Source organism: Pecten maximus, chromosome 17 (assembly GCF_902652985.1).
Source record: "Pecten maximus chromosome 17, xPecMax1.1, whole genome shotgun sequence".
In the NCBI taxonomy this organism is placed as follows: Eukaryota; Metazoa; Mollusca; class Bivalvia; order Pectinida; family Pectinidae; genus Pecten; species Pecten maximus.
The window spans coordinates 23,817,222-23,961,400 of NC_047031.1; the positions used below are offsets into that span (position 1 = coordinate 23,817,222).

At 35.9% G+C, this 144,179-nt stretch overlaps 2 protein-coding genes and 1 long non-coding RNA gene across 4 annotated transcripts; 2 read left to right on the forward strand and 1 right to left on the reverse strand.

Moving 5' to 3' along the window:
* The first annotated feature begins 7,833 nt into the window (after window positions 1–7,833).
* Window positions 7,834–71,821, forward strand: LOC117315453 (NADPH oxidase 5-like). Of its 2 annotated transcripts, none has more exons than XM_033869644.1 (15): window positions 7,834–7,981; window positions 44,041–44,866; window positions 51,325–51,436; window positions 52,131–52,281; window positions 53,067–53,277; window positions 57,949–58,337; window positions 59,298–59,473; window positions 61,710–61,901; window positions 62,654–62,786; window positions 63,652–63,801; window positions 66,041–66,084; window positions 67,135–67,188; window positions 68,041–68,250; window positions 68,915–69,199; window positions 69,846–71,821. In XM_033869644.1, the coding sequence occupies exons 1-15, from the start codon at window positions 7,951–7,953 to the stop codon at window positions 69,975–69,977; spliced, it is 3,096 nt and encodes a 1,031-aa protein (XP_033725535.1). In that variant the 5' UTR covers window positions 7,834–7,950; the 3' UTR covers window positions 69,978–71,821. The 2 variants fall into 2 exon arrangements, with proteins under 2 accessions (XP_033725535.1, XP_033725536.1); XM_033869645.1 differs by having other exon boundaries at window positions 7,835–7,981; window positions 63,652–63,741.
* Window positions 71,822–73,814: 1,993 nt separating this feature from the next.
* Window positions 73,815–94,970, reverse strand: LOC117315482 (NADPH oxidase 5-like). Its single transcript, XM_033869687.1, has 14 exons — window positions 94,883–94,970; window positions 94,203–94,314; window positions 86,612–86,762; window positions 85,765–85,975; window positions 84,546–84,943; window positions 83,695–83,891; window positions 82,630–82,821; window positions 81,878–82,010; window positions 81,060–81,245; window positions 80,543–80,589; window positions 80,260–80,313; window positions 79,398–79,607; window positions 78,514–78,792; window positions 73,815–77,229 (listed from the first exon to the last, which is right to left on the reverse strand). Exons 1-14 carry the CDS (start codon window positions 94,951–94,953, stop codon window positions 77,098–77,100), a joined length of 2,373 nt encoding a protein of 790 aa, XP_033725578.1. The 5' UTR covers window positions 94,954–94,970; the 3' UTR covers window positions 73,815–77,097.
* A 31,022-nt stretch (window positions 94,971–125,992) lies between these two features.
* LOC117315912 lies at window positions 125,993–131,495 on the forward strand. Its single transcript, XR_004529784.1, has 2 exons — window positions 125,993–127,576; window positions 130,425–131,495. It is a non-coding gene; the product is annotated as an uncharacterized LOC117315912 (long non-coding RNA).
* The last annotated feature ends 12,684 nt before the right edge of the window (window positions 131,496–144,179 follow it).

Consider the following 144,179-nt stretch of genomic DNA (forward strand, 5'->3'; position numbering starts at 1 on the left):
TTGCACCAAATTGAACCATTAAACAATGCATGACGCTTTGCCTTCCTTTATTCATACATCATTAGCTTTGATTCTTTAATTTTGTTTCTGATACAATTGTTCCTGTTATTACACTTATGTTCTACCTAATTGTAGAGGTACCTTTACACAGACCGAATCGACCTGACAGACAAAGATGGTGTACATGTGTTTAAAACGGGTATGAAGTTCTGTGTCGACATCCTTGTCTCTCTTGGTGAGGATTTTTATCAATGCACCTCTTACAAAATAACAACACACATCTCCATAACGGTCTACAAGATGAGTGCCTACATTCTACCGAGGAAAACGCTACTGGTGTCCTAGAGTCTGTGACCTTCAATGAACTCTGCCTTAAGTATCATTGAGTCTGGTGACATACTGGTCGCTGAGACATGAGTGTATGACGCCGTAATTTCACGGGCAGAGGCGGAAAGTTTTCGACATAATCATATGGTACATTTTATATTTTTTCCAATTGAATTTTTTTAAGATGACTAGTTCGCAAATCACATAGAAGAAAAAAATATTATATTCTTAATAGTCGAAAGTGTACGGATTTCTTCCTTCAAAATTGATCTTAATCCTGTATAAGTACTTGAAATGTGAATAACTAATTGGGATGTATTATATAGTCTGACTCGGTATTGTATAGTCCATCTCTATATTGTATAGCCCATCTCTATGTTGTAAAGCCCACCTCTATATTGTATAGTCCATCTCTATATTGTATAGCCCATCTCTATATTGTATAGTCCATCTCTATATTGTATAGTCCATTTCTATATTGTATAGCCCATCTCTATATTGTATAGTCCATCTCTATATTGTATAGCCCATCTCTATATTGTATAGTCCATCTCTATATTGTATAGTCCATCTCTATATTGTATAGCCCATTTATATATTGTATAGCCCATCTCTATATTGTATAATCCATCTCTATATTGTATAGTCCATCTCTATATTGTATAGTCTATTTTTATATTGTATAGTCCATCTCTATATTGTATAGTCCATTTTTATATTGTATAGTCTTACCCTGTATTGTATAGTCCATCTCTATATTGTATAGTCCATCTCTATATTGTATAGCCCATCTCTATATTGTATAGCCCATCTCTATAGCCATCTCTATATTGTATAGTCCATCTCTATATTGTATAGTCTTACCCTGTATTGTATAGTCCATCTCTATATTGTATAGTCCATTTCTATATTGTATAGCCCATCTCTATATTGTATAGCCCATCTCTATATTGTATAGTCCATCTCTATATTGTATAGTCTTACCCTGTATTGTATAGTCCATCTCTATATTGTATAGTACATTTCTATATTGTATAGTTCATTTCTATTTTATATAGCCCATCTCTATATTGTATAGTCTTACCCTGTATTGTATAGTCCATCTCTATATTGTATAGTCCATCTCTATATTGTATAGTCCATCTCTATATTGTATAGCCCATCTCTATATTGTAAAGTGTTACCCTGTATTGTATAGCCCATCTCTATATTGTATAGCCCATCTCTATGTTGTATAGTCCATCTCTATATTGTATAGCCAATCTCTATTAGTCCTCTCTATATTGTATAGTCCATCTCTATATTGTATAGTCCATCTCTATATTGTATAGTCCATCTCTATATTGTATAGTCGATCTCTATATTGTATAGTCCATTTCTATATTGTATAGTCCATTTCTATATTGTATAGCCCATCTCTATATTGTAAAGCCTACCTCTATATTGTATAGTCCATCTCTATATTGTATAGTCCATCTCTATATTGTATAGCCCATCTCTATATTGTATAGTCCATCTCTATATTGTATAGCCCGTTTCTATATTGTATAGCCCATCTCTATATTGTATAGCCCATCTCTATATTGTATAGTCCATCTCTATATTGTATAGTCCATCTCTATATTGTATAGTCCATTTCTATATTGTATAGTCCATCTCTATATTGTATAGTCCATTTCTATATTGTATAGTCTTACCCTGTATTGTATAGTCCATCTCTATATTGTATAGTCCATTTCTATATTGTATAGCCCATCTCTATATTGTATAGCCCATCTCTATATTGTATAGTCCATCTCTATATTGTATAGTCTTACCCTGTATTGTATAGTCCATCTCTATTTGTATAGTCCATTTCTATATTGTATAGCCCATCTCTATATTGTATAGTCCATCTCTATATTGTATAGTCCCATCTCTATATTGTATAGTCCATCTCTATATTGTATAGTCCATCTCTATATTGTATAGTCCATCTCTATATTGTATAGTCCATCTCTATATTGTATAGTCCATCTCTATATTGTATAGTCCATTTCTATATTGTATAGTCTTACCCTGTATTGTATAGTCCATCTCTATATTGCATAGTCCATCTCTATATTGTATAGTCCATTTCTATATTGTATAGCCCATCTCTATATTGTATAGCCCATCTCTATATTGTATAGTCCATCTCTATATTGTATAGTCTTACCCTGTATTGTATAGTCCATCTCTATATTGTATAGTCCATCTCTATATTGTATAGTCCATTTCTATATTGTATAGTCTTACCTGATTGTATAGTCCATCTCTATATTGTATAGGTCCTTTCTATATTGTATGCCCATCTCTATATTGTAGAGTCATCTCATATTGTATAGTCCTACCCTGTATTTATAGTCAATCTCTATATTGTATCTTCGATCTCTTATATTGGTATAGTCCATTTCTATATTGTATATTCCATTTCTATATTGTATAGCCCATCTCTATATTGTACGCCATCTCTATAATTGTTAGTCCATCTCTATATTGTATAGTCTTAACCTGTATTGTAGAGTCCATCTCTATTTGTATAGTCCATCTCTATAGTGTATAGCGCTCTCTATATTGTAGTCCATCTCTATTGGTATAGGCCATTTCTATATGTAAGCCCTCTCTATATTTATAGTCCATCTCATTTTGTATATGCCATCTCTATATTGTATAGTCATCTCTATATTGTATAGTCCATCTCTATTGTTAAAGCCCCATTTTTATTGTATAGACCTCTCTATTGTATAATCCATCTCTATATTTATAGTCCCATCTCTAATTGTATAGGCTATTTTATATTGTATAGTCAGCTCTATAGTGTATAGTTCCAGACCCTGTATTGTATAGTCCATCTCTATATTGCATAGTCCATCTCTATATTGTATAGTCCATTTCTATATTGTAAAGCCCATCTCTATATTGTATAGCCCATCTCTATATTGTATAGTCCATCTCTATATTGTATAGTCTTACCCTGTATTGTATAGTCCATCTCTATATTGTATAGTCCATCTCTATATTGTATAGTCCATTTCTATATTGTATAGTCTTACCCTGTATTGTATAGTCCATTTCTATATTGTATAGTCCATTTCTATATTGTATAGCCCATCTCTATATTGTATAGTCCATCTCTATATTGTATAGTCCATCTCTATATTGTATAGTCCATCTCTATATTGTATAGCCCGTTTCTATATTGTATAGCCCATCTCTATATTGTATAGCCCATCTCTATATTGTATAGTCCATCTCTATATTGTATAGTCCATCTCTATATTGTATAGTCCATTTCTATATTGTATAGTCCATCCCTATATTGTATAGTCCATTTCTATATTGTATAGTCTTACCCTGTATTGTATAGTCCATCTCTATATTGTATAGTCCATTTCTATATTGTATAGCCCATCTCTATATTGTATAGCCCATCTCTATATTGTATAGTCCATCTCTATATTGTATAGTCTTACCCTGTATTGTATAGTCCATCTCTATATTGTATAGTCCATCTCTATATTGTATAGTCCATTTCTATATTGTATAGTCTTACCCTGTATTGTATAGTCCATCTCTATATTGTATAGTCCACCTCTATATTGTATAGTCCATTTCTATATTGTATAGTCCATTTCTATATTGTATAGCCCATCTCTATATTGAATAGTCTTACCCTGTATTGTATAGTCCATCTCTATATTGTATAGTCCATCTGTATATTGTATAGTCCATCTCTATATTGTATAGCCCATCTCTATATTGTTTAGCCCATCTCTATATTGTATAGCCCATCTCTATATTGTATAGTCCATCTCTATATTGTTTAGCCCATCTCTATATTGTATAGCCAATCTCTATATTGTATAGTCCATCTCTATATTGTATAGTCCATCTCTATATTGTATAGCCCATCTCTATATTTATAGCCCATCTCTATATTGTATAGTCCATTTCTATATTGAATAGCCTATCTCTATATTGTATAGTCCATCTCTATATTGTATAGTCCATCTCTATATTATATAGTCTAACTCTTTATCATATAGTCTAACTCTTTATCATATAGTCTAACTCTGTATTGTATAGTCCATCTCTTTATTGTATAGTTCGTCTCTATACTGCATAGTCTGATTCTGTATTATATAGTCTAACTCTTTATCATATAGTCTAACTCTGTATTGTATAGTCCATTTCTATATTGTATAGTCCATTTCTATATTGTATAGTCCATCTCTATATTTTATAGCCCATCTCTATACTGTATAGTCTGATTCTGTATTATATAGTCCTACTCAGTATTGTATAGTCTAACTCTTTATTGTATAGTCTAACTCTATATTGTATAGTCCATCTCTATATTGTATAGTCCATCTCTATATTGTATAGCCCATCTCTATATTGTATAGCCCATCTCTATATTGTATAGTCTAACTCTATATTGTATAGTCCATCTCTATATTGTATAGTCCATCTCTATATTGTATAGTCCATCTCTATATTGTATAGTCTAACTCTATATTGTATAGTCCATCTCTATATTGTATAGCCCATCTCTATATTGTATAGTCCATCTCTATATTGTATAGTCCATCTCTATATTGTATAGTCCATCTCTATATTGTATAGCCCATCTCTATATTGTATAGTCTAACTCTATATTGTATAGTCCATCTCTATATTGTATAGCCCATCTCTATATTGTATAGTTCATCTCTATGTTGTATAATCCATCTCTATATTGTATAGCCCATCTCTATATTGTATAGTCCATCTCTATATTGTATAGCCCATCTCTATATTGTATAGCCCATCTCTATATTGTATAGTCCATCTCTATATTGTATAGTCCATCTCTATATTGTATAGTACATCTCTATACTGTATAGTCTGATTCTGTATTATATAGTCTAACTCTGTATTATATAGTCTAACTCTTTATTGTATAGTCTAACTATGTAGTGTATATTCGAACTCTGTATTGTATAATCTACCACAGTATAGTCTAACTCTGTATTGTATAGTCTAATTCCGTATTGTATAGTCTAATTCCGTATTGTATAGTCTTACTCTGTAATGTATATTATAACCCTGTATTGTATAGACTATTTCTGTGTTTCAGAGTTTAGCTCTAGCTCACCGAACAGGAACTAAGGACGACTTAAATAAAAATGTCCAATCTGTACTTTTTCGGAGATGTTTCGTTAATATCAATTTAATAAAATTATTGCAATAACTCTTTTTTCTAATGTTTATAAGTGTTTAACCTGGAGATGTTAGAGTAGTTGTCTCCTAAAACTCCATCTATACTTTAACCTATAGATGTATTTATATCTTAGCCTGTAGTATACCATTTTATGTAATTGATCTGAAATAATTCAATTTGATCGACAGGTAATTAGTTAATGACGTAACAACTCAAACTACTGTCATTGTTAGTCTTCTTTAATATTGCCTGTTCTGATTTTAAATTGCAGTCGTGTGATTAGAGGATTCAACATGTTTGATTACAATCTGACATCCTGAAGGTGGACTTCAGGATAAGATTTGTGTTCTTGTTGTATGGTACAAGGCACGGAGCTTAATGGCCATTCATTATCTTCCTCACTTGTTTCTGTTTTGTTTCCTGGGTACAATTTAAGATGGTTTTCATCATCTTATATATTGTTGAAGCAAACATGTTCGACAGTACCAAACAAAAATGCTCACTTCCATATCGATACAAATAAGAGTTAAAGGACAAACACCCTACAACTGAAAGTTTATTTTAACATGTCAGGTGTGGCGGTTATATTTGTATGCAAAGCTATGTTAACAATGAGGTGAATTAGTACAGTTCTAAGCGTCCGTGTGAACAATCAATGATAAGCCATGTGCTTATGATCCGTCAAACGTTTGTAATGATCATGATTAAAAATGTCAACACCAAGCATTTATCTTACCAATACTGTCGAATAGCAAATACTGTAATATATCGACAAAGACAAAAAAATCAATGTTTAATTCTTTTTATTAAAGAGAGTTAGTATCAATCAAGTCTGTTGATAACAAAAATATTGAAGATAATTCCATTAGCTTCTTAAAGTGTGTTTTTTGTACAGCAGACAATGGACCACCTACCTTTGAATACTTAATCTAAGTCTAACAAAACTCGAATTTCTATGTTTTAAAGGTTAAGTACTTTAACTTGACATAAGTGTATTACAGCATAACCTATAGTAACCAGACCGAAATATGTATGCTCTCCCTTGGTTTATGCACCTTGTCATTTCTTTATTTTCGTGCGTACTTCTTCTTTGTGTCTCCTTATCATCCATCCTTTTTTCCGTTCTTGCTATGGCGATAATGAAAAAAAAAAACTCTTTTGAAAAGAAAAGAGGATATCGAGGTAAATTAATTAGATTATATATAATGTTTTGAAGTCCAAAGCTCCATAATGCACAGGGAAGTTTGGCTGCTATTTGGTCATGTATTTTTATTGCAAAAATCCCGAAATTACATCATCTTGGTTAAAACTAACTGTCTTATTTGTTAATCAAAACAAACGAACGAAAGCAATCAAAACCAAGCAACAAGAAAAATGAACTAAAGAAAAGAAACAAAAGGAACATTCTTCACTATCCTGTATTTCTGAATAATATCATTTGAGAGTCATTTTGGGGCTTCATCCATTTCACTAAAACATAAGATTCGTATTCAACTTTCCTTTCAACACTTTCGATGAACGTTATTTCTGTTGATTTTCTCAGTGTTCGTAGCATTTGTGATATGCAGGGTAATATCTATCTCTTCGACTGCACTGCAGTTGTTGTGTTCCTGTTCGAATGCCATTCAATGTTAACAACCGGAAAGGAGACAAGTCCGCATATGGTCTTCGTGTATATAATAAGCATAGAGTTCAATCTAAACCAGACATTTCAAATGTCAGCGTTGAAAGTGAAGAATCATTCCTTCTGAATATCCATAACTTCGTGTGCAGGACAAAAGAGATGGGCTATCCAACCACATTAAACCACTATTACATCAAATGTTCTGTGATTTGTGGAACCCTTCCAAGAAAATGAAAGAAATTTATTTAATGTATGGAATATTTTGAAGATATTAGTAATGGAAAACGTAATGGTTCATTGAAGTCTAATTCACCGGAAACATTTTCTTATAACAAGGATCAAAATGTTTAAAAATGATAATAAATCCTGCATCAATGTTGAACTGAATTTTAAAAGCAGGTTTCATTTTGTCTTTGTCATTATATTTGTATTAGATATCGAGAAGGACCCTCCTATTACCGAAATGTCGAAGAAATCAATAAAAACAAACAATACAATAATACATTTGTATATTCAATAATGTCTTATTCAAGCGAATGTTACACATTAAATATCCTTCTATAGTGTACAATGTTTCTGTGAACTCTGATCAATATCTCTACATAGAAATATACGCCGTGAAATCGGCATTTCGTTAATGTGACAAAAACTCTTCTATAGGCTTAGGGGTGTCTGAAGTGGATTGGATTTGGGTGATAAACACAGTTTGTGAACATTATCCCCAGCTGGGACATTTCAAGAAATTCTTGACATAAGTGGGGAGGAAATTTGAAAGATGCTGAAAAGTCCTTATTCAACATTGACGGGTAAGTAAGCTATTGTTTCGCGTTTTATTACTTGTTTTACAAATTTGTTCTATGAATAATACTTAGCATAATATAATTTCTTCTGTCACCAAATAGTCAGCATACCTAGTGTGTTAATTATTGCTGAGAAATTTAGCATGAATACCATTAATTAATTTTCATTCTTGTTGGGATTCGGCTACACAATGCTTCCTCACCTATTTAAAATTCTCTTCTGTAAAGATGTAAACTGTATCTAGTTTACAACAATTGCGAAACAAGTTATATCAACTTATATATTAATCACTCTTGTTTGTCCGGATGGAAACACGTGACTTATCCTTACTGTGGGATTAAAAAAGATAACTCGGAGAAACCCACGCGGTCGGGCAGGTGACCCCTTAAATGTTCACGTTCCGATCGGGGAATCGAACCCCGACCGCATAGGTGAAAGGCAAGTGAGTTACCACTGTATCACCCGACCACCCTATCCTTCTTTGACATGCATTTTTGTGAGGAAACTGGTCCACTATTATATTTAATATCTAAGCGCTAAATGGTGAATTATAAAATCAATCATTTTACCCCCGGCATTCCTGCAAAAAGCAAATGGAAAACCGAATTCAAAAGTGCAAAGAAAAAGCGATAAAACAGTGTTGATCAGAGATAGTCGTGTCTCTCACAGCGGCTCAGAATATATATAAAAGAATAAAAATCATTTTCATCTCAAAATATCCGAAAAGTATGTATTTGCATAAAATTATGCGACGTTCTTCTTCTTTAATCAAACATTTGTTTAAGACCATTTTTGATGACTTTCCTTGATTACCAGACTCCTGGTTCCCAGTACCACTAACGAATTCTATAAATACCAAACTGTATGATGCAACTTCATATAAATTATTCAGTATCCGTATCTATAACATAAAATCATATTTGAAAGGTTGATTGCCTTGCGTGTCCTGCATACAATCGTTACCTTACACATTGTACGTACATGTACAGGAACATTTCGTTTTAATGCGATGTTCGGTTTCGTCATTATAAGGGGAATTCTTTATTTTTCGATAAGCATGTAAAACTAAAGTCAACCAAACATTCTATCCCGACATCAGTATGGTCATGAAAAGTTATCGATATATCCTGTATCACGAGTATTTGATAGAGCATTACTATATATTTTGTTTCTTTTCAATCGGAACGGAATGTTTACCTCGAGTTAAGCAGGATGTAATAATCAGCGCTCGAGATAACGATATTTGGTTGTAGGGGGTCAGCGGTGGCCGAGTGGTTAATGTGTACCCACACTTCCCATCCCTGGCATGCGAGTTCGAAACCGACGTTGGGCAGTTGCCTGGTACTGACCGTAGGCCGGTGCTTCTTCTCCGGGTAATCCAGGTTTCCTCGAACTCCAAAACCTGGCACGTCCGTGAATGACTCTGGCTGTTAATAGGACGTTAAATCAAATAAGCCAAATGTTTTGTTGTATGAATGAATGATTAGAATGTGTACGTAGTTTGATACTCAAATATACCTATCAATATGACGCCTTACATAATAGCATTGAAAATGTTGGATTTTTGTTTTGTTTTTTTTATTCTTGTAAAGTTTGAAAATATGGAGGGGCGTGATATTCGATATTCTATAAATACTTATATTTATTTTAGAATTTATATTTTTATAATACATATATTTTAAATGGATCAAATGACTTTCAAATGTTGCTTTGTTGATAAGTATTTTCCCATTTGTACGAAACGATATTTCAAATTTATTTTATGAATACCTATATACATATATATTTAAATGCATCACATGTAATATCAAAGTTTACAAAACGGATTAACTGTGATTTCTGTTTCATAGGTATGTAAATTTGCTAACCATATCAAAGAAGTCGCATAACTTTGATTTTTAATTTAGAAATACTTTGTTGAATTACAAACCGATCCAACGTGACTTCAGATTTGTGCAGCTACTAACTCCTGTATCGATACAATCATTGTCAACGTTTAATCACCAGCTTCACAGCTACCCGTGAAATCAATAAATAAACTATAATACAACAAAAAATAATCTGACCCATTGAAATGGATTCGCCTGTGAAATTTACATGCAATAGTATTCCTCCTGACTACACAACCATTAGGTACGGCAACACAGTTTGTATCATACGTATATACAAGCATGGAAAACATTATCTCTTTTTCATTTATTCATGCTGTTTTCCTTCTTTCATTCATCGTACTCCATTGTGTTTTTTTTCACGCGCTGCACAAACGTTCGTTTTTGTGTATAACATACAATGTTCAATATGTTGTCCCTAAATGACTTAAATCTCAAACGGAACATCCAAAATACCGAGCAAAAGATTAAGCTAAAACATGTTACATTGGATTAACTTTTATTGCTCCTGAAACCCATTAGGTCTATTTTCCTATTATGAACAAGTAACTAAAAAATCCAAATTTCTATCAAAACACAACTTCACTCAGCGGATTACATTGTAGCCAGTTTTGTCACAACATTCCTGACAAATACCTTTGACTATGTCTACATACTTAGTGGTTACCTTTATATCTTATCATAAGTCTTTTTATTATAATTTTAGAGGGTCTTGTAAATGTGTAAATTTACGCGAGAGTCCTGTTTATCGCGAAAATTCCCCCCACGCGTATTATTTTGATATCAATTTGCGTTATCTCGAACTACAAACGAAGATTGATCGATCGCGAAAATTACCCACACGCGTATAGTTTACACATAGGAATTACGAAACTACCATAGAACATAGCGAGGTTGCAATTAGTCCCGAGTGACGAGAAGTCATGGTATAACTGACTTGTTGCATACTTAAAAAACAGTGAATGAATACAAAGCTTTTCGGTCTCCATACCCTTTTCTTTGGTTTCATGTCATCATAACTTACCCGTACCTTCATGGAGTAAATCATTATTCATCATGAGACAAGGATATTTTTTTTCATATGAAGGTGATTTGTTGACTTCTGCTTTGATAATAAACTGTAGCTGTTGGGGGAATAAGCTCAATTTGACCAAATATGCATATATATATATGTCTTACCACAAAAATTCAATCATCTCTTAAGAAGTTACTTTCTTCCAATCATGCAAAAATCAAAACAATCTATGAAGATACCTCCCTTCTTGTTATATAATTCATATTTGTTGTATGTAAATATGTTTAGGTTTGTTTACCTGTTTTATGTAAGGAGAGGACTTATATAGGCTCTGCCTGATGTCCAATCCTATATTGATATTAACATCAGTCAATAAAATATGTTGAAATTGATAATAAACTAAAAACAAAATTGATATGTCAACACAAAATATTCCAGGAACATTTATCAGTAATGCACTTTTAGATTACTCAAACGTCAGAGCAGGACGAGGTGTCTGTTACTACAATAGACTACAGATGAAAGTGAGAAGCTTGTTTATAATGTAGGGGGGGATGCTCACAAGGTTCTTATTCAAGGTGTGACGAAGAGACGACAAACATTTCCATATAAGATTATCTCGCATTTCTGATTAATAGCGTGTCTTTATTATCGAAATCCACTGCCATGTCAATGTGACTGTGATTTCCTATGGAAGGGATTATATGATGTCTTTATTATCGTAATCCACTACCATGTCAATGTGACTGTGATTTCCTATGGAAGGGATTATCTGTGCCAAGCACCGTAGTAGCAAGTTGATCAAGGACATTCACTTTTCCTTTGAGAGCGGTGGGAAGTATGTCGTAATTTGGGAGAACCCGAACCGGCGGCTTAACGACGAGTAATGTGTCTATTAGTCTGTTAAATACCTGTATAATGTCTATATTGCTATGCTATACATGCACAAGAGTCAATGGGCATTTTTATTGTAGCAATACTTTGTCAGAAAACAGCATTTTGTTTATGGATTGTTAGAGGTGCCATCAGCACGGCTAATTATCCGAGACACTATAAACGCTTCGTTCATTGAACACAATAAATAAAGAGAGACATTTAACTAAAATGCACTAAAGCGTGTAGTTTTGTTTTCATTTTTTCACCTATGGTTTCCGTGTGTAAGTTAGAATATATGATAATATGTAACATGCATTTTTAACATTTACTTAACGGAAACCACATATAACCCACTCCGACACACCGTCGCAGTTTATGCATACGTAAAAATCGTATAATTTAACACAGAGCGTTAGTGTACAATACATTGTAAAATATATCTATAATAGCAATATAATATCGACATGGAAAATCAATTCAGAGATATATACGTATACAGCAGAGCAAAAGTGAAACAGACAAAGCAAAGCTGTATGACAAGAGTGATGATTGAATTTTCCCAATTATTAATTTCCGTTTCTAGGTAGTAGCATCCTTGCTTACACCATCTTTAATGAGTCACACAAAGTTTCGGGAGATAAAAGTTATGAACATCTGGGAAAGATTTAGGCCAACATCATAATGCCATTTGCAAACATTCCATTTCCAGAGTGTGTTGTGACGTCGTACATGTTCACATATTGTTGATATACCAAGTGCTTCCGTTAGCGCTACTCTATCCCCGCCAGATTTGACCTAGAACAGTATGGCGGATATCATCAATACAGCAGGACAACTTTCCCTTACGGAACACCTGGTCTCGCTGTACTCTTTCCTTTCCTATGCAAATCTATTTCTCATTCACAATAGAGTTATATTTTTGGTTACGGCATTTCGATTTCTCATTCATTTTTTATTTTTCCAGTGCAAAATCAAACTCATAACATTGAATTAATTACGTAGAGTTTGATTTTTTTTAAGAAAACGGAAAGAGAAAGAGTACGATATATGCTTGATCTAATAAAAACAACAACAAAAAACATCAATGTATGCGGGTTAAAGACGGTATGTGTGTACCGTTTTCAAACCTTAATAACTTTTTGGACAGGCAGTATCAACTTATTTTTTTTTTTAAGTACGAAATCCGAAAGGGATAAACAAAATATATAATATTTTTACAAATGCATTTTTTCTGTATTATTAGTTATTTAGACATTAAACGTCTGCTTTCAATACACATGTTAGTAAAGTATGTAATCACGGTTAATAGCAGTTGTTATGAGTATGTCAAGCGTACTGCAGACGTGGGATCGGAGGAAATAACTTAGACATTATACGTATGTCAACTTACCAATTGACTGCATTTCATCGTGATGTAATGTCATTTCACAGGGAATCATCAGTAATTACTCCAAGCCTTGTAAATCATAGTGCATGTCCTATTAGCTATCCTGGGCATATGATGCAGCTTCAGTTTGTGTAGTTTACTTTATTGCTGTTGTTGTAGTGTGTCATGTCGCACTTCTTATGTGATAAAAGTTTTGGTCATCATGGTCTAAGGTGTATTCAATAGGACACTTCTTAATCTGAAAGGTAAGAGTCAACATTTCATAGATCTGAAGAAATCTTGGAATGTACTATATGGGGCAATACTACACATCTTCTTTTTATTTCCTTGAATGTACTATATGAGACAATGATAAACATACACGCTTTTATTTCTTGGAATGTTCTGTATGAGACAATGCTACACATTCTCTGTATTATTTCTTTTTGATCTTTAAGTCTGATCAACCTGATTTGTATCAGTTTGTTGTGATAATTTCTAACATACTGTTGGATAAAATTAACATTGTATAGATAGATCATCTTGTTTTGGTATCTGATGGTGTACAAGTCCGCGTTAACCGATCAAACAAACAGCAATTATGAAACAGAAAACATCTATATAGCAATTGGAAAATATACATATACTGAATTATTTCCCAATGGACCAAAAGCACAATTGAATACTTATAATGTCATCACTTTCAGTATTCAATCTTGTCTTTGTCTGTTCCACGTAGAAATTAATGTGTTTGGTCTTGAAACAAATTCATTGAACTTCAAAGCAGTTAATGTTATATTCGTTTCTAGATCAGATCAAATCCTAGCTTTATGATTTAGATTACTAGTGCTGTACAGGTTAACAAAGAATTGTAATATAGTAAATATCAGTATGTTGAATTTGTGACTAGATCAGGTCAAATCCTAGGTTTAGGATTTAGATTACAAGTGTTATACAGGTTAACAAAGCCAAGTCTGAAGTTGGTTCCGAGTTCCGAGTTCCGGGTTCCGAGTTCCGAGTTCCGAGTTCCGTTTAAGATAAACGGAACTCGGAACAGTTCCGAGTTCCGTTTAAGAAAAACGGAACTGCAATGTATTAGCTTTACGAGTTTTGTTCCCAGTTCCGAGTTCCGTTTAAGAAAAACTGAAATATTATGTATTAGCTTTATTGGTTTTGGTCCCAGTTCCGAGTTCCGTTTAAGAAAAACTGAAATACTATGTATTAGCTTTATTGGTTTTGGTCCCAGTTCCGAGTTCCGTTTAAGAAAAACTGAAATACTATGTATTAGCTTTATTGGTTTTGGTCCCAGTTCTTAGTTCCGTTGATGATAAACGGAACTAGGAACCAGTTCCGAGTTCCGTTTAAGACAATCGGAACTGCAATGTATTAGCTTGATTGGTTTTGGTCCCAGTTACGAGTTCCGTTTAAGAAAAAACTGAAATGCTATATATTAGCTTTATTGGTTTTGGTCCCAGTTCCGAGTTCCGTTTAAGAAAAACTGAAATACTATGTATTAGCGTGATTGGTTTTGGTCCAGTTCCGAGTTCCGTTTAAGAAAAACTGGAATACTATGTATTAGCTTTATTGGTTTTGGTCCCAGCTCCGAGTTCCGTTTAAGAAAAACTGAAATACTATGTATTAGCTTGATTGGTTTTGGTCCAGTGCCGAGTTCCGTTTAAGAAAAACTGGAATACTATGTATTAGCTTTATTGGTTTTGGTCCCAGCTCCGAGTTCCGTTTAAGAAAAACTGAAATACTGTGTATTAGCTTTATTGGTTTTGGTCCCAGTTCTTAGTTCCGTTGATGATAAACGGAACTAGGAACCAGTTCCGAGTTCCGTTTAAGACAAACGGAACTGCAATGTATTAGCTTTACGAGTTTTGGTCCCAGTTACGAGTTCCGTTTAAGAAAAACTGAAATGCTATATATTAGCTTTATTGGTTTTGGTCCCAGTTCCGAGTTCCGTTTAAGAAAAACTGAAATATTATGTATTAACTTTATCGGTTTTTGTCCCAGTTCCGAGTTCCGTTTAAGAAAAACTGAAATACTATGTATTGGCTTTATTGGTTTTGGTCCCAGTTCCGAGTTCCGTTTAAGAAAAACTGAAATACTATGTATTAGCTTTATTGGTTTTGGTCCCAGTTCCGAGTACAGTTTAAGATAAATGGAACTGCAATGTATTAACATTACGAGTTTTGGTCCCAGTTCCGTGTAAGAAAAAACTGAAATACTATGTATTAGCCAGTTCTGAGTTCCGTTTAAGAAAATATTCTATGTACTTTATCTCAATATGAGACCCGAATCTGAAGAAGAAAAACTACATGTGTCAAATGGGTGCAAAGTCATTTATCATTCACGTATGAATTTTAAGGGACTTGGTCCTAGTTTTCAGTTCCGTTGAAGAAAAACGAAACTAGGAACCAGTTCCGAGTTCCGTTTAAGCTAAACGGAACTAGGAACCAGTTCCGAGTTCCGTTTCAGAAAATATTCTATGTACTTTATCTCAATATGAGACCAGAATCTGAAGAAGAAAAACTACATGTGTCAAATGGATGCAAAGTCATTTATCATTCACGTATGAATTTTAAGGGACTTGGTCGTAGTTTTCAGTTCCGTTGAAGAAAAACGAAACTAGGAACCAGTTCCGAGTTCCGTTGAAGTAAAACGGAACTAGGAACCAGTTCCGAGTTCCGTTTAAGCTAAACGGAACTAGGAACCAGTTTATATCTTTTTATTTCTTTGAATGTACTATATAAGACAATGATAAACATACACGCTTTTATTTCTTGGAATGTTCTATATGAGACAATGCTACACATTCTCTGTATTATTTCTTTTTGATCTTTGAGTCTGATCAACCTGATTTGTATCAGTTTGTTGTGATAATTTCTAACATACTGTTGGATAAAATTAACATTGTATAGATATATCATCTTGTTTTGGTATCTGATGGTGCACAAGTCCGCGTTAACCGATCAAACAAACAGCAATTATGAAACAGAAAACATCTATATAGCAATTGGAAAATATACATATACTGAATTATTTCCCAATGGACCAAAAGCACAATTGAATACTTATAATGTCATCACTTTCAGTATTCAATCTTGTCTTTGTCTGTTCCACGTACAAATTAATGTTTTTGTTCTTGAAACAAATTCATTGAACTTCAAAGCAGTTAATGTTGAATTCGTTTCTAGATCAGATCAAATCCTAGCTTTATGATTTAGATTACTAGTGCTGTACAGGTTAACAAAGAAATGTAATATAGTAAATATCAGTATTTTGAATTTGTGACTAGATCAGGTCAAATCCTAGGTTTAGGATTTAGATTACAAGTGTTATACAGGTTAACAAAGCCAAGTCTGAAGTTGGTTCCGAGTTCCGAGTTCCGAGTTCCGTTTAAGAAAAACGGAACTAGGAACCAGTTCCGAGTTCCGTTTAAGAAAAACGGAACTGCAATGTATTAGCTTTACGAGTTTTGGTCCCAGTTACGAGTTCCGTTTAAGAAAAACTGAAATAGTATGTATTAGCTTTATTGGTTTTGGTCCCAGTTCCGAGTTCCGTTTAAGAAAAACTGAAATACTATGTATTAGTTTGATTGGTTTTGGTCCAGTTCCGAGTTCCGTTTAAGAAAAACTGGAATACTATGTATTAGCTTTATTGGTTTTGGTCCCAGCTCCGAGTTCCGTTTAAGAAAAACGGAAATACTATGTATTAGCTTGATTGGTTTTGGTCCAGTTCCGAGTTCCGTTTAAGAAAAACTGGAATACTATGTATTAGCTTTATTGGTTTTGGTCCCAGCTCCGAGTTCCGTTTAAGAAAAACTGAAATACTATGTATTAGCTTTATTGGTTTTGGTCCCAGTTCCGAGTTCCGTTTAAGAAAAACTGAAATACTATGTATTAGCTTTATTGGTTTTGGTCCCAGTTCCGAGTACAGTTTAAGATAAACGGAACTGCAATGTATTAGCTTTACGAGTTTTGGTCCCAGTTCCGAGTTCCGTTTAAGAAAAACTGAAATACTATGTATTAGCCAGTTCTGAGTTCCGTTTAAGAAAATATTCTATGTACTTGATCTCAATATGAGACCAGAATCTGAAGAAGAAAAACTACATGTGTCAAATGGATGCAAAGTCATTTATCATTCACGTATGAATTTTAAGGGACTTGGTCCTAGTTTTCAGTTCCATTGAAGAAAAACGAAACTAGGAACCAGTTCCGAGTTCCGTTTAAGTAAAACGGAACTAGGAACCAGTTCCGAGTTCCGAGTTCCGAGTTCCGTTTAAGCTAAACGGAACTAGGAACCAGTTCCGAGTTCCGTTTAAGAAAATATTCTATGTACTTTATCTCAATATGAGACCCGAATCTGAAGAAGAAAAACTACAGGTGTCAAATGGATGCAAAGTCATTTATCATTCACGTATGAATTTTAAGGGACTTGGTCCTAGTTTTCAGTTCCGTTTAAGTAAAACGGAACTGGGAACCAGTTCCGAGTTCCGTTTAAGGATAACAACACGACTGGTGTTGTAAAATTACGAGAAATTGTTGTGTTGTAACCTCCAAGAGAGAATGTTACAACGCAGTTTTCGTTCATGGTACATTTCTTTTTTTTACCCTTTCGTTAATTAGAAGTATTTTGTTAAAGCAGCTTTCTAGATATCGCGAAATGTGGGTCCATGGAGGGAGATATGAGTTTTTATTTGTAGTTAATGTATCTATATGTGTGAAGTTAAAGTACACAAACAAAGCAATAACTGCAAAGTATATTTCATACACCATTTTGTTTTTCAATATGGCTTCTACTGTTGAGGTGAAATGTATATATGACGACTGGGAAAAAATCTTTAATTGGTATTACTGAAGTTTTATTCAACACAAATAAAAAAAAATACAATTTCATTGAATAATATTGAACAGTTCTTTCATGGGCACCTGGAAACATAGAAATACACGGGGTAGCAGGAAACTTCTAAGGAGCTGTTGCCAAAGGCCTTCCTTGTTATTTGCTGTCAATGATTAGACTAATTGATTAGATTAAATCTACAATTTGTGATATCACTAATTCGAATATATGGTATCATTAAATGATTTAACGATATCATGAATTCTAATTTATGATATCATTTAATGAATAAATTACATCAACAATTCGTATTGATATCACTTTATTCCTTGAATTAATGATATCAATAATGGAATTATTCATATAAATCAATCGAATAAATGATAACCATTAATTATGTCGCCCCCGTAAGTTTCGGAGAGACATATTGCTTTGTTCCCGCGAGGAGGGGATGCTTGGAATTGCATTTGAGTTTTGTAAGTCAGAGCTCACATGATCTGCTACTGAAAATATTACATTTATTCATACGTTTGTTTCCGTGCGATAACTTGTATTCTTGTTAACAAATCGTCTCCATTTAAAAAAAAATTGTATTTATTTTGTTTTTCAAGATTTTCAGCATAGTCAAATACAAAAATATAACCCATATACGCTTATCTTAAACGGAACTCGGAACTGGGACCAAAACCCGTAAAGCTTATACATAGTTGTTCCGTTTTTCTTCAACGGTACTCAGAACTGGTTAAACGGAACTCGGAACCGGTTCCGAGTTCCGTTTTACTTAAACGGAACTCGGAACTTGTTAAACGAAACTCGGAACTGGGACCAAAACCAATAAAGCTAATACATAGTATTTTAGTTTTTCTTTAACGAAACTCGGAATTGGGACCAAAACCCGTAAATATTCTACATACTTACATTACCTTAAACGGATCTCGGAACTTGGACCAAAACCAATAAAGCTAATACATAGTATTTCAGTTTTTCTTAAACGGAACTCGGAACTGGGACCAAAACCAATAAAGCTAATACATAATCAGTTTTTCTTAAAGGGAACTCGGAATCCAGTTCCGTTTATCTTAAACGGAACTCGGAACTGGACCAAAACCAATCAAGCTAATACATAGTATTTCAGTTTTTCTTAAACGGAACTCGGAACTGGACCAAAACCAATAAAGCTAATACATAGTATTTCATTTTTTCTTAAACGGAACTCGGAACTGGTTCCGAGTTCCGTTTATCTTAAACGGAACTCGGAACTGCGACCAACTGGTTCCGAGTTCCGTTTATCTTAAACGGAACTCGGAGCTGGGACCAAAACCAATAAAGCTAATACATAGTATTTCAGTTTTTCTTAAACGGAACTCGGAACTGGAGTTCCGTTTATCTTAAACGGAACTCGGAACTGGACCAAAACCAAGCAAGCTAATACATAGTATTTCAGTTTTTCTTAAACGGAACTCGGAACTGGTACCAAAACCAATAAAGCTAATACATAATATTTCAGTTTTTCTTAAACGGAACTCGGAACTGGTTCCGAGTTCCGTTTATCTTAAACGGAACTAGGAACTGGGACCAAAACCAATAAAGCTAATACATAGTATTTCAGTTTTTCTTAAACGGAACTCGGAGCTGGGACCAAAACCAATAAAGCTAATACATAGTTTTCCAGTTTTCTTAAACGGAACTCGGAACTGGGACCAAATCCAATAAAGCTAATACATAATATTTCCGTTTATCTTAAACGGAACTCGGAACTGGACCAAAACCAATAAAGCTAATACATAGTATTTCATTTTTTCTTAAACGGAACTCGGAACTGGTTCCGAGTTCCGTTTATCTTAAACGGAACTCGGAACTGGACCAAAACCAATAAAGCTAATACATAGTATTTCAGTTTTTCTTAAACGGAACTCGGAACTGGAGTTCCGTTTATCTTAAACGGAACTCGGAACTGGACCAAAACCAAGCAAGCTAATACATAGTATTTCAGTTTTTCTTAAACGGAACTCGGAACTGGTACCAAAACCAATAAAGCTAATACATAATATTTCAGTTTTTCTTAAACGGAACTCGGAACTGGACCAAAACCAAGCAAGCTTATACATAGTATTTCAGTTTTTCTTAAACGGAACTCCGAACTGGTACCAAAACCAATAAAGCTAATACATAGTATTTCAGTTTTTCTTAAACGGAACTCGGAGCTGGGACCAAAACCAATAAAGCTAATACATAGTTTTCCAGTTTTTCTTAAACGGAACTCGGAACTGGGACCAAATCCAATAAAGCTAATACATAATATTTCCGTTTATCTTAAACGGAACTCGGAACTGGTACCAAAACCAATAAAGCTAATACATAGTATTTCAGTTTTTCTTAAACGGAACTCGGAACTGGGACCAAAACCAATAAAGCTAATACATAATATTTCAGTTTTTCTTAAACGGAACTCGGAACTGGGACCAAAACCAATAAAGCTAATACATAATATTTCAGTTTTTCTTAAACGGAACTCGGAACTGGTACCAAAACCAATAAAGCTAATACATAATATTTCAGTTTTTCTTAAACGGAACTCGGAACTGGAGTTCCGTTTATCTTAAACGGAACTCGGAACTGGACCAAAACCAATCAAGCTAATACATAGTATTTCAGTTTTTCTTAAACGGAACTCGGAACTGGTACCAAAACCAATAAAGCTAATACATAATATTTCAGTTTTTCTTAAACGGAACTCGGAACTGGTTCCGAGTTCCGTTTATATTAAACGGAACTAGGAACTGGGACCAAAACCAATAAAGCTAATACATAGTATTTCAGTTTTTCTTAAACGGAACTCGGAGCTGGGACCAAAACCAATCAAGCTAATACATAGTTTTCCAGTTTTTCTTAAACGGAACTCGGAACTGGGACCAAAACCAATCAAGCTAATACATAGTATTTCAGTTTTTCTTAAACGGAACTCGGAACTGGTACCAAAACCAATAAAGCTAATACATAATATTTCAGTTTTTCTTAAACGGAACTCGGAACTGGTTCCGAGTTCCGTTTATATTAAACGGAACTAGGAACTGGGACCAAAACCAATAAAGCTAATACATAGTATTTCAGTTTTTCTTAAACGGAACACGGAGCTGGGACCAAAACCAATAAAGCTAATACATAGTTTTCCAGTTTTTCTTAAACGGAACTCGGAACTGGGACCAAAACCAATAAAGCTAATACATAATATTTCCGTTTATCTTAAACGGAACTCGGAACTGGGACCAAAACCAATAAAGCTAATACATAATATTTCCGTTTATCTTAAAAGGAACTCGGAACTGGGACCAAAACCAATAAAGCTAATACATAGTATTTCAGTTTTTCTTCAACAGAACTCGGAACTGGGACCAAAACCAATAAAGCTAATACATAGTATTTCCGTTTATCTTAAACGGAACTAGGAACTGGGACCAAAACCAATAAAGCTAATACATAGTATTTCCAGTTTTTCTTAAACGGAACTAGGAACTGGGACCAAAACCAATAAAGCTAATACATAATATTTCCGTTTATCTTAAACGGAACTCGGAACTGGGACCAAAACCAATAAAGCTAATACATAGTATTTCAGTTTTTCTGAAACGTAACTCGGAACTGGGACCAAAACCAATAAAGCTAATACATAATATTTCAGTTTTTCTTAAACGGAACTCGGAACTCGGAACCAACTTCAGGCATATAACTCCCATATAAGTTATATGGTAAATATTTGTAGATTTGTTCCTGTAACACAGACACAAATGACATGCGTATGATATAAGTTTAACAGTCTGGATCACACAAATACCATATCACAACAACACCCTCCAGCTGTAGGACAAGGGCTTAGATACCTATTTTTCACGCTAAAAAAAATTAAAACTTCGTGACTGGTAAACGTGATAAAGTCATTTTACATTGTTAGACTTAATAAAGATCAATTTATTGCGTGATGTTAATATAATGATTTCATTATATGTTTTTGGGTTGTCCGTGCTACTTGTTAAAATCTATCCGTCTAGATTCTTAGGCAGACATTCGTCCCCAGGACGGATATTAAGTCATTTCGATGTTTGAACTCTATATAAACATTGCTCTTCATAAACTATACCATAACGGTCTGTCACCCTTATATGACACGACAGTGTTGTTATCCTTATTAAAACATGAGCGGTAGTATTGCCATTAAAACAGAAATGGGTGTCTATCGATACCCCATTCAAACACCAGCCGGAATAGTTTATTGGAATAGTTTACTTGAATTGTTTATTCATTTGATAATCTATAGTCATAATGATTTTTTTTCTAATTATATCTTCATTATAACTCTCTCTCTCTCTCTCTCTCTCTCTCTCTCTCTCTCTCTCTCTCTCTCTCTCTCTCTCTCTCTCTCTCTCTCTCTCATATGTAAATATATGTCATCTTGTAAAATAAATGTATTATATGTATGTAAAATTATATAGGGAAAGGGCTTAATATAAGTTTGATAACTTGTGCCCAATTCCCATGTATATATTAAGATACAATAAAATATGTTTAAATCAAACCAGCCGTTGTCTACCCTCCCATTAAAAACAGTGGGTGTTTAACAATATCAATAACATGTCAATGATACTGATGAGTCGGAAGACTCGTAGTTAAAAAGAACTTAAACTTAAGCGACCTCCATTAGAATATCAGGGTATTTCCATCAAACCACAAATGTATGTCTATCGCTACCCCATTAAAACATCACCAGTTGTCTGTCAACACCATTAAAATCGGAGGATGTCTAACGACAGTCATTTAAACATCACTAGTTGTCTGTCAACCCCATTAAAATCAGAGGATGTCTAACGACAGTCATTAAAACATCACTAGTTGTCTGTCAACACCATTGAAATCAGAGGATGACTAACGACAGTCATTAAAACATCACTAATTGTCTGTTAACCCAATTAAAATCAGAGGATGGCTAACGACAGTCATTAAAGCACCACTAGTTGTCTACCAACCCCATTAACATCAGTAGATGTGTTACGCCAGTTATTAAAACATCACTAGTTGTCTGTCAACACCATTAAAATCGGAGGATGTCTAACTACAGTCATTAAAACATCACTAGTTGTCTGTCAACACCATTAAAATCAGTAGATGTGTTACGCCAGTCATTAAAACATCACTAGTTGTCTGTCAACACCATTAAAATCGGAGGATGTCTAACGACAGTCATTAAAACATCACTAGTTGTCTGTCAACACCATTAAAATCAGAGAATGTCTAACGACAGTCATTAAAACATCACTAGTTGTCTGTCAACACCATTAAAATCGGAGGATGTCTAACGACAGTCATTAAAACATCACTAGTTGTCTGTCAACACCATTAAAATCAGAGTATGTCTAACGACAGTCATTAAAACATCACTAGTTGTCTGTCAACACCATTAAAATCAGAGAATGTCTAACGACAGTCATTAAAACATCACTAGTTGTCTGTCAACACCATTAAAATCAGAGGATGACTAACGACAGTCATTAAAACATCACTAATTGTCTGTTAACCCAATTAAAATCAGAGGATGGCTAACGACAGTCATTAAAACATCACCAGTTGTCTGTCAACACCATTAAAATCAGAGTATGTCTAACGACAGTCATTAAAACATCACTAATTGTCTGTTAACCCAATTAAAATCAGAGGATGTCTAACGACAGTCATTAAAACATCACTTGTTGTCTGTCAACACCATTGAAATCAGAGGATGGCTAACGACAGTCATTAAAACATCACTAGTTGTCTGTCAAAACCATTAAAATCGGAGGATGGCTAACGACAGTCATTAAAACATCACTAGTTGTCTGTCAACACCATTAAAATCAGAGAATGTCTAACGACAGTCATTAAAACATCACTAGTTGTCTACCAACCCCATTAAAATCAGAGGATGGCTAACGACAGTCATTAAAACATCACTAGTTGTCTGTCAACACCATTAAAATCAGAGGATGGCTAACGACAGTCATTAAAACATCACCAGTTGTCTGTCAACACCATTAAAATCAGAGGATATCTAACGACAGTCATTAAAACATCACTAGTTGTCTGTCAACACCATTAAAATCAGAGTATGTCTAACGACAGTCATTAAAACATCACTAGTTGTCTGTCAACACCATTAACATCAGTAGATGTGTTACGCCAGTCATTAAAATATCACCAGTTGTCTGTCAACTCCATTTAAAAAATAAGTTGGTGTGTAGCAATTGTCAATAAAGCAGATGACTGGCATGTGACATGTGACGGTAGCTATTTTCGAATTATTGTTAGATAAGTATTTCCTCAGATCAGTGAATCATGGATTGCGTTACACACATATAGTAATCGGTGAAATCATCTGAGCTCCTAGTGCTTTCCCAGCAATCGTCATGTACTACAGTTATCGCCCTTGGTATTAGCATGGACTATCAAAGGCAATTTTTAGATACACATTTTTTCTAAAGAGTCCCATTCTTAGTTCAAATGTACCAATAAAGGTGCCATAATCAACGATTTACACGAACCTAATATTTAATTTATACAATACACGTATTTCCCTTACAGATAATGCCTTGACTTTAAACACCTAGTGAGAGTAAAGTGTGGTCACGAGCCAGCTTTTACTGGTCAACATATTGACCCAACGTCTTATGGTCAGTTTGAATAGCTTAATAGGTCAATTCTTTAGAAAATAATTGAAGTGGTCAATATTTGACACGAACAAACATGTTTTTGTTACAGACCCGACATATATTTAAAGGGGAAAGATGAAAGACTTTTATAATGTGTCTATATAATGTATGTGATAAAGTCTTTCGGAATGACTTTAAAATTAATTATATAAATACTGAAGTAAATTAAGACAGTTAAACTATATGAAGTTAGTCTAAACAATATATATATGTATGGTGATTGTAGTAAATTAAGACTGTTAACTATATGTACTTATTGTAGTACATTAAAGTGACTTTTTTCGTTTGAATAAAGTGTAAGTAAAAAAAAACTTAATCGGAAATGTGCATTTTTCCCCTAAAGCAAAACCTATAGTCTTTAAATTAGTACGGCAGTTTTTCTCTCAAGGGAAACCAAAGTGCTTCAAGTATTAATAATAAAAATTCTCAATTCGACCCGAAGTACAACCAATTACCGCAAGGTCAGACGGTATTTGTGTACGAAATGTTTATTTTAATATCAAATGCACTAAAGCTGTTGTAAAAACTAATCTATTGCAGCATCATTGAAGTCTTAGCGTCAAGCAGCAATTTTAATTATTAATGGAGTCTTAATGTGAGAGGAAACCGGAGTACCCGGGGAAAACCCACGTGGTCGGGAAGCCCGAGTTTCTTCAGGCCCTGACCTACACCAGCCATGGTTTCAGGGCCAGAAGAAACTCGGGCTATAGTGGTCGGGCATGTACCCTATACATTTTCACGTCTGATCGTGGAATCAAACCCCGGCCATATATATAATGTACCAGCAAAGGCATCGTGTTGCTACTGCTTCCACTAATATCCCCCGAAAGTTTGAATATTTATACTGAAGCTTCCAGCTTGTTCTTTCAAACTCATGATGTCAACCATAAAATCGGGTTTAATTAGGAACACAGAAAGACAAGTGTAACACTTTTCGCCAATGGAAGTATCAGCAAATGTGTTCTTCGTTACTGACCCATGATATCTTGTATAAAGCGATTAAGGTCTCATCTTAATCGTCAATATTTAACCAGCAACACACAATGGACAACACGAAAATCCCAATACACACCTGTATTTACGCTTTCTATCGCTGTCCTTTTGTTATCTATTTTTTGACAGCTATCGTAACTTAATCACTTATATATATATCTTCGTGTAGACTTGTAAGTTTAAAATCTTAGTAGTTATTGCCTTCTACTGGCGCAGTGTGGGTGTATACCAAGTTTTTACTGTCATAGTGGCCGAGTTTTCTGGTTAGCCAAGGGTCGATATACGGTAAGATCATGAAATGTATGTATATTTCATTTTATTATATTTTTACCAATAGCATGTCGAAAAGTATTCATTCTACAAAACGTATATCACATTGTCTTATATTTTTCACAAGTGAAAAATGTCACTTTCACAAGTGAAAAATATCACTTTTACTGATGTGACCAATCAACACACTGCTTACAAACGTCACTTGGGAAAAATTAAAAGCTGACCCGGTATATTTTGCGATCAAATGTAACATAAAGAATATCAAACAGTGTCTTCAGTAATACCAAATATGTTTCATTTTTGTGTCAAAAATTTTAGTATTTTTCATTCGTGCTGCGCATATCAAATTATGAACCTCACTCGTGAAATATATTTGGTATTTTACTGAAGATACTGTTAGATATCCTCTTTATATACTAATCAATATTTCAGTGTAGACACATATTGTAATATTTATATTGTTAAAATTGAAAAGATTCTTTTTTTTATTGTTATTCAAAATTGACATATTGAGGTTTTGTCTAAGGTTCTTACATGTACTATATTTAGTATAATTTGTCATTCAACATGTTTTTCAGCTCATATACATGTTTTTTTTAAGGACAAATCATTTCAGTTTTAATTCACGGTCTCCTTATAATCCATTTTACAAATCTTGAATATACTAAGTTGTATGTGTTCCCTAAGGCGACATCACCGGCGAAGATCTACGGATTTTCATCAATTGATAAAATATCGGTCAAACAAAAATTCTTTAAAATGTGAACGAAGATTAATTGGGCTATTTAAGGTTCTGTAAATAAAATTCACTTAATCAATGGAAGAGCGTTATGGATTTTACTGTGTGTGTATCTGAAAAGCCAACACCTCACCAAAACAGATAGGGTACCGAGTCTTGACAAAAGGCTAATGATCTTCCAAATACGCCATTCTATCATAATACCACGTTTCATGTTCTATGATATGTAATAAAACCAATATAATCAACAACACTGTAAACAGACGTCTACATCACAGTGTGTATCCTTGTAACCTACCTGTTATATACCACTGGGATAGTGTACTTATCAAAGTTCATCACACTCTGTAACCTACCTGTTATATACCACTGGGATATTGTACTTATCAAAGTACCTCACGATCTAACCTACCTGTTATATACCACCGAGATATTGTACTTATCAAAGTACCTCACACTCTGTAACCTACCTGTTATATACCACTGGGATATTGTACTTATCAAAGTACCTCACACACTGTAACCTACCTGTTATATACCACCGGGATATTGTACTTATCAAAGTACCTCACACTCTGTAACCTACCTGTTATATACCACTGGGATATTGTACTTATCAAAGTACCTCACACTCTGTAACCTACCTGTTATATACCACTGGGATATTGTACTTATCAAAGTACCTCACAATCTAACCTACCTGTTATATACCACTGGGATATTGTACTTATCAAAGTACCTCACACTCTGTAACCTACCTGTTATATACCACCGGGATATTGTACTTATCAAAGTACCTCACACTCTAACCTACCTGTTATATATCACCGGGATATTGTACTTATCAAAGTACCTCACACTACTGTAACCTACCTACATGTACCTACAAAAAATACCGTAAAAGGCGATATTGAAACTCTCCCGTTGATTTAACATGATACATATACAGTTGTAATTATGTATAAAGCAATTTTATATATATTTTTCAAAGTAGACTTAAAATTTGATGTTCCGGCTGACTTGTAGTAATAATATCTAACAGAAACTGTTATAGATGGTGATTTTATAATATAGATTAGATGGATTTATTACATCGTCATTCAGTATCGAGGATTTGCGGTTCCGTTAATGTTCTTACTCGGACAAATAACACAAAAATGCCATTAAAGGCGATATTAAAATTGGCGTTGATTTTCCATAATATAAAATAACAAGGTATGTAAATACATGTATATCACAATGTAGGAACATACAAGGAACTGCTTTGACGATAAAATCTATGATGATAAATCATTTTGGGCATTTGACCCCTGAAATACAGTATGACAATTCTAGCGTCACGGTGGCACACCACTAGTGATTAATACAAATTGTTATACTGTTATTTTTCAATAAAAATGGTCTCGACTTCCAGCGTTTTACCTTTTTAAGAACACTTCCTGGTAAACATTTCAAGAAAAAAGAACAGCAATATCTACTTTTCATTTGAGATTAAATAAGTGGGACTCATGTATTCATGTCAGAGGTTGTCCAAAGACAAACAAGGTATTTGCGTTGTTTGAAATAAATGAAGTGTTAGTTACAGTAAAGCCTAAATACATCAAACTGCATCATACAGTACAGATGCTTTGTCTTTCTAGGAATTATCACTGATGTTAGAGACATCAAACAGGTGTTTTGTCCTTCTAGGACCCATTGATGTTAGAGATATCACACAACTGTTTTGTCTTTCTAGGACTCATTGGTGTTAGGGACATCATACAACTGTTTTGTCCTTCTAGGAATTATCAATGATGTTAGGGGCATCATACAACTGTTTTTTTTTTTTCCTTCTAGGTATTATCAATGATGTTAGGGACATCAAACAGCTGTTTTGTCTTTTTAGGAATTACCAATGATGTTCGGGACATGATACAGCTGTTTTGCTCTTCTTTGACTCAATGACGTTAGGGACATGATACAGCTGTTTTGTCTTTCTTGGACTCAATGATGTTAGGGACATCAAACAGTTGCTTTGTCCTTCTAGGACTCAATGATGTTTGGGACATCATACAACTGTTTTGTCCTTCTTTCACTCAACGATGTTAGGGATATCATACAACTGTTTTGCTCTTCTATAACTCAATGATGTTAGGGACATCATACAACTGTTTTGTCCTTCTAAGACACATTGATGTTACGGACATAATACAACTGTTTTGTCTTTCTAGGACTCAATGATGTTGGGGACATCAAACAGTTGTTTTGCTCTTCTTTCACCCAATGATTTTAGGGACATCATACAACTATTTTGCTCTTCTTTCACTCAATGATGTTAGGGACATAATACAACTGTTTTGTCCTTCTAGGACTCAATGATGTTAGGGACATCATACAACTGTTTTGTCCTTCTAGGACTCAATGATGTTAGGGACATCATACAGCTGTTTTGTCCTTCTAGAAATTTTCAATGATGTTAGGGACATTATACAGCTGGGTTTTTTTCTAGGACTCAATGAAGTTAGGGACATTATACAGCTGTTTTGTCCTTCTAGAAATTATCAATGATGTTAGGGACATCATTCAGCTGTTTTGTCTCTCTAGCAATTATAAATGATGTTCGGGACATCATACAGCTGTTTTGTCTTTCTAGGAATTAACAATGATGTTAGGAACATCATATAGTTGTTTTGCTCTTCTATGACTCAATGATGTTAGGGACATCATACAAATGTTTTGCTCTTCTTTGACTCAATGATGTTAGGGACATCATACAACCGTTTTGTCCTTCTAGAAATTATCAATGATGTTAGGGGCATTATACAGCTGTTTTGTCCTTCTCGGACTCAATGATGTTAGGGACATCACACAACTGTTTTGTCATTATAGGACTCAACGATGTTAGGGACATCATACAGCTGTTTTGTCCTTCTAGGACGCAATGATGTTAGGGACATCATACAACTGTTTTGTCCTTCTAGGACTCAATGATGTTAGGGACATCATACAACTGTTTTGTCCTTCTAGGACTCAATGATAGTAGGGACATCATACAGCTGTTTTGTCCTTCTAGGACTCATTGATGTTAAGGACATCATACAACTGTTTTGTCCTTCTAGGACTCAATGATGTTAGGGACATCATACAACTGTTTTGTCCTTCTAGGACTCAATGATAGTAGGGACATCATACAGCTGTTTTGTCCTGCTAGGACTCAATGATGTTAGGGACATCATACAGCTGTTTTGTCCTTCTAGGACTCATTGATGTTAAGGACATCATACAACTGTTTTGTCCTTCTAGGACTCAATGATGTTAGGGACATCATACAACTGTTTTGTCCTTCTAGGACTCAATGATAGTAGGGACATCATACAGCTGTTTTGTCCTGCTAGGACTCAATGATGTTAGGGACATCATACAGGTGTTTTGTCCTTCTAGGACTCAATGATGTTAGGGACATCATACAGCTGTTTTGTCCTTCTAGACTCAATGATGTTAGGGACATCATACAGCTGTTTTGTCCTTCTAGGAATTATCAATGATGTTAGGGACATCATACAGCTGTTTTGTCCTTCTAGGACTCAATGATTGAAGGGACATCATACAGCTGTTTTGTCCTTCTAGGAATTATCAATGATGTTAGGGACATCATACAGCTGTTTTGTCCTTCTAGGACTCAATGATGTTAGGGACATCATACAGCTGTTTTGTCCTTCTAGGAATTATCAATGATGTTAGGGACATCATACAGCTGTTTTGTTTTGCCCTTCTAGGACTCAATGATGTTAGGGACATCATACAACTGTTTTTCCTTCTAGGACTCCAATGATGTTGAGGGACATAATACAATGTTTTTGTCCTTCTAGGACGTCAATGATGTTAGGACACATACCTCAATGTTGTGTCCTTCTAGGGCTCAATGATATTAGGGACATCATACAGCTGTTTTGTCCTTCTATGACTCAATGATGTAAGGGACATCATACAGCTGTTTTGTCCTTCTAGGAATTATCAATGATGTTAGGGACATCACACAACTGTTTTGTCCTTTCTAGGACTCAATGATGTTAGGGACATCATACAACTGTTTTGTCCTTTTAGGACTCAATGATGTTGGGGACATCATACAACTGTTTTGTCCTTCTAGGACGCAATGATGTTAGGGACATAATACAACTGTTTTGTCCTTCTAGGACTCAATGATGTTAGGAACATCATACAACTGTTTTGTCCTTCTAGGACGCACTGAGTTAAGGGACATAATACAACTGTTTTGTCCTTCTAGAACGCAATGATTTTAGGGACATCACACAACTGTTTTGTCCTTCTAGGACTCAATGATGTTGGGGACATCATAAAGCTGTTTTGTCCTTCTAGGAATTTTTAATGTTAGGGACATCAAAAAGCTGCTTTGTCATTATAGGACTCGATGATGTTGGGGACATCATACAACTGTTTTGTCCTTCTAGGACGTAATGATGTTAGGGACATCATACAACTGTTTTGTCCTTCTAGGACTCAATGATGTTAGGGACATCATACAACTGTTTTGTCCTTCTAGGACTCCATGGTGTTAGGGACATCATACAACTGTTTTGTCCTTCTAGAAATTATCAATGATGTTAGGGACATTATACAACTGTATTGTCCTTCTAGGACTCAATGATGTTAGAGACATCATACAACTGTTTTGTCCTTCTAGAATTATCAATGATGTTAGGGACATCATACAGCTGTTTTGTTCTTCTAGGGCTCAATGATGTTACGGACATTATACTGCTGCTTTGTCCTTCTAGGAATTATTAATGATGTTAGGGACATCAAACAGCTGTTTTTTCCTCCTAGGATTCGTCAATGATGTTATGGACATCATACAGCTCTTTTGTCATTCTGGGAATTATAAATGATGTTAGGGACAGCAAACAGCTGCTTTTTTCTCCAAGGACTCGTCAGTGATGTAAGGGACATACATGTAACACATCTATTTCGTCCTCCTAGGAATCGTCAGTCATGTTAGGGACATCATACAGCTGTTCTGTCCTTCTAGGACACCCATCAGTGATGTAAGGGACGCTGCTGTTTTTTCCAAAAAAGGACTCGTCAGTGATGTAAGGGACATACATCTAATACATCTATTTCGTCCTCCTAGGAATCGTCAGTCATGTTAGGGACATCATACAGCTGTTCTGTCCTTCTAGGACACCCATCAGTGATGTAAGGGACTGGGACACGTCAGTGTTGTTAGGGACTCTATACACCTAGGAGGCTACGCGTGAAAATAAATAAAGAATGTCCAAATCTGAAAAAGACAACCTTGCTTGTTGTGATAGGGATGACGTCCAAATAGAAGACGTGACGAAATGATATACAATGTATGTACATGTATAAGTATACACGTGAGAATCGTAACATCCACATCATGTTAGGAACTCGTAACTTCCGTACAAGTCACACTGTAGTACGTGTATGTGTCACTTATCTAGTATACTTTAATACATGTATTTCCCGTTAAAACCATTGTTTCATCATTTAACAGATATACCGGTAACGCGTGGCATGCAATCTGCAATCATGTAGTTTCGTTTTACATAAAGCTGTTTTGTCCTTCTAGGACTCAATGATGTTAGGAACATCATACAGCTGTTTTGTCCTTCTAGGACTAAATGATGTTAGGGACATCATACAGCTGTTTTGTCCCCTTTGGAATTATTAATGATGTTAGGGACATCATACAGCTGTTTTGTCCTTCTAGGAATTTTTAATGATGTTAGGGACATCAAAAAGCTGCTTTGTCATTATATGACTCAATGATGTTAGGGACATCATACAGCTGTTTCGTCCTTCTAGGACTCGTCAGTGATGTTATGGACATCACACAGCTGTTTTGTTCTTCTAGGAGTCTTCAGTGATGTTAGGTACATGTTACAGCTGGTTCGCCATTTTAGGATTCGTCAGTGATGGTAGGGACATCACACAGCTGTTTCGTCCTTCTAGGACTCGACAATGATGTTAAGGGTCTTAACTTATCACCATAGGACGCGAGCAAAAATTTTAAAATCGGTCGAAAGACATCAAAATCTTATCTTTAAAAACCGTAATTACGCCTGTAAGTAAACAAAAGAAATGGATATGTTGCTGCCTCACAAGTATATGTTCTCATTAATAAATCACTAATCATATTTTGAAAGGTTTCGTATTGCACGACATTTCGTTGTATATGTATGTATGGTTTATGAGTATATCTATCTATCGTTGTTAGATGTCGGATACAGTCGGTATATGTATTAATCATGTAAACTCTCTCGTATGATAATTTGATAGATGAATCCAGTAATGCTATATAAAATCAAATGTCAAACATATTAGAATAGAAATGTTAGACAAAGCTCTTCACTCGTTTAATTCCTCACTCCGAGATAATTGTCAAGCGATTTGACAAAATGGAAGGTGACCTTTGTTCTGTAAAGTTAACGTTTAGTCACTTTCATCGTCAAAATACTGCTTAGTCGTTAAATTTCGCGAACAAATATAATCCATATATAGATATATTCGCGGTCATCAACTGGGCAATACGAATAATGGCTGTCAACGATTCAGTGCGTAATTTGCCGATAACACAGGAAAATGGCAATCACTGAGAATGGAATCTTGGAAATAAATACATTGTATATTTCATGCTAAATGTTAGATATTATACTAATTCGAATACCTCTCCCGACTAGTTTGCATCCTCGCTGATACTAGTTAATAAAAATACTTTGTCGATTTATCGTCTAGGTGACTACGCCTATTGCTAGGTTACGTCTCACTGACTAGAGTCAGTGTTCTGTCGGCCTTAGTTAGTTCCTGGTTATCCGCCTACGTTACTCCACCGACTACCAGGCTTCGTCTCACCGACTAGAGTCAGTGTTCCGTCGGCCTTAGTTAGTTCCTGGTTTTCCGCCTACGTTACCTCACCGACTATAGTCATATGTTCCGTCGGCTTTAGTAACTTGTTTACCGCCTACACTACTCCGCCTATCGCTAAGTTGAGTCTCATCGGCTAAAGTCAGTGTTCTTGCGATGCAAAAGAATAACTGACTGTTTTGAAGTCTGTGGTGTCATTTTTTTTAACGTTAAATACACATTATCACGTGCGAGTTATGTGTACGACAAACACGGGACAGCATAGTAGCACAGTATAGCAAGCTTTGGTTTGTTTTTGTTTAACGTCCTATTAACAGCCAGGGTCATTTAAGGACGTGCCAGGTTTTGGAGGTGGAGGAAAGCCGGAGTACCCGGAGAAAAACCACCGGCCTACGGTCAGTACCTGGCAACTGCCCCACGTAGGTTTCGAACTCGCAACCCAGAGGTGGAGGGCTAGTGTTAAAGTGTCGGGACACCTTAACCACTCGGCCACCGCGGCCCCTTCACAGTATAGCAAGCACACTACTGTATACTAGAACAAGTGGAGACTTCAAATTAAATTGATGGTTTTCATTAAGTTGGTGAAAACAGACATTGCCCCAGGCGTCACGTACCAATTGTAAATAATTTGATACATCCACACGTACACACTTTTCTCCAAGGTTGATATACAGGGTTAAAGAAATAACAGAGTAAAATTCTGTATCAATTTTAATGGTCGGATTGCCATTATTACAGAGATGCTGTTGCAATATTCTACAGGTGAGTGAGAAATCAAACATTTTTAGTTCTAAATCCAATGTTGTGTAATAATTATTGTATGATTGAAAAACTGGCGATATCAAGACGTGTACCAGTGTTTTGTTCTAAACTGTATGTTATATTTCACAAAAGCATTTTATAACATATTTTTTATAAAGCAAGGATTTAGGAAATAGTTTGAAATTTCTTCATAGTGACCAGGTACACAGTGAATGAGTACACGTACTCAGTTAGTTCACGTACTCAGTTAGTACACGTACTCAGCTAGTACACGTACTCAGTTCTGCAGTGCAATAAAGCCGCTAAAACCTATTTTCTGCAACACCTTATTTTACAAGAATCACTATGCGTAAACATGTTTATTTAAAATTCCGTTTTGGTTTATTTATTTATCGATTTATTTATTTATTTATTTTACTGCATTGAAAATCATTGCCATTTACGGTCTTATTTCTAATCTTATTTAACAAACCTGCGTGATAAGATATACATGTATAGCCTATGCAATATAAAAGGGAAAAGATACATGGGTACATGTTACTAAGATTGCTATCTAACTGTATATTTATCGAAACTTCACCATTTCATTGATTCATCTTTCGAGGACTCAAAGATAAGGAAAATACAAAAATGTTGAAATATCACGGTAGTATAGTGATGTTTTGGAAACAATATGGAACATCCGGAGGGGAGATTTGGGAATGTGATAATTGAGGGGACTCACTAACTCTGTCATTAGGTAAAATGAGAGATTTTATAAGTTATCCATTTTGATATAAGATAACCTGGTATTAACTCTATACTGATCAAAGTATGGCGAGTATTCAGACGAAACATGACGCAAAAAGGTAAAATTTGGGGACAAACATTCTGCCACAATACAAAAAAACCATACAGGTGAAAAACACCTGTGATATACAGGTGAGTTAATTAGCAGGTGTATACACGCTCTGATCGATCATTTTATCTCCTGCTTTACACGATTGTCAATAAAGACGACCTCACTGTGACCCAATATTTACACAAGTAAATTGATAATATTAAAAACATGAAATGTCAGCAGAGAACGATTGACTCCGTATTGTAGGTAGAATATTACCTGTCACGTGAGTACTGGTTGTACTGTATTGAGTACGTGTACAGACTCTACTCATACACTAGAGATCTCTGCGTGGAGGCCTACGTGCAGTACAAAGGATTAGACCGAGTTTGAAGACAGCTTCCATTAATTAAGTAAATCATTGAATGTACAAATCAATCACTTTTAACTTAATCCATCACGATGTAAATATTTAAATCACGCAAGGTGACGTCAGATTGGATCCTCATATTTTTTTTTCTTAAAATGACGGAATTGTTAAATTAATTAAAAACGTCTGCGTCCCGTATCCAAGGTTTAGTTTATAGTTTACCCCAGATAACTACAGGGTGTACATGTAAGGGCTGGGCGATTAGGTGCCGTTAAATCTAGTCAGGACACGAGTCATAAAATTGTCTTTTTTTTCGACATTTGTGTTGCTATGTTGTATGCGATAAGAATCAGATTGCCACATATTTCAATATCGTAAATGGTGATTGATATACAACGGCTGATTTTTTTCTTTTGGATGCTCGCGAAAAGACACGGGCGACAAAACGAAATAACGAAAATTCGAAAACCCGACAAAAGACATATACAAAAACCTGATAACCCGCTAAATATTAAAAAGTTAATAAAAAAAAACTTAAATCCGTAAAACTGAAGACAAAAACAAAATCCAAGGAGACAAAAATAATAAGAAAAAAAAGTTGCGAAACGGAAACATGCGAAAACAAACGCCCGCTGAAAGGTGGACTAAAAAACACCATTACGTAAAGAGGAAAACAAACAAAAACCCGACAAGCGACAAAAAATACCTATCAGTCACACATCTGCTTTAGTTAGTACAAATAGAAAACAATGGATCCATGAATTATGACGTAACTTCCGGTACTACAGAATGAGGTTTAGTCATGATAATTACTGCGTTCTTATATATATATATAATATAAATTGCTCGTTTATAATGTATTTTACCACAAAGTTATTTATCGTTTAAAATGAAGGTTTCTTAAATAAAATTAAGAATTTTATATCAATTCAATGTTGTACTTAGGGATAGGTACTGGACACTTGCCAATATGTCAGCTTTACATTAAATGTAACTTTTAAAACACGACGTACACGTTCGTAGTGTGTTTTCCTCGATTTAGAATTAATTAGTATAAGGTACAAGCTTGTGGATTTTCTAATTATGAAACCGGCAACAATTTTTAGTTTGCAACATTCACGGATTATTAATATTCAAATAAATAGCTTGTCCTGGCCTCGTTTCTGAAGGTTTGATACATGTAATCTTCTCACCTGTTTGACGGGTTATCTCAATTCAGACTAGAAGTAGAAAATCACTAACACGATTTTAAATTAGCTTGCCCACACATTCCATTTTCATACTTAAATTCCATGTAAAATTGACAGAAATTTTCATTTCAAGTGTATGATATTATTATACATAGTTATCAGTTAACAAAATTTGAATGATTGCCATTTAATATTTGAACTTTAAATCAGATTAAACTTCACAGGTGTCTCGACACATGCCATGGCGAGGAGCGTTACATCACGAACGTGAAATGTTTACTCTGCTGACGACATTTAAACGATCACGCCGGGTTACTCAGGTCAAGTGTCTGCTGGATTTGGCTGTCACTGTCAGCAATGACGAGATGTCTAACCTTTTCACAAGTTGACGACTAAAACTTGATTTTCTGATTTTACTGTTCATAAGCTTTAATCACTATACCCATCCCCATTCCCGAGTCTGAGACTCCGGCGTTCGTTTCTCTGTCCTAGTGTTCTGTAGTGTCCGGGAATTTAGGCATAACTGAAATGTTTAGGAGAGTTTACAAGCAAGGTTCTACTGTACACACAAACCTCAGTGTCCACACAAACAAGGTTCTACTGTACACACAAACCTCAGTGTCCACACAAACAAGGTTCTACTGTACACAAAAACCTCAGTGTCCACACAAACAAGGTTCTACTGTACACAAAAACCTCAGTGTCCACACTAACAAGGTTCTACTGTACACAAAAACCTCAGTGTCCAGACAAACAAGGTTCTACTGTACACAAAAACCTCAGTGTCCAGACAAACAAGGTTCTACTGTACACAGAAGCCTCAGTGTCCGCACAAACAAGGTTCTACTGTACATAAAAACCTCATTGTCCACACAAACAAGGTTCTACTGTACACAAAAACCTCAGTGTCCACACAAACAAGGTTCTACTTTACACAAAAACCTCAGTGTCCACACAAACAAGGTTCTACTGTACATAAAAACCAATATATCCAGACTAACAAGGTTCTACTGTACACAAAAACCTCAGTTCAGTGTCCACACAAACAAGGTTCTACTCTACACCCAAACAAAAGTGTCAACACAAACAAGGTTCTACTGTCCACACAAACAAAAGTGTCCAGACTAACAAGGTTCTACTGTACACAAAAACCTCACTGTCCAGACAAACAAGGTTCTACTGTACACAAAAACCTCACTGTCCAGACAAACAAGGTTCTACTGTACACAAAAACCTCACTGTCCAGACAAACAAGGTTCTACTGTACACCCAAACAAAAGTGTCCACACAAACAAGGTTCTACTGTACACAAAAACCTCAGTGTCCAGACAAACAAGGTTCTACTGTACATACAAAAACCAATATATCCAGACTAACAAGGTTCTACTGAACACACAAACCTCAGTGTCCAGACAAACAAGGTTCTACTGTACACACAAACAAAAGTGTCAACACAAACAAGGTTATACTGTACAAAAAACTACAGTGTCCAGACTACCTAGGTTCTACTGTACACAGAAGCCTCAGTGTCCACACAAACAAGGTTCTACTTTACACAAAAACCTCAGTGTCCACACAAACAAGGTTCTACTTTACACAAAAACCTCAGTGTCCACACAAACAAGGTTCTACTTTACACAAAAACCTCAGTGTCCACACAAACAAGGTTCTACTTTACACAAAAACCTCATTGTCCACACAAACAAGGTTCTACTGTACACACAAACCTCAGTGTCCACACAAACAAGGTTCTACTGTACACAAAAACCTCAGTGTCCACACAAACAAGCTTATACTGTACACAAAAACCTCAGTGTCCACACAAACAAGGTTCTACTTTACACAAAAACCTCAGTGTCCACACAAACAAGGTTCTACTGTACACCCAAACAAAAGTGTCAACACAAACAAGGTTCTACTGTACACACAAACCTCAGTGTCCACACAAACAAGGTTCTACTGTACACAAAAACCTCAGTGTCCACACAAACAAGGTTCTACTGTACACCCAAACAAAAGTGTCAACACAAACAAGGTTCTACTTTACACAAAATCCTCAGTGTCCACACTAACAAGGTTCTACTTTACACAAAAACCTCAGTGTCCACATAAACAAGGTTCTACTGTACACAAAAACCTCAGTGTCCACACAAACAAGGTTCTACTTTACACAAAAACCTCAGTGTCCACACAAACAAGGTTCTACTGTACACAAAAACCTCAGTGTCCAGACAAACAAGGTTCTACTGTACACAGAAGCCTCAGTGTCCACACAAACAACGTTCTACTGTACATAAAAACCAATATATCCAGACTAACAAGGTTCTACTGTACACAAAAACCTCAGTGTCCACACAAACAAGGTTCTACTCTACACCCAAACAAAAGTGTCCACACAAACAAGGTTCTACTGTACACAAAAACCTCAGTGTCCAGACAAACAAGGTTCTACTGTACACCCAAACAAAAGTGTCCACACAAACAAGGTTCTACTGTACATACAAAAACCAATATATCCAGACTAACAAGGTTCTACTTAACACACAAACCTCAGTGTCCAGACAAACAAGGTTCTACTGTACACACAAACAAAAGTGTCAACACAAACAAGGTTATACTGTACAAAAAACTACAGTGTCCAGACTAACAAGGTTCTACTGTACACACAAACCTCAGTGTCCACACAAACAAGGTTCTACTGTACACAAAAACCTCAGTGTCCACACAAACAAGGTTCTACTGTACACACAAACCTCAGTGTCCACACAAACAATGTTCTACTGTACACAAAAACCTCAGTGTCCAGACAAACAAGGTTCTACTGTACACAAAAGCCTCAGTGTCCATACAAACAACGTTCTACTGTACATAAAAACCAATATATCCAGACTAACAAGGTTCTACTGTACACAAAAACCTCAGTGTCCACACAAACAAGGTTCTACTGTACACCCAAACAAAAGTGTCAACACAAACAAGGTTCTACTGTACACAAAAACCTCAGTGTCCAGACAAACAAGGTTCTACTGTACATACAAAAACCAATATATCCAGACTAACAAGGTTCTACTGAACACACAAACCTCAGTGTCCAGACAAACAAGGTTCTACTGTACACACAAACAAAAGTGTCAACACAAACAAGGTTATATTGTACAAAAAACTACAGTGTCCAGACTAACAAGGTTCTACTGTACACAGAAGCCTCAGTGTCCATACAAACAACGTTCTACTGTACATAAAAAACAATATATCCAGACTAACAAGGTTCTACTGAACACACAAACCTCAGTGTCCAGACAAACAAGGTTCTACTGTACACACAAACAAAAGTGTCAACACAAACAAGGTTATACTGTACAAAAAACTACAGTGTCCAGACTAACAAGGTTCTACTGTACACACAAACCTCAGTGTCCACACAAACAAGGTTCTACTGTACACAAAAACCTCAGTGTCCACACAAACAAGGTTCTACTGTACACACAAACCTCAGTGTCCACACAAACAATGTTCTACTGTACACAAAAACCTCAGTGTCCAGACAAACAAGGTTCTACTGTACACAAAAGCCTCAGTGTCCATACAAACAACGTTCTACTGTACATAAAATAAAAACCAATATATCCAGACTAACAAGGTTCTACTGTACACAAAAACCTCAGTGTCCACACAAACAAGGTTCTACTGTACACCCAAACAAAAGTGTCAACACAAACAAGGTTCTACTGTACACAAAAACCTCAGTGTCCAGACAAACAAGGTTCTACTGTACATACAAAAACCAATATATCCAGACTAACAAGGTTCTACTGAACACACAAACCTCAGTGTCCAGACAAACAAGGTTCTACTGTACACACAAACAAAAGTGTCAACACAAACAAGGTTATACTGTACAAAAAACTACAGTGTCCAGACTAACAGGTTCTACTGTACACAGAAGCCTCAGTGTCCATACAAACAACGTTCTACTGTACATAAAAAACAATATATCCAGACTAACAAGGTTCTACTGTACACAAAAACCTCAGTGTCCAGACAAACAAGGTTCTACTGTACACCCAAACAAAAGTGTCCACACAAACAAGGTTCTACTGTACAAAAAACTACAGTGTCCACACAAACAAGGTTCTACTGTACACAAAAACCTAAGTGTCCACACAAACACGGTTCTACTGTACACAAAAACCTCAGTGTCCACACTAACAAGGTTCTACTGTACACAATAACCTCACTGTCCAGACTAACAAGGTTCTACTGTACACAGAAACCTCATTGTCCAGACAAACAAGGTTCTACTGTACATACAAACTAATATATCCAGACTTACAAGGTTCTATGGTACACTCAAAGATCAGTGTCAAGACAAACAAGGTTCTACTGTACTCAAAAACCTCAGTGTCCACACAAACAAGGTTCTACTGTACACGAAAACCTCAGTGTCCACACAAACAAGGTTCTGCTGTACACAAAAACCTCAGTGTCCACATCAATAAGGTTATAATGTACACACAGATCTTAATGTCCACACTAACCAGGTCCCATTGTACACAAACATCAGTGTCCTGACGAACAAGGTTTTACTTTACACAAATCAATAAGTCAAGCCTAACAGGTTACCTCTGTACACATAAACCAGTGTTTGGACTAACAAGGTTCTACTATACACACAAACCTCAGTGTCCAGACTAACAAGGTTCTACTTTACACACAAACCAAAGTGTCCAGACTAACAAGGTTTTATTGTCCACACAAACAAAAGTGTCCATACTAACAAGGTTCTGCTGTGCACACCAACCAATGTCCATACTAACAAGGTTCTGCTGTGTACACCAACCAGTGTTCGGACTAACAAGGTTCTTCTGTACACATAAACCAGTGTCCGGACTAACAAGGTTCCTCTGTACACACAAATCAGTGTCCGGATTAACAAGGTTCTTCTGTACACACAAACCAAAGTGTCCAGACTAACTTCGTGTACTAATTGAAATTTTTAGACAAACGTTGTCCCATTCTACACAGATTCAAAATGTTCAGACTAGCAAGGTTTCACACTCTAAGAGATCATACTATACAGTCAGTCGAAATATGCGGGCTAGCAAGTTTGCACTCTTTATGCCGACTATAGAGATAAGATATACTCTAGCTAGAAGAAAAAAAACAAAAACAAAAAAAAACTTGATTTTATTCTCGCTCAAAATCGCTTCAAATCGACAAGACTTATTTAAAATTTCGCTTAATATGCTAATTATATTTCCTATAGCCACGCTGTTCAGCAAACACTTAATCATTTACCCACTTATATATGAATGGCTTTTCAGCTTTCATCAAATACTGCGCAACATTTTTTTTTTCATTGTAAGGTGATCTCATTGTAGAACAACATTCGCTATACAACTTGTGTTTGCTGTGTTCCGCGATTTTTTCCGACGTGTTATAATGAACCAACCTTGTTTGCATTTACACATCCTTTGATCACCCCACAAATCTGCACGTAAAAAAGTGACTAGATTGAAATATTACGGATTTTTTTACTTTAGAAAGCGTAAATATAATTCATATTTCATCATTTGTAGCTAAAATGAAAACAACACATCGAAATACCCTTGTGACGTCACTATCGATAGACATTTTACTGATTGATCCACGTAGGGATTCCTTATCGTGTTAATGAAAAGAGTCAACAAACATTTATATCTTCTCGAGATAAGTAAATCCTTAAACAAACATTCTGGTGACGAGAGAAGCAAATTCTGTTCGACGCTTGAATGGTATTATGACGTGAAGAGTCGGTGACGGAAACAAACGCGTAGGATCTCCGGATATATGGTTTGTTTAAAAGGTTCCACGTGTGTGAATTATTTGAATTAATTTTGAAATGTTCTCAGGGTAACTGACTTTATTTTCCTTATTGAAAAGCAGGTAAGTAATCTATTTCTTAAACTTAATATTGTTAATTTTTCTTTGCACAAGACGATAGTTTCACCGCAGTCGAGTTATTTTATGTCAGCAATTTTAGAGTTTGAAAACATTACGGGAATGATCGATAATGAAGAGAATTTATCAAAGAACACATTTTTTCTGTAAAATCCTTAAATTAAAAAAAGGTTAAACTACGTTACCGAATGACAATTGATTTGTGTATATAAGGTATAATGTGGAGTGTAACAAATGGTACGTGACGTCATTTCGTTTGTTATGTTGATCATGGAAGGATTTGAGAGGTACATATAAAAAAAAATGTTCTTCTTCCTGAATGTTAGCAAAAATTATTGGCATGTGAGAGATCAGATTATTTTTTAAATGTCAGATTATGTTTAGGTATGAACGAGATTATAGCTTCAAGCTTGGTATGCATGTAAATTGTATAACACATCCGCTTGATGATGAACATTAAAAACCTTGAAACATATTTCGGATTATAGATAAATGTACCAATCCTTATAATTAGGAAGCACTTTTAGATATTTTTGAACAATAAGTTACCGGGTCATCAAAGATGCTAGTTTTATCAAAATTGCACCGAAACATGGCGGTTTGCCCGACTTCAAATGCGAGATGGACGCACAGCGCGTGCAGACACCAACGTAGAGGCTGCTGATTTTAATCTATAATAGGCAAACACTTAAACTTACATTATTTCCTTTCAATCGGTTAAGACATGGGACGATACTGGAGAGTAACAATGAAAAAGAACAATTGGACAAAATACCTTATCGCTATTTCCTTCTTTCCTGAACAAAATGTCCTGTGGTTTTAATTCCCAGAACGGCAGATCAGAAGTTTGAAGCGGTTTTAGTCATCCCTAGTTTGATTGTTTGAACAACCTGAATATATGAGTAAAAGTATTTGTTTTATTGGGCTTTACGTTTTGCAAGATATTTAATTGTGTGTGCATGATAATGTCTAATTTTACATTCCGTCAGCATATTAATCCGCATGGCTGTAAAAAGGTGTTCTTATCGAAATTATAAATGTTGAAAATACATACATAATTATTAATTAAAAGGCTATACGTGTATATGTACAAGGTTTGACAGAGTGAAATGAAGAGAATCCTAATACTTATCATAGTTAGTGATAGCAAAAGACCCAACACGTGTTTAGGGAAACACACTATCAAAATGTAAAACGTTATTGTCTTAACGTGATAGCCTGGAGCTGTTTAAACTCTCAATTCTATATTCACTTGAAACTTCAATCTAAACAACGGATACATATCCCGATGAAGTTAAAGACATATTCCATGATTTTAAATTTTGTTGATATTCAGAATTATACCTACATTATTTTTATTGCAGAGAGCGAGTCAGGAAGTGAAAAGGCTAAACAACCTTCAAAACACTTGGTTCGGATCGACGTCACTTCCGGTGTCGAAGAAAACGTGGGAATACAAAACAACCTCGAAGAAGAAAATGAACATCCGGTTTATGTAAATTACTATCTCTCTGACGGTAACCGTCTTTGGCGACCTAGACACCGGAAAAAGTCAGTGACAGCCAACCAGGAGATTTTCAACAGTTTTACTTTAAGGCGTTATCTTCCAGATACGGGAACTAGTGTCACCAGCAATCCTTACGGAATACCCAAATATCAAGACTGTTTTGAAAATAGATTCCAACCTATCGTAACATCTACAGATATACCCGATTCAGATGTAGTTCCGTTTACAAACATGGCAGATATTGAAGGACTCTCATTTAGCAGGATAAACCCAGCTTTTATAGACACCGATGGAAAGCAATCAAATGTATCGCAAAAATCAACGAAATCAAATAAGAAAAAAGAGGTAAAGATTGACGTTGAAAATATTCAATTGAAACACACTGTACAAAAGGAAGAAAGCGATGATGTGTTTACCAATGAGACCGAAAATAATATGAAAAATAGAACGAAAAACCCGCCTACCGCACAAATATCTCCGATAATTAGTCCCTCACAGACAGGGAGTGGGGACGGCGATAGTATCGCCATCTCTATCACGGACGAGCGCGGCCAGGATCAAGTGGTCGACAACATTCGGACATCGGTGTCTTCGCCACCGGAAGAGACTCACCCGGATGGAAACGGAGACATTTCACACGGAACTGGAGAGCCAACGAGCCTTGGAGATGTTCCGCAGATTAGGTTAGTATTAATTTGTTTGTAGGCTTAAAGTATGTAACACTAGCATATTCACCCGCTACTAAACGTTGAATATTGGGCGGCTTTGTGCCACTTGTTTTGTAAATTCTATACAGTCTATATCAGATAATCTAGCGTAAATCAAAGTAAGGGTAATGTACAGTATATTATTGCAATGCTGATGCATCTTTTAACCAAAAATGTTCACCAGCTTTTCTAAATCTTGTGTCTCACTTCATTTGCTCCGAATGGAGATTTTGGTCTGCGTCGAAGGGAAGCGGAAGTGACAAAATGTTTGTTGAAGTTAAGATTTATAGCACCGGGAACCATTTTGTCTGCAAATATGTAACCCCGGTCCAAACGGGTTGAGGAGAACGAGATTTATTCGCTAATGTAATATTGACCTCTTGATCTTGAATTGCGTTCTACGTTGTGCTTACACGTGCAGCCCCATCGGAAAGTATACCTTAGACCTTAAACAAAAACACTGCCGCTGTAGTAAAGCACATTATCTTTGGACTAGCTCAGGATTGATGCTTTCGAGGATACATCTGTCGTCACTCCTCGAAGTTTGAAGATATTAGTTTAATTGTTCTTGCTTGTTAATGGATTTGGACAAATTCGGACAACATATTGGTGAGAATATTGAGAATGAATAACGATGAAATCAACAGTACCAGAGCTCAGGGGATGTGCTTATGTTAGAAAAGCATGTTAAGACCGCTTAACCGAGGTATTTCTATTCCCGTAATTTCCGACAATCGTATTTAGGACTCGAACAACTAATAATTTACTATATGTTATAACTAGTGACCCCATTTTCAGTAGGACTGTATATTTTTGATTTTCCAAATCTCAAGACCCTACTCTTTATTCTCATATATAGAAAGTACCCATTTTATATCTAATTTACTCGGGAAAATACCTACAAACCTAAGAAACACATTTTCCTCAGGGACTGAAACACCAGCTGATTGGTTGATTTAGTTGTGTGAGTCCTTTATGTGTCGGAAATCAGAGGTATTATCTGTATAATGTAACATGTATATACTTACTAACCTACTTTATTTTAGAGAGAAGGCGAAACCGAAGAGGTAAGACTAACAACATATATATATAAACTATATGCAATGTATGCGTATGTATTAGGCTTTGGTGTTGGCTCAGGCGTTCCGCATGGGTGATGATTTAATGCCCTATTTTGCTATACACGGTTAAACACTTAAAGCTATACTTTCCTTATCATCAAATTAGCGATATTTTTGCAGTGTCTCCGTCCAATTACTCTATATAAAGAATTTATATGGTATCGCTTGGTACAAACTAATTCATTTGAATGGCTTTATAAATGACTTAGCTTGAAAAATGTGTTTTATAATTACTCTAAAAGTTAAAAAATATTATTTTTATCGTAAAATCCCCCCCAAAATTTTTTTTTTTATTGAATTATCTCCCTTTAACTTAAGATTGCAATAATCCTGTGTGCACACAAACATTTCCCCGAGACTAATAAACACTAAATGACGGTATGCCTTGACGAAGGGTTTACATTGGTAGGGGTCAATACCCTGGCCGGACAGGACATTTCTGAGCTAGCTGGCTGAGAAAGTTGCACTTTTTAATAAATACAATTTTAAGGACGTTCGCACCCTAATCAGCCACTTATTTCTGATTTTTAAAGGTTATTCCCTTGGTGGCTTTTATACTGAAATAAAGAGTGATAACCTTCGAAGTGTATACATTCAAAAACATGTTATTTTAGGGCCTTGGTACTGTAAATCATTTACATTTCGCGAATACTTTACATCGCGAACTTACTTTTTCAGAGAATTCGCGAATACAATATTTTACAAACGCTTATAGATATTAAAATCGTGGACTCCATAAGACTCCTATAACGTCAAGCTATAGCTCGGTTTCCTCGAAAAGGTGTTATTTTCATACAAATAATCCCGAAAGATTTTATTTCGTTATTGATTATCCTCGCGTATAAACGCGAAAATAGATCCCACGCGAAATATAAGTGATTTACAATATTTGAACACACCAGGAACCAACAACTTTAAGCGTTATTAATTCGAACGACCTCGAGAGAGAAATATTCTATAGTTGAAGTCATTATCAATAAAATTTTGTAAATCATTATTATAAGGACACGATGCATACAATTGACGTAGCAAGCATCCAAAAGGACTCCCGGGCCACCAGTTAACTAATTGTCATAGATCGAGAGGTTTCCATGACAATTAAACATGTTTCATTGAGAACAGTTAAGAAATCACTAAATATCTTAATGTTGCTCATCGCAGAGGACATCACCACCTCCACTTTAAAATTACCTTCAAAATACCCGGAAGTACACTGTTTATCCATGTTTTATTTTAGATAAGAACTCTCTAGTGTTGTAGTTATGAATTCATGCAGAAAACTTACGTTCGCTGATTTAGAGATATAGACGTTTAAATGTTATGTTACCGAACTTGATAGCTTACATAATGAAGGAATTAAGGAAAGTTTGATTTTCTGGAAACAACAAACACGAAGAAAGGCAGTGCTACCCTTGTCGAACGCCTGTGACGCTGTTCGCATTATGTAACGTTAATGGTGCATATATACTGTACTACAAGCGCTTCATTTGTTTTTGTTCATTTGATAACATGAACTCTATTTTGAATGTTTTATAATCTGTAAATGACATTTTTTGTGCATAGACAATTAGCTTTATTATAATGTACTGCTTTTTACAAAGCCTGGTCTTGCTTCAGCGGGTTGCATTGTACATACAGACGCCAGCCAGTTCTAAAATTGTGCTTTTCACGAAAAGGTATCCGCTTTGACCGAATGTATAACTTTATACATGAAAAGCCCAAAATTGTTCTAGAGCTTTGCTTTGTACAAAAATATATCAGATCTGTTTTAAAATTGTGCTTTTCACATATATATCAGCTTTGATCTGTGTTGCTTTGTACATAAATATATCAGCATTTGTTTTGATATGTTGCTTTGTAAATAAATATATCAGCCTTTGTTTTGATATGTTGCTTTGTATATAAATATATCAGCCTTTGTTTTGATATGTTGCTTTGGATATAAATATCAGCTTTGTTCTTAAGATTACTATATAGAGACAACAGCTTTGACCTTCGCTTACAGTTAGTTGTGTCCTTGTGACTATGACATGTATCATTGAGCGGTTCCACAGACTACCAGAGTTTGGTCTATTTCAATATTAAATCCCTCTAAATGCTCAATATATAACGGAGATTTAAGTATTTATGACCAAGTCGTAGACAAGACAGTAAATATATCGCCTTCATATCAGATCCTGAAAACTAATCTCGTGACCATAGCTAATTCCTTTTAGTATGTGGACGTTAATGTTGACCCCCAAATATGTCAAACATGATAATAACCTATATTTAACTTTCGAAATCAATAACTGATTTAACCGAAATGTTTATAGACAACGTAATGACGAACCCAATTTGTTTGTGTTTTGGAGTCGAATATCTATTTCACAAAAATGGATTCGATAAATTAATGTTGTATTTTAGGAAGAATGCAGTTCCATGTTTATCTTATCATTTATTTTTCAATGTGAATTAATATTATCCTAATTCATTCAAAGATGAATAACGAGAATTGAAAACACAGTAATAAAGTAAGTGTCATTGTAAGATACATTGAGGAGACTAAAACACATCACCAGTCCCAATCACAACATTTCAAGTCTTTATCTTTCCTTTCATTTTCTGTTTTTTCTTTCCTTTCTCTAATCTGTCTCTCTTCCTTTTTTCCCTCAGATGTCCCTGCGACACTCGTCCTAGTATGACCCTTGCTGTAGAGAGGATGTTAAACCCCCTAAAACAAATAAACGTGAAGTCTGTTGCGATAATATATTATTACACCAAATATTAAAATAAGTAACGGTTAAGTGCTGGGCTCTCCATACCGTTACGATAGACAAAGGAGGGTAGATCGTATCTATATATATACCATGTCATGTCTGTGGGTACTTATAATAGTGCTAATATACAAAGTCCATTCACAGTGCTGCGTTTCACAAAGGTATCATTGGTAGACAGGCGTCTCTCATTGGCTGAAAAAATATGAGTACTCATTACAGGATTCTTTAAGGATTTTACTTAAAAGGGCCTATCAATTACTTTTGATCTATCATTTCAAATCAGGATCCGTGTAGGTGTATGTTCAGATTGTATTAAGGATTTAATTTTAATTGAATTGAAAATGTTTCATAGTTTTGTCCATACATACCAAGATTGAATTATCGATTGAGGTTTCATCTACTTTAATGTGACCTAGTTTTCCCGGGAAGAGGGAAACTCATTAGCTATTAGTGGAAAGGAATTATGAACAAAATCAAACCCATTGTGTTATCCAGTGTAAGGACAGTTACCGCTATTGTCATATCAAATGGAAGGTAAGGGCACTGTCATAACTCCGTGGTTCGTCCGTCATAGCTATTTTCGTGCCAAATCTAGTATGTGGGCTGTCTTATCGTCCTGTTTCGTCCGTCTCGGATATTGTCATGACGAATGGATTGTATGGGACATGGCATATCCAAGTGTTTTCCATCCATCGTGGGTATTGTCATAACGAATGGTAAATATGGGCAGTGTTATAACCTCGTGCACCGTCCGTCAAATATATTGTCGTATCGAATGGAATGTATTGCAAATGTCATGACTTCTTGCTTAGTTCGTCACAGTTGTTGTCATATCGAGTGGAATGTAATAGCCTTTCATAAACTCGTGCCTCCTCCGTCACAGCTCTCGTACGAATTGGAAGTTAGGAACCATCAATTGTTCACATGACACAGGCGTCTTAATCATAGTTTTACATTTTCAAGGTAAGAACCATCATTGTATTCCGTAAATGATAAACGAATTCGGGTTTTTAATCGTATCCGTATCAATCACTTATGAAGCTAATATCTGTATCAAATGGCATGTGTACATTGCATTGGTTGGGTGTTATCGCATGATAAATCTTCAATTCGCGGGTACATTTATATCAATCGGTATTTTCTAATAAGTCATATTTTTTAACAATTCACAGCACGTGAGCTCGCTAAATCCATTATAAACCATGTTGAGTCATGAATAATTGAATTTCTGTATTGGTATGCTACGTTCAGCACCTGGCGTGGGAAGAGAATTTCCAATCTGCTGCCGTTTCATGACACCCAAAGTGAGCACCTTTCCAAAATATTCTAATAAATGTCGCCGAAGCCTCTACCTCCAACGTTGACGTGACATAACGTGCTGTGCGTGAATGAATGAAACTGTTGAGGATAAATGAAGTATATGTAAAGGGGGATAATTTCACCGTCGTTAAAAACCGATTTAGATGCATATCAAACGGCGAGCGTACAATATCCCTGGTCTATATATATACACATACCATCAAGCTGTCACTGAAAAACATACCATAAACTGGTTATTTCACCGGCCATCAAACGGACATTTGTATAAAATAAAATAAATGATATTCAGAAGCCTTTCTTCAATTGAAGTAAATTGCCACTCGTCCGCATATAAATAACCCTATCAGTATGCTTACAGTGTGACTGGTAATAAAGATACTGAGGGAACTCCATTTATAGCTTCATTTGTAGGGAAATGGTCATCGATAGATCTATAGAATTGTAGTATTGCATAAAACTTTGGGGCAGTTCATACCACGTTATACCGTAATGGCGTATTTTAAAAGGGAAATTGAACATAGATTTTAGCATTAAAGATAGATTATATACCTTTTGTGACAATCGAAGATTACATAAATGTACGTTATGGCTATTTTTACTTATATCGGGAAAATTACGAAACCTTTTAGCCTACAAATAAGTTACACAGTTTTTGTGAACTGAACTCTCGAAGATTATATAAATGTTCTGATTATCATAATAATGGGTTATGAGTGAACGGATAAACATTTGCGAATTTAATGAATAAGATATTTCACCATTGGCTAACGGAAAACCGTGGTGGTGGCTGATGCCAGAATACAATGTAAATCGTCAGTTGGGTACAGTTTGATGACCTGTCACCGATGTAAGATATGTAGCTGTTCTGTTACAAGACAGGTATCTCGTCAATATCTGTATGATTCCAATAATATACGTTTAAATACATTCTGGAAATATGTTCGTCTTAACAAGAGGATTAAAGAAATAACCGCTATGTTATGCCGGCTCATGAATGATTCCCCCCTACTGGGTGCAGATTTTACGGCCCTCACACGTGACATTCCGCAGGCGCGGATTATCTTGCTAGTCTTGTGAGGCAATCTTCTATCATCATGTGGGATGATGAAATAGATAGAGACGAGGAATCCGTGAGCGTTAAACAGAAATCGTCTGCGCATGTGCAGAAAAGACCAAATTATAAATCTATTACTGATATATTTCTTACTTTCTTTCCACACTTGCCCCGTTTTAGTGAGGAGGACGTGAAATGGTTGTCTTGGATAGAACAACAGTTCACAGCCATCGCTGGGGAGGATGGAGAAATCAGTCTCGAGGAGTTCAAGGACGCTCTCCATGTCAAACGGGTAAGTAACCCCCAATGTCAAGGTCATAGATATAATGCAATTTCTGTTAGTGTTCTTGCCAAGGTCAAAGGGATATGTATTGTCAAAATCAATATCAACACAAATGTTCTTGATAAATCTGATATGTATTTATTCACTCAAACTGGTGTAACGCGAATATCAAACAAATAGATAGTGATTTTTTTTTAAAGTATGTGGTTTATAAAACATGTGTTAGAATCTATTAAAATGAATGAATACAATTACTGTTGACACATCTTAAATGCTTTGTTGGTTTTTTCAACTTTTTTATTTTTCTATTTTTATTTGATATTACAAAAAACAAAACTACAACAGAAAGAATCATGTTTTCTTTACGGTTTAATTCTACGACCCCAATATTCCCAAACCAAAATGGTACTATTTTTCCTCGTACGAATCTAGACAGTGATGAAAAGATTTTTTAAAGTTTATTTTAGCTTTAAACCTTTTTACCACAGACAGAAGTATATTCTCTTCACGGTTGATAGATTGATCCTTAGAGTCCTAATATAATATCATACAATCTTGTCTCTCATACGAGCCTTAAAGAAATAATATTGCAAACAAGTATGACTTATATTTTTCTTAAGGAAGATGTACATTGTATGTTTGAAAATCAAATAATGTATATATTCAAATAAAAACAAAAGTATGTATGACCTTTTCTTTCCAGTCATTTTTCGCCGAGCGATTTTTCGCTCTGTTCGACCAAGACAACAGTGGGTCTATCGAGCTACATGAGTTGCTGGATGGACTGCGTACCCTCACGAAGGGGACACCTGCTGAAAAACTCAAGTTCCTCTTTGATGTTTACGATGTAGATGGTACGATATTAGCTTATCTTATTACGTTAATACGAGTATTATAGATGGTTTATTTTTGCATGCAGGATGAACTTACATGAAAGGTTAAAAAAATTGCATTAATAAAGAAAATCATGCTTACAGTTTCAATCTATACGTATATATAGATTTGCCTACTGAGATAATGGATAAGAAAAGTCTTAAAGTAATTCATTATTATTTTATCAATTATTCAATTATTGAATCATGAAAAGTCACATTTCAGGAATTTCATTAAATTGTGTAATGGGTTTCCTATGGACATTTTTAATTGAAGGAAAGTTAAGGAAAATTGCTGAAACCGGGGCCAGATTTTTTATTTTTAACACTATTAAAGCGTATCAGTGTTAACCTGCCGTACACTTTGCATGGTCTGATCTGATCAAGGTTGGATACGTCATCTTTATTTTCCCTTTACACTGCCCCACTTTAGGAGTTTAGCCTTCATCCCTGTAGGGTGTTTTGTTCTGTGTCTAAACGATGGCTTAACAAAGTTACTGACTATGATATATAGTGTAGTATAGTCATTTTGGACAGAATTAACAGGGAGACATAACAGGCTGAGTCCGATGTCAGAATGATAGACCAGGAGAGATGCGGTGGTGTTTTGTCTGTGGTATATCAATGAAGTATCACTATGAAAATGTCATTACCTTTCTCGACATAATGATTATGTAGTGTCAGGAAAAATATTTTTCAATCAAAATCAACAAAGAACCTTGTTTTCGAATTCATAGTTAAATGCTATTCACTTTTCACGAGTACAGGAAGTGGAACGATTGACAGAGATGAACTTAAAACAGTGTTGATGTCCTGTACCGAGGAGAGTTCTCTCTCCATCAGCGAGGAGAATATGGACGCCCTTACCGACATCTTGTTTGACTCAGCTGACGAGGACAACAGTGGCGCCATCTCGTTCGAGGAACTTAAAGCGGAACTAGAAAAACACCCGGGCGTTCTAGAGAATCTCACAATAAGGTGAGAATTAAAATATTCTTCTTTGATTTCTTAATACTTTTATCGTCTTAATTATACTGTAGTTTTTACGCTGAATAATTGAAAATTGAATCAACAGGGAATGCACTAGCGGCCACGGAACAGTACAAAATGGGCATGAAAATAATAAAATACATATTTATTAAATAGTCATTATAGCTTCAACAGTCGATAATTGTATACAAAATATTAAAAATGGTTTCTATAAGACCAAAATAAACCAAAATTGAAGAAGAATATTAAAACATACTTTTAAATCTAGCAAAGGACAAAATGAAGTATAGTAATTGTAAGTACACAAGTGTATATTGATAGGTAGGCTAGCAGGGAAGCGCTGTGGTAACACACTAGTCACCGTGGTTCGATTTCTGATCATATATAACAACGTTGAATGATCTTGCTCGACCACGTGGGTTTTCTCAGGTATTCTGGGTTCTTCTCACAGTAAGACCCCTCGCGCGCTTCCATCCGAGCCAACAAGAGTGATTGATATAAGTTGATATACCTAGTTTCGCATTGGTATTGGAAATATATACCATATCGTGAAAACTCTTGGACATACCAAATATTCCATACCTTACATGTCCTATTCTCTCACATCCTCTCATACCTAGTCACTACCACTGCGGGAACCCGATCCTACGGCTATCAGTAATATGTGACCTTTGTCGACCCCGGTGTCCAAAAAATGTGCCTAAAACTGAATAACCCAGCATTAGAACTAGGAGTGGCGTACGTATTTTAAAGCAGTATTACCAACATCACGCGTAACGTCTATATATATAATCACGTATTCATACAATGTTTATCTAATGGCCTTCCTTAGGTGATATATTAATTGGATCAATGTCTAGCAAAGTATCAGTATGCTTTGTAAATATACTCAACTCAAATACTTAGCGTTTACTCAGAAAGGTCACATCAAAGTGGGAGCTTGCTCAAAAACGCTAGTGTCAACATGTTTCGATAGTTAACATATAGTGGATCTTGCATGAGTAAATATATACATAATATGGAATTCATTTAACGAGTTTAATGATTTGATATATCACAGCCCTCGGAAGTATTAGAAGTATTTGCAAGTTTTTAGATAATTATTCTATATAACATAACCCATAGTGTAAGCTTCTGGTTATAAAATAATTGACATTTATTAGAATATGAATAAAAAATTGACAGACGAATTTAATCTCTGACGGTATGATTTTATCTACAGAGTCTGTCGTGTGACTTGTCGTATTTATTTTGACGACAAACAGTATTGGAAATACACTCTACTCAAATATGTAATCTTTAGTCTGTATGGAAAGTCACATCGAGATAGGATTTATACAACTGGAGACATACCCCCACAGACGTGTATGTCAAAATATCTTCATTATAATTTAATTTTGCTTGTAACAAGCATTTCAATGGCTCAAAAAAGTATCATCTTATAACATAAAAAAAATTAAAAGGAACTACTTATAGTGACGTCAGCGGAGTAATCGTTGTTCACGGGATTTTGTATTTATCGATTTGTTTTTAAATATCTGGAGCAAAATAAACATGTTAAACTTAATGAAAATGTTTCTTATCATTGTTAATTAAATTATAAAAAATATTAAATGAAAATATTGAATTGCATGTGTTCTTTCTTACCCAATGTAATATGGTATTTTATCTCCTTTTTGGTGACATTTCAATTTTCCAACTCATTATCATACTACTCCAACGTTTAGTTGATATATTGGTTACAATATATTTCGTTTGATATACCTAGCAATATTGATAATAATCATTGTAGTTCAGAAATGAATAATATTATAGTTTCAAAATACATATTGTTTAAAAAATCTCATTTTGCTGTGCATCTTACAGTTTAAACAATAAAAGAGAAATATCAATACTTTATCTGAAAATGTATACAGTTAGATAATGTTTAAATCATATATTGTCGTTTAAAATGTAAGTCAAATGTTTTAATATGTATACAACACAGTTTGTAATCATCAGTAATATAAGATTGCTTTTAAACACATTGTTTAATCAATATTTTTGAAATTTCACGAAATATATCCTTGATATCACATTTTTGTATTGTTTATTATAACTATTAAGACTCATTCAGCATAATCAATCAATTTAGAAGAATTGTGCAAACCTATGAAAGTGAAAAATACCTGTTGTGGCTATTGTGATACAATGTAGATAAAGAAAGATAACTATTCAGAATTATATACTAAATTATTAAGATATTCAAGGACTTTGCAGCGATGTTAAGGTTATTTAGGTTCGGAATTTGATTATCACAGTTGAACTTGACTTTACCGACACTGTATGGAACTGAGTCAATGTGTCGGATCTGAAAATTGTCAGTAAAGACAGTCAGTAATGTGTCAGATACAGTGAAACCTGTCTTTACCGACACTGTATGGAACTGAGTCAATGTGTCGGATTGGAAAATTGTCAGTAAAGACAGACAGTAATGTGTCAGATACAGTGAAACCTGTCTTTACCGACGCTGTATGGAACTGAGTCAATGTGTCGGATTGGAAAATTGTCAGTAAAGACAGTCAGTAAAGACAGTGTCGGCAACGAAGGTGAACTTATCGCTGTGCTGTTGGTTATGATGGGAAGTTACAGGATGTCGATAAATTGAGCTGTCGGAAAAGTCATATTTGAAATATAGGCAAATAATTGTTAATTTTGAAAGGCATGTATGCTGTTCCGTATTGCATTCACCTAGATTTCAAAAAATACGATATATTTGCTTCATCTTTTTATGACTTACACATGTATACGAAATGGCCACTTATGGTGCAACATATAATCACGGCATAGTTGAAACTTTACGGGGTCGGATTGTCTATTATACGGTATATGAAGGATACATCAAGTGGTAAAATGACAGAGAAGGTTAATTTGTATATTAACGTTTTCACTTTGTGGTCATTATTTACGCTTATCAAAGTTCTGATAATGAAATTAGCGAAAACTTTCATGCCGCGAACATTTCAAGTTTTTAAGAAGTGTTCATTATTAGATGCAATGTAAGTGGGTTATTGCAATTATGTGCACTTCTGATGATATTAACCTTGCATAATACTTCAGAATAATATATTTTTTTGCACGGGACCTGTTCTAAGGAAAAGGATATCTTAAGTCTAAGATTTTCACATGCCAAAACATCCAACTTAATTATCCGTCAAAATTAATGACGTTATCGATTTTCGACGTGGTTAGGCTATATCAAAAGATGACGTCACGCCTTTGTAAGTAGCGTCATAGTCCGTGCCAGCTGTCTTTCCCCGTCACGCGTGAGTTCGATTTGCACCATCCGAAGCACCCAAAGAGAAAAGAGTGTCATACTGTCAACATTTTGAATAATATCACCTTCAAATTCTTGAGCCTATTTAGTGATACCGCATTGTGTCTGCCTGGCCCTGTCTGTTTGTTACCTTAACATCACTTTCGCAAAGAATAAATAATATTGATAGAAAAATGTTCTAAAACGTTTTATATAAATATATCTATTGACAGAAATGTTTGCGAGAACAAATGCTTTCTAGCAGCTGATATTAATCCTTTACACCAGGTAACGGACCTGTAGGTACAAACAGGAAGTACCTAAGGTGTATGCGTGCACGTTATCGTGTGTTTTGTACTAGAAACGTCACGCTCTTCCCCAGTTATAAGATGTCTCGTCAAACAGTATAGAGTGTTAAATCGTTATAAATAAAGCCAGTGTATTTACACATGACATCTACCACGTCACGAAGTAAATATTGACACAAGGATTAACCTGACGAGTTTCCAAAGCTAGAGTTCACCATGTCGTGACGTTCCATGTTTAACGTATCAACTAATAAAGCACGATTTTAATTATATTATTGACTAAGATGTCAGTAAGCAGTTTAGAAAAAAGAAGTTGCTAATGTTTGAGCGTTCTGAAATCACAATCCCATCAAATTATTCTACAATGAGTCATCAGTTATATATTAAAACTTGCGGAACGCTTAAACACTAACTTGATTGTATTGTACGTGCAAACCCGTTAATTACAATTGAAACAAATAAGTAAGATCTTTATTAAACTATCGAGTAGGGACCGCCCTTCTTAAATTAACTATTTCTTAACACCGGTTTCGTTTTCGTTATAAAATAACACAATAACGCTATTGGACAAAGACCCGGATGACACTTTAATGCAAATTATGCCAGAAAGTGCTCCGGTGTTGTAAATACTTTAATAGCGTGTGACTAGAGTTGTTTCCTAAATTCCATTTTAAATGTATGATTCCCCGTCTGACCTGTCCTACAGGGACAAAACTCGGCTTACACTACATCAAAATAAATTTTTGAGATAAAATGTATTCACTTCTCTATTTTACGTTCATTAAATTCAAATTTTATACTTACAAATAAAATGAGGTGTACTACATTTATAAATGAATTATTTTAGAAAGTTGCAGTTTGACCTGCGTTAGTTAAATTCATACAGAACGTACACAATAATATGGTTTAAATTAAACATCTAAACATTAAAATATCTGTCGCATTATCATACTTGGAAACGGCTAAAACGTATTTTCGGTGTTTTTGATTTCAAGAATATTAAAATGATATAAATATATATATATATATATATATATATCCTGTTTCTATTTCAAGCGCGGCACAGTGGCTGAAGCCTCCCGACAAAAAGAAGAACAAGACACGCAGGCGATATTTCACAGTCGCCTATCTTCGGAACAACCTCAAGAAAGTTGTGTTCTTAATATTGTACTTCTTGATCAACATTGCGCTTGGAGCCTACGCAGCTTACAGCTATCGGAACTCTAATGGATTTATCATAGCGGCGCGAATATGTGGCATGAACCTGAATTTTAATTGCATGTTCATCCTTGTGTTGATGTTACGGAAATCAATTACATATCTTTTGATGACTAAGATAGCAAAGTTTCTTCCGCTCGAACAAAACATTCTATTCCATAAAATGGTTGGATGGATGATAGGTTTTTATTCCATCGTTCACACCTTCGCTCACATAGGAAATGCAAGTAAGTACCACCAATAACAATATCATATGTCTCAAAATATCTTCGGTTTGCAAATTCTGTCTTCTCTTTCATTTACAAACTCAGCTTACCAAGTTTGGCAAAATGCTGTAATCGATTGTTTTTCGGTGGAATTCATGAAACAGAGTTCCATGTTCCTTGCCAATGTTATTTTTCTGTTTAAGTCATGTCTGATTTTCGAAATTTCATTCCTTCTCCGAAAGTAGTAAGAAGATAATACAGATAGCCCAGAGACACACATGTGAAATTTAAATATTAATTAATTTTGAGAAATTGTTAATCATAATATAATACCAGTAATGTGTGTACGCATTAGAGTGCTTAATACGAATGGACAACGTAAAACTTGTGCGAATATCTTTAAAATACAGATCTGTCAATTACTATTTCGACGGTAGTTGAACCACCTTTTTGAGGGACACGAAGTTTTCTTATTTTATAATACATTAAAACTTTCTTGGAGTGAAGAGGCTTAATTTTTGTTTGTAACGAAGTAATTCAAAATTCCGAACTTGTTTCAATCTTATTTATTTAAAGCCCCTACAACTTTTTGATATAACCAACTACTATTTTATCTGGTCGTTGTAAAACAGTTTACTTGTAGTGTCCTTTAGTACATGTAGAAAGGGTATGTTTCCTGACATCAAAGGCTGTTTATAATTTATAAAGGCTGCAAATAACAAACACATAAATTTATTAAGTAAACAATCAAGTCTCGTTGAAAGAAGGAAGTACACAAGTTTGACTGGAGTTTGTGTTAAAAGTAAACATACCCTGTGTATGTGAAAATAGATACATCAAATCGTACATTGACCGTGATTACAGGTTTTCGAAGAACACAAAACATAATCTAAAATATGTTTCACATTAAACGGTGACTTACTTTCTTCATTAACATATTGTTTTCGTATCGTATAAGACAATTTCTAAATATGGTTTCAGTCTTACTTGACCAATCCAAACCCGACCTTGCATTGTGGGAGATCTTGTTCACGAACCGCGCCGGGTATGGATGGGTATACGGTACCGCCATTGTGACCGGATGGGTGCTGGACATCATCATTGTAATCATGATTATCTGCTCACTAGAATTCGTCCGTAGAGGTGGTCATTTCCAGGTAGGTTCCTAGTGTAGAGTTGGCCATTTCCAGGTAAGTTCCTAATGTAGACGTGGTTATTTCCAGGTAGGTTCCTAATGTAGAGGTGGTCATTTCCAGGTAGGTTCCTAGGGTAGATGTGGTCATTTCCAGGTAAGTTCCTAGTGTAGAGGTGGTCATTTCCAGGTAGGTTCCTAATGTAGAGGTGGTCATTTCCAGGTAGGTTCCTAATGTAGAGGTGGTCATTTTCAGGTAGGTTCCTAAAGTAGACGTGGTCATTTCCAGGTATGTTCCTAGTGTAGAGGTGGTCATTTCCAGGTTAGTTCCTAATGTAGAGGTTGTCATTTCAAGGTATGTTCCTAGCGTAGAGGTGGTCATTTACAGGTAGGTTCCTAATATAGAGGTGGTCATTTACAGGTAGGTTCCTAATATAGAGGTGGTCATTTCCAGGTTAGTTCCTAGTGTAAAGGTGGTCATTTCCAGGTTAGTTCCTAATGTAGAGGTTGTCATTTCAAGGTATGTTCCTAGTGTAGAGGTGGTCATTTACAGGTAGGTTCCTAATATAGAGGTGGTCATTTCCAGGTAGGTTCCTAGTGTAGAGGTGGTCATTTCCAGGTAGGTTCCTAATATAGAGGTGGTCATTTCCAGGTAGGTTACTGGTGTATACGTGGTCATTTCCAGGTAGGTTCCAAGCGTAGAGGTGGTCATTTCCAGGTAGGTTCCTAGTGTAGAGGTGGTCGTTTCCAGGTAAGTTCCTAGTGTAGAGGTGGTCATTTCCAGGTAGGTACCAAGTGTAGACGTGGTCATTTCCAGGTAGGTTCTTAGTGTAAAGGTGGTCATTTCCAGGTAGGTTCCAAGTGTATACGTGGTCATTTCCAGGTAGGTCCTGGTGTATACGTGGTCATTTCCAGGTAGTTCCTAGTGTAGACGTGGTCATTTCCAGGTAAGTTCCTAGTGTAGAGGTGGTCATTTCCATGTAGGTTCCTAGTGTAGAGGTGGTCGTTTCCAGGTAAGTTCCTAGTGTAGAGGTGGTCGTTTCCAGGTAAGTTCCTAGTGTAGAGGTGGTCGTTTCCAGGTAAGTTCCTAGTGTAGAGGTGGTCGTTTCCAGGTAGGTTCCTAGTGTAGAGGTGGTCGTTTCCAGGTAAGTTCCTAGTGTAGAGGTGGTCATTTCCAGGTAGGTACCAAGTGTAGACGTGGTCATTTCCAGGTAAGTTCCAAGTGTAGAGGTGGTCATTTCCAGGTAAGTTCCTAGTGTAGAGGTCGTCATTTCCAGGTAGGTCCCTAGTGTAGAGGTGGTTATTTCCAGGTAGGTTCCAAGTGTAGAGGTGGTCATTTCCAGGTATGTTCCTGGTGTATACGTGGTCATTTCCAGGTAGGTTCCTGGTGTATACCTGGTCATTTCCAGGTAGGTTACTGGTGTATACGTGGTCATTTCCAGGTAAGTTCCTAGTGTATACGTGGTCATTTCCAGGTAAGTTCCTTGTGTAAAGGTGGTCATTTCCAGGTAGGTGCCTTGTGTAGAGGTGGTCATTTCCAGGTAGGTTCCTAATGTAGAGGTGGTCATTCAAGGTTAGTTCCTAGTGTAGAGGTGGTCATTTCCAGGTAGGTTCCTAATATAGAGGTGGTCATTTCCCGGTAGGTTCCTAGTGTAGAGGTAGTCATTTCCAGTTTAGTTCCTAGTGTACTGGGGGTCCTTTTTGGTTAAGTTCCTGAAGAAGAATGGTCCGTTGTAGTCTTTCTAGTTTGACATTGTCCAAGGAAGGTACTTCTGACAATATGACCACAGAGACCACTAGTGTTTAGCTAAAAAAGGATGACCTCTGACAACGGCCATATATGTTGTATTTGTAGTAATTACATTCACAGTGAATGAGTTTACATGTAGGTTGGCCATTAGCAAACGATAATACTAAATTTAATCTTAAAAAGAACGAGGACATCCTATGAAAAAATACATGTCTTCATATACATTAACTTTTAATGAAACTTCTCTGATAATGATACTAGAAGTTTCCGAAGCGTAATCGTAATCTACTTCACAAACAACCAACACTTAAGATATATACTATGTAATGTCAACTTATCAAGATGTTAACCGTGGCTGGTTTGATAACGGGTCTACCATACACATCAACGTCTGATCTATCATCTGTAAGTGTAAGCATCAGTAATATATTACCATTTGATATATGTTTTACATAAGTAATCTATATTTAGCATTTTATTTCTGTGTTATTTCTCTACTTTCATTTTACAGGTATTTTACACTACCCACATGCTCTATATATTATTCTGGATCCTGCTGATAATTCACGGATCGAATTTCTGGAAGTGGTTCGTGGGCCCCGGTGTGATCTTCATCATCGAGAAACTGTTGAGATCGAAATTGATCAAGAAGGCCAGATACGGCAATACTTACATAGAGGAAGTTAATTTGTTACCATCCGGTGTAAGTTTTTCATAATATGGGGAAAATGTTTAAACTTCATCTATTATTGACCAGTATCTACAGTGACATCATTTAGGGTAAATATACGGTACATTATAGGGGATGCATTAATCCCTGTTCAGAAAACAATAACCAAATCACATGATGTGTGTTGATGAATTCTTACCCTACACCAGGTGGCCCTTCCAATGACTCCAATGTTCCAAACAAAGCATTTAAGTGTTGACGCATAATGTCATATCTAGGAAACAAAAGTCATAATGAATATATTCTTATCTTGTGATGATTTACAAAATGACTTCATTAGATTTACGGACTGTACAAAAGCCAAACAGGATAAAAGCACTTTTCAATACAAATGGGGAGTAAGATATAGAAAGCCAAACTTACTAATTAGCTGGTTCCAACTGATAGATCTCTTCAGTATATATCGAAGATGTCGATAATACTTATTAAATATACAGGGAATATTGTTGATAAATGCAAATAATTTCTTTTTTGGACAGATTTTTAGGAAACGCATATATAATTGTAGAAATTACCAAACCGGGTTTGTCCACATCTTAAGCATGCTGTCTAGGAAAACTTCGAGTATGCTTCGGAATCATGTTCAGGTGTTCATGAGGACAAAAAATGGTTTTACTTCATCTCATCGTTCATCACGAGTGTAAGGTTATATATATATATCCTGTAATGTTTAATGCATTTTATTTCATGGTACGTCATGATTGTTGTTTTTTCTGTATCTTTAGGTAACACATCTGGTGATATCCCGTCCTGTAAAGTTTAAGTACAAAGCTGGAGACTACGTATTCATTCAGATTCCCGCCATAGCCAAACAGGAGTGGCATCCGTTTACCATCAGCAGTGCACCAGAGATGAAAGGTAAAATGTTTCGGTGAATGATTTTGAACATTATTGATGATGATTTATGACGTCATTTTGATGTGTGTTAAATGATGACAACGTTATTTGCGTGTTTAATTATTGTACTTTTAATGCAATAATCCGGTTATTGTCATGATTGTTCATTGAGTCATAATCAGGATCCAAATAAAATTTTGTCGTAATCAGATCACAATGCATTCTACCTAGGTATAATCATAACGCTAATGCATTTTAGTGATTGGTATTGGATATTGGCTGGAATTGATATCTATATGTTTAAAGCGGTATTTATTTTATATTAAACACGATAGCGAATCCCGAAATAGCAACTGTAATAGATCAGGGAAGATGACCGCTGATCCTGAATCTTCAACACGAAACAGACGCTCTGTCAAAATGAGCTGTATGTCCTGTAGTAATCCAGCATAGCCAGCTACAAAACAATCATTGTACATGTAACTTTACTTTTGCACAATTCATGTATACAACCAGGCCAGACGCTGGTTTATTCAATGTTTCCTGACTTAATACACAGTTCAGGAACGTCCCTTAAATTCTATTTTAGCTCTAGTATCAGACCTAAGTTCAGGAACGTCCCTTAAATTCTGTTTTAGCTCTACTATCAGACCTATAAGTGTATAATTCCTGGAATACTGAAATAGGGTCTAGATATCAAATAGAATACATTAGTCATTTCCTGTCTTCGGCGAAGGATAAGATATAGCAGCCAAATGTAACACATTTACATTACTTTATAAATATTTCTCGGATAAGGTTTATCAAGTCACAACTAAACAAATAATCGACCTTTGCATTTCTTCCTTTGAATGTTTTAGAATTTTAAACTTGCGTTTATATGTAGGACATATTTGGCTCCACGTGAGATCAGCCGGTCATTGGACGAACAAATGTTACAAGTACTTCGAGAACTTGGACCCTGAACTGGAGAAGGGTAAGACAGTGGTGCGAGTTCCTCTTCAGAAGCGCAAATCTCGGCACATAGGCATAGAAGGTAATAGCTCTTTACTAACACTGTCTTCTGTCTCTTTCATTCAGCCATCCGTCGTTCCGTCCGTCATGTTTTTTGTCCGGCCTAAAATACTATGTTTATTTCATGTCCGCAATACCTATGATGTTCGGGATGATGTCCATCCGCAAATGATTGTACAAAAACACATAAATGTATTTGTTGAAACTTGAAATTGTATCAATTAAAAACTAATAACAAAATTACGTTTATAGTGAATAATGTAGATATGCAATACTTTATAAAACTGAAAAATAAGGTAAATTTTTCCAATTTGGACATTTAAGTACTGTTATGTTTCAAGAGATAAGACATGAATATATCAAAGAATCTGTGGTTTTATTCATACTTAATGTATATTAAGATTAAAAATCATGTTCTGCCTGTTAAATTGTAAGTATTCATAATAAAATCGAATATTTTGCATGAGTTGTTTTCTACAAAAGTTTTTACAACAGAGCCATGATTTTGTATTATAATAATTTACAACTAGCAAAACAAAAAAAATGATCCAATTTATCTAAGATGCTTACAGAGTTTGACTTTGTGAAGTAATTTCATTTTCATGTAATCCATAGGACCATCTTAAATGTTGACAATGTTACCTTGTTAAGTGCAATAATGTAATTGGATCTTTGTTTAATTGTGACCACTAGTATGATTAAGATTATAAATATCACAACCAATTATACAAGTAAGTTGCATTCAATTTCATAATGTCTAGGAATATCTTTGACTAACACCTGTAAAGATTTTATCTCCACAAAATTTCCTTTTACATTTACGAATGACTGACAATATCATTAACGCATTAACTTTTGTTTGAAGTGGGATCTTCGTTAAATCATTACAGGTTTTCTTAGTGCACTCATGTTTGTAACGTTAACGTTAATGCATATTTTCGACCATCCACCGTTTTTTACTTATTTATTTTTTAGTGTGTGCTGTTGTGATAATTGTTTGGTTTTGGTAGTTTTTATTTGTAGTTGTGAATGTTCAATAATTGTTTTGATAACAGCTAATTCACTTAAACTTACCTCACAAGCATTTCAATTAATACTATGTATTACCTAATAAGGCATGCTATTTAATTAACTTGTCTGACGTCACTGGAAGGGTGTGTAACTCACCTATAATTTACGGTAAAGGGAAATAACTCATATATCAATAACATTAGAATATAACAATTTAAATGTATACATAAACAATCTCTGATTTAGCGATTCATTAAAGTTTCATTTATTAGAAAAAAATGTGTATTATGTCTAACTATTAACAGAATATCACTTATTGCAGTTTCAATAATTCAATGAAAATTTGGTTTGATAAATTTCTACTGCAGGTTGTTCTACAGGCCTATCACATATAATTGATATAGATCACCATTCGAGATAACGTTTTAAATCAACATGTGCTCTCCTTACAAGCAAATGAGATAGAGTTCAAATTTAAAGCAAGCTTACATGTACCTCAATGATTTCATATATGATTTAAATCATTCATACCAAAAAGGTTGAGCCCAAATTACATTTGCAGAATATTTCATCAAATTTACATTTGGTGCCGAAGTCTTCCATTATCCGAATGGTAATTAGGGTTGCATCTATGACTTCATAAATGCAGTCTAAAGCAGTGCTACGATTTTTTTTGTTCAACGTCACGGAAATGCTTCGCAATATGCCACAAATAATGATTCTGATGGATAAAAATTGCGTTGTTATGACGTCATTTTATCACTAAAGTGTTATCATCATCGCGACAAGGCTTTGTACTGTTTGGCAGATTACTTACAAATCAATTACAGAAATGAATTTGATTTAAAGATGTAATTCTTTTAAATGAAGATAGAAGGAAATGTTTGAAAACAACACGAAAACATTGATGGACCAATAAAGAAAATCTAAATTGGCGAAAATTGAACCAAATATAGAGGAGGTGCAGTCGCTATACAGTTTAGATCAGTTTGGCTATTTTGGTTTTTTTAATAATAATAGATGAATATTACAGCTGTGATTATACTAGGAGAAAGTACTATAGGAAGTCCAAATAGGTAGTCTCGAAATAGTAACTATATCGATAACATTGTTTTTATTGTTAATTGATATTAATAACAGAATAATGGTTTCGGAGATTTCGTCTAATGTTATTATAATCTAGCCACTTTTCATCTTACAATTTTATGTATTTTTGTGTTGCTGACATCACTTGTCATTGCCATTTGTAGGTAAAATCAGGCGGTCACCTTTGGAGAATATTGAGATAGAACTAGTAAGTAACCTCTTTTTTATAACATCACTACACCACGTTCAGCATAAAATGTACTGTTTACATATATATGGGAAAAGGTGTATTATGCCAAAATCCTACCACTTCCACTATAACACTTATTGGTTTTAAACGAATATCCTTACATAAAGCATACTTCCTAACCTGAAGAACCATCTTCGCTATATTTTATTAGATACACACGACGTCTTTAAAAGACTAAGGTCATGTATTTGTGTTGACCTTCGATAAATTTAACAAACGACGGCTCGTGCCGTTTATTGATATCAGATATGTGTTTATGGGGTTTATGTGTTTGTCAATCAAATCCTGTACACTTACCTGCCAGCTGGTGTTTCCGTGAACATTTCTGAAGCAAAGTTTATTCTGTGATATTTTTTATTTTAACAGCTTTCCCTGATAGAATAATCCATATTACAGGGAGGCAAGAACCGTTAAAGGAACACAATCTTTTGCTTGGGTGTTAAAGGGAGACAATCTGATGTTTAATGTACATCTCAGTATTACATTTAAACCACCCTCCAACCCTTTGAAATTAAGATGTTACATGCATAGAATACTTCTGTGCTCAGTCTACGCATGTGGTATTTGCTATTCAATATCGCTCTTATTATTTTAACATATATCCCATTTTTATTACAAGCCATCCCCATTACAGCATATCAATAAGATTTTCAAATAATTCAACAGACTCCAACTGATTCAATACAAATAATCAAAAATGGAAGTAGTCGACTTCTACATTATGGTGACTTTACGTAATTCATGATTTTTACCGACGTCACGGTCTGAGTGGGAAATATTCTACTTTCTCGTGCGATATGAAGCCAGACGTGAAGTAGAAGACGCTTATCCTTGAGGAACATCTATTTATCACTGTTCATTCATTTTAAGGATTTACATCCAAATAAATACTTTATTCATATTTTGTATTATTTTCTTTCGTATTCACTATACGAGTATCACTATTTTGTTTCTGCTATAGGTTAGTTTATTATGATAGTCAATAAATGATGCATGTCATTTTCCAAGGAAGAAGAATCTCGACTGAGACGAAAAGAAAAGACGAAAGCGGTTCGCGTACAGGTAAGTTAGATATTTGCGATCACTTTTATTAAAAATCAACTCATACACAATTATGATTTTCAGATAAAGATATGATACTCATCAAAATGTTATAGCTGCGCTTGAGAAATAATCATATAAACATGTTATATTTATGCATACCTCTTCAATAATATTTTTCATAGCGTGAATATGTTGGTCAAGAATATAATACCAAACTATGTTACAAAGGCAATTTCTTATGGTAATCTGCCTTTCAAAGACAATTTCTGTGGAGAATATGTCTTCCCAAAGCAAGTCCTTATCTCATCTGTAGTGCTAAGGGGAGATCACTAAGTCATGCTATTGAAAAAAGGGCGGACAACTCGTCAGATAAAAAGACGAAAAAAATCAATTTAATCATATTCTCATAGACAGATAGATCAATCCCCTTCGTCAAGACAGTCAGTGGACTGATAAAATAATACCAAAAAAAATGTTATTTAGACACATATCTGTTATGTTAATATAATGTTAATACATTGCTTATAATGTAAAATATATAATCTGTTATCTTGATACATGTACATACTGCGGACATAACGTCAATTGTGGTTAACAATTTCTCTTGTTATCAGTTTATTTCCATTTGCAATATGATTGACTCCACAATATAATTACATGTAACTAAATGACAGAAAGCAACTGTAAGATACCAATAATGTAAATGTCAAAGTTGAAACAAGTTTAATTGCTTCGCTGTTTATAGTTAAAATATATTATTATTATTAGTATTAATAACTACATGTACATATACACGGCGGTTGATTTTAGTTTCTTTATAAGACGTTTACAAAATGTCGACTTAATAACTATCATTTGAATTGTTTTCAGTGTTTTATAGACGGGCCATATGGGACTGCTACTCGAGAGATCTACGAGACAGAGCACGCGGTGTTGGTAGGAGCAGGAATAGGAATCACACCCATGGCGTCTATACTACAGAGTGTTATGTATCGTTATAAGGCATCGTTACGGACATGCCCACACTGTCACAAAGATTTCTACGGCGAAATCCCAGAGACCACAATGAAACTTAAAAAGGTCAGTTTAATTGTTTGCAATCATAGTTATTCTATAGCAACACCATTTATAATGAAATACTTAAATGACCTGATGTAATAAGAAAAAAAAACATCCAAGAGATGTTTACTCTGTATAGATTTCCAATGACTATATCTCGCCAAAATACCCTGAAATATGAATACGAAGTAAAAGCTGTAAGTTACATTGAAAATCGTAAAACCATAGACACTTAATGTCTGTACTTATCGATATGTAAACACACTACGCTTGTAGTCAGATCAGACACATTACCTCAGTATGTTACGCCGTCACCCACACGTTGATAAATTCCTACGTCATTATTGGGAAATTTATCTTCAACATGGACTGTTTATGTTTTATTTAGCTTGATTTCGTCGGTACCAGAATCACCTTTGTCAAATCACACGCGTCTGTATGAAATATGCATATATAGAATGCTTGCATTCAATAAAGGTTTACTTTTGGTGTCAATATAACAGAGTACATGTACATGATTATTTGAATTTAAATCATTGCCTCCGCTGGGGATCCAACCTTGGCACCTCTGGCTTTGAGCTAAAGTAAAGTTCAAACTTATTACGGCTAGCATTCAACATAGTTTGCATAACGTTGGGCTCTTTGACTGATCGTCTCAGTTCTTAAATCCTTACTTTCATTTTAGGTTGACTTTGTATGGGTGAATCGGGACCAAAAAGCATTTGAGTGGTTCGTGTCACTATTGACTCAGTTAGAGGTCGATCAGGCTGAGATAGAGACAAATGGTGGCCCAGCTGGCTCTCATAGGATCATAGATATGCACATGTTTATGACCGCGGCACAGAAAAAGACAGATATGAAAGGCATCGGCCTACAGATGGCGCTGGATCTGATGCACAAGAAAGAAAACAAAGACATGATAACAGGTTTGAAGACGAAAACGGAACCAGGACGACCTAACTGGGGAAAGGTAGGATAACAAGAAAGTTGATATAAGAAACTCTACTATTGGTGAAAATAAACATACTGTCATAAAGTAGCATGATCATGTCGTAAACTAATATACTGTTGTCACAAATTACCGTATCGCTTTTGCATTTAGTATATCGTTGTCGTAAATGAGTAAACTGTTATATCTCTATCATAAATTAGTAGACCGTTATCGAATATTTAAATATAAATATATGGTGATGATGAACATTGAGCTACATGGGCTGTATACATTGCATGTATCTAATGCTCATCATCAGTACCATCATGTTTACCACATCCTTGTTGCTACATCATTATAGTCAGCAAATACACTGTTTTTTTCCATAACATCAAACATTATTCATTTTGAATAATGATATATTGTGGACTCGCAAGAGCTCATCAGACATTCAATAAATAACGTTTTAACAACAATGCGAGTCAACCTTTTGCAACTAACAAGCTTCAGTCTCTGAACATGATCCAGGCTTACACACACATATATATACTGCTTTTGTAAATAAGCTCATTCAGATAACATTTATCTAAATTTTCTTAATCTCAACCATCGTTGTGTATACCCAGTACATATTACAACACAGATTTAATTATAAGTTTATTTCCCTTTTTTTCATTTTTGACAGCTGTTCGAAAAGATAATCAAAGAGAATCGTGGAAAAATAAAGGTGTTCTTTTGTGGAGCGCCAGCCCTGGGGAAGATAATTAAAGAAGAATGTGAGAAAATGAAGATAGGATTCTCTAAAGAAAATTTCTAAATTTCAAAAGAGTGCATCCTTGGATATTTATATAAATAACTGCGTTGTTGAATGTTTTGTGTGAATGTGTTGAATAGTAGTGTTTTAGTTATAAGTATACTGCAGGCTACAGTTTCGTCATTGTTCTCTAAGTCAAGAGGATTTCTCAACTTTGTTCATAGAAAAGTATTGGAGTAACGGAAAAAATCTTAAAAGCAAACTGTTATTACATTTTGTTGTTTTCAAATGAAAAATATTAGGATAAGTAAAGTTGATAAGACTGGTGACGCGGATAGAACAAAGAATAATTGATAACATAAACAAACTAAGGACGGCTCAACTAGCTATATCAGAACTCTTATATTTAACTAAGAAACTAAGGAATGGTTAACTAGCTAAATCGGAACTCTTATACTTAACTGAGTAACTACGAACGGGTTAACTAGCTATATCGGAACTCTTAGACTTAACTAATGAGTAGTTAACTAGTTATATCGGAACTCTTAGACTTAACTAATGAGTAGTTAACTAGTTATATCGGAACTCTTAGACTTAACTAATGAGTGGTTAACTAGCAATATCGGAACTCTTAGACTTAACTAGTAACTAAGGAATAGTTAACTAGCTATATCGGAACTCTAAGACTTAACAAAGTGACTGAGGAATGGTGAACTAGCTATATCGGAACTCTATAGACCTACTAAGTAACTTAGGAATGGTAAACTAGATATATCAAAAGTCTTAGACTTAACTAACTAACTAAGGACGGTTTAACTAGCTCGGAACTCTAGACTTACGTGTAACTAAGAAATTAAGGAATGGTGAACTAGCTATATCGGAATTCTTAGACTTACATGTAACTAAGTAACTAAGGAATGGTTAACTAGCTATATCGGAACTCTAAGACTTAACTAAGTGACTGAGGAATGGTGAACTAGCTATATCGGAACTCTATAGACCTAACTAAGTAACTTAGGAATGGTTAACTAGATATATCGGAACTCTTACACTTACATGTAACTAAGTAACTAAGGAATGGTGAACTAGCTATATCGGAATTCTTAGACTTACATGTAACTAAGTAACTAGGGAATGGTTAACTAGCTATATCGGAACTCTTACACTTACATGTAACTAAGTAACTAAGGAATGGTTAACTAGCTATATCGGAATTCTTAGACTTACATGTAAATAAGTAACTAAGGAATGGTTAACTAGCTATATCGGAATTCTTAGACTTACATGTAACTAAGTAACTAAGGAATGGTTAACTAGCTATATCGGAACTCTTAGACTTACATGTAACTAAGTAACTAAGGAATGGTTAACTAGCTATATCGGAACTCTAGGACTTAATGCAGTAACTAAGGAATCGTTAACTAGCTATTTCGGAACTCTAAGAGCGAAATATATATAACTCAAAATTGCATAAGTAGCACTGACTATGGCCAAATTTTGATGTCAGAATTTTCCAGTAGGAGTCATCGCCCTTTCCCTTGTACATACTAGCTTTGTTTAGATATGTACATTTCCTCGATTTACCCTATTAGCGCTGTATAGAAAGTTTTATGTTTTTGATATCTGTTTTTACAAAATAACAAACGATATCAATAGAGTGTTAAAATTCGTTATCAGACAATATCTACTCATTGAAAAAACAAACCCACGTTTGGAAAATTCATGTCATCTAAGATATTTCATATAAAGTGTAAATTGTTCTCGACAACAATGTTCCTCACAATGAATCCCTATACATTGTTAATTAAATCATTATCGTTAGTGGTAGCCATAAAGACATCACAATGTATTATGCTATGATATCTTGACTTATTTTTTGTATAACATGACTCTAGTTAATTGCAATATATGCAATAAGCAAAATTTATACAAACATAAAAGCATAAAGTCCCTTCTTTGGCTATTATTCACAACTTTATGTAAAATGCAACAGGAATTCTTCACAGCGTCAAAATAATTCTATTCTGTGAGGTGATCCGTTTTTAGGATAGAATAACTACCCATTTGTAAATTTTGGATAATTTGCAATTCAGATTCCCATAAATGCACTGCTGCATGAACGCACAGTTGGTACCCACAACTCGGAGAACACATACTATAATACCGTTTTACATTCATTGTAAGATCATATTGCAGTCTTTAGGTAATCAAACCCCCAAACAATGCCAGGAAAATCAGCTGTTTTCAGTGATGATGAACACTGGAACTAACCCTAAGAGTTAACATGTTCATTTTATGCCAGCATTGATTGAGATGGCAGGATTTTCTCGAAAGTATAATTGGGAAAGTTTGCTTCCCAGCTTACATGAATTTGAAACCATGAAACCTTGTCGGTGGTTGTAACTATATATTTGATCATCATCTGAATGATTCTGAGCGGTTATATCAATTTGTTAGACATGTGAATGATTAAGTAAGAAAATGGTACAGAGATTATTTCCTGTTCTAGAATAATGTGAGAATTTATTATGTTTACATGTGTTTTATTGTTGCATTGTGTTTATAAATTCATCTAAATACACGTTTCCTTTGAGGTGAGTGAGTGAGTGAGTGAGTGAGTGAGTGAGTGAGTGAGTGAGTGAGTGAGTCACTGAGTGAGTGAGTGAGTGAGTGAGTGAGTGAGTGAGTGAGTGAGTGAGTGAGTGAGTGAGTGAGTGAGTGAGTGAGTGAGTGAGTCACTGAGTGAGTCACTGAGTGAGTCACTGAGTGAGTGAGTCACTGAGTGAGTGAGTGAGTGAGTGAGTGAGTGAGTGAGTGAGTGAGTGAGTGAGTGAGTGAGTGAGTGAGTCGAATGAGTTGAGTGAGTGAGTGAGTCACTGAGTGATATATATCTTGCTTAGTATTAAAATTTGAAGCATAATGATGTTGCCGTGATATATCGCCATTCTGATATAATATTAAACTGATAATGTTTTAATACTTCGACTGTGATGAGCGCGATATCCTTTGGATATTGATTGTTGTGGTTTGTTTTTAATTTTCTATGATAGCTTTATATATTGCGCAATATTTTACTACGTTTATAAATAAAACGAATTTAAATGTTTGTTAAGACTACTCTTTTCATTATTATGAATAATTATGTACATGGATTGTTTCCGAGAATTTATTTAATTTGCCTGTTTGGACGAAATGGAAGCCGTATCGTTTAGCCAAGAGTATACTTTTGGTTTGTTTGGTTTGTTTTTGTTTAACGTCCTATTAACAGTCATGGTGATTTAAGGACGTGCCAGGTTTTGGAGGTGGAGGAAAGCCGGAGTACCCGGAGAAAAACCACCGGCCTACGGTCAGTACCTGGCAACTGCCCGACGTAGGTTTCGAACTCGAAACCCAGTGGTGGAGGGCTAGTGTTAAAGTGTCGGTATACTAACCAGTATTTATTTTACACATTTTGACATCAATACAACGCAACAAAGCGTTCAAATACATTCATACTATAATGAATTGGTTAAACTGAAGATTTGTTCTGTGTTTAAATCCACGCTTAATGCTAGAAAACTCCAACCATAACAGCTCCGCGTATTGCTACCATACAGCAAAGCACAGCTCCTATTTTCTATTTCCTTAGAGCCTATCACAGATCATTTAAGTGTTTGTTCACATACAGCCAATCACAACTCCGTTAGGTGGAACTAAAACGTTTTGTAGCATTTACAAACTTGTCCAAATAACGGGTGACAAAGATTTCCTTTCGACGCTAACCGGGTTTCGAAACGTTGAAAAGTCAATACCTGAGCTCGAATAAAAGGGTTTTTTTTGCGATTTTGTATTTAAAACAGTGATTCAACGAGAGGATACTTTCTTTTGTGAAGCAATGTTAATAATGAAATCAAACACATGTTAACGTCTTATAAAAAATCTTTTAATGGTTTCTTTATATGAAATAAAAAAAACGTTCTATCTACATTGTACTTATTACAACATATAAAAATCTTAAATTTACACAGGAAAGTGAAAATTAGATCCTGTTTAATAACATAACATAATATTTTACACATTAACATGTCATCAAGATATCATTATGCAGTATGGCACTTTGGCAAGGCATTCAAAGAATACTCACAAATATAACAACATGAAAGAACACTCCATTATTGGTGGGAAAAGAAAGTTTTTGGTTGGTAGTAACTTTCGCTTATATAATACACACGAATATACGCAGAATTCATTTCGGAATCATTATGAAAATATCACAAAGAAATAAAGAAAATTCATAAAAAAAACGTGATTTCGGCATGGATTGTTAGTCGCAGTAAAAGAACCTCAAACTGTGGCATGAAATGTAAAAAAAAAAATAAACTATTTTCTTTAAAAAAAAAACAAAAAAAAAAACATTATTTTCTTTTTTATCACGCACAACCCCTTCCCCCTACTATCGATATATTTGGAAACTTTCCAATGGCCTGCTTGTTAAGTCCCAATACTGATTATAGCTAAGGTCTACTGGAGCGTGTTAACCTGGAATTGATATATAAAGTGTTACAAAAAAGTATCAGAAACATATCCCTGTATCTGATATATCGTGGAGTATTATGGTGAACATGACGCTTGAGATTGTATCTTGTAGGTCGTCTTAAAATTCAAACATTTTTGTGATCTGATGAGTCACTTAGTTTATATATGTATCGTTTTATATCAGGTTTTCACTTCAAATTACATTTATTTGTGTCAGCCGTTTGACATTTTCAGTGTGCGGATAGTTTGTCGTTATTTGATTTTGATGATAAAATGTGCTACACCTGGCTAAACATTCCGTCTAGTATCACTTAAGAGCTACCTAACAACTTGTTTACTTCTTCCAAATACAGGTAGTGGGATGGAGTCATACGATATCAACTAAAATTTAGTTTTAATTACGTACCAATTACATGTCGTTAAATATCTGAATTCCAAGTCCACAATTTTATAGTCTTCCTATCGCCAAACCTCGGTCCTTCGACCTCATAATTCGGATTCAGTATCCTATTACGTGACTTTTGGACTCGTTAAACCAAACCTAACCAGAATTCCCAGTCCTATAAGCTTTCTGTAGTTAAACCTTGGTCCGTCGACCTTGTTATTCTGAGACAATGTCCTTTTACATCACAGTTGTTTAACTCGACCCCAATCGGTAAACAAAAGCTTTGCGATACTGCTGTCGTTAAACCTCGTAATCCAGTTAGGAGGTCTCGTTAAACATCGGTTCATGACGTGAAACATCGGAATTCCGATACATTTTACTCAAGTCACTTTGCTAAACTTCAGTGCTGGTCGTTAAACGACAGAATCCCGAGTCGACAAAGGTCATATCCGTACTCGGGTGTTTATTTGTAGTTAAAGCTCTGTTTTAGAAATATTTTTTGTGATACATGGAAAGTGTTTTGGATATTTTGTTTTTCCTTTTTGAAGCTATTTTTCCATTTAAATTCGGCTTAGAATTCTAACTTCTACTTTAAAGAAATATGATATATGTTTTAAATATCTTGAAATAACTCTAAAATATCATGCTTTAAACATCTGAACCGATCATGTTTTTTGTGCCGTACACATTCGTTAGTTAAGTATTATTTACATCAGTTCAGACGAATACACTGTCAAATAAAATATATATTTACATATATTATTTCTATAATGTATCCTGTACTTCTGCTCATAACATATGAAAGACATATCAACAATCATGTTTTGGATAGAAACTGCTAAACGTATCAAAATTGTCTTCGTTGTATTGCAAAAAATAAAACATTCGTAAAAATATTTATACACATAAGATTGATAACATAACTATATTATTATGCACTTTCCATTGATCATAATTATGCATGTGTTAATCTTAAAAAAAATAAAGGTATATACACAAAGGTAAGACAAATGTATAAAAAGAAACACTACGTTTGTCATTAACATCACAGGTATTGCTTAATATCCTATCAAAGCTGATTGGTCATTTAGGTCAAGCAAGTAAGCTAATTGGTCAATTAAATCAATCAAGTTAGCTGATTGGTCAATTAGATCACGCAAATAAGCTTATTGCTCAATTAGATTAAGCAAGTAAGCTGATTGGTCAATAAGATCAAACAAGAAAGTTGATTGGTCAGTTTAATCAAACAAGCAAACCGATCAGTCAAATAGATCGGACAATTAAGCCGATGGGTTCATTGAATCAATCGAGTCAGGAGATTAGTCAATTAGATGAAACAAGTAAGCTGATTGGGTCAGTTAGATCAGTTAATCTGGTTGGTAAATGAGATCGAATAAAGTGATCCTACATTTAAACGGTTTGGTAATTTAAGTCAAACAAAGTGATTGCTTGGTCAATCAAATCAAATACCCAAAGTGATTACTAAATTAAATCAATTTATCAACCGAATAGATCATTCTACATTTCGATCAGATAATTAAACTGACTCGCCAGGAAGATCTAAAAATAACGCTGATTTTTTAAGAAACTGCAAAATTGACTAACCAATTAAAGTCAAAATGCCTGATCAATTAAAAAATATCATCGTTAAATTAACATTTAAATGAAGGATCAAATAGTTGACATTGTACATGTATTTGAAAGAAATGTACGAGATTTAGTTTCTTGGTTATCAAGATTTCAAAAACATCACTGAGTGGACGTCCAATAAATAAAAACTCTTAAATGCTTCGTCAGCAAACTGATATTCCCCTCTTAAGTGACTGATCAAATTCGATATGGATTTCAACGTGAATCAGACAGATATTAGACATGTAAAATGGGACAGGAGATACTATTTACCTTTGTCACACCGGTTTACGATAACGTAGTCTCGATACAAGCATGTGTATGTAGATTCGCTTGAACTGTTTCATTTAATATACAATAATATATGACATGTATGCCTAGCGAGTCGTGAAGTGTCTTTTGTCAGAACCATAAGTTTTCTACATTAGTAGCCATGTCACTGTGAAGGTAATTTTAAAATCACACACTTTGAGTAAAAATCCTGCTCCAAAGCTCCCTGCTTTGTTTCCACGTGAGAACATTCAAATGCCATCCAATCGACACGTCATTTGGCGAAGTTCCCTGCGTAGGTGCATTTAAGGTCCTGAACGATAAGAGTCAATCTACTTAGAAGACTCAATATTATTTGAAGATCCATGTCATGTTTCATGGTTCTTAGAAGTTTTCTTTAGAAAATGAAAAATGTATCTTCTCACATTCCAATTTGATTATCTTTCCCAAAGCTGGAGCTCCACAAAAGAACACCTTAACTTTGCCTTTTTTCTGTTCTGCAATGCCCTTGAAAACCTGCAAAATGAAGAAATAACATATGACAAAACTTTCAAACACACTATTATCTATATAAATAAATGAGTGACAAAATCTCAATGTCTTCAGCTTTAAAACAATTGATATTTAAATCGATTATTTGTTTTCCCTGGTGCATTGATGCGATAACGTTGTTTTGTTTCTTTGCGACTGGATTTATCGCCTCGTGAACAGCAAAGGTCATTTTGAGGCGAAGTCTCATTGTAGCAGTTGGTGACTACCTCACTGAACAAGATACTGGAGGTCTATCACATGCCATCCAGAGCGATCACGGTCAAGTGTATCTGCCCTAGGACATAACCACGACAGCACAGATTGGCTCGTTTCTCAGGTAGGGAGCGTCGAACCACGCACCTTAGATCTTCACCTGAGGTAACGTGGCCGGCTCTATAACCGTCTGAGCTATCGCGGCCCCTTTACAGCAAAACTGATCATTTATATTTATGAGAATTGAAGTCAAATCATTTAAGAAAAACTATTCTATATATCGCAGACGAGTATCACCTTTGCACCAATGATATGATGTTGCTGACAAGAACTATTGCATAGTAGACAATTTATAGATAGTTAACCCTACACATGTGTAATACTGTCATTGTAATGTGGAATTCATGAAACAGTGTCAATGATATATCCATAGCATTTAAAGAATTAATCAAATATTGCATTGACACGAATGTAAGATTCTATTTATCTTATAACTTATAGTTACGAAAATATATTCCGCAGTGACGTCATCAAAATTATTTATTGTTAAAATCACAATAATGTAATTTCACATCTTAAGAAAGAGTTTGACTTCGTTATTACGAAGTCAGTGGAGCCATGAAAAGTGCCGAGATATCTCAAGTATTCGAGTTAACCGAGCATGTTTTATATTAAATTTTTACATTATCAACTTAACCCTTTCTTCGAGATAAGTAATGTCTTATTTAATGATTTATTTATTTTTCTGTTTATTTTTCATTTTTCAAGTGGTTTTTTTCACAACGGAAAAACTGTTTTCATGTCATCATCAAAACTATTTTCTATGAAATTCCATCCATACACTACTTAATTCACTTTCATAATTGTTACTTTGTTCTGTTGTCACGAGAGAAAGAAAGGAAGGAAGAAAGAAAGAAAGAAAGATGATAAATATCGTTTAATCTAACCTTACATTGTTTTGTTGTAAGCAGAGATAAAGAAAAGGGAGAAAAGAAGAGAGATAAGAAAAAAAGAACTAATGATTAAGAGCATGTGATACATATCGTTTGACCTCACCTTTCCCCACTTAGGCCTGCCGGCCTGTGTCCGAGTGTGTAGTCCAGTGATGAGATCGGTATTGTCCTTCTTGTGTAACAGGTCCATAGCCAACTGGAGTCCTATCCCCTTCATGTCTGTCAGGTCTTTTACAGACGTCATGTAAAACTGCATGTCAATGATGCGGTTAAGACCAGATTCCGAGCGGTCAAGTTCGGCCTGTTCTAACTCCAGCTCTGTCAACATACTGGTGAACCACTCAAAACATTTCTGGTCTCGGTTGATCCAAATAAAATCAACCTAAAACAGACAACGACATAGCTTACATGTATTTTAGTTTATCAGTTGTAATTTTCAACAATACAATTTTTTCATATCATCCCCGGACTTAATTCAATCTTAACCTGCACTCCGTTCCATGTTAATATGCTATAAATTTCAAACACAGACACAAAAACTTTGAAATTTTTAAAGTTCTATTCAGAATTGAATGGAAACATCTGGAAAGTATCATACTATTCGACAACAATGTTAGTATTTGAAGTTAAATCACCAATCCCAAAATAAATGTCAACGGCATACGGTATAGTTGGTTATATTTATGTTGGATTTATTTTCGCTATATTTGCGGTCATTGAATATAGCAGAAAACATAAATAGCCAGCGAATATGTATGTTATTGCAGAATGCTTACAAGCCGGTGTTGTGTGAAATTAGATTCCCACAAACTAGTTCCGTCTGGGCAATCGCAAAATATCACCCCGTGATTTCAACACATATGGAGTATATTGAAACGAAAGCTGTATTTAAAAAGAGATAGTTAACACTCGTACAAAAAAATCGATAAAGGTAAGTAAGTTAGTCCTTACTTTATGTGGTACCATCAGCGGTTCCGCGGTTCCTACCTTTTTCAGTTTCATAGAATGTTCGGAGATCTCGCCGTAAAACTCGTGGCTACAATGTGGACATTGACGCTTGGACGCTTTGTAGCGATACATGACACTTTGTAGAATCGACGCCATAGGTGTGACGCCAATCCCGGCTCCAACCAGAACAGCATGCTCGGTATCAAACACTTCTCTACACCCAGTTCCGTACGGACCGTCAATACAACACTAAAGTCAAAGCCGACATTACAATGTATATTAAAAGGTAGGCAAAATATTATACACCAATAAATGCTCTAACTTACGTGGAATTAAGACTAAAAACTGATTTTGGATAGTATTTGTATGTCGTTACATAAGTACATTAAAATGTCGTCATTAGTGGCTTTTTGTAACTGATTAAACAAGTGATTCGACACAGGCTGTATTCAAGGATATATACAACTTCTTCCTTATTATTACCGTTCAAGGTCGTAAATATGGACTGTTTCCCGTGAATGTAACAATATAATACCGAATGCATTGAGATTTATAAAAATCATAGAATATGCGATATCTGCGTGAAAACATTCATGTCCAGTTTTTTGGAAAAAAGACTCTTAAGCTGAATAAATGAATTTTAAAAAGTACCTTACATTATTCTGTTTTCACTCTCATAATCGTAATTAAAGAGACAAAAGCGATTGTTTTCTGCCATATCGTAATCAGCATACTTAAAATAACTTCTTACCGACTTTCGCATTTCCTGTGTAATATTTATGGTAAAAGAAATGTTCATACTTTTTTCATTACACTTTATATTGTTATATCAATAAAACAAAGTTTTTGAGGGTGATTATCGTTTAACATGTGCCTATAACAAACAATACATATCACTTACCAAAATCTTAACTTTCTTATGTTTCCGTCTTCTCCTCCTTTCAGCTTTTAATTCCTGTAAAACATTAACACATATTTTGTTAACTAAAACAGCCTGTTTGTATGTTTCTTCATGTCTCCTCCTTGGTGCTGCAAGTAAATGTACAGTAAACTTCATTATCTCAAACTTTGATAACTCGAAGTCTCTGCTCTCGATTTTTTCCCCATGATAATCCCACCCAACCCCATTTCGAGATAACGAGGTTGGACTATAATCACATGTTAACCAATAAAACACGACTTACTTCCACAGTCATTTCCTCTTCTTTTTCAGACGCCCTCTTAAATGTTCCTGTGAAAACATAAGTAAATAGAGATAAACTGAAACAACAATGGCGGCCGAAGTATAGTAATAGATGAAAAATATATCATCATTTATTGATATTATGTCTGAGTTTAACGTTCAAAATGTTTATCCAGAGACTTTTTTTATTTTAAAGTATCCACGACATGATAAAAACATGGTTTCAATTAAACCGTAGATTTGACAAATGTAAGCTGTATTTCTGCTATCTGTATACAAAAGCTTATCCCTCCCCCTCCCTCCTCGCCAAAATATGTATGTCAAACGGACAAAGCCAAAGCCCCAGAACTTCACACAACATGGTACCGAGTGTCCCCACTCATGCCTATCATCAATATCAACTTGTGGTATGTATTCTCTTAAAAAAAAAAGATAAAATGTGTAATTGATATTTCTTCAAATTTCACCAATTGTATGTTAGCACGCGAGAGACACCAATCACACCTGTATTGACATACCTTTGATACCCTTGTAAAGAGAACGCCTACGTGTTCTTCGACGACTGCTCAAGCCTCGTCGTTTTGGTATGACGTCATCCTCCTCCTCCTCAAATGTGTTACCTAATCCGGGATCTAACTGCTCAAAATACTCGTACAGCTTCTTTGTCCAATGACCTGCCGACCTTATGTGGAGTGTAAACTTGCCTGCGTGTATCAAACATATAGACAGAATTACTATGATTGCATTGATTTGGTTTAGTTTGGTTTTATTTGTTTAACGTCCTATCAACAGCTAAGGTCATTTAAGGACGGCCTCTCGTGCGTGCGATATGCATGCGTGTGGTGAGTGCGTATGTGTGTTTTTGGAAGGCTGCGGTATGTTTGTGTTAAGTCTCCTTGCGATAGGCCGGAACTTTTGCCGATTTATAGTGCTACCTCACTGAAGCATACTGCCGAAGACACCCAGCAAGGACATTCCACCCGGTCACATTATACTGACAACGTGCAAATCAGTCGTTCCCCTCCTGATATGCTGAGCACTGTGATTGCCTGTTAATTGTATTGACTTTTTTTTATATATGGTGAAAATTGTTTTTCGTGTTTAAGAGTTTGAATAAATGACAAAAATTAAACAATCACAACACCGTATGGCTATAGAAGCTGATAATGAGACAATAGGCAACCGAAAAACGCAATGAAGAATGGAAAGGCAAAAACACCAAATCAGGAAAATTGTACAAACTTGGAACAACAGGGAGCATCCAGTTTGTACAGGTATTATATATAGTATCATACATAGCAATGTATAGAGTAATCCCCAATATTCTGAGACCTACCCTTCATTTCCGGAGCACTACTGATGGTAAACGGATGCCACTCGTACTGAGCAATACATGGGATCTGAATGAAGCAGTAATCCCCTGGCTTATAACGGAACTTGTCTCCGTGTGATATAACAAGACGGGTGACCTGAAACAGAGTTTGTATTATAAAGTATTACGTCAGTTTGCTGTTACGGAAGAATGAAGAGAAATCCTGATTTCGAAAACTGTTAAATAAGGTTTTCTGGGAAAGCTGAAACCGGTAAAAACCAAGGCTGTAACCAAATAAATATACTCCACAGTATCCATGCATCGTCACCATATAAATGTGAACTTTATGGATTTGACAACAATGTGGAACAACTTATACCAAATTACATAAATTACTCTTAACGGCACGGATTGAATCGTGCGATGGGTCTTACTGTCGGAGGAAACAGGATACCCTGAGAAAACCCACACTGTCGTACAGGTGACCCCATATCTATTCACCTTCCACCGGGGAATCGAACCCTGCCCGCCTAGGTGGAAGGCATGTGTTACCACGTAGTCACCCGACCACCCTCTCACCCTCTGAAAGCATTCATCTAATTTAAAATATCTACCTTAAGGAAACACATACACATTACCATCACACGCAATGCATATTTATGTTAACAAGAAAATAAACTTAATAAAAAGATACGTCCACGAGAGTAATATTCCCTGGAACTAGATATTTTTAGATGGCGGAAGAATAAACGTTTACTATGTGTTGATATACTTACACCGGAAGGAAGAATTGTCACTTCCTGTATGTAATTCGTTCCGTATCGGACGCGCTTTACAAACTTGCTCCTGAAGAATTTCTCTCCGATGAAAAGTATCCCTGGGGCTATAAACCATTTCCAAAAGTTTGGGGCGTGAAGGATGAGAAGGATCCAGAACGCGATGTAGAGAGTATGAGTCCAGTAAAATACCTGTAATTACAGAACACGGGTAGCCATAATAAAACCTTGAGTTATCAAAATATAGGTCACAGGTAGTCAAATGTAGAAAACCATATTCAAATGGAGGTCAAACGTCATCATCATATATAATTGCGACATGTAAACTTAGATCACAGATAATCGAAAAGAGGTCTTATTTTTTCTCATGAATATATTAACCCAATTGGTGTCAAATAATATTCAATCATGGCCTTTTGATAAGGTCGATATATGTCTTTATTAACCTGAAAATAAACAACCGATGAGAAAGTCCAAGGTTGATATTTTTTCAGGTTAATAAAACCATGTATTAGCCGTGTATTAACACTACATAATCAACAGTAAATTAATACATTGAAATGCATTCAATACAATAATTCTTATGATAATGTAATATTCGAATAATACTCAATATATTGCCCGGTGCCTTATTTGAATAAATTTATTAGTATTATTATCAGGAAGATATAAATATCATTTCTTGTGTATTACGCGTTTCCGGAAAATAAATCTGCTTACACTCCTTGATTTCGTACTAGCCGCCATATTTAGATACCAGACAAACTACGCCATGAAATGTGTTCATTCAGCGATGTAAATTAGAGTTGTGCCATTTTTGCAAAAAGTTTTCATTAACAAAATAAGGAATAAAGACAGCATTGACTATATTTTAGCAAGCGGTCACATTTAAACCTTTTAAAAACAACTTTAATCTGTAAATTTTACACTTTAAAACTTACAGATAAAGGTATCAATAAAGTGTAAAATGTACAAAGAGTGGAAAATGGAAAATAAAAACAATTAATGTGGCTCTCATACGCTTCTGTAATATTAGCATGTCAGGAAATACAGATATATATCTACCTCAAAATGGCCGGATCTCCTGACAAAGGGTAAGGAACATATGACCATGATCACGAGGACAACGTCCAATATCCAACCAGTGATGAAGGCGCTCGCTTCGACATAGCCAATCCCCGCCTTCGTAGTAAACAAGACCTCCCACGCCTGGAGGTCAGAGGTCGCGTTCACAATGTTGTCATCAAGTCCCGCCACTACAACTAAAATCACGAGATAACTCTGTTAAAAAGTAAGATGAACAGTTGAACTAAGCAAAACATGTTTTCTGACAACTAAATTTAATTAAGTGTTGACAGGATTCGTATATGATAAATATACTGTGGCAATGGTCAACTCGAAACCTGTCACATTTATGTCCGTCAAGTCCAATACTAGAAGTATTTTTGGACAGTTTTTCTATTTGTACATACCTGCTATGGCTTCAGGGCTTCAGAGCTAAGAAACAAGACTCCAAGTTTGCAATGACTTTTTTCAAAACTGAAGTGTTTTGCTTTTTGCTCAAATTCAAATGGTTTTGTAGCTTAATTGTCTAATTACAATCCCGTTGCTTAATTATCTAATTACAACCTCGTGTACTGTAATCAACTGAGCTTCAATTAAAACATTTATAGTAAGAGAAAATAATAAATATTGTTTAAGGCGAGTTCCAGTCTTTGACAAAACATTTGTATCTACACAGACACTTGGTGTAATTTGAGATAATTCCATTTGTTGGCATTAAGATAAAAGTTTGAAATTTTCTTTGTTCATATATTTAAAGCAAAATAAACATGCACTTATTTAGCTGAAATGTAAACAACAGAAATTATCTGACCAATCAGATTGCGGTATACCCCTTCACCATCGAAACTTACTAGCGTTTCCTATATGTCCTACAGTATGGAAGAAGCTGAAAAAGGCGATGAGAGCACCACACAGTTTGTGAAAGTAAATGTTTTGGTCAATAGGCAACACTCGATGCAGGAATGTTAGTCGTAAATATGTCAAACTCTTCCGCAGCATAAGCACAAGAATGAACATTCCATTGAAGTTAAGGTTCATGCCGTTGATTCGCGCCAATATGTACCAGCCGTTTGAGTCTCTGTAGTTATATGCTGCGTAGCATCCAAGCGCAATATTGACCAAGATGTAGACGATCAGAAACACGATCTTTTTCAGATTGTTCCGAATATACGTGGCTGTGAAATACCGATGGGAATTGGATGATTTCTTCTTTAGGTTACCACTCGGCACTTTCAACCAGGACGCAGCACTGAAAACAAAATCATGAAAATTATATCTGCTTATAGAAAGTCAAGATCTGGTAAAAACACAGTTCCGTATAGGTCTGTCCAATGCACCTCACCATTAACCCATTTTAGTGTTATCCAAAACAGACAAACTGCTGAACACAAATCAGTTAAGTGGTGGCATTCATTGGCTACATAATTGCCAAGTGGGCAATGGTAAATTAGTCTAGACTATAAATCTTACTGCTGCAATATATGTTATTAGTATCAAGAAGACGGTAAGAATTCATCGCTAAAGTTTATTTGTTGTTTACATTTTGGATATGCAACGACATTCTTAAAATAGCAGCAGGCTACATAAGAAAACCTACCAAGTTACACTGTCTGGGATCAGAGGGCACAACAAGAATATACCAACATGTAAACGATACTACCATACGCCAATCTCTAATACTACAGTTATAGTGTCGTTCCAGTGTGATAACACTTTACAGTGGTGTTTTAGAGACATCTTTTAATTAAGCTGTTATGAGCACGTATAACCAGAAGCAAACTACTTTGCAAGTTACTTTAAACACAAAATAACCTCATCGTATCTACAGTTTAAAACCAACAGTGATTACGTAGATACAGTCGAACCTCAATATCTCGAAGTCCACACGTCCATGAAAAAAAATCGAAATACCCAGAGTATTTGAGGCAACCGATTATATTTTACATACAATGCTTACCGTCGGAATTAATTTTATTGCTTCGAATTAGCAGGGTCTTTGAGTTAGCAGAGTCCAAGATGACATGGCTTGATGTATATACCTACGTCACCACACAAATTTGTTTCACTGACCTGATACTAAGATTTGCCATGACACCTGGATATTTCTCCAGTTCCATCTTAAGTTCCTCAAAGGATATTTCCCCATTGTTGTCGGTATCTGCTGCTTCAAAGATGACGTCTGTCATCTTAGTGATATTCTCTTCTCCTAGTGCGAGGGAACTCTCCTCCATACTCGTCCTCAAAACAGTGTTCAACTCGTCCCGGTCAATAAACCCACTTCCTGTGATGGGTAATAAGAGGCCTTATGAGTTTTACAAACAGTATGTGTTTAGGGTCGATGTACAAATACGTAAATAGAGAATACATGGTCAGTGTCTTAGAATATAAGATGTATTTTGGCGAGGGTAAAGAAAGACAAGGCCAAGGCTCGCCACTTTTGTCTTTCTTTACCCTCGCCAAAATACAGCTTATATTTTAAGACACTGACCATGTATTCCATTTATCCTGCAACAGTCATAAAAAATAATCATCAAAATAATCATTTTGAAGTGAAACGGTGTCAAAAATGACAGAAATATGTTCGCCTTTTAAACGTTGTTTCACTTTGAAGTACGTCAGTCGAATTGACGCACGTGCTAAGATTCCAAAATACAGCTGTTTTCCGTCACTGCCGTATACAGCAAAAATATATAAATGGTGTGTGTATTCCGACGATACGGTGGCAGTTGCAGGATAAAACACCATATAAGCTGCGTGCAAAAAATATATTATAATTAAACTTAAGCTTGTGTTATTTGCCCATTGTGACGTCATCACACTTGCTATCAACATAAAATTGAAAAGGGGTACCAGAGTATCTTGGTTGATATGACGTCATCACGCTTCCGTTTTCTAACTTATCCATGTTGCTACTCACCGTCAATATCGTACACCTTGAACAGGAAACGAAGTTTCTCTGTAGGTGTCCCTTTTCTGAGTGTGCGCAGTCCGGTCATCAGTTCAATCAGCTCAATCGAGCCACTTCCGTTCTCGTCAAACATTTGGAAAAACCTCTCTGCGAAGAACGACTGCAGCGAGAAAATGGTAAATGTTTATATTTATATTTGTTTTACAATATATGCTGGTATATTTTTTGATATATTTATTTAACAAGTATATCTGTACATATATCAACGTACATATCTATATATAAAACAGGATTTTATTTCTATATAACATATATACTCCTTATACATGTAAACTTTCGACGGAAAAGGATATACAAAATAAATGTATAGACAACTCGAAGCTAAGTCTATATGTTTCAAAAACTACCAAATTAGATACTAGTAATAACCAATTCACATTATATTTATATATATATAATATATTCGCAAAATCATTGATTTAGAAAAGCAATCTAAATGTGACGTTTTGCGCAAAATATCACTCTATTAAAGCGCATCAGAGAAACTATCAAACATAAAATATATTACCAAAATAAAACACGAGACAAAGTATGCTACGTATTATATGGGTTAAGATGACCATGTTTAACTACATCATCAGACACTCTGAACATATGAAGGGATTACCACACATTAGGGGCATTGATGTGATATCGGCTATCACGGAGGGGGGTCTATATGTTTCGTCCTGGCCCTATGTACGTTACGCCAAAGTTTTTCAGTGATTTATCGGCTCCATTCCTTGAGGGATTTTGACCAAACTTCACACAATGATGCTAAAAAGACCCTAATCTCGCGGACAATTTCGGGTTTCAGGGTTTTCGGATCAAGGTCTATATCAGTGTTAATATTTTAGTGGGGGTCGGTAGGGGACATGTATTACTTTAGCAATACCCAGTATGCATCTCCCACGTTTTCGGCCTTTTTTTTCAGGAAACAAAAAAATAAATAAAATTTATAAAAATTATTGATATAATTCACTAGGATATGACGTCATTACTACTGAAAATGCAAGTAACCGAACGTCACAAACTGACGCATGCAGACTTATCGTCATCATGGATTGTAAACAGTCTCATACCAGTGGGCATGCGTACATTGTACGTTGACCCTGTAACGGATCAACACTTCCGGTGAAAGAATAAAATTATTGTTGATGTATATTTTGGTCAACTAGGATGCAGTTTGTTTATACCAATACACATCAATGCAAGTCAAAAACACATTTAAAAAATCTCCCTCAGTTAGTCGTAGTATTCATTGAGCTGACGAGAACGGGTTTTGAAGGAAAGCGTAATTGTCGGCGATGATGTTTCAGTAGGCATTCAGGCAGGTGAAATTTGATTCCCTTAGACTCTTCAGAATCACGCAAAATGACTGTTTATCTGATGATGTCTCATTCGAAGCCTTTAAATTGACGGCTACATCGGGGGCGTTTCTTTGTACGGTATGATATTGCTTGTTTGTATGTACGAAAAAATACATTCCTCACAACATGCAGGGTTCATAGGAGGGCGCAAGTAGACTGGAGGAAAAAAGTGCTGCAAGTTTGTTATTCCTATTTTTAGCAACTTCACTTCCATTTACAAACTATTTCTTAAGCATAGACAATACCATTAGCTATTTGAATGATAAAAGATTGGTATACATATGCATTATTGAAATATTTTAGAAAAAATATTTGACCTGGAAATTTCATTATGATTTGATTGGTCGACAGAAATGATGTCACTGTTTGACAGGTGTTCGGTGCGTGTTTAATTTTAATAAAAAATTACTTGTTATTTAATTCATTTTTTTCAGCAGGTGCAAAATTACCATGTTATGGTTTGTTTCGCTGTCGTATCTGTCCACGAGACATGTATTATATATCTGAGCCATTCCGTATCGAGATTCGATACATATATCAACTGCCTTAACAATTTATAAACTTTGAAATAATGTCATAAAGACTTACATTTAAGTCGCATCCGCCCCCTGTACACAATCTTTATCATACAGTATGTAGTTATATGTACCGATATCAGAGGGAACTTATTACATAGCCGAGATGACTAGCGACCCAGAATGGTATCCATTGATTTCGAAGATGTATTAATCCAAATATTCTCACAAAGCTTTTTCTAAAATTCCATAAATTACCTTCGATCTGTTTGCTATATGTGTATATAATTATACGCCTACTGCGCGTTGTATTTAGAGATATAGACAAAATGTTTGTATTTGAATAGATATTAGACATTAGCTCAATGTTATATCACCAAATATAGACATTTTGACAAACAATCTTTTTTACTTAATCTCAATTACTATTAATGGGTTTTCCTACAGTTGTAAAACTAAATACAGTAAAACTTCGTATCTTGAACACTGTTACTTGAAGATTCTACTTAACTCGAAGTGAAAGTTCAGTTCCGACATTAAAAATTATATGCAAAATATGCCCGGTTAGCCCGAATTCACTGGTTATATCGAAGGTTTTTCATGATCTCAATGACTTCTGGATAACGAGATTCAATGTTTATGGATAATGTAGACAGGTACAAGGTCACAATATATGTAATTGAATAGATATTATAGATGTTTCCAGTTAAGTTCGTATCAGTAAATTAACATCTTATTATAATATTTTCATAACATTTTTAATAAGTCAGAATTAGGAAAAGGCTCGAAACTGTTTGAGAAAATAGTAAATACCAATTAATATTTCATTCAGATTTATTTATTTTCAACGGCAACGAAGCTTGTCATAAATCACAGTAATATATCTTACTTAACGATAATCATATCACATTACACTCTATGTATGGAAATATATTATGTACTGTTAAAAAGTCTTCAAAAATTAAACAAACAAAAAAGGAAGAAAAAGAAGAAGAAAATACACTGCGTGAAAATCGGTCTTCAATGGTCAAAGAAACTTGTCAGACTAAATTTTCAATTTATTTAGAAATATGTGTCGCGGTACGCCGCTGTATAATAGGGATGTTATGTACGACATCAGTTGGAGACTGGTAGCTGAAAAGGACATACGTCTTTCTATTTTGCGCCTCATTTCAAATATATGTTTTTTGCAGCAGGTGGTAAAATTTGGATAGATCACAGAAATAAAATATGTGTACCCGAACCTAGACGCGTGCCCTGTACAAGGATCATAGAAATAAAATATTATGTAGCCGAACCTAAACGTATGGCCTGTCCAAGGTCGTAGAAATAGAATGGCCTGTCCAAGGATCATATAAATAGAATATTATGTAGCCGAACCTAAACGTATGGCCTGTCCAAGGATCATAAATATACAAGTCTATTCCATCAGTATGACGACATTTAAAAAATACATACTTCATCTATATATAAAGTCGACACCTCACGCTCTCAACGGGATTCGATCGTTCGACCGAAAAGTTTTGATTTTTTTTTTTTCGAAGATTGAAAATTTATGCAATTACTAACAAAACATATTTTAATAAAGTATTTTCATTGTGAAAGCGCAGCTGTGCATACGTCATTCGGGGTAGATGTACCCAAAATACCAGGCCCCAACACCAGCCGTCTATTTTGACAGACCCCATTATGTCACAAACCAGACATCTGCCCATCACAATGTCACACGTGATATCAAGTGATTGGGTAAGATCAAACTAGTAGCTCAACGTGAACAAGATGTTGTTTTGAGATTCAGAGGTCCTTCTTTGGTCACTATATGATAAATGTCGCTACCCACATTGTTTCGACCTTCATTGTATCACCTACACTATTAATATTTTAATTCAGGGCTGAGATAAGGTTAAAATATGTTTCAATGAAAAACAAATCTGTTTCGACTTTCGTGTACAACAAAGTGCGAGACCTCGGGAAGCTGCCAGCCAAATGTCTATCCAGAGTTGTCGTTCTTTACAACCACTAAGGACTTGGTGGGTGTATACGATTACCGCAGTGTGGCTAGGTATGGGGATGCGGTAACCCAGCAAATTATTAGAGCCTGTATCCAAGTATTTTTGTTGTTGTTTTTTTTTTGGGGGGGGGGGGGGGGGGGGGGGTGTTGTTGTTGGGTTTGTTTTTTTTTACGGAAAAAGTAGGCAAATGAAATCATTTCGCACACAAAAAATGGTTGTTTCATTACACTCCACCAAACATCCCTGATGAGAATGTTCTAAAACTTGAACCGACGCCGTCACTGACTTCGCCATGCTTTTGTGCACACAACAATCTATTGAAACCTATAAATAGGCGGGGAAACATGACCAAGAAAAAATCTAAAAAATTCTTTTGGCTATCTTCCCTTCCTTTTCTGGTTAACTATTCAAATATTGTCCTATTTTCTATATTTGTTAACAATCGCCTTTCCTGATAAAATTACACACTCCGTCTCCATGTTACCCAGACATGAAAATTAATTATCACGCTCGATGTACACTGGGGTATTGTACAGTCTTGGCCGGGACAGGTTTCCGTTACCGACTTTATACTAGTAGTATTACCTATGTTTGGTTAACACTGAATTATCGTATCAGAATATCTATCTATACCGTGTATGTATTTAATTGTCGTTAAAACATGTAAAGATCACGTGATTAAAACTAGAAGTTTGACTATGTTTTCACTAGTGTGATAATGACCGCGCGGGGGTGTTTCGTCGACAGGAGTTGCTTTCTCAATAAGTATTTTTAACTCAAACAACAATAAGTGATTGTGACTGACGTCACGATACATTGACATGCGTGATAATGAGTGTTCAATTTCCTTTCCAAGGTTTATAATCACAAAGAGTTTTTGTCTAATTTCAAAATGTATTATGTTTCAGTTATCAAGATTCTTTCTGTAACTGAATCTAGTTTTATGAAATGGAGCATAGTTAGCTTCAGAACTAAGGAGCGATTATCCGAAATAGTTGATACAGGAAAACAGAACAATATTCACAGTAAACGGAATCATAATGCGTGCTTGATATGAACAATGGGGGTGACGTCATGGGTAGTGTTAGGGGCTTAATCAACAACCTTCTAACACATAATTCGCTTTGCGTATCCAATACCACAAATTATTAAATATTGAGGAGATATCTGAAACACAACACTCGATTAACCACTGCCCTATGATGTAGTACCCGGTAATACCGAAGTCGAGCAACAGGGAGGCATCACATTATAGGGTCGGACCGATAATACACATAGGAGGTGACCCTATGATCGCCCTCTGATACAAGTAAGCCACACAAGAAGAATGTTTCACATTTAAATTTTCTTTATAAATATCTAAGTGGTATGTGTCATTTTAAAACGCATAGCATATAATGTAGCTAATACGAGTATTTTCATCAGATCAAGTTTACTCTGAAAGGAGAGTGAAGAGTCGTGAAGACAGCTGGTGCATGTTTTTATCATCGTATTTAACATCGCTTCTGGCAATTTATTTATATAAACTGGGCATCTATAGTATTTAAAAAAGTTAATTAGATTCGTTTTTAAGTTTTAAAACATATTTTCAAATAGCAAATGAATTGTGCAAAGTAATTAAACATATATTAACCAATGGTATATTACTTGCTACGTGAATCTTCCGGATGCATTCGTCCGCATCCGGGCCTAATATTAGTACACCAAATTACATAATATTATGTAACTATACCTCATGCCATTCGAAAAGTTTTTTTCTTTAAAACAGGGGGAAAGTGTTAATACCATTGGCTGCGTTAGGCTTGGGTGCACAGCGCAACAGATAAATTAGAAATATGATCACATTATATATAAATGTCGTTTTTATCCGACCACTAAACTATAAGTACAGGTAAGAGACCCGGATGCGGCCAGGTGTAACCGGACGAGGGCAGTAGCACCTTATCACATGTCAATATACCAGTGGCTATCTGTTGGGTCACTGGTACAATTTGAATGATTTTTAAATACATTTACAGGGTATTAACCTTTGAACTGTTTATATATTAACAGTTCTGACTACGTCATTACAACAATAGAAAAAATATAACATGACAGACCAAAGTCGATCTGTGACCTGATAATCTCCAAATATATAGGATTTAGGATACCAACCGAAACGTTACTTACGTATTTCCTTTTAACGGGGTAGTAAATCGTCATATCTACCTCACGAAAAGTTAATAACTGTTTGATAAATGGGGGATTATTAGTTTGTACCCAAGCACAGAAATATAAAGTGTAATATCTTGAATGTTGAGTAAATGTTCAGGTATCAAAGAGTTAGTTAAACTTAAGTTTGTAAATATTTGCTCTAATCTCCCTGAATATACTTCATTCAATAAAAAAGAAATCAGAGAAGGGCACAGTCGAGTGATAAAGCGCATAATGCTGTGTGGTATCTAGGAAGTGTTTGACGAAGACGATTGGCTCATTTCTTATGTGTTTAGCGATACGATTTCATTTCGTGGAACGCACTCGAATGTACAATGAACACATACTTGTATCAATTTCAGGAAGAAAAATTTCCTTTTTTTCTAAATTCAACCTACAAATTTTGATTTAAACGGAGAAGACCGTCCTTGTTCAGAAGTTTACAATACGTTACAAACATGCTGTGTTGTGCATCTGTATTAAAAGCCAACCTTCAAAGTAAAATAAAAAATTTCACTGGCGCCGAATGTTCAACACTTTTTATTGTAATGAAGAAAATTGTTTGCGCAAAATGTAAAACTGTGTCTTCAATGCCGGTACAGTTATATTAATTGAGAAATAAGATTGGTAATCATAATTCCATCAACACATTGAACAGATAAAAATGTAATAGATCGTGAGTTTGAGGCCCGGTCGGGGCACGGTCATCAAAATTGTCTTCCTTCTTCGTTTGTGCTACTGTTATATATTATGTATATTTAATCATCAGCACAATGTATCATATGTACTGTATTGTTGATCCGAAGGTAAAGATTGGAATTTCCTGTCGAAGTTGAATATCTATAATATGTGTACATTTGACATCCATGTATATAACCATTTATGTATATACATTGCGATCCAGGTATTCATATCATCTTATTGACGACTTCCACAATGATCATGTCAGGGTATCAGGCCGACCATCACTGCGCCATTAAAACGTTCTTTTTTATAGGCTGCAGGTATGTCTGGCTAGGCGATTGGGTACTATAGATCGCGAGTTCGCCAGGACACGAGTCATATATATCAATATAGTTAGCTTACATAATCTGTATACATTGTACAACACGCCGGAATCTTGACAGGTAGTCTGAGGCAAAGACTCTTTACTGGATACAGGAGACACAATGAGTCTACAGTGGGCCTGACTTTGAGTTATCGCCCTTGAAAATGGAACATGATGATGCAAACGTTAAAGTCATTTTGTTTATTGGAAGCACTGGGACCTGACAATGTAGTACAGTCTATATGTAATGGGCCTTCCTGAGTGTGTATTGTGCAATTTCAGACGAGTTAGGGGACTAGATAAAAATCGGTAAAAATGACCCCCCTCGGAGTTCATTGCATCCAAGGAAAGGTCCCAATACACGTACAATTGTAGACTGTAACGAATTATCTGGCCCCTCTATAGTGGAAGTAGAAATCTTACCTTTTTTATCTGTAAAGCTTCCTTAAATTCTTTGAGAGTTATGTGTCCCTTATCTCCAGCAATCTTTTTGAAGTGCATGGTAATCCATTCATACCATCTGAGGTCGTCCATTCTGAGAACATAAATATATGTTTCCGTCGTGTTTATCAACAGTTAATTATGTTATTAATTGAGTAATACAGCCGTGTTGATTTGATAGGGAGTTTGATCAAGCCAGTTGAAATATTACATGACAGGAGTCTTTAGTCGAGCGCCACATCAAATTATTTTCTATATAAATTTCTCATGACAATATCTATCTATCACATAATGCATATTCATGAGAAAATAAATGAAAACATCTCGATAAATTTCAAGCAGTTTTGTCTCGGTTCATTCATTACTAACGAGAGAAAGTGTGACGTCATCTATCAATGACGTCACGATATTGATGTTATTGGAATATAATGGTGGAACAGTCTAGATATGATAGAATTTGCACACCTTTAGTGATGTTGATTTGTTTATCAAATAAAACAATCTCTGTTGAAACAGACGCAAATAAAACGATTTCATTCTCTACACTCATCCTAAATGAATTATAAACGAAACAAAATATAAATTTCATATATATAACAAGTGTCATTTTACCAACTTAACTTCTATAGACAAAAAGGAGTGGAAATCTAAAAATAGCTCACCCGTCTGGTGAAGTGGAGTCCCGAATGGGAGAGGAAGTATGACCGTTCTCTCCGTCCACTTTAGTGCGCATGTGCGGACTATCCACGCCAATGCGCACTTTGACGTCCCGACCGCTATTTTCCCAGGTCTGTAAAGTCCCCTTGTTTACATCGTTTATTTCCTGAACTTCCCTGGGAACATCAGAGACGTCATCTAAATCCGTTACTTCGCTTGGTATATTTACACTGGTATTCGCATCACCGTTCCCGTTGTGTTTGTGATATCCGTTTGAAAACGACGGTCCAAGATCGTTCATTTCGCCATTTTGGTAGCCACCATCAATGCTATGGCAACTAACATTATCATTCTCTTTTTCGAATGCGAGATTAACCATCCCTGTTTCGAGTTGTGTGTCCATGTCGATGGTGAGAGATTTCCCCCCAGAATCAGTACCGGAATGATCGTCGGTTGGTTCCATATTTTAGTATGCCCGATACAATAGTTAAACCCCACGTTATCGTACCATGCTGTTTTAGTACTTTCGTTCTTTTTTTCTGAAAAAAAAAGGAAATAGATTTAATTAATAATGGAAGTCAAAAATTAGATTATAATTTGAATATGCGTCATCTGAAATGTGTGTGTGTGGGGGGGGGGGGGGGGGGGGATAGCATGCAGTGCAACGTTGCATGATAATGTTAAAACAACAGGCTTATATGAAATTCAAACGCCACAGGAACCTGACCAGCCGGATTGTCTTGGTAGGAAAAATATCCATAAATGACCTCCGTTAGAATTTGCAGAAATATCTTAATTAGTTCTGTAAGTTTTGTAGATAAAAAAAATATGATAATACCAATCATATAATTTGCGTTCAATTACAAATAATTGCGTAATGGGAAAATGTCCATAACTCACCGCCGTCAGAATTTTATGAAATGTCAAATTTAATTCAAATTCTATCGACAAATCACCTGTTTGAATTAAGTAATCACCAAGAAATCGTCTTCAAAATGGATTTATACCATTACACACATTTGTCTTAAAGGCGTCCCTCTATGAAAATGTCACCCGACAGGTATCCAACCGCGGCAGGTAAACACTTCTTTTACTCCGATATGCAGTAATTTGTTATGTGTATTGGTATATATTACAATAAATCACGTGGTTTAATGTGTATATAATACCATGTCACGTGATCTGGTTTGCTAGTTACCTGAGAGTGTGTTCATCATCTGGATCATTTAAACGCTGTGTGTGTTACACGTAATACAAACACTCGACCATCCATGGTTATATCGGTGTTTATTGATAATTTGATAACAAAACAAATCCGGGTTTCGCCAATAAAATAAGCTGGTCACAAACTCAATATATTTTTTTTACAACGTTCAAATCCCCATCGTGTGGTAGGCTACGTTTAAGAATTTTCGGGAATTTTTATGATGATTTATTTAGACAATGGCAAACAAATTATAAGCGAGTTTCATATCATTTTTTCGCTTGTGCTCAATTACTTTGAATACAGGTTAACAGTTAGGAGTATGTATAGCTTTTACCTGTGCACTGGTGCAACAGGTATGTATGTTCTTGTTTTATGAAATAAAAATATACATGCATTTTTTTTAATCACATTTATATCATTTATTCATGAAATTAATGATATATGCAAACAGCACTCTTTAACTATTGCACATTTCTGGCGGTCAGCTTGGATTTCGGACAAAACTGAAAAATAACTTTGTCAGGACCATATCTGGTAGCAAAAGAAGCCTATATTCTTTGATAATGATTTGAATGATTTTTAATTTACTCGTTCTTACAAGGATTCCAATGATCTCAGCGCACATAATAAATGAATAGGGCAAAAGTGGTCGCCCTGTCGAGAACCATGGCATATGTTGAAAAAAAGAGAGTTAAATTTAAGCAAATGAAACGCTTTGTTTAAAAACTGCCATGATACGAAAGCGAATAGACTTCCTGGATCCCTCTCGCTATCATATATGACGTCAAATTGCAGGTGTAACTACCTGTTAAAAATCTTTTTTTATTATCATGTATCGATTTGTCATGAACTAAATCAATTATATTTGCTAAGCATGTATAGATAAAAGGTTGTAAGAAATATTTATGAGTGACATAGGCCTCCAGTCCTTGAGGAATTCCCCGGACATTTCCCGGACATTCCCCCTTTTGATAACAAGGAGATGACAGGTTTTGAGTGGTTGGTAATGTTCCTTGTTCAAATCAGCTATGAAAGGACCTGATCTTAAGACCCCAAGTTTTAGCAGAACAATTTGAAGAATTCACCAGAGAAGTCATCCGAACCTGAAGATATAGTATTTTCTAATTATTTCACCGCTGGTATTTGTTATTTCACCGCTGGTATTATTTCACCGCTGGTATTTGTTATTTCACCGCTGGTATTTGTTATTTCACCGCTGGTATTTGTTATTTCACCGCTGGTATTTGTTACGGCAAATGTAGTATCACCATTTTACATTTCCAAAATCATTTAATTTACGTCTGCTAAAAATGATCCTTTCTTCTATAGTGTTTCTTGTAAAATTGTTGTATTTTGTTAAGAATCTTTTTCGGGTTCTGTGACTGTTTTGAATATTATCATTATCATATGAGAATATGTCCATTAGTTATATTTTCTTTAAGAGCAATTAATGGAAATCCTAACACATTTATCTGGAAACAAGTAACAATGTCAGGTTTATGTTATCGACATTTGAGTGAATGCCAGTTTTAATTATCATGAACCTAAAATTATCACACCTTTTAGATATTTTGAATAATTAAAAAATAAAATTTGATAAAATCATTTAAATATCAACATCGAGTAAAAAGCTGAAATTTCAATGTTAAAAATTATGATTTGTTTAAAAACGTATATAATAGATCATTATCATTTCCAGCTGATAACAGTTTTATTTAAATATATAAAACAAAAGATAAAAATTGATATCATATTTAAAAAAAAAAAAAAAAAAAGATAATTCTGTTAATGCAAATTTCTATTAGAATGTAATGCCTTCATTAAAATATAAGACGCCAGCCTGAGACTTCTCAGGTAGCACAAGCTATCAACAGGTAAACACAGGTAGACACAGGTAAACACAGGTAAACTCCTCTGAAATCCCTTTAACAACATTCTACTCCCTATCTTAAACCGAAGATTACAAAAATGCACGCGAGGGTTAAAATTAGAACCCTTAACAAACATGAGTGTTTGACATATGATTCAATTTATCATAGTTATCGAAATAGTTAGTTGATTTGTTAGTTTTTGGACTTGAAACTATATTTTGGATGGATTTATCAAATACCTTTTATGATTATTTCATGAAGTCCTAAAACTATAATCAGACTGATTTACGAACCAAAACGCTCTATTAAAATCCCCACTCTTCAGAGGTGATAAAACATATACCACCAACGTACGAAAACTTCGTATCTTTCCGGCAAACTAAATACATTCGACTAACCTCGGCTGATTCCGGTGCGGAATCTGCCGAGATATGGCTAGTGAAAAGAATCCCTGATCACTGAAACAAATGGTCACCAGTAAGTACTCAAATCTTCGACGCGTGATATGATTTGTTTGGCTAAATGAGTTCTCATGTCTTATATTACTTTGAGTTAACTATGCCATCAGTTTAGAATCGAACCATATACAACCCACTAGAGTAGATTTCACACAAGTGTAGCTAAACGGGAGACAACGTTTTGTTATTAACATCGAGTGTTATTATTAAAACTCAAAAACCCAACCTAGGGAATATGACTCCTAGTACCCCTTCAGCACGTGCTATTTTTCTAAATGTTATTCTGAATATCTATACGGATAATTAACTTTCCAAATACAGCAAGACTTCCACAGTAACACTCGCACTTTAATATATTTCGGTATTTTATGACCAGGAAGGCATGTAACCATGCGATTTTAATACCCTACTTCTTTGTCGTCTATGTCGGGTAATTGTCAGTACACAAATGCACTAAAAGCATCTTTATAAACAGATCATATCACTCAATTATCGTAACTCCTGAAAAGAAAACAGATAGAAACTGCATAACACTGTAAAGATATAAATAAATAATAATTGTATATCAAGATGGGAAGTTTTTTAATCAGATCGGATGAGTGGAAGTTCCGAACTGTGTTCCCTTGTAATACAACCTGACCATACCATAGAGACGTGGAGGAGTCACTGTCTTAATTCCTGTTTCACTCATCGTTACAAATGTCGTTAAGATGAAATCCGTGATATACAGCATATAAATGTAGCAGTTTTCAGTGGGTCAATAAATATATCGGTCAATTACACAGGTGTTTATATGAAATCAAAATTTTGATATTTTAATGGGCTTTATTGTAACTGGATGTCATCATTTGACCTGGAGCGTTAGAAAATACTATTTCTTCAAATTATGCATGTGCTATCTTTCCTCACCCGTCTTTTTCACTTCTTCCCTCTCGCTCTGCCCGTTTCCTTTCTCACTACCTTCCTTTTAAGCTTGGTACTTCCCTTCTTTCCCATTCAATAACTGTCTCGTTCTTTCCTTTTCTTCACTTCCTATTCTGTTCCCCACTGCCTCCTTTCATCGTTCCATCCCTCACTTCCAGTAAACATCTACCCCTCCCTTCCAAACTGGATGTATACAGTCACATATCCTCTATTTCCGTTCCTCCAGTTTTTCAAAATGGCTGCGATAGCTCAGTCGGTTAGAGCATCGGCCACGTAATCTCAGGTGAAGACTGATAGAGCCTGGTTTATGACGCTCCCTACATGTAACTGTACATATGTCACGGAAGCTTGGAAACTGACCGGTCTGTGCTAGCTGTCATGGGTATGTCCTAGGACAAGACAATTTACCCCAATCGCTCTGGATGGCATGCGACGGGCCTTTTCTTCTTCTTTTTTTTTCAGTGAGGTAGTCACCAACTACTACAAGGAGACTCCGCCTCAAAGTGACCCTTCCTGTTCACGAAGCGATAAACCCCATACGCCAGCAAACAAATTTTTACCCGTTCGTTCCCTTCCTTCCTTGCTCCATCCCTGCATTCGTCCCTCCATCTTTCTAAGATTTTTCACTCCACACGTCACATGTTTTCCTCCTTTCAGCATTTCCTCTCTTCACCTATTCGTCATTCTTTTTTCTCGTTCCCTCATTCCTTCTTGCCCAACCTGCCTCCTTTCGCTGCGCCATATTTCCCTTGTCCTGTTCCATTTATCCGTCCTTCATTGTTTTCTCCCTCTCTCCCTGAATTCCTTACATTTTCTTCCTAACCTGTGTTTATGGAAGCTACCACGTGATCATTTCTATGCCCGGTCTCTGAAGATCCACTCCTTCATCATATGTCGAACCTGTCTCACATGTTCAGTACATTTTTTTCTAAATACGAGATGTTTGTGTAATACGAGAAGCTGGATACTTTATTTAAATCGCTGGGGCACGGTAACATTAAAATCCAGGTTCACCATTAGATATCACAGAGGGCATTGATGTGGAATAATTGTATAATTGTATTAGTCTAAAACAGCTCGGTATGACACTAGTTGTCGACTCACTGTGTCAGCGTATGTTCCAGTCTAGATCACCGTATCACGGCCTAGCTGAGTGTTCAACTGTCTACGTTACTGCTAAGATGTGTCGATAAACTGGGTATTTTATGATATTTCGCGTTGCTATCTCTCGTTAACTCTAAATTAAGATAAATGCCGGTTTTAGACCAGTTGACACTATCGCGTCATTTTAGTGTCACGTTGATCTGCGGTACGTCGACGATTTGTACGCCGGTCCAAGTAACACAGAGAGGTTTGTATCAATCATTTTGATGATGTTGATTTTTTATCACGAAATGACTGATTCCTAACTTTCAAACTAAGGGAAGATAATCGAGTATTAGAACTTACAGCTGAGCAATTCTTAACGAAACAAAAAGGATTTAGGGGCTGGTTGCCAGTCTTGTTTCTACCGACAGATTTTCATTTCCGGCAAGTAGTTAATCATCAATAAATGACAAAAACTATTTTTGCTTTTACTGAACGCTTGAAATTGAACAAAGGAAAATAACTGCAGGAGTTTTAGGTTGTGGCACATCTCGACATGTTGGTATAGGTCTGATTGTTAATATCATTACAGGACTGTTTACAATTGCGTCATCTGACAAATTCTTTTTTGCCAAAAGTGGGGGAAATTGACAGATCAAAGCTTAACGACATAGTTAAAAGATTGCAGGTTGACTTCATGTCAAATAAACGTATCCCTTTTAATGCACCTTAAAATTGCGCTATACGCAGAAAACATCCATGTTTTTTTCTTTATAAAGCGACATTCGAAAGTCGTAAATAATATGAATATTCATGAGGTCAGTGTTCAGATTCTCTTTAAAAAGCGATTTTCTGCCTACGGTTTACCGAGCTTTTCGTTACATTATCGATAATAACGTATTCTGTTCGCATCAAAAGGGTTTTTATAAAACCTTTAAATCTCTTTTCACTTTCTCAATTTCGGCATAAAAAATTACTTTTGTTCATTTCATTTAAAATTCGACAAGTCGTTTAACATAATCAGACAATTCATCATAGATTTAATTTTGATTTGAAAATCTTTTGACATTTCAAGTGGAGGAATTCATTTAGAATATATCCGATTTAAGTTGAAAGATTTAATGCCTCCAGACATGCGGCGAATACATCGTATAAAGTAACTGGAAGTTCTCAACATGTTTTGTAAGTATTTACTTCAAATGAAGTAAGCTAGATCTCACCACTGAACATGGCTAGCCGAGATATATTGGAAAAGATTTCCGAAGTAAATAAATTAACTTTGCTTTGAAGAGGTACTTCAGATATGTCGATCTATCAGGGTGGCGGCAGGAATGCGTAAGTTTTAGCACGTAGGCCAACTCGGTTAGGATCAGAAGTGTTTATACGTGTATAGGGTTAATAAGGAAGAGGCAACCCGAAGAGACACTCACCCACTTACACATAACTTATCATACTTCTGTTAAGTTCAGCCACAGGCGCATGATTCTGGTTAGTATTAATAGACAACGTATTAGACCATATTCCTACTATACAGATGTAACACTTGAAGATGCATCGACTGTTGAACGGAAGTAGACCTGATTGGTCGACAATTAAATACATTTGTAGTTGGTATTGTTTATGGAGCTGTTGACCAATCAGGTTTACTTCCGTTCAACAGTCGATGCATCGTAGCACTCGTCACATCTCGGCCGATTCCGTGCCTACATCTAACTGTTTGATGAAGGGTACCGGAATCGGCCGAGGTTAGCCGAATGACATCGTAGATCTTCAAGTGTTACACCTTGTTGATATAGTAGGAGTAGGGGCTGCTATTTATTTTCTATTAATACTAATCAGAAGCAGGCGCCTGTGGTTAAGCCAACATTCGATAAAAAATAAGTTTCATTTATACTTTGTCCGGGCATTAATATGACACAAAGCAAGCATTGAGTCATGCGTCTTTCCCGGTGCTGACTGCAAAATAAACATTAGTATCCTATTGAAAGAAGTAATTGAAAATGATGCATAAAAGCGAGCATTGTCATCTTTTTTGCTGGTGAAAGTCTCTTGGAATGATAAGTGAAACAAATATTTAAAACCTGACGAACGAGATTCACAAGTATAATTGTAACTCGACTGTATTCTGAATATTATCTAAACGATGATAAAATAGGGATTGGCCTCTCGGTATCCGCCTGGACTTATCTATGCAAAGATTCAGGGTTTTACCTTAAATCAAGCATATCAGTAAGATAGCTGCTTTGAGGGCGACATGTCATTTCCATTTGTTCTTTATGGTGACTTAGTTAAAAAAAAAAAAAGTTTTAAACGTAAGTCTGCATTCCGGGATGGAAACAGACGATGCGCCTGTTATTTTTTCAGAAATTCTAGTGACTTTGTCGTTTGGAACGATTGTGTGTGCGTTCTGCTGAAGGCATGAAAGTTGAATAATTAACTTACTTTTATGAAAATTAGAACACTAAAAGTTTTATTTTATTTTCATATTTAATCCTTCTATAACGATTACATTCTTGTATTGCTTTTGCTCTTTTTGTTGGTTTACATTTTCCTGTCCCGATGGCAATGGTGCTTATATTGAAGCACTTATGCTGATGTTGCTCCAACCGAGATTACACAATGTCTACCAAAATCGCCAGTAGTAAAAAGTGTAAGGAACGATAACTCTGGGTAAAGATTAGAGTGATTATACCGGAAGAAGTTCGCTAAAATTAAAGCCGTTCTCGGTGTGTGCCGAAAGTGCTGAAGATTATTATCCGTAAGTACAGATGACAGACACAGATACCTGGTTTACGTGTGATGAAGGCTCTATAGGAATACACGATCTCAGTGTTAGGCTGTATATGTTAGCGTAACAAACTTTAAAATACTTAACAAATACAGCCTGGAGTGTATAGTCAGAAACATGAATTAGGTGTTAAGTCTCGGGTATATTGTACCAATGGTGTATATTTTTGTTATTTCTAAGTTCATTATTTGTTGTAATGTACTTTTTGACTATTGACAGAAAGTTAAGAAATATCATTAGTTATACACGGCCAAGTATTCTTTATTTTTCAGAGGAAGTGAATATTACTAATATCAAAATCTTACGTAATCTGTACAAAAATCCTATAATTTGTCCGTCTGATTTATATACACTGTATATACGCTGAATACGTTTTTTCTATGCATCATATTTATTAGAGAATTAAATAGATAAAGATAAAAGTTGTTAAGTTATCGAATTACACATGTAATTACAACAGTGCTAGTAAACTTCAAAGTTAAATTCAATAGAATATGTAAATGCTAGTTTTTGTGTATAAAATTAAAAATGAAAACCGAATAGTTTATAGACAGTGTACACGTTTTCTTTACAATGTCATATAAAAAGATTTACTAAATCACACGACAAAACACTGGCTTCCCATAGGCTAATCACATATTTATATGTATCACTTAAGATGTATTTTTAAATCTATATCTTTTAAACTGTATATCATTTCAAATTACACCAAAAATAACTCCATAGACACGCTTTAGCTATGAATTATCGTTTTCTTTGTAATTATTTTTATCGTTTGAAAGTTGTTTTTTTAATTAACCAGTCATACACTGACATAGGATCTACGTCATCATTGATACCATTCATGGCTGATCGAATACACACTCTGGTTATAAACATTACTTATTTAACACCATTTACGTTTACTTCGTTATTAGAGTTTGAGATAAAATCGCCGCCCCTGTAGCTTTTTAAAGAATAAGAGTTAAAATGGCGCCACTTATTTTTCGAGGATTACGTTCAAACGATAAATACTGATGGGTCTAATTTAATTAGAAAAAAATGCCAATTAATGAGTTAGCATAATTCGATCAAATCAATGTAAGTGTTAACAATTAATGTCGTAAGTGTACACTCAATGTCATAAATGAACACTCAATGCCGTAAGTGAACACTCAATGTCGTAAATGTACACTCAATGGCATAAGTGTAAAATCAATGTAGTAAGTGTACAGTCAATGTCGTAAGTGAACAATCAACGTCGTAAGTGAACACTCAATGTCGTAAGTGTACAATTAATGTCGTAAGTGTATACTCAATGTCGTAAGTGTACACTCAATGTCGTAAGTGTACACTCAATGTCGTAAGTGTACAGTCAATGTCGTAAGTGAACACTCAATGTCGTAAGTGAACACTCAATGTCGTAAGAGAACACTCAATGTCGTAAGTGTACACTCAATGTCGTAAGTGTACACTCAATGTCGTAAGTGTACACTCAATGTCGTAAGAGAACACTCAATGTCGTAAGTGAACACTCAATGTCGTAAGTGAACACTCAATGTCGTAAGTGTACACTCAATGTTGTAAGTGTACAATCAGTGTTGTAAGTGTACACTCAATGTCGTAAGTGAACACTCAATGTCGTAAGTGTACAGTCAATGTCGTTAATGTACAATTAATGTCGAAAGTGAACACTCAATGTCGTAAGTGTATACTCAATGTCGTAAGTGTACACTCAATGTCGTAAGTGTACAATCAGTGTTGTAAGTGTACACTCAATGTCGTAAGTGTACAATCAGTGTTGTAAGTGTACACTCAATGTCGTAAGTGAACACTCGATGTCGTTAGTGTACAATTAATGTCGTTCGTGTACAGTCATTGTCGTAAGTGTACAATCAGTGTTGTAAGTGTACAATCAATGTTGTAAGTGTACAGTCAATGTCGTTAGTGAACACTCAATGTCGTTAGTGTACAATTAATATCGTACGTGTACAGTCATTGTCGTAAGTGTTCAATCAGTGTTGTAAGTGTACAATTAATGTCGTAAGTGTACACTCAATGTCGTAAGTGTACAGTCAATGTCGTAAGTGAACACTCAATGTCGTAAGTATACAATTGATGTCGTAAGTGTACAGTCAATGTCCTAAGTGTACACTCAATGTCCTAAGTGTACACTCAATGTCGTTAGTGTACGATTAATGTCGTTAATGTACACTCAATGTCGTAAGTGTACAATCAATGTCGTAAGTGAACACTCAATGGCGTAAGTGTACACTCAATGTCGTAAGTGTACACTCAATGTCGTTAATGTTTTATGGTAATTTTGAAGGGTTAATTAAAAGGTGACCTCATGAGAATTCCTTGTTTGGTTTGCTTGGTTTATTTTGTTTAACGTCCTATTAAGAGCCAGGGTCATTTAAGGACGTGCCAGGAGTTGGAGGTGGAGAAAAGCCGGAGTACCCGGATAAAAACCACGGCCTACGGTCAGTACCTGACAACTGCCCCACGTAGGTTTCAAACTCGCAACCCAGAGGTGGAGGGCTAGTGTTAAAGTGTCGGGACGCCTTAACCACTCGGCCACCGCGGCCCCCTTACGTATATATTAAAAAGATCCATAAGATATCAATCTCCATCGTAAGATCAATTACATTATTTGATTTATAAATACAACATGTATTGTATTTGCTTTAAAATTATAAAAGATATAGGCACAAGTTATTACAACATTCCAAAAGTCATTAAAATAGCATGCTAGCCAAATAGTGTAGGTTATATGAATGAGTATTGCGTGTCAAATCCGCCCTATTTAATTATCAGAGACAGACTCAACTCTGTCATTTGGCAACCATAGGAGCAATGGTTATATTTTGTAAATAAAGATGCATATGTGCATTCATTGATTGTTTATACACAAAATAAACTATAGCTTTATCGTTAACATAATTATCTGGAGTTGTCGCCCTTTCCCCTACTCCTCATTCTGTACTAAAATATAGCCTTACCCACGTTAATCGTAATTAGATATCTGTCCCATAAAACTAACAATGAATACAAAATGCCGGCTTTAATCTCAATGACGTAACTTTACGTAGGATTTTTCTTGTAGCAATGTGAAAACTGTCATATCCGGGGGCGTTTTTACAGACAATTAACACCTATTTTTTTCACGTGTGTTATTATGGGTATAATCTTCTCGGGTTACATTGTCATGTAGCATTGTAAATACCTCGTGTTTGTCCAGAAAGACGCCTAATTAGATAAAAATGGTTTTAAACGGGTTAGAAAGGACGATCCACGATTGAAACGTCACACTTCAGATTGAGATGTCGCTGTCACCACTTAGGCGAGGGTGATACTAGTACTATTGTGCTATCGTTACATGCAATCTTAAACCTTTTGCAGGTCTTTCTAAAGCAAAGATGTTGCATAGCCGACAAAAGACGATTATATAACCGAGTGGGACTAACAGTAGGGTGCTGTATGTTTGTATACAAGGCCGTCCTTGGATGACCTTGGATGACCTTGGCTGTTGATAATACGATAAACAATACCAAACCAAACTTAGATGTATACGTTACTACCTTCCTCTAACAGTTTAAGCTTCTATTTTTATCTTTTAAATTTTAAGAGAGTTTTTGTCTCTATATTTGGGTAAATAACTTTCGGAGATTAGTTATAGGATGCTGTCATTTGTAATTTATTTGTTGATGTTTATAAGTTATATGTCTATACCATGGGTGCCATTTCATGCATTCTATGACAACCCATGTATTTACATACTTAAAAGAAATGAAATTAAACTTACATGGACCTGAGAATCAAATGAATGTGTGGTGTGGCTGAATGTATGACCTTAAACATGTGTACATAACTATTTACACTCACAGGGATACGGGATTCTCCGTGTTGTGATTGAGATGAACTCCATGACCCCTAAAACATGTATACAAAACAGTATACTACACGTATAATAAATATTCATGTCCCTGTGATCCTATCAAAGTTAATTAGTTCATTCTGTAAGCCTGACGTATAAGATTCAGATCATAATATTAATACACAATACATAACAAACAATGTCATGTTGGACAGGAGAACGATGGACATATTATGTACACATACGTTTGATAATAAATAAATATGATAAGATGTATGTTTTATAAACTAATGACTGGGAATGCTTCTTAAAAAGCAATCAGGAATTTATTCTAATCTAGAACCCTGTGTCAATGACTACAGTTAATGTACACGATACTCATGTACACGAGAGTCCATATCATAAAAAGTCCTTGGTCTTGTGTGTTAAAATTTGGACAGATTGCTATTAGTTTGCGGGTTATTTTCTTATAAAAACGAGGCCAAGTAGAAATTCATATTTTCAAATTCATACACCCCCTTCCCCATAACAAAAGACCTAAAGGTCTAAATGTAGGATACATATTGAGGTCTCTGGTTTGTCCCCGATTTAGTTCACCACATCTTACCCCCTGATTGAGACCATTGAAGCTAAGTTTATCTTTCATCGGGATAAACAATACTTTGTCGTGACAATTCAACTTTTCTTCTTTTTTTTCTGAAACACAACACCATGGCCCAGACGATTAGGTCGGTACAGCGATAGATGTACCATATGAGGACGTATTGTGCTTGGCGCGCCGACCTCGAATAAACGGTGTACATGTATATATCCCCTCCAATACATCCACGCTATTATCAGCTTCGTTCTGCATTTTCAATTAAATATTAATTGATTTCTAAATCACATATTAAACATATTCTTTAAATCTTATCCACTGATTATATATTTTGAATTTCACATCTTACGTGATTGGGATTTATTTATTTATTTATAACATGAATATTCACTAAAATTTAGATATTGTTATGACAAGTTGACATGTTGAGATTTCTCTGGTGCTGTCGATATCACGGGTAGTTAACTCGGAAACGTGACTTTTTGTTTCCGAACATCCAGGGACGTCTATAAAATGAGTGAATAGAAAAACCTGGACGTATCAGGCTACTCCAAAAGTAGTCTTTTTTAAGTGGTAATATTTTATATTTAGACACAGCTTTAGCAACAACAAAAATAAAAAGGAAAAAAAAAAAAAAAAAAACCTGTTTAAATCGTTCTATATATGACTACTCACTTGAATTTTTGAAATTTAAATTCAACTTTATTTATCTAATTCTATTTACTAAAATATAATATAAAGATAAATCATATTATACATCATTCAATTAACATAAAATGTATCAATCGAGAGGAAAATTTATAAAACTTTTTAAGACAAAACTTTTATAAACTTGCACAGATTTCGTAAGAATGAATGCACGGTATGTGTGTGTGTGGGGGGGGGGGGGGGGGGGGGGGGGGGGGGGGGGGGGCTGCGGGGACGCAAATTGAAGTAAAGCATTATTCCCGATACAGTGGTTTTATAAAATGTTAAATTAAATGTATATAACGTATAGATTTTAAAACCTTGCAATCGTATGCATGTATACATAAAACATAAATCACATTAAAAAACACTTATGTAGCTTACTTTGTACTCACCCGCTCCGGTTACCAGGGTATCTCACCAGTTAAAAATCTCCGACATAGAGACACATACACTATCTCCTCAGATTTCTCGTATTATTCCTATAAAAGTTTTCCAGTTTAAATTGAAATTAGCGATATTAACTACTGAAGAGTATGCACATTCATTAAAACTCCTGAACAAATTAAGACATATGTCTTTAAATAGAACTCGGAGCCCTGGGACCTCCTCTCTCAGGTAAGCGCACAGGTGATAATAATACAAACAGCGCGAGTGTTACCTAAGTCAGGTCACAAACAACTGAACATCGCTCACGCATGACTGACTCGCAGCATACCTGTAAGCTACTCTACTAAGGCAGACAAATTGTTCCTTGATGGAGGCTCCATAATCCTCAAGCCCCGCCTACGACATCCAATGAGGCCCGGCATCACCATTATCGTCACCACGGTTCCGGTTCCGGTTTCGCCTCCGCTTCCGGTTATGAGATGGCACGCACGCGATCAGAACAGATAACGGGGGGGGGGGGGGGGGGGGGGGGGGGGGGGGGGGGCATTACAAGAGGTCAGCCAGATGACCTATACAGTGACTCTTACAATCAAATCATAAACTCACTTTTTTAAACGTTTATGGTATAAAATCAAAACTGAATTCACCCGAATTTGAATTATTAATTAAATCATACGATAAATTATGTTTTGTGGAAAGCAAGTTGGATGATTTGGATATGCTACGTCTGCCAAACGGATATTCATATTTTTGTGAAAATAGAGAAAATGAAGAAGAAATCTGGTGGTATAGTTATCATATACAAAGTTGACCTGAAATCTCATTTACAATGTCACCACACTCCCTCTGATTTTGTTCAATGGTTGCAATTGTCACAAGAAATAATGAATCAAGATTATGGTATGTTATTGGGTTGCGTGTATATCCCTCCTGAAAATTCAAAACACTCATCTAATGATGGTTTTGAAGAAATTGAAAATGAGATGATTCAGCTGACTAATAATAATTGTAAATTTGCATTTGTTGGTGATTTTGATGCAAAAACTCAATGTAAAGACGATTTTGTATAACCTGATGAAACACTTATTGAAAGACTTGATGTAAATTTTAATGATGAGCTTTAAAAATACTTTGTTTATGATTCACAAAATTTAAAAGAAGCTGGTGTCTTTTTACTAAAACGAGCCAGCCAGTGTAAAGCAAGACCGAATAGCTTAGACTATTAACTACTCGACTTTTGTAAAGAAAATAGTATATATCGCAAATGGTCGAACTGGGAATGATAAATTAGTTGGAAAAACAACTTGTAATGATACAAGTATAATTGACTATCTCTTATTTCATAAGTTTTTATTAAGAATGTAACTTTTTTTTTCAATTTTGATCTTTTATTTTCTGATGCCCATTGTAGACTCGAATTCCGTCTGAAAATGCCACAAGTAATAAATTGATACAAATATCTATGTAAAATGGAACACTGACAAAGTAATGAATTTTGTTAATTATATCGAAGGGGATGATATTTGTGCTTTTAGAGAAATTGTCGAAAAAGTGGAACTAATTTCGGGAAAGCCGTCTAATATAGTAACAGCTACTGAAATAAACCATGTTGTTAATGCCATGAGTAATTTATTCAAAGAATCGACAAGACAGACATTTGGTGAAGAGAAGGTTTTTCATCAAACATACAGACGTACCAAATCTAGTAAGCCTTGGTTCACACAAAATTGTCACCTTAATAGGTTAGGTTTTTATAGAGCTAAACGTTGTTATAATATCGAAAAAATCTCACAAACAAAACTACTCTTAAAAATACTGGAACCAAATTAGAACCGAAATAATTCTGGCACCTTCTAGGTGAAATAGACGGAACTAGAAAGGGGCAAAATATTGATTAAAAAAAAATTGTACAACTACTTAAAGGATATTAACAAGGGAGGTAACTCTAATGAAATCTTTGGTAGTGAAATTGAATATGGAGAAGGAAGATTCGATGATTTACTAAATGGTGAAATTACTGAGTGTGAAATTACTAAATATACATTTCTGTATTTCTAGGTTAAGCAACAATAAGGCTCCAGGTTATGATGGAATCTTAAATGAGTATCTAAAAGCCACTGTAGAATTATTCAAACCATTATATTTTATATTTAATGCCATATTTAATACAGACGGCATAACTATAGAGCAATAAGCCTTGCCTCATGTCTTGGTAAAGTGTTTACATCTATTCTTAATAGCAGTTTAATAAGATGGCTGATGAAATAAATCTTATAACTTATGCCCAGGCTGTGTTAAAAAAAAATCATTCTACTTCTGAAAATATTTTTATTCTTCATGTCTTAACATCTATTCATTTTTCATTAGAAAAAAAAAATTCATTTTTACATTTATAGATTTCAAAAGGGTCTTTGATTCGGTCTGGAGAATTAGGCTATGGAAAAAAAGTCCAGAAAAGTAATGTAACTGAGAAAATCTATAAAGTCATTTATGATTTACATATATGCAAATACCAATTCCGATGCAAAAATGGAAATGAGGTATCTGAAATGTTCCGTTGTAATATCGGGGTAAAACAATAAATTTATCGTCATTTCTATTTGCCATTTATCTGAATGATTTTGAAGACTTTCATGGAGAGCAAAGTGTTAATTATTTGCCAAAAAATAGACAAAAAAATAGGTGAAAATATTTGAATTCATATAAAACTGTTTATAATTCTTTATGCAGATGATACAGTTATCATGTCTGAATCAGTCGAAGAACTCTAATCAGCCCTTAATATATTTAGATTATATTGTAATTGATGGAAGATTGATATAAATAAAACCAAAATTGTTACATTTTAAAAAAAAAGTGTCGAATGAACTTCCATTTTACAATATTCAATGATGTGATAGAGGTTTTAGAATCATTTTCCTATTAAGGAGTTTTGATGAATTATAACGGGAGTTTCCAAAAACAAAAATGAAATTGTTGGAACAATCCAAAAAGCTATGTTTGCTGTATACAAGAAAATAAGAAATGTCCCTTTGCCTGTAGACCTACAATTAAAAGTGTTCGACTCCCTCGTATTACTGATACTTTTGTATTCAGTAGAAGTAAGGGACTTTGAAAATTAAAGTGCCATCGAAAAACTACATTTACAGTTCTGCAAGCGTATACTAGGTATTAAAAAAAGTACACCAAACTACATCATGGTATATGGTGAGATCGGGAAGATGGATTGGAACACCCAAAGAAAATAGAACTTGTAATCTATGCTATGATGAAATCGGTGACGAAGATAATTATTTATTTAAATATGATCATACAACTGTTAAGCAGATAAGACAATTATTCATTCCTAATTACTTCTGTACTAATTCTAGCCTTATTAAAATGCAAGGATTGTTTGCCATAAGTAATGTGAAGGTTTTATCGAATATCAGCAAATTTCTACAAAAACTTGAAAAAAATACTTAATGTATATAATTAGTTTATCATTGCAGCACTTGTTGTTTATTGCATTAATATTTAGCTAACCGCCATGTGTTCATGACTTTGATGTATAGTGACCTCTTGTCACATACTCTGCAGGTCTGAAAGAGAAATAAAATCTGAAATCTACACTGCGAGATATCATCAAAATGCTTGTTTTGTAAGCTGACAATTCATTGGTGGATTATAAATCATTTTTCTATTGGCCAAGAGCCCCATCTTCGAGAAAAATGTCTTTTTGTTGTTTTCTCCATCATTTGACAATATTTCATGTCTTCCATTGTCCCGTTCTAAGGGATGGGGTCGGGGCTCTAAATTCAACAACATGTCAGTATTCCTGTTATGTTTATGACGCATGGTTCACGCTAAGTCAAGGAGTGTACACTAAAATGACTAAATATGCTACAGCTATGTACGTGCAGTTCTTTATAAAATTATAAAACAAATTCCATAAATAACTAACGCTTATGTATCAAATACATTTAATTGCAATATTGCCACTGGTTTATTTATTGATACATTTATTCATTTATTTATTCATTTATTTATTCATTTATTTATTCATTTATTTATTCATTTTTTTTTTATTTATTTGGATATAATTGTCGAAGATTTGAACTTCAGAGCACAAAACGAAATTTTTATGAGTTAAATAATAAATTAAAACCTCTTGTTCACTATTGATATATGACCAGTATTTTACCTAACCATGCAGATGAAAACTACCCGGATTCACAAGTTATTTATTTCAACGGCTATTGTAAAATCTATGGCACACGTGTTCATCACCATGGTTATGAAATCCTCTCTGACACGTGAGTTTGTGAGCTCTTTTATTAACCTTGCCTCTTTAATCAGATGTGACGTCACTCTTAATGCCAGTTGCCAGTCGAGGAGCAAAAAAACAAACAAACAAACAAACAAACTTTGCATTCAGCTTTCTAAAACCTTAACACAGTCATAAAACACAATCACGTGAGATATTCTGGTCAGTAGACGGGAACGAGAGAATGATCGGTCCACTGAACTTATAGAGATAATAAATGAATGTTTTTATCTTATAAATTATATATATATATATTCCTAAGGAAGATGCTTTTTAATTTTGTAAACACACTTTATTTATATACTTACGAGTTCAATTGCGGAAAGGTATGACGTCAGATTTAAAATGTCAACTAAGAAATAAATAGTAATTTTATCCGTATAACGTCGTAACATGACGTCATTTTGCGTCTCAAACTTCAACCACAGAATCTCATTTAAACCTCCAGCTACAATATGTCATTTTTCAAACTCAATACAACCTCAATTATAAACCCAATATTATAAACTCAATATCATCAACTCAACCAACTTCACAATGCTGTACACAGGGACTTGATAATTAGTTACAGTATTAGTTACCCCCCCCCCCCCCCCCAAAAAAAAAAAGAAGTAAAAAACCAAAAAAAAAACGTAAAAAATGTAACTAATTCTCAAGTCCCTGTGATACACACTAGGGAAGGTCCAAATACATGTAGACTGTAACTAATTCTCAAGTCCCTGTGATACACACTAGGGAGGTCCAAATACATGTAGACTGTAACTAATTCTCAAGTCCCTGTGATACACACTAGGGAAGGTCCAAATACATGTAGACTGTAAATAATTCTCAAGTCCCTGTGATACACACTAGGGAAGGTCCAAATACATGTAGACTGTAACTAATTCTCAAGTCCCTGTGATACACACTAGGGAAGGTCCAAATACACGTAGACTGTAACTAATTCTCATGTCCCTGTGATACACACTAGGGAAGGTCCAAATACACTTAGACTGTAACTAATTCTCAAGTCCCTGTGATACACACTAGGGAAGGTCAAAATACACGTAGACTGTAGCTAATTCTCCTCAAGTCCCTGTGATACACACTAGGGAGGTCCAAATACATGTAGACTGTAGCTAATTCTCAAATCCCCGTGATACACACTAGGGAAGGTCCAAATACATGTAGACTGTAACTAATTCTCAAGTCCCTGTGATACACACTAGGGAGGTCCAAATACATGTAGACTGTAACTAATTCTCAAGTCCCTGTGATACACACTAGGGAAGGTCCAAATACATGTAGACTGTAACTAATTCTCAAGTCCCTGTGATACACACTAGGGAAGGTCAAAATACACGTAGACTGTAGCTAATTCTCCTCAAGTCCCTGTGATACACACTAGGGAAGGTCCAAATACATGTAGACTGTAACTAATTCTCAAGTCCCTGTGATACACACTAGGGAAGGTCAAAATACACGTAGACTGTAACTAATTCTCAAGTCCCCGTGATACACACTAGGGAAGGTCCAAATACATGTAGACTGTAACTAATTCTCAAGTCCCTGTTTGTTGTACAGTATCAGCCAGGGTACATACATGACGGTGTATTGATTTTATTACAAGGTCTACAGCTATTTAATAATTCACCGTAAAGGAGAGAAAAAACTCGTTTCAGCAGTATGTACAATACAATTATAACTAATCAAAATTTAGCAAAGCAGGATATCATTGACTATATCTAACCTCAAAATATTCTGATGACGTTCGCTGTGGTTACAGTCGTGTCACAAAGTCAGAGACAGTCAAACCGGAAGTCCATTCAAAATGAACCATGCCATTCCTTGTGTTTTACCAATTGAACTGGATGTGTCTAGAAAGTCCGACCTGACATAATAATACAATATTTATCACCGTAAGCGTCTGCGGGATTTCGTGGTACACGTTTCCGATAAATTGTGGTACACGTCTCCGAGATTTCGTGGTACACGTGCCCGAGACTTCGTGGCACACGTCTCCGAGATTTCGTAGTGCACGTCCTCAAGATATCTTGGTACACGTGTCCGAAATATCTTGGTACACATGTCCGAAATATCTTCTTGATGCAGGTGCCCGAGTTTTCGTGGTTCATGTGTTCGAGATTTCGAGGTATACGTCTCCGAGATTTCGTGGTACACGCCTCCGAAATGCCTTCGTACGAGTTTCCGGGAAAGCTTTGTACTTCATGGTATACTTTTCCGAGATACACTTATACAAGTCTCTTAAGATGTCTTCTTACTAGTCTCCAAGATATCTTGGTACAAATCTCCAAGATATCTGTGTACAAGTCTCCAAGATATCTGTGTACAAGTCTCCAAGATATCTGTGTACAAGTCTCCAAGATATCTGTGTACAAGTCTCCAAGATATCTTTAGACATTTCCGAGATATCTTGGTACACGTCTCTGGGATATCTTGGTACACGTCTCTGGGATATCTTGGTACAGGTCTCTGGGATATCTTGGTACACGTCTCTGGGATATCTTGGTACACGTCTATGGGATATCTTGGTACACGTCTCTGGGATATCTTGGTACACGTCTCTGGGATATCTTGGTACACGTCTCTGGGGAACTGTACCCTGGTTGCAAAGTAATATGTTAAAGCCACCCGACCACCCGAATGTATAAAATAGATCGAAGATAATTCTAGGAAATAACTGTGTATGTCTATCCATGCTTAAATTATCAATTACATCGAATAACTCACCAGGTTCAAACACTGTGTGCGAAACTGTGGAGGTAAAATACTGACACATTAACAATACATTTCCATTTGCTCTGCGTTGACACTTGCCCGAGTTTCCTCTGGCCCTGACACCATGTCATGGTGTAGGGCCCAGAGGAAACTCGGGCTACGTTGACTCTAAATAACCTTACCAAACAAAATAGAAAGTTAACAGATCTATTGGTTTAGAGATACTATTAGTTTAGGTTTGGTTTACTATTGTTTTACCAATCTCTCACACAGAGCATTGCGGTTTCCTTTAAAACACAATATGAAGGGAACCGCAATGCACTATGGGAGATATTGTTGTTTTACATCCTATCAACAGCTAAGGTAATTTAAGGCCTTCAGTGCGTGCGGCATGCATGACGGTGTGGTCAGTGCGGTTTGTTTTGGGAGGCTGTGGTATGTTATAGGGATAAGTCTCCTTGTTATAGGCCGGAACTTTTGCTGATTTATAGTGCTACCTCACTGAAGCATACTGCCGAAGACACCGACTGTTACGATAGGGCTAACAGCAATTCCCTTATCTAGGATATATCTGAATCCAGCTGTTGGCGTTTATATTCCAAGAATAGTGTTGATCATCAGTCTAGCAAAGACACCCAGCAGCAAACCCCACCCGGTCACATTATACTGACAACGGGCGAACCAGTCGTTCCACTCCAAATATGCTGAGCGCTAAGCAGGAGTAGCAACTACCATTTTTAAAGACTCTGGTATGTCTCGGCCAGGGGGACAGAACCCAAAGCCTTCCTCACAGGGGCGAACGCTCAACTATAGGCCAAAAGTGAGGCAGTGTCAAGGGAGACATTAGGAAGGAAAACGTTGTTAAGAAAAGATAAGGTCCCAATTTAGTCGTCTCTTGTGATCCTGCAATGGAGGTAGAATTTTTACGCCCTACTTGCAGACAATGTTCATGGCGTCTTCACTTTATCAATTAGTTTTATCTGACGTCACTATCTTAAATGATTTTTTGACGTCATGAAAATGCATGATACGATACCCGTACATATTAAAAAAAACATATCCCATATTATTTTCCCTTAGGTGTACACATTCACATATTTTCATGATTTCTCCCACTTTCACTGTCTTTCTCTTCCCTTTTCTTATGCAAATATTATCCTATTGTACATAATTATAACTATTTAGCCATCTTATAATGTATGCATACGTTTATTGTGTGTTTATTAACTACCTTTTTCTATATTGTATATCATTATCTGCCATGTACATACTGTATATATTTTTACTGATAAACCGTAAGGTTTAAGGTAATAAATGAATTGAATTGAATTATGTACAGTAAGGAACGTGTGTCTATATTATTTCTGTAACTTGTGCCCAATCCTTTTGCTGCATATTGGCAATAAATTAACAAAAAACAAAAACGACTGATCATTGTCTCTTGCAAACGGGATATGTTAATTAAAATGTGGTAGTGACGTCACAAGAAGAGGTCCCATTGGCAGTGCGAGTTTGACTTCGGAATGCCATAAAACTGTTACAGGTTTTAATGTATGATCAAAAATAAAAAATGGAAACGTAAATATTAAACTGTCTTCTTAAAAAAAATATGGTCCTATAATGATCACAGGATTGCAGATTAATTATAGCACGATATTTAATCTGTCTCTAATTCTGTAAGAACTTCCAAAGAAGACAGTTTAATGCTTAAATAACCCACGATTCTTTTAACAAGAATCTTTAGCAGATATCATTCTAAAACAGTTTATTTTTCAAACTGCTCTGGAAGAAAACTGTTTCACTGCCACTCCACATGAGGTAATAGGTATTCGATTGTTCGTATGGGTATACTGGACTCCATTGTCCCTATGGGTATACCTGGACTCCATTGTCCCTATGGGTATACTGGACTCGATTGTCCCTATGGTATACCGGACTCGATTGTCCCTATGTGTATACCGGACTCGATTGTCCCTATGGGTATAACAGACTCGATTGTCTCTATGGGTATACCAGACTCGATTGTCTCTATGGGTTTACCGGACTCGATTGTCCCTATGGGTATACTGGACTCGATTGTCCCTATGGGTATACCGGACTCGATTGTCCCTATGGGTATACAGGACTCGATTGTCCCTATGGTATACTGGACTCGATTGTCCCTATGGGTATACAGGACTCGATTGTCCCTATGGTATACTGGACTCGATTGTCCCTATGGGTATACCGGACTCGATTGTCCCTATGGTTATACCGGACTCGATTGTCCCTATGGGTATACAGGACTCGATTGTCTCTATGGGTATACCTGACTCGATTGTCCCTATGGGTATACCGGACTCGATTGTCTCTATGTGTATACTGGACTCGATTGTCCCTATGGGTATACCGGACTCGATTGTCCCTATGGGTATACCGGACTCGATTGTCTCTATGGGTATACTGGACTCGATTGTCTCTATGGGTATACCGGACTCGATTGTCTCTATGGGTATACCGGACCCGATTGTCCCTATGGGAATACCGGACTCGATTGTCCCTATGGGTATACCGGACTCGATTGTCCCTATGGGTATACCGGACTCGATTGTCCCTATGGGTATACTGGACTCGATTGTCACTATGGGTATACCGGACTCGATTGTCCCTATGGGTATACCGGACTCGATTGTCTCTATGGGTATACCGGACTCGATTGTCACTATGGGTATACCGGACTCGATTGTCCCTATGGGTATACCAGACTCGATTGTCCCTATGGGTATACCGGACTCGATTGTCTCTATGGGTATACCGAACTCGATTGTCTCTATGGGTTACCGGACTCGATTGTCTCTATGGGTATACCGGACTCGATTGTCCCTATGGGTATACCGGACTCGATTGTCACTATGGGTATACCAGACTCGATTGTCCCTATGGGTATACCGGACTAGATTGTCCCTATGGGTATACCGGACTCGATTGTCCCTATGGGTATACCGGACTCGATTGTCCCTATGGGTATACCGGACTCGATTGTCCCTATGGGTATACCGGACTCGATTGTCCCTATGGGTATACCAGACTCGATTCTCCCTATGGGTATACCGGACTCGATTGTCTCTATGGGTATACCGGACTCGATTGTCCCTATGGGTATACCGGACTCGATTGTCCCTATGGGTATACCGGACTCGATTGTCCCTATGGGTATACCGGACTCCATTGTCCCTATGGGTATACAGGACTCGATTGTCCCTATGGGTATACCGGACTCGATTGTCTCTATGGGTATACCGGACTCGATTGTCCCTATGGGTATACCGGACTCGATTGTCCCTATGGGTATACCGGACTCGATTGTCCCTATATGTATACCAGACTCGATTGTCCCTATGGGTATACAGGACTCGATTGTCCCTATGGGTATACCGGACTCGATTGTCCCTATGGGTATACCGGACTCGATTGTCCCAATGGGTATACCAGACTCGATTGTCCCTATGGGTTACCGGACTCCATTGTCCCTATGGGTATACCAGACTCGATTGTCCCTATGGGTATACCAGACTCGATTGTCCCTATGGGTATACCGGACTCGATTGTCTCTATGGGTATACCGGACTCGATTGTCTCTATGTGTATACCGGACTCGATTGTCTTTATGGGTATACCGGACTCGATTGTCCCTATGGGTAGACCGGACTCGATTGTCCCTATGGGTATACCAGACTCGATTGTCTCTATGGGTATACCGGACTCGATTGTCCCTATGGGTATACCGGACTCGATTGTACCTATGTTATACCGGACTCGATTGTACCTATGTTATACCGGACTTGATTGTCCTTATGGGTATACCGGACTCGATTGTCCCTATGGGTATACCGGACTCGATTGTCCCTATGGGTATACCAGACTCGATTGTCCCTATGGGTATACCGGACTCAATTGTCTCTATGGGTATACCGGACTCCATTGTCTCTATGGGTATACCGGACTCGATTGTCCCTATGGGTATACCGGACTCCATTGTCTCTATGGGTATACCAGACTCGATTGTCCCTATGGGTATACCGGACTCGATTGTCCCTATGGGTATACCGGACTCAATTGTCTCTATGGGTATATCGGACTCGATTGTCCCTATGGGTATACCAGACTCGATTGTCCCTATTGGTATACAGGAATCGATTGTCCCTATGTGTATACCGGACTCGATTGTCCCTATGTGTATACCGGACTCGATTGTCCCTATGGGTATACCGGACTCGATTGTCCCTATGGGTATACCGGACTCGATTGTCCCTATGTGTATACCGGACTCGATTGTCCCTATGGGTATACTGGACTCGATTGTCCCTGTGGGTATACCGGACTCGATTGTCCCTGTGGGTATACCGGACTCGATTGTCTCTATGTGTATACCGGACTCGATTTTCCCTACGGGTATACCGGACTCGATTGTACCTATGGGTATACCGGACTCGATTGTCCCTATGGGTATACCGGACTCGATTGTCCCTATGGGTATACCGGACTCAATTGTCTCTATGGATAAACCGGACTCGATTGTCCCTATGGGTATACCGGACTCCATTGTCCCCATGGGTATACTGGACTAGATTGTCCCTATGGGTATACCGGACTCGATTGTACCTATGGGTATACCGGACTCGATTGTCCCTATGGGTATACCGGACTCGATTGTCCCTATGTGTATATCGGACTCGATTGTCCCTGTGGGTATACCGGAATCGATTGTCCCTATAGGTATACCGGACTCCATTGTCCCTATGGGTTACCGGACTCGATTGTCCATATGGGTATACCGGACTCGATTGTCCCTATGGGTATACAGGACTCCATTGTCCCTATGGGTATACCGGACTCGATTGTCCCTATGGGTATACCGGACTCGATTGTCCCTATGGGTATACCGGACTCGATTGTCTCTATGGGTATACCGGACTCGATTGTCCCTATATGTATACCAGACTCGATTGTCCCTATGGGTATACCGGACTCGATTGTCCCTATGGGTATACAGGACTCCATTGTCCCTATGGGTATACAGGACTCCATTGTCCCTATGGGTATACCGGACTCGATTGTCCCTATGGGTATACCGGACTCGATTGTCCCTATGGGTATACCGGACTCCATTGTCCCTATGGGTATACCGGACTCCATTGTCCCTATGGGTATACCGGACTCGATTGTCTCTATGGGTATACCGGACTCGATTGTACCTATGTTATACCGGACTCGATTGTACCTATGTTATACCGGACTCGATTGTCCCTATGGGTATACCGGACTCGATTGTACCTATGGGTATACCGGACTCGATTGTCTCTATGGGTATACCAGACTCGATTGTCTCTATGGGTATACCGGACTCGATTGTACCTATGTTATACCGGACTTGATTGTCCTTATGGGTATACCGGACTCGATTGTCCCTATGGGTTTACAGGACTCGATTGTCCCTATGGGTATACAGGACTCGATTGTCCCTATGGGTATACAGGACTCGATTGTCCCTATGGGTATACAGGACTCCATTGTCCCTATGGGTATACCGGACTCGATTGTCCCTATGGGTATACCGGACTCCATTGTCCCTATGGGTATACCAGACTCGATTGTCCCTATGGGTATACCGGACTCGATTGCCCCTATGGTATACCGGACTCGATTGTCTCTATGGGTATACCGGACTCGATTGTCTCTATGGGTATACCGGACTCGATTGTCCCTATGGGTATACCGGACTCGATTGTCCCTATGGGTATACCGGACTCGATTGTCTCTATGGGTAGACCGGACTCGATTGTCCCTATGGGTATACCGGACTCGATTGTCCCTATGGGTATACCGGACTCGATTGTCCCTATGGGTATACCGGACTCGATTGTCTCTATGGGTAGACCGGACTCGATTGTCCCTATGGGTATACCGGACTCGATTGTCCCTATGGGTATACCGGACTCGATTGTCCCTATGGGTATACAGGACTCGATTGTCCCTATGGGTATAGTGGACTCGATTGTACCTATGGGTATACCGGACTCGATTGTCCCTATGGGTATACTCGACTCGATTGTCCCTATGGGTATACAGGACTCGATTGTCCCTATAGGTATACCGGACTCCATTGTCCCTATGGGTATACCGGACTCGATTGTCCCTATGGGTATACCGGACTCCATTGTCCCTATGGGTATACCGGACTCCATTGTCCCTATGGGTATACCGGACTCGATTGTCTCTATGGGTATACCGGACTCGATTGTACCTATGTTATACCGGACTCGATTGTACCTATGGGTATACCGGACTCCATTGTCCCTATGGGTATACCGGACTCGATTGTCTCTATGGGTATACCGGACTCGATTGTCCCTATGGGTATACCGGACTCCATTGTCCCTATGGGTATACCGGACTCCATTGTCCCTATGGGTATACCGGACTCGATTGTCTCTATGGGTATACCGGACTCGATTGTACCTATGTTATACCGGACTCGATTGTCTCTATGGGTATACCGGACTCGATTGTCCCTATGGGTATACCGGACTCGATTGTCCCTATGGGTATACCGGACTCGATTGTCTCTATGAGTATACCGGACTCGATTGTCCCTATGGGTATACCGGACTCGATTGTCCCTATGGGTATACCGGACTCGATTGTATCTATGAGTATACCGGACTTGATTGTCCTTATGGGTATACCGGACTCGATTGTCTCTATGGGTTTACCGGACTCGATTGTCCCTATGGGTATACCGGACTCGATTGTACCTATGTTATACCGGACTCGATTGTACCTATGTTATACCGGACTTGATTGTCCTTATGGGTATACCGGACTCGATTGTCCCTATGGGTTTACCGGACTCGATTTTCCCTATGGGTATACCGGACTAGATTGTCCCTATGGGTATACAGGACTCGATTGTCTCTATGGGTATACAGGACTCCATTGTCCCTATGGGTATACCGGACTCGATTGTCCCTATGGGTATACCGGACTCCATTGTCCCTATGGGTATACCGGACTCGATTGTACCTATGGGTATACCGGACTCGATTGTCCCTATGGGTATACCGGACTCGATTGTCCCTATGGGTATACCGGACTCGATTGTCTCTATGGGTATACCGGACTCGATTGTCCCTATGGGTATACCGGACTCGATTGTCCCTATGGGTATACCAGACTCGATTGTCCCTATGGGTATACCGGACTCCATTGTCCCTATGGGTATACCGGACTCGATTGTCCCTATGGGTATACCGGACTCGATTGTATCTATGAGTATACCGGACTTGATTGTCCTTATGGGTATACCGGACTCGATTGTCTCTATGGGTTTACCGGACTCGATTGTCCCTATGGGTATACCGGACTCGATTGTACCTATGTTATACCGGACTCGATTGTACCTATGTTATACCGGACTTGATTGTCCTTATGGGTATACCGGACTCGATTGTCCCTATGGGTTTACCGGACTCGATTTTCCCTATGGGTATACCGGACTAGATTGTCCCTATGGGTATACAGGACTCGATTGTCTCTATGGGTATACAGGACTCCATTGTCCCTATGGGTATACCGGACTCGATTGTCCCTATGGGTATACCGGACTCCATTGTCCCTATGGGTATACCGGACTCGATTGTACCTATGGGTATACCGGACTCGATTGTCCCTATGGGTATACCGGACTCGATTGTCCCTATGGGTATACCGGACTCGATTGTCTCTATGGGTATACCGGACTCGATTGTCCCTATGGGTATACCGGACTCGATTGTCCCTATGGGTATACCAGACTCGATTGTCCCTATGGGTATACCGGACTCCATTGTCCCTATGGGTATACCGGACTCGATTGTCCCTATGGGTATACCAGACTCGATTGTCCCTATGGGTATACCGGACTCCATTGTCCCTATGGGTATACTGGACGGGATTGTCCCTATGGGTATACCAGACTCGATTGTCCCTATGGGTATACCGGACTCGATTGTCTCTATGGGTATACCGGACTCGATTGTCCCTATGGGTATACCGGACTCGATTGTCCCTATGGGTATACCAGACTCGATTGTCCCTATGGGTATACCAGACTCGATTGTGCCTATGGGTATACAGGTCTAGTTGTAAACCCACGATTCCTTTTGTTGGCGGGTCACCTCCTCTGCCTAACTAAGGTCATCTCAGCTGCGTAGGCAGAGGAAGAAATGGGCTCAATGACATGTTTTGTGGTGTGTGCTTTACTGTCAGTCACATCATTGTAGCTTTTTTTATTCATATTGTCCTCTTTTCGCGCACAATATAAAGTGTGTCTGAGTGAAATAACATATTGAAAGTAAACTACGTCACACACATGATTTAAATATTTCCAAATATATCTTTATCTTATGACACGTGACCTCTGACCCCATATGCAGGCCACCCTTTATCTTACGACCAAAACTGTCGGATACGTGGGTATCTTTTACAATAGACATACCTTATCATCGCTGTATCACATCGTTATTAAACTCCCTACACTGTAACACGATAATACATGTTAAGGAAATTGTATCTCTTTCCTTTATATTCGAATCATTTGATACCCTATATGACAAAAAAAAACATTTTATTATCTAAAGCGACAAGTATATTACAAGGGACCATGTACGTAAGCCTATAATGATCATGTAATCCCATGTGGTATAAAGTAGTTAACACGAGGAGAATGTCAAGATCACGGCGGACTATCGAGGCTGGAGAGTATAATGTAGGTGAGGGGGAGGGGTTTCGGATGGTTGGTTTATAAGTTTTACGCTGTGTTCTGTGCGGGGGTTGGGGGAGGAGAGCGGAGGGGAGGGGCAGTGGTGGTGCGTCTCCGGTGCCCTGTATCCCCCCTCAGGTGAGTCTTGTCCTATCCACCCGGTACGTCCACAGGGCCGGGCACCTCCCCGGGACGGACATGGGCGCGGCTAGGTGGTTTCTCCCGGTATCGCACTCCATATGAGGGTTTCAAATAAATTTAGGATAGGAAACACATAGTCTACTGAGACAATGATATATGTAATACATATACAGAATACATGTTACTGTACCGGTATCATACAGAGTTAAGGTTCTTGATGGTCAAAGGTTAATGTGGTCAACCTCGGTATAAAGATCACCCCGCTATTCAGACCATTTTCACTCAGTCCCACAGGTGGTCATAATAGAGAGGTTTGTTGTTGTTCATATTTACTCAAAATCTTGGTATTTTTATTTATATACATACATTTGTACATAGATAAGTTACAGAGAAGTTAAAGATATGGGCTCAATGACATGTTTTGTGGTGTGTGCTTTACTGTCAGTCACATCATTGTAGCTTTTTTTATTCATATTGTCCTCTTTTCGCGCACAATATAAAGTGTGTCTGAGTGAAATAACATATTGAAAGTAAACTACGTCACACACATGATTTAAATATTTCCAAATATATCTTTATCTTATGACACGTGACCTCTGACCCCATATGCAGGCCACCCTTTATCTTACGACCAAAACTGTCGGATACGTGGGTATCTTTTACAATAGACATACCTTATCATCGTTGTATCACATCGATATTAAACTCCCTACACTGTAACACGATAATACATGTTAAGGAAATTGTATCTCTTTCCTTTATATTCGAATCATTTGATACCCTAGATGACCAAAAAAACCATTTTATTTTCTAAAGCGACAAGTATATTACAAGGGACCATGTACGTAAGCATATAATGATCATGTAATCCCATGTGGTATAAAGTAGTTAACACGAGGAGAATACCATGATCACGGCGGACTATCGAGGCTGGAGAGTATAATGTAGGTGAGGGGGGAGGGGTTTCGGATGGTTGGTTTATAAGTTTTACGCTGTGTTCTGTGCGGGGGTTGGGGGAGGAGAGCGGAGGGGAGGGGCAGTGGTGGTGCGTCTCCGGTGCCCTGTATCCCCCCTCAGGTGAGTCTTGTCCTATCCACCCGGTACGTCCACAGGGCCGGGCACCTCCCCGGGACGGACATGGGCGCGGCTAGGTGGTTTCTCCCGGTATCGCACTCCATATGAGGGTTTCAAATAAATTTAGGATAGGAAACACATAGTCTACTGAGACAATGATATATGTAATACATATACAGAATACATGTTACTGTACCGGTATCATACAGAGTTAAGGTTCTTGATGGTCAAAGGTTAATGTGGTCAACCTCGGTATAAAGATCACCCCGCTATTCAGACCATTTTCACTCAGTCCCACAGGTGGTCATAATAGAGAGGTTTGTTGTTGTTCATATTTACTCAAAATCTTGGTATTTTTATTTATATACATACATTTGTACATAGATAAGTTACAGAGAAGTTAAAGATATGGGGACAATGAGACGGACACGAACATTCCAGTTAATATAAACACATCCATTATTATCAAATTAGCGTAAATGTTTTCAACGTTTAAACAAAATCTATGAGCCTAGTGTATGTAAATTTCTAAGAGGTTAGCGATTTAGGGACAGCGAGGCAAAGACGAAATTACATATTAAAATTCCAGTTAATATTAACACATCCATATTGATCAAATTATTGTAAATGTTTTCATCCTTAAAAAATATTAATGAGAACCAGAAAAAATAACATCCACAGATACGACATGTACCTATTAATTTAAGCAAACAGACCAACTGCATCGCTCTGGGCCTCAAATTCACATGACGTACTACATACTACTCAATACAATAGTTGTTTCAGGTTTTAAGTAATAAATTGAATAAAAAGGGTGTTTTTGTACTGGTCTACATGTTTATATTAATTACATATATCGATGCTTACTTATGGCAATAGTCACAGTAAATTAGCATTTGAATTAATCAAATTACGACATGTAATTCATAGTATTATATCATTATCATTATATTTTATATCATAATATTACGTTGATCACTCTCCTTTTTACAGGTATTCGTATGACGTACTGATACATAATCACATGCTGGTATTTTCACCTACGGGACGAAAGGCCTACGGGATAAATCAACTGAACCGAACATGTGGTTTTAAAGTTTATAAATGGCTTTGATGATATCATTTTTATTCCTCTAAATATTTCTTTATATATTTATATGTATGTGTCATATACTCGGATTTGATTAATTGTTTTAATTAGACTGATTTAAACATCCTCTTCCTTGTCTACACCTATACATGATTTACCTACATTATTACGTTGTGAAACAGATTCCAAGAATCTGAAAGGATTGTATGATGTGAAAGCATCCTGTTACATTACATACAGTGTCGCCGGAGTAGGGGAGATAACCTCGTACCTTATACTCCATATCGAGCAGGAAAACGGTTAGTCTAAATTGGAAATTTGGTTTCAGCAAAATGATTAGACAATAGACAGTGTCTTTATAAGTCTTGAGAGGTTTGAAATTCGTAGGTACACGCACGGGAATCCTTGGATGAGGATCCGTGGGTTGGGATTCATTTGAGATGGTTCGTGTGTCGGAATCCGAGGGTGGGGATCCGTGGGTGGGGATCCGTGAGTGGGGTTCCGAGGGTTGGGGATGTAACTAAATTATACTACTCTTTCTGCCTCATTAACGCAGAAAAGTTGTAAGTTTATTGTCAGACACTGTCCTACATATATGTATATTTATATACGTTTATTTAATTTCCAGTGATCCGTGAGAAAGGTGGTCACAACTGATTGACATGTTATTGTGGATATCGGCCTAATGGCGAGTGTAGATAACGGAATGAAAACGTCACAAGTAAGGTAAACACTTTAAAGTATCACTGCAAAGACGAACACCCCTTAACCCATTATTATCGATTTAGGTATTCACAGCGGCCATCTTGTATGATATTTGTGTAACATGTGCCGACATTCACATTGCTTTAAATACTTTTGGCACAAAATCTTATGAAGAAAATCTTAAAGCGACTTTAACTGTAAAAATCACCGTAGAAAATATCATCAGGCGAAATATTTTTCTAAAATATATTATAGAACTAAGACTTTCCACAGTGTGAAATTTTATATTTGTTAAATATATAATATTAACAATAGAAATTAGTTTGTTGTGGAAATAAAGATGATTTAGCTGGAGGTACATCTTTATGTAATAAAGACAACTAATATATTGATGGCGAACATAAATGATATTTTCTTGCACAATTAGAGTTTATTTTCTGTTAATTAAGAAAGAAAAGTGAATCTAACTTGTACTCAAATATCGCCCACATGTATAAAGCTTTAAATTAATAAAAACAAAATAAAAAAACAACAAATATGACATATTTATCGCCTACACGTGCACGTTTTGGAGTTACCTATTAAAACAACGAATTCTCGTATATTATACAATGTATAAAGAACAGATATCCCACCTACCTTTTACATTTGTACGTTCTATCTTCTATCCATATGAGTGTAAAAACACCTGCATTTTTATGTGCACGCGTTCTGTGGAAATTTCTCGTCACGCATCGATGAATTCATTCTTTAAATAGTCCTCATAGATTGGATATCATAATTTAATTGATTGACGTAAGTCTTATTCGACAAACCGCCATCAGAAGTGTCCCTGTACGTAAGACTCCGTGTTCTGATTGTTTACATTTGCTTTTTATATAAACAGACAAATCTTATGTATGTACAGGCGCATGTCTTCATGAGAGCTTTTATGATGATTAAAAAGGGATCTAAATGAAATCATTTTTATAACACGTGATAAGAAACAAGAATGTTAAAATTTAAATAACCACGAAATGACGTATAATGTTTGTTCCTGGTATTCAAATGAACAGTCTTTTTTCTTTTTTTTTGCTTTTTTTTTTCAAACATTACTTCAGTATACCTGATATCGAGCGTTTTTCCTGTGGTACGGAGCTCATCTTTTGTTACAAAGGTAATTCGATATTACAAAAGCAAAAAAAATCCATTTTATATTGGTTAAAACGTCTAGTGTAACTCTGCCTGCTTGTTCAAATAAATGAAACCACTTGAACATCACTTGGAATTTTCTGAATGACGAATATTGTGTACACCCATGTATTGAATTGGAGCTTGTTAAATGTTTTCATTGAAATATTTTCAACAACGTCTCAGAAAAATAGCCGTACCTCATTCATGATTTGTTTGATTTCATTTTAAGATTTATAGGGCTACGACCCTAAATAAATTTCAAGTCTAAAAATAAGTTTAGCACCCGTCGTACGGGTACAATCCTAAAATGATATTATTACAGTATTACACAGTATATCACTTTAGGACTCCCGCAATTAACAGAGCATTAACCTTAGACAATACCTATCAAGTATAATTAGTTTATCCTGGAATGGTATAGCTGAAGCGGATTTTGATTTAGGATTAATTACCGATTTGTATCAGGCTAAAATTATCATTTTCATGATGGTGTTAAAATGTATATTTTTATGCAAATTGAATTTTCAAATGTGTAGAAAATCTCCCTCAGATAAGTCGATCACCATTTTTAGTTTTAAGACAGAGATTGGTTTAAGCCTGGGGAGTGATTAACACAGGGACCTGAGAATATGTTACCGTGCTGTTGAATTTTTACATATCATGGGGTGTTAATTACCTTTTCGGGCGTTTTATTGGATACTTATATGGGCTACATCAATATTCGGCCAAAATGACACCCTCGGACTTATCTCCGAGGACTACACAATGAAACGTTTTTGATTCACTAGGATAGGTCCGAATACAAATAGACCATAACACATTCTCAGATCCCTGTGGTGTTTCACATAAAGTTTGGGCGACATGTAGGTTTCCATTTTCATCGTCAACGATTTCAAGTTATGTTACGATAACACCTGAGTTTAGGTCACATTCTACTTATCAAATGCATACGGAATAAAATAAAAATTATGAAAATAAAAATTATGAAAAATCACATAAGTTGCCTCTTTGTCCACGTGATTTGTCGATCTCGCACAGGTAATATCATTATAGTTACGTCATTATCTATATGTCATCACGGCAATAGGATTGTGACAAATCAAATTAATGAACTTGTTTAATAAATATTAAGAATCTCTATATACAGGATGTGATTAATTCTGATGCGACTCGTCTCTGACAAAATGTTAGGATTACTTTACCTGTTTATGAATAAAAACAAAATCCTTAGGCTTTGGGCCTTGGGACATCATCCGATCGGAAGCAAGATCGTTGACATAACGTACATGTATATCTGCTCATTAGGCTGAACTCCTGATCACAACACATATCGATATCCAATCTAACAGAGTGAAACGAAGGAAAGCTACTCTAATGGATCAGAGTGGGTCACTGGGACACGAGAATTGTGAATGTATTCTGGCAATGTGTAAAGAGAAAAAACAATTCCCTTTTGTCATTTTAGTTTTTTTTCAGGATATACATGTATATTGAATAGCACTTAAGTTCTTCACGTGTTTATATATCACGTGTTTATATATCACGTGTTTATATATCACATGTTTATATATCACGTGTTTATATATCACATGTTTATATATCACGTGTTTCTTCACATTTCGATACTTCGTTTCCTTCTGATGGCGAAATCCTCATGTTTGTATGTATATCACCATTTGTCAGATTATAATTCCAGGTTTGTTTCCGGTACTTTGTCCCACTTCCTTTATAACATCGCCTCTGGAGTATTGTCAACACACAGATAACGGCAGATCCAAGAAATATGGCGACTATAATTATTGAAATTTTCGGAAGTGGATAAATATTCGACGGTAACGGAAATACAACAGACTTAGAAAAAATTATCAGAGAGAGAAAACAAACAATTGAGAATCCGACACGCTCTCCGGAATCTGCCGGCAGCAAGAATACCAATAAATTTAGTATGCAAACCATGATAATTGGTGAATATGCCATCAACTGGTATAATCCATGTTTCCTGGAGATTTGGATCTCGACGTTAACGTAAACTTTGTTTCTCTTATCAACAACCGCTACTGAGGACGATATGTAATTCCAAATGTCATTTTTTACTATATCGGTGACGTCAACAGTCGATGTAGCCGGAATGAGCCGCAATTGCGATGACGTCAGTCCTAGGGGCGAGAGAACAATTGAACACGTATGAACGTCAAATGGATAACCAGTGACGTCATAATTACATATTGCCCTTAGTTTGTCATCAAAAGTCCAGACGGCGGTCCCGTCATATACAAACCGTACGTCGTGGTTTGAATGATCTGAATTATCCGAGGAGTCGAAGTTATTGATCACAGTGAACTTTGGTGTCCAAACAGAATGACTCGGAACAGTAATACTGAACGCATCTCCGCGCATGCTCGGCGTCCATGCCATCCTTGGGTCATTCCACTGAGTAGTGACACTTCCTATAACAGTAAACTCTCCCGTTGTCATGTCAACGGTCTTGATGAAATTCAAACTGAATGTCAAGGTCATATTTGTTGTCTGCTGCTGGTCGATGGCTGTCGGACGTATCCTGACATCATATCCTGTTAGCAAGTCTGTGTAGAGTGACGTCACATCCGCTATTGTTTCTGCTGTCACGACCTTCACATCCAGTGAAATTAAAAAAATCACTATTCTTAATAAGATCTGTGACATGTTTTTGTGTTTTTGTTAACATGACATTCCACCGGTGTGTCCGATTCCAGCACACACTTCGTAATTAAACCTCATCTCAGACCTACTTTGTTTTCATCTCCACCTATGTAATACATTACCAACTGATTTGTGAACAGTTAATGAAACGAATTCCCTTGATACTTCAGTCAGAGGGAATGATTTAACATATTAATCATATAAACCTATTACAATACTGACTCACACTTAAGACTGGAGCTAGGAACAGTTAAAGTCCAGAGATTTAAAAGTTAATCTAATTCGTCCACCGAAAGGGTCAACACTTTTATAAGGATTTGACTGTATTTACTACAACAAAGACCAGCAAGCTTTTCATCACTGATTTACATCGTACAATGCATGTGAAAACACCCTCCTACGGGGTGAACGCGAGGACACAATGGCCAGCGATGAACACGAATGATCTTGTCTTAATTGTACTCCAATAAAACTCATACAACTGAAAGTTAAATATCTGAAAGATATATCTGGATCTAAAAATTAGAATTTAAAGATAAGATGTCACAGATAATATCCAATGATTTTCTTGTGGACGTATTAAGCTTATACATGTATTAAGCTTTGTGTTAATCGGCCAAACTGCCTGTGGATTTATTTTTCACGCACTGTTAGCTTAAGATGATATTGAAATCAAACTTGTGACATGATTTCTCTTCGTAATTATCAAACCTGGGAAATATAATTATTTCATTACATTAAAATTCTTTCCCTCAGATAATATATTCATACAAAAATGTTAACATTGCTCGTCGCTATAAAAGAAAGACAAACTGCATTATTACACTTTCCGTTTAGTTAAGCTGAAGGATATTTATGCAAGCAGAATTTGCTGCATGAATTTTTTTATATTAAAGACCAATGCTAAAAATAAATCTTTGAAATGTCTTACATGTTAAATTCAAAATACAACATCATGTCACGTGACTAAATTAACCGCATTATAAAACTATAAACATGTCATACAATACAATATTCTGTAAACTATACAGTTTCTAAAAATTGATGGACAATAAAAACAAGAAAGTAGTCAAAAGCACTGTTAGCTTAATACATAATTACTTATATTATGTAAACTAATTGAAATGTAGATGGTCATTCTCACTACGTTACATGAACATCTAACAACATCCCCTAAGGGGTCACGTCAGGGTGACCTTTTAGATAAGCCAATCAAATGACTACTTCCAGAATCTTGGACATGAATTTTAGATGTCCGAATAAGCGTGACTGGTGTGCAAAATTTGTATAATATTGTAACGTAATATCATTATGGTTCACTTCAAGACCTTTTGTCTTGGTTCCTATACCGAACCATGTATATGTACTCTTGCTAAGTACAATGTATAAAAATGGCGCAGTGCACTTACTCCAACGTTGCTGAGTCCCTCTGTTTAATTCGTTATCTAATAACGTATCAAATATATCAATTTGTTTCAAGTCATTTCGTCCCAGAAAGCATATAGCTATATACTGTGCCGAAATGGTTTGTTTCGGATGCATGCTGTGACGAAATGTTTTGCCTCGATGACATCGACAAATAAACACGTGTCAGAGGTTACCCTTATATTACGTGATATATAAATGCTGGGTTGTTTGATATCCATATCATCCACTTTTCACTGTTATGGTGAATTTGTAGTATGAATATATTTGGTGATGCTATGCCTGTGGCCGGTAAATGCTTCAGAGTACATATATATATATGGTAAAACAAAGCCGTTTGTGTAAATAGCTACCATACATAATGAAAAAAAAAAATGTAAATAATATGTATCGTAAAGATTGATAATTAATCTGAAACTAGATTACCAGTATACAGCAAAGTTGTGTTCTTGTAATACTCTATATAAATACGTTAATGTAAAAATATGAAATCAAAATCATATGAGAAAACCCGCCTGATTACCTGTTCTCCAGACAATGAACGCTGTTTAAATCTTGCTCATCGATATTTACAAACACACACTTTTTTTCGGCTCAACACTTATAAAACTTATGAAAATAAAGCGATTGTTCTGAATCTGAATTGAAGGCCAATATTGCTGAGCGTCTGTATGACACTGATTGATCAATTAACTGTACATTACTGAGCGACTCGACAAAGGGACGAGAGTGGTTCTATTAAACCGACTGTTCGAATTGATTCTGTAATTCATTGTGAATTGGTAAGTGAACATAGTGCTTTCATCACAGGATTATGATATATGGTATATCAAAAAACCAAAATCAATATAGGAAGTTAAAAAAGAACAAAAAAGTAAATAGGTAATTAAAAAAGAGAGAAAATAAAACAATAAAATCAATCATTCGGGAGACAACCGAAGAACACAGTCTAGTTGTTATTCTTCCGCGCACCTGGCGGAGCGTTTTATAACATTTCTTTAAATTCAAAGACAAAATTAATATTTCAATTAAATAATGCTTTGTTTAATACTGTTTGATGACCAATGTGTTTCACAGTCGTATTTTGTCTTAATAATACTGTTTGATCATCCTCTAATGACGGACATGTTTTTACAAAAAAACTGTTAGACTTGCTCAAGGTCTAGTAAGTGAAGACTACTTGTACTTCTTCAATCTATTTTTTTAAATGCGTGATAACCGAAATATAAGCATTGCATGTTGCTTTGGTCGATCTCATGGAGTGATGAATTGAGTTGCTCTTGAGAGAAATCCAGCATGAACTGCTTCGTCTCAAGATCAACTCGATTGATCACCCCATGAAATCGAACGAAGCAACATTAAACCTTAAACATATGACGTATGTATGCCAATTGATTAGTTAGTTAATTTTTCACTCCCCTTTCACGATCATATGCTGTTTTTAGGCGACACAGGGGGGAACATTACATGTATCCCCCGCTGGTGAGTTTAAATCCTACCCTGTCGGTGCGGGATGTTAAAAGGCCGTAAAAGTACCCTGTAACGGACTGTGTACACCCTACTGGGGTGTCCTACTGTCTACTGTATAATCCTCTCCAATGTTATGCCGCTGAGTCATTGACGTATGCTTAAATCTTGTCGTCAAATCGAAATTGATTCAAAAGAATAAAGTTTGACCAATGAAACAGGCGCAACGTCGAAATGACGATCTTCTTTGCAATCAAAATGGCTACCTAGTGAGCTACTGGACAAGGGTAGAAATAAATACTTAGGAAATAGAGAACCCACCCATACCGCTATCTACAATGGAGATACCATGTATTTTGGTTTCGTTACCCCAACAACGAGCATGAAACCGATTCACTACTCTAAGGAGCGTTCACATTAGTCGCCTCTTATGTACAGGCAGTGGGTACAACAACAGATGTAGACTGCTCTCATCTCTGGGGGCCTTATTTACATACAGACACTTGTTCTTAGATGTTATCAGCAGAGTCTACTTCTGACGTCGAAATACTCTTATAAATGATAGATCAGGTCGTTACGATCATTCCATTTTCAAGATAAAATGTTTGCATAATAAAACATTTAACAGCAAATTGCATTTGTTTGTGTAAACTAGTTACATCGATATAATTTTCCTGTAGGAATGTGTCGATATGTAACATCAGTGAAGAGGAGGATATCTACTGTGACGGGATGGGAAATCAATCACTGCAGTTCACATTTAAGTATCTTATTATAACTTCTTTATCCTTATATATTATAATTTCCGTATCGTAAAGCACGACGTCTAAAATAATAGAAGACATGAATGATGTATTTGATGTATGTTTTGATAAAAAGGAGAAATGATGACATGTTAATGAGAAAAATAGTCACGTGTCTGTTTTTGTTTCCTTTTAAACACTCAATTTTCATTTTGTTTTGTTTAATAAATCTTCTTTCGACTAAGTATCTACAAAAGAATTGGACACAAGTTTTCTGTCTCAGTCAAACCTTAGATTTGAACTGCTTTTGTAATTACTATATTGTCCCAATTGTTGTATTTCGGATCACCAAGATATGTAGTCGCTCCTGTCTGGACGTTTAATTCAAACACAATGTTTTTCTACTCGATTGTCAAACACAGTGATCTACAAGTATACAAATACATATACGATTTCTAAGGAAATTCATCAATCTAAAACGGCCTTTTGATAGACGTTATAAATTACTTCATTAAATACCACCTAAAACTAGTACTACTCGGATAACACAACGAACTTTTCGTAACCCCAGGTTGATATAGTCTCTTACTAATGATACCGTATTTCATGTATCTACTGTATACTGTATTTATACTGTATATATACTGCATCTACACTTTATCTACGCTGTTTCTATGCTGTTTATATTCTGTATACATACTGTATCCATACTGGTATCTATTCTGTATTTACACTGTATATATACTGTATTTCTACTGTATTTACACTATAAAGACGATATTTATACTGTGAATGTATTGTATTAACACTGTATATATACTGCATCTACACTTTATCTACGCTGTTTCTATGCTGTTTATATTCTGTGTATATACTGTATCTATTCTGTATTTACACTATATCGACTGTGTTTATACTGTTAATGTATTGTATAAACACTGCTTATATATATACTGTATCTATACTGTATTTATACTATATAGACGGTATTTATACTGTTAATGTATTGTAAACACTGTATATATACTGTATCTATCATATACTATATCTACATAGCTTTTACACTGTTTACATACTTTATCTGTACTGTAATCTATACTGAATCGACACTTTATATATTGTATCCATACTGTATCTATTCTGTATCTATAATGTATCCACACTGTATCTTTACTGTATCTACACTGTTTACATACTGTACCTATACTGTTTACATTCTGTATTTACACATTAATCTATACTGAATCTACACTGTTTATACATATAAACATTGTATGTAGATTGTACCCATATTTTATCTATTTTTTATTTACAATTTATCTTCACCGTAGCTACTCAGTATCTATACTGATTCTATACTGTATATATACTGTATCTATTCTGTGTATAAACTTTATCTATACTGTATACAAAAAGTCCTTTTTATTAAGTTCGTATTTTTAAGGTGATATGTACTACGGTATCTTTGGTAGAATTCGTTGGAAGATAAAGAATTTTATTTCTTGTATTTCTTACGTCCCGTCGACAATTGAAGTTATAAGTATATCACTAGCTGTCTGCATGGTAAATCACCATATACATTGCTCAAAATGTAGATCAAAATAGATTATATTATACAATAAAGATTATGTTAGTTGTGTCCACTTTTTTCGATATATCCCTCTTCCCTGGCCCCTCTCTTTAACTACATTCCATTCTTGTCAGTGTACTGTAATTCTATATTTATTGCCAGAAAAGACCTTTAATATGTTGGCTTAAACTGCATCCTATTTGTTTGGAACATGCAATGTTTGCAATCAAATATGTGTAAATGATATTAAATTACTCAGGGCCAACAGCTAGAATCTAGCTTTACCATTAAGATAAAAGTAGATATGTGTGTATACGTAATTTTTTTTTTGTTTTTTGGGGTTTTTTTTTTGTTTTTTTTTTACTAAAACGTGATCAGCGGTTCGTTCTAACTGATAGAAAATCCAAATCTCCTTTCCCAAGTCATTCAACATTGAGGGATGAATGTCGTGCCCAGTTTCTGTAATAGTTAAAACGTTAATCTTGGATCTATTTTCTAACGCATATACGGTACAGTTTGTCCTGCATTCCATACTGTTACAGGTAAACGTGATGGTCATGGCTGGTTGAATATATAATATACTTCACCACATATGCACTGTACCTACATACACATTGTTAAAGATGCTACGTCTCAAACAAAGAGTAATTATGTAAGCGTGAATTGAAGAAATTGCTGGTGTCTATATTTTCATACATTATCAAACGAAACATAATCAACGCTATTGCCAAGCTCCAAAAGTTTGATCATAATAGTATCTTTTAATTCTAGATTTAATTAATACTTAATTGTAGCCAAATGTAATTCTTTTGCGATTTGAAAGTTTGAACAAGATCAAGGGATAATAAGACATAAGACCATGCGTTTCGGAGATGTTAGCGTCTCTCGCTTCGTAAAAGACAGGCTGCATATGTCGACTGTTACAGGATGTGAACAACGGAGAAATTCAAAAGAGAAAGAGGTTGATAAAGAGAATTTAATTGGTGCTCATTGGTCGACATATAATATAATTGGGAGATATTGTACTTCTGAAAGGGATATGAAGTTGGGCGCGTTCGATGTTCGTGATCCCATGCGGAATATTTCTATCGTTGTTGCCCCATGTAACCAATTTAAGAAATCAATATTATTTGTATTAAACTTTCAACAATCATTTTAAGATGACGAATGTTGTCAATAAAACGTGAGTATTCATTTAACTCTACTATTGATTCGCATTTTAACATTATTACATCACAGTTGGAAATGGCGTTTTCATTACATGTCAATGAAGAGAATGTGTTTATTAGTCATATTTCCCCACTATATGTCGATGACAAATGGTTAAACGTATCTAAACAAATATCTGGTAGATTTAAGAGAATATACGTTACAGAATAAACACGGGTGATTGGGTTTTTGTTAATGTACGGAACTGGTCATTGATCAATGTACTACCTATGGTACTTTGTAATCAATGTCACCTGTCGTCGACGTTACTTGCCGAAGTAGAACTAATGTGGTCTCGCAACATAAAACCGGATTACAAAACCATGCATATTCCACTAATGGCATTATGGATTAAAACAAACTAATATGATTGAATTCTGTCAGTATATTACCAGCAGTACTTAAGTCGCGAGGAGAACTGAAATATTGTCGTTTTTTCACCGTGCGTGGTTTAATAGATCTGGGTAAAACTTTCATACATATGAAACAATATCATTTGTGTTCACATGTAAATTACCAAAGATGGATTTAGTGCACAACACAAACTTGGAAATCATTTTCGTGTTAAGCATGTGCATTTTGTGTTGCACATGCAGTACACAATCAGACAGCGAGGCGTTATACGACAACCTACTGGCAGGATATCACAGGCACGTGCGTCCAAGCAAAAACCAATCAGAACCAACGCAAATGAACGTCAGTTTCTCAATTGTTAATATGAACGGATTCGACGAAAAAACAGGACGATTTACCATTGTTGGGTTTTTCATTCTCTCCTGGACAGACGAGAGGTTGTCATGGAATCCTCAAAATTATAACAATACTTTAAGAATTCATTATCCCTTCGATAAAGTTTGGGTTCCAGATCTTGTGGGTGGAAATTCATATGATAAGATAATAGATATATTTTCGAATGGGCGGGTAGTTCTTTTAAACAACCGCGGCGAAGTGCTATGGAAACCAGGGAATGTGTTTGAAATGAATTGTGTTGCAAAAATAGCATACTATCCCTTCGATGTGCAACAATGTACGTTTGGATTTTTACCCTGGGGGTACGGAATTCAAGATTTACTGTTCAATGTTGTTTCAGAGGAGTTGATCGTCGGGTACTTCTCTCCAAATGGTAAATGGGACATTACGAGCTCCAAACTGTACTCTCAGATAGTATTTGGGGAACAAATACTTTGGATAGAGTTTAATTTTAAAAGAAGATCAAGATATGAGGTAATAAATACAATCGGACCCATCATTCTTCTGGGAATTCTACAGGTTTTTGTTTTCTTGATCCCTGTGGAATCTGGAGAGAGAATCGGATTTGCCACGACTATGCTGCTGGCCATTACAGTGTACATGACAATGGTGTCCGAAAGACTTCCAGATATATCATACCCAGAAATATCATATCTTAGTTATTTCCTTCTGAGTGACGTCATTTCCGGTATTCTTCTAACAGTTTGTGTGATTCAAACCCTGAGGTTTTATCACACTCCGGAGACACAACATTATCCTTATTGGATTACGTGTTTAAGAAAGGCTTACAGAAACCGGACTATAAAAGTAACACCTAATGCTATGGACAGTGTCAATGATGGACAGTCTGTGATAGCGCATGATGTATCCGCTGCTAGTAATGCCAAGCAAGAAGAAGAGAAGCGAGAAACACCACATATAACTTGGCAAATAATTTCAGGATATTTTGATAAGTTTTATATTTGCTGTTTTTTGTTGTTCTGTATTATAAGAACCATTGCATTGTTTGTGGTTTTAGATCCGAATTTGTGATAAATCAGGAAAGGCTGTCAGTGTTATATTTGCTGTAGAGGATGTAAAACGCTACTTATCTGTTCAGATTTCACGCCAACTACGTGTATGTACAGCATAATTCTAACTACTATAGACAAAATGAGAGAAACACATAAACAATATGTTTTCATAGGCAAGAAAGTAATAATGATCTGTCTGATTGGTCCGGTAAAAAAAGGTAAGACAATCTTTGGTTTGTTTTTGTTTAACGTCCTATTAACAGCCAGGGTCATTTAAGGACGTGCCAGGTTTTGGAGGTGGAGGAAAGCCGGAGTACCCGGAGAAAAACCACCGGCCTATGGTCAGTACCTGGCAACTGCCCCACGTAGGTTTCGAACTCGCAAACCAGTGATGGAGGGCTAGTGTTAAAGTGTCTGTACACCTTAACCACTCGGCCACCGCTGTAAGACAATCAGACAGTTTCTTATATTAACTGGTTTGAAAACAAAGGCACTTCCGTTTAATAGAAAAGGCTTCCTACTTCAGATATAATTGAGGATAAGTTATGTTGTGTTCAATTCTGTGACATGTCTTACATGTTAAATTTAGGATACAATATCAAGCCACGTGACTAAATTGTTACTATCAATAAATTATACAATACAATATTCTGTAAACTAGACAGCTTCTAAAAATCGATGGACAATAAAAACAAGAACGAAGTCAAAATTATTGTTCATACATAACTACTTATATTATATTATGATATATCAATGCTGGGTTGTTTAATATCTATATCATCGACAAAGTATATATATGGTAAAAGCAAAGCCTGTGCACGGTTTGTGTAAAGAGTTACCATACGTGATGAAGAGTGATTAAAATGTAAATAATGTGTATTGTAATGATTGATGGTTACTCTGAAACAAAATCACCAGTATACAGCAAAGTTGGTTTCTTGTAATACCTTATATAGATACCTTAATGTAAAAGTATGAAATCAAAAATCATATGAGAAAACCCGCCTGATTACCTGTTCTCCAGACAATGAACGCTGTTTAAATTTTGTTCATCGATATTTACACATACACCTTTCTTTTTTTTTCGGCTCAGCACTTATAAATTTTCAGTAAAATCTAATCAAGAATGAGGCGATTGTTCTGAATCTGAATTGAAGGCCAATATTGCTGAGCGTCTGTATGACACTGATTGATCAATTAACTGTACATTACTGAGCGACTCGACAAAGGGAAGAAAGTGGTTCTATTAAACCGACTGTTCGAGTTGATTCTGTAATTCATTGTGAATTGGTAGGTGAACATTCCATCACAGGATTCTGATATATGGTACATAAAAAAACCAAAATCAATATATGGAATTAAAAAAGAAAGAAAATAAAACAATAAAATCAATCATTCGGGAGACAACTGAAGAACACAGTCTAGTTGTTATTCTTCCGCGCACCTGGCGGAGCGTTTTATAACATTTCTTTAAATTCAAAGACAAAATTAATATTTCAATTAAATAATGCTTTGTTTAATACTGTTTGATGCCCAATGTGTTCCACAGTCGTATTTTGTCTTAATAATACTGCTTGGTTATCCTCTAATGACGGACATGTTTTTCCAAAAAACTGTTAGACTTGCTCAAGGTCTAGTAAGTGAAGACTACTTGTACTTCTTCAATCTATTTTTTTTAAATGCGTGATAACCGAAATATAAGCATTGAATGTTGCTTTGGTCGATCTCATGGAGTGATGAATTGAGTTGCTCTTGAGAGAAATCCAACATGAACTGCTTCGTCTCAAGATCAACTCGATTTATCACCCCATGAAATCGAACGAAGCAACATTAAACCTTAAACATATGACGTCACATTTTGATTTGTATGTATGCCAATTGATTAGTTAGTTAATTTTTCACTCCCCTTTCACGATCATAGGCTGTTTTTAGGCGACACAGGGGGGAACATTACATGTATCCCCCGCTGGTGAGTTTAAATCCTACCCTGTCGGTGCGGGATGTTAAAAGGGCAGTAAAAGTACCCTGTAACGGACTGTGTACACCCCTACTGGGGTGTCCTACTGTCTACTGTATAATCCTCTCCAATGTTATGCCGCTGAGTCATTGACGTATGCTTAAATCTTGTCGTCGAATCGAAATTGATTCAAAAGAATAAAGTTTGACCAATGAAACAGGCGCAACGTCGAAATGATGATCTTCTTTGCAATCAAAATGGCTACCTAGTGAGCTACTGGACAAGGATAGAAATAAATACTTAGGAAATAGAGAACCCACCCATACCGCCATCCACAATGGAGATACCATGTATTTTGGTTTCGTTACCCCAACAACGAGCATGAAACCGATTCACTACTCTAAAGGAGCTTTCACATTAGTCGCCTATTATGCACAGGCAGTGGTTACAACAACAGATGTAGACTGTTCTCATCTCTGGGGGCCTTATTGACATACAGACACACTTGTTCTTAGATGTTATCAGCATAGTCTACTTCTGACGTCATAATACTTTTATAAATGATAGATCAGGTCGTTACGACCATTTTCAAGATAAAATGTTTGCATAATAAAACATCAAACGGAAATTTGCATTTGTTTGTGTAAACTAGTTACATCAATATAATTTTCTGTTGAAATGTGTCTATATTTAACATCATTGAAACTGTTACGAGATGGAAAATCAATCACTCCGTCCACAGTCAGGTATCATATCAGAACTTCTTTATCCTTGTATATTATAGATTCCGTATCGTAGATCGCGACGTCTGAAATGATAGAAGACACGAATGATGTATTTGATGTATGTTTTGTTAAAAAGGAGAAATGATGACATGTTAAGGATAAAATTAGTCAAGCGTGTCTGTTTTTGTTCCCTTTTAAACTCTCAATTTTCATTTTGTTTAGTTTAATCAATTTTATTTCGACTAAATATCTGCAAAAGAATTGGACACAAGTTTTCAGTCTCCGTAATACCTTAATTTACAACTGCTTTTGCAATTACTATATTGTCCCTATTGCTGTATTTCGGATCACCAAGATATGTAGTCACTCCTGTCTGGACTTTTAATTTCAACAGAATGTTTTTTCTACTCGATTTTCAAATACAGTGATCTACAAGTATACACATACATATACGATTTCTAATGAAATTCATCAAGCTAAAACGACCTTTTGATCGAAATTTTGGTTTTGAATCACTTCATTATATACCAATTAAGACTCGTGCTACTTGGATAACTTAAAGGACTGTTCGCAGCCCAAGGTTGATATAGTGTTTTTTATTGATGTTGCAGTATTTCATGTATCTATTTACTGTATTTATAATCTATATATACTGCATCTCTACTATATCTATACTGTGTATATGCTGTATCTATACTGATTCTATACTGTATATATGTAACAATGTGAAAAATTTGACAATGTATTGGTTTTTATTATGTTTGATATATTTTACCTCAGGTACGCGCCGCTCGCTGTTTTAGTCAACGTTTTCGCGGTGCGCTTGGACTTGTGTACGACTGTGCTGTTTACCTGTGTACGTTACCTGTCTTACATGTATGTTGTGAATTGTTATGTAAATGTGGTGTTGGAATGTTTTCTTATATGGTCATGTCCAGTGTCGTCTCGTATTGGGTTTTGGCGGTCAATTTGGTGTCTTTGTCTTGTATAGTTTGATCAGACATAGAGCCGCCGAGGTGAAAGGATGTGTGTTTGAGTTGGTCCGTTAAAGGTTAGTTCTTTTAAACTCTAGAAGTCATATTTTATATTTTGTTATTTGGTATTTATTGGACGCGGTCGATTTCGTTTTGGTGTTCATTATCTGATATATTATTAATTTAGGAAATTATCATTTGTTCTAGCAGAATACTGACCGGCACTGGCCGAGAGTTTTTTTCATGAAACATCTGACACCCCAAACCCATTGTTCGGGTACGTATGTACATGTTTTATGTAAACTTTATAGATACATGTTTTATCATCAATGGAATTATACTTACCATAGATATAATAGGGAATATTTTATTTGTGTAAATTATTCTATTTATATAAGCAAAGTACATGCACGCCAAATGGCGGGAAATGTTAAATAATCAAAGTTTCACCGTGTAACATGTCCATAATACCTATAATGGTGATAATATATATTTACTGTTTTACTATTTGTATTGTAGGGTTTATTGTATATGAGTAATAAAAGATTGGAATCTTCAACTCGGTTTGGATGATTTTGTTCAAATTTACATATATACGGCATCTAAAATGTGTTATATATGCCGTTATCTGTTCCAATTGTGGTGATTTTTATATTGGTCAAACTAGTAATGAACCTAGATCAAGAATGACTGTATATAGGCAACAAACTAAGACCGACTCGTTGTGCATATTCATGATTGTGCCGGTGATCATTTTAATGTGATACCTTTATACCAATTACATTCGACTGACACGGTTTTATTAGAAAAGAAAGAGGACCAAATTATAAAAATATTAAAACCAAACCTCAACAGGCCATAGAAAATTGTTATAAATGTGTAAAATGGCGCCACAATTTTAGCTTGTTTTGAAACGTTGTACATGTATACCATTGTGAC

Excerpts from the sequence above, each read along its gene's own strand:
- LOC117315453 (XM_033869644.1), top strand. The coding sequence starts at position 7,951 with ATGCTGAAAAGTCCTTATTCAACATTGACGG. Across the intron at positions 61,902-62,653 it reads TTAATTTGTTACCATCCGGT|GTAACACATCTGGTGATATC; the intron begins GTAAGTTTTTCA and ends CTGTATCTTTAG. Across the intron at positions 67,189-68,040 it reads CGAAAGCGGTTCGCGTACAG|TGTTTTATAGACGGGCCATA; the intron begins GTAAGTTAGATA and ends AATTGTTTTCAG.
- LOC117315482 (XM_033869687.1), bottom strand. The coding sequence starts at position 94,953 with ATGCGCACTAAAGTGGACGGAGAGAACGGTCATACTTCCTCTCCCATT. Across the intron at positions 80,590-81,059 it reads TCTTTACAAGGGTATCAAAG|GAACATTTAAGAGGGCGTCT; the intron begins GTATGTCAATAC and ends ATGTTTTCACAG. Across the intron at positions 78,793-79,397 it reads ATTCTATGAAACTGAAAAAG|GTTGATTTTATTTGGATCAA; the intron begins GTAGGAACCGCG and ends TGTCTGTTTTAG.